General features: G+C 26.6%; 6 protein-coding genes and 1 pseudogene across 7 annotated transcripts; 3 read left to right on the forward strand and 4 right to left on the reverse strand.

Annotated features, from left to right (window-relative positions):
* Positions 1 to 3672: 3672 nt before the first annotated feature.
* Positions 3673 to 6620, reverse strand: LOC145841079 (beta-galactosidase-1-like protein 2). The gene is made up of 2 exons (XM_082948447.1): positions 4657 to 6620; positions 3673 to 4057 (listed from the first exon to the last, which is right to left on the reverse strand). Exons 1-2 carry the CDS (start codon positions 6614 to 6616, stop codon positions 4035 to 4037), a joined length of 1983 nt encoding a protein of 660 aa, XP_082804573.1. The 5' UTR covers positions 6617 to 6620; the 3' UTR covers positions 3673 to 4034.
* A 15124-nt stretch (positions 6621 to 21744) lies between these two features.
* On the forward strand, positions 21745 to 32314 carry LOC145840413 (solute carrier family 28 member 3-like). 2 transcript variants are annotated; one of them, XM_082947668.1, is made up of 15 exons: positions 21745 to 21871; positions 23129 to 23292; positions 23492 to 23583; positions 23648 to 23837; positions 24942 to 25083; positions 25164 to 25355; positions 26059 to 26200; positions 26452 to 26597; positions 26972 to 27105; positions 27787 to 27958; positions 28599 to 28667; positions 29747 to 29966; positions 30202 to 30300; positions 31108 to 31237; positions 31918 to 32314. In XM_082947668.1, the coding sequence occupies exons 1-15, from the start codon at positions 21746 to 21748 to the stop codon at positions 31994 to 31996; spliced, it is 2097 nt and encodes a 698-aa protein (XP_082803794.1). In that variant the 5' UTR covers position 21745; the 3' UTR covers positions 31997 to 32314. The 2 variants fall into 2 exon arrangements, with proteins under 2 accessions (XP_082803794.1, XP_082803795.1); XM_082947669.1 differs by lacking the exons at positions 31108 to 31237; positions 31918 to 32314 and adding an exon at positions 30494 to 30846.
* A 3402-nt stretch (positions 32315 to 35716) lies between these two features.
* LOC145841560 (solute carrier family 28 member 3-like) lies at positions 35717 to 46545 on the reverse strand. Its single transcript, XM_082948917.1, has 11 exons — positions 46483 to 46545; positions 44534 to 44626; positions 44049 to 44240; positions 43231 to 43372; positions 42862 to 43007; positions 38995 to 39128; positions 38294 to 38465; positions 37618 to 37690; positions 36654 to 36869; positions 36050 to 36148; positions 35717 to 35853 (listed from the first exon to the last, which is right to left on the reverse strand). The coding sequence occupies exons 1-11, from the start codon at positions 46543 to 46545 to the stop codon at positions 35717 to 35719; spliced, it is 1467 nt and encodes a 488-aa protein (XP_082805043.1).
* A 5462-nt stretch (positions 46546 to 52007) lies between these two features.
* On the forward strand, positions 52008 to 65823 carry LOC145841562 (sodium/nucleoside cotransporter 1-like; annotated as a pseudogene).
* A 4503-nt stretch (positions 65824 to 70326) lies between these two features.
* On the reverse strand, positions 70327 to 84492 carry LOC145840941 (WD and tetratricopeptide repeats protein 1-like). The gene is made up of 9 exons (XM_082948297.1): positions 82703 to 84492; positions 81110 to 81179; positions 80591 to 80665; positions 79732 to 79855; positions 76197 to 76362; positions 75271 to 75364; positions 74767 to 74823; positions 74194 to 74310; positions 70327 to 71612 (listed from the first exon to the last, which is right to left on the reverse strand). Exons 1-9 carry the CDS (start codon positions 84436 to 84438, stop codon positions 71487 to 71489), a joined length of 2565 nt encoding a protein of 854 aa, XP_082804423.1. The 5' UTR covers positions 84439 to 84492; the 3' UTR covers positions 70327 to 71486.
* Positions 81180 to 81699, reverse strand: LOC145840942 (reactive oxygen species modulator 1-like). The gene has a single exon (XM_082948298.1). It carries the CDS (start codon positions 81671 to 81673, stop codon positions 81419 to 81421), a length of 255 nt encoding a protein of 84 aa, XP_082804424.1. The 5' UTR covers positions 81674 to 81699; the 3' UTR covers positions 81180 to 81418.
* Positions 84493 to 111136: 26644 nt separating the features above from the next.
* LOC145840629 (signal peptide peptidase-like 2B) lies at positions 111137 to 113686 on the forward strand. The gene is made up of 2 exons (XM_082947946.1): positions 111137 to 112357; positions 112992 to 113686. Exons 1-2 carry the CDS (start codon positions 111142 to 111144, stop codon positions 113351 to 113353), a joined length of 1578 nt encoding a protein of 525 aa, XP_082804072.1. The 5' UTR covers positions 111137 to 111141; the 3' UTR covers positions 113354 to 113686.
* The last annotated feature ends 30493 nt before the right edge of the window (positions 113687 to 144179 follow it).

The following is a 144179-nucleotide window of genomic DNA, read 5'->3' on the forward strand; positions in this document are numbered from 1 at the left end:
ATAAACGATAAAACATAAACTGTTCTCCGTTGTGCAAACTAAATAGATAAAATTGGCACTACATTGACCTGCCGAATAAGTTTGCACCGCATAATTCATTTGCCGTATGGCTTCGAGTTTATCAAAAAAAATGGTTAAGCATTAAGTTGAGATTTTTTTTCCTAGTTTATTCATCAACTCAATTTTTATATGTTTAAAAAGAACTTTAGTTCAAAGGTTTTTTTTTGACTTGCAAGCAAACTACTTCAAGTTTTCTAACATTTAGTTTTTTAACTTCCTTCATGTAGATTTATATTTTATTAATGCACATTTACAGTAATTACTTTAGTTCTTAATATTTTTAAAATTTAGAAAACTAGTTAGTTTAATCAAAGCTCGTATGAAACACACAGTATAAATGACAAACAGGTTTATTCCAAGTCAGTTTAAAATTTTTTAAAATTGCCGCATATCTTTGCACCATTTTCGGTTTTCAACGCGAAGTTACGCGGAAGGTAACACCTTGCCTTGTATTTAGTCTTCAAAAAATTTAGTAAAACTGACTCATGAAAAAAGTCAACTTTTTCCGTTTAAAAACTTTAAACTGTAGAGAGGTATAAAATAAACTTATCTTTGTAGCATTTGTTAAAAATAGAAATTACTATAATTACTAAATTTACCGGTTAAAAAATAAACTGCACCGGTTGCTAAATAAGAAATTGTATGCAACCAGTTATCATAGTTTTGCTAACTAGTTGAAAAAATAAAATTGTGACAGTTTAATACCCTAAATTAGACACTGGTTGCACTATTAGCTCTTAGAACAAAAACGTATTAAAAAAATTGAAACATTTTCATTTTTATAAAGCCCGTTTTGATCGTAAATAACGTGATGATTAATAAAATATTTCAATAAAACAAAATTACTTGTTAATGTTTGCTATTTATTCCTTTATTAACAGAAATTTTTAAAGTAGTACCTTTTTTTACCTTCCTTTTTGTACCTTGCAAACTCTCTTTTCCAATCAATTATGTTGAACTAATTAAGTTAAAAAGAAGAACTTCAAACTTACAAAGAAAATTGTAGAAGTAAGGAACTATCAAAAAATGTAAAATTATATGATTAAACAAGAAGTTATAAATACTTTCGCTTTAGCTAAATTGAAAATCATATGTTCTATTTTTACACTTTAAAACAGAACTTTATCTACAATACCATGTCAAAACTTAAAAAGGTACGGATCTTTATATTAAATTTAAACCATAATACTATGATGTATTTTACTTCAATTACCCACAAAGTCTATAAATATTCACTAATCTATAAAATTTCAATAACAAAAATTCGATTAAAAATTGCTTGTTACTGAGGTATTCTTATTATTAAATTTATCGCTTTTTAGCCATAAATAATTGTAACAAAGTAATTATTTACAAATGTAACCATGTCAGTAAAACGAGACTGATGATTGTTTGTAAACTAAAAATGATATTGCGAGAAAACATTTATTTGCGTTTATTAAGAAACTCAAAGTTAAATTCATAAAACTTTTAAAACATGTTGATGGCTAAAATTAGAAAGTTTATTTTTGATTCAAACTTGAGTAAAAGTTCGTTATTTTCTACCATCTCTATCTAGTTGATTATAAGTTCTCTTTTCTAATTAGATTGTTGCAACATAATAAATTGGAAAAGAGATTGCTAGAGATAGAAACTATTACAAAAATATTTTAGAATAATTGAGAAAAATGTTTTTGTTTAAAATGAAATCACACAACAGCTATATCAAATACGCAATTGTACCAATAATCAGAGTTGCCAAATTTTTTTGGCAAATTTTCTCCAGGTTTTTAAAATTACACGTTTTAGGTTCTATATTTAGTTTAAAATTAAGTTGAAGCTAGAAACTGTGTTAAACAGTATAACGACATTGAAAAGATATCTTAAAGCTTCTTTAAATGTGTTTTTTAATAAAAAACATTTCTGATAATGACAATTTTTTTTTAATCTATACAGTAGACTTTATGTGTCAAAGCGAAATTTTACTTCTTAACATGTAAAAGTTGTTTAAAATTCCAGGTTTTTAGTGATTTTTAGCAACCCTGAAAAAAAAAAAAAGTAGAAATTAGTAAATCTTAGTATTTAAATTGAAATCACAAATTTATAATGGAGGTTGTTTCAATTAAAATACTTAATTTTAATAAGTAAAAAATACATTTGATCAACGGCACCATCAGACTAAAACAACAACTTTAAAGTATAGAAACAAAGTATACTGAATTTATATCAATTTATCTACAAAACTATGATAAAATAGTCTACTTGCAATAATGTTTTATTGTTCTCATAAACTTTAGCAAAACAAAAGTTTCATTCTAATTTGGTCGTGCATGACTTATTTCTCACTACAAAGACATTATTACAGTTGGATGAACACCAAAGCGACATTGCTAACAACAATGACCTTTTTACATGAAACAAAAATATTTTAACAGAAAATAAACTCTTAAAGAGAATTTGATGAATGACTTGTACTGTTGAACTATGTTGTCAAATGGAAGTAAAGCTTAATTTTATATTTAAATATATTGCAATTTCTATATAATTTGTATCTAAAATAAAAGGGTTGTAAAAATAAAGTTCTAAAATAACAGAAGCGATTTCCACTACAGTGTTACTTCCGTGTCATTTCCTGTAAAAACTAAACTAAAGAGTTATTTTCATTTCCTTGTTTGCTAACTTGTTCGTCTATAATGGTTTTTTATATTTTAGATTGTTTAACTATCATTCATTAGTTTTAAAGTAAGTGAACAGAAAATAACTCATGTTATTTTAATTTTATTGTAACAAAGTGAGTACCTGGAAGTTTTATAAATGTAAAAAGTGTAAATGATACACTGAATACAATTGCTCTTAATTTGTAGAATTTTTTAATAGTTTTTCGGTAAAATTGGCTTTTATACTAAGCTGATAAAAATCTGTTAGGACTATAACTTTTATCTTGATAAATAAATAATAAATATACTCAATAAAGCGATAAAAAAGTTACTTCTAGAGTGCTGAGTTTTATTCTCTACGAGCGATACAAATAATTTGTGAAGAACTGTTAAAAAAGAAAACTACAAACACTTTTATCTTTGCTAAGGAACTAAATAAGTATACATAAAAGTCTAAAAAATATTAGACCATATAATACAAAAACATTGATAAAAATAAAATAGACTACAGCATTTGTGAATGACATTTGTCTGATTTTTTTACTAAAAAATTAATGTATAACAACATAAAAATTGAATTTAAAAAAAAAACCAAGTTGACAAATCAAGCTAAATATATAAATAAGGCAGCTTATAAAATGCTATTGAATTTGACTAGTAAGTAAAATAAGCATAACTTAGCACAATAAAGAGTATCATTCAGTTTGTATACAAATTGTTTTGTTTTTTGCAATAAGATATATACATGATGCTAGAAAAATAAAATTGGTATTGTCATTGAAAATCTAAAAACAAATTTTTAGGTAAACTATAAAGGTTCAACTAAAAGTATTACATAGTATGGAATTTTACAAACTCAAGGTTTAAAACCATAAAAAAAACTGCAATTTAAATTTTTAAAGTAAACAATTATACATTTTAAACAAATAATGAAAAGCATAACTGAAAAGCATTATAGCAGTTAAATAAACTTAATGTTACAAAATAGTTTCATCAAGAGGATATGAAAGCTTTTTCATTACTAAAAACTAAGTATTTATTAAAGTAATAAAACTTCCATTAACTTTTACTTAAAAGGAATATTAATATTTTTTACATTACAGCTAAGAACTAACTCTTAAAACTTAGGAGTACTTAAAAACATTTACAGTAGACTAAGGGCATAGGGGGTCCCACCTTAATTTTACAACTTGATCTAATTCTGTTTAACTTCAGGTTAGCTATCAGAGTTTTTACTTCTATTTAAAGTAACTTTCTGTACATAAGCAAATAAAAATGGTAAGTAAATAGGTCCTTTATGGAAGGCTAGAGAAACGACTATCCAATAAAAATCTAACTTTAGCTTAAATTTTTGACCAATCCTGTTTTAATTTTTACAGTTATTCCACATCTAAATAATTTGAGTACAATAAATTTTCAGCAAGTAATTTACATTTAAAAAAATACTACCTTATTTTGTTATACCTAAAACTTGTGCTATTTAAAAAGTTCAAATTTTTTTATAGTAAATAAAGACTTTCAAGATTTTATTCAACTTTTTAAAATTATTTATACACATAAAAGTTTTACTGGAGTTAAAGAACAAATACCTAAGAATGTATACTTTGTTAATATAAACAATTCTTATATGTTTATGATAACAATATTTTACACAACGATAAATAAAGTTTTTATTTACTTATATTAGTAAAACAGGAATAAATATTTGACAAAATTGCTCAATGATTCCAAAACATATGATTAAAACAAAACTTAGTTTTTAGTGCCAAAAAAGTTGAAGAATCTGAAGGAATATATATATCTAAAAGATATAAACAATTCAATAGCTATTGGGTGCATAAAGTAAAAGTACAGAAAAAATCAAGTAAATAGGCTCATAACTGCATACAAAACTTCATAAACAGAGATAAATGCTTGCATATAATACATCATAAATAAATCTTTTCTTTACACAACTAACCTAAAATTGGTTCAGATGAAAACACTACTGCGGTGGACTGCTTAACTTCCTCAAAGATGACAATAAAGTTTATGCCAACTTTCAAAAAAGGTGCGGGAAGGTACAGGGTCTGCTGCGGACCAATCGACGAGTACCTGCCAATATTGACCCCGTTGACAAACACAACCCCCTTGCCCCACTTGCTCATGTCCAAGAAAGTGTCCTTGAGCTCTTGTTTGGACTCAATGAAAAGGGTAGACTGGAAAAAGGCTGGTTCCGGCAGCTTACTGTCCAGTCTCACATCCGACCAGGAATCCAATTGGTTGAGAAAGTCAGGTTTCATTTCAAATGAGTATATTGACCAATTGGTCACCTCTTCTCCGTTGACAACCAAGTCGCTGCTCAGACCCTTGCGCTGGTTGTCAAAGACCTCCCAGTTGGTGCGACCCGCGTTTTCCACCAGCACATCCAAGTTCACTTTTGTTGAGGCGCGAGGCAGGGTGTTCTTGAAAGTCTGCTTCTTGTTCAAGTGGGTCAGAGTGGTTTGCTTGTGCCTGTTCAGGAAATACATGCCCCTGTCATTCATGCCATCAAATCCTTTGACTGTAACACTAGTTCCCTTTTCAATGGTTATTTCAGCCCTGTAGAGAATGTAGCCATAAGACTGTTGCTGACATCCCACGTTTGTCAGCATTTCCATGGGAACAGTTTTGGTTGTGATGCAAGGTGTCAAGAACTTGATTGTGTCCCAAATGCTTATCTGTCCTTTTACATTCAGTGGGGGGTAAACAGATGTTTTTGAATTTTGGACAGCCGAGCTGTTAATGGACTTGTTTGGGAAGAACTTTGAAATGACTCTCTGGGCTGCCAAGTACTTGGGAGTGATGTCTCCATTTTCAGACAGAAGTGCGTCGTAATCATAGCTTGTAATATCAGCTTGGTGCACTCCCCCATAAAAACCCCCGTTCATGAAACCAAAATTTGTTCCACCAAAAAACATGTAGAGGTTGACTGACGCTCCGGACTTGAAAATTTTGACAAGGTTGCTCTCAAAGTCTGCCACATCTCTTTGATGGTGTTTTTCACCCCACCAGTCAAACCAGCCCACCCAAAACTCCATGACCATCTGGGGCTTGTCCGGCTGCATGGACTTAAGCTGGAAAAGGTGGTTGTCCACGCTTTTAAAGTTGGCCGTTTTGAGCACACCAGGAATTGTTTGCTTCTTCAAGCCCTCAATGCTGTCTGAAACAAACAGGAGCTCACTGATGCCGCTTTTGACGACTAAATCTTGCAGAAACGGTAAGTAATCAGAGTCTTTAAAGTAGGAGCCGTACTCATTGTCAAGCTGGAAAGCTATGATAGGCCCACCTTGCTTGTACTGCAGGTCCACTATGATTGGCAGCAGCTGGTTGAAGTAGCGCTTCACCGCTTTTATGTAACCCCCGTGCATGGTCCTCACCTTCATGCTCTCATCATTAAGCAACCAGGAGGGAAGCCCCCCAAACTCCCACTCTGAGCAAATGTACGGCCCTGGCCTGATTATCACCAGCAGACCAACTTCCTGGGCCAGCAGGATGAACTTCTTCAGGTTCAGCACCCCGTGAAAGTCAAATTTACCTGGTTTGGGTTCATGCAAGTTCCAGGGCACGTAAGTCTCAACCGCGTTCAACCCGCACTGCTTGGCTTTCACCAGCCTGTCCCTCCAGTACTCCATGGGCATTCGGAAGTAGTGGATGGCCCCGCTTATTAGGGTAATAGGCACCCCGTCCAATTTAAAATGGCTGCCAATTGCCGTCAGGCCTTGTCTTTCTGACTTTGGCTTGGCCAAGAAGTTTGTTTCTTGCTCTTTGGCCTGCTTGTGGTGGCCGGTGTGGAATTCTTCTAGTAAATTTTCATCAGGAGGATTGATTATTTTCAAGGCCAAGTACACCAGTATGAGGACCGCTGCTAGAACTATGAACCTTGTGTGAAGCCTTGCCATATTTAAAGTTCTGAAACAAAAGAGTACATATAATTTATTTCAATATAAAGTAAATTTAAGAAACTAAATATGGAAAAAAAACTCTTCATATACTTATGTTGTTTTTAGCCTAACTAAATAAAACCTTAAACAATGTTTCAAATTGAGTATATTAACTGCTTGAAACATATCTAGTTTACTGAAAAGTGAGTCTTGTTTGTTTTATAGTATAGTTTATAGTTAGAAAAGTTTCAATATTAACTGAGTCCCATAACTATTTAAACAGGAGAAAAATTATTACTAAAATTTTAAATAGTTTAGTTAAAAAATAAATTCAAAGCAATTTAAAAACACATGTTGATAATGATTAATAAATTCTTTAAACAAAGTTCATTTAAATAATTGGAAATTAGTAAAAAAAAAAAGAACTAAGGTGATAATTAAAGATAAGTAAAATGGTCAACTAAAAAAAGTCTGGGTCTGTGTAACTTTTTCATCTGCTTTTATCTAAGTCAATATAGCTAAATAAAATTTTAAAAAGCTGACATTCTATTACTTAACCTTAGTGCAAACCACAAAAATATAAATTCCTATAAGGGCATAGTGGGGTAAACACCCTTTTTTGTTTTTTGATCTTATTTTATATAGTTTTTACTAAGCTACAAAATGCTTTTTACAAATTTTAAAAATTCAAAATAATTTTTGAGATATAGCTGGTCCAAATCGGAGGCAACAATAGCTTCCTTATGGGAGGCACAAACTAAAACGGCAAAAATAGACTATTTTACTAAAAATCTATCTTCTCCTACTAAATTTTTAGTAAAATAGTCCTTGATATATTTAGAAAATTCTGTAGGAAAGAGTTTAAAAAAAAAAATTAAAATTTATATAAAAAATAAACAAAAAAAACAGTTATGCCCTTAACTTATTAGTTTGAAATAAAATTAAAAGTATGCAATAACTATAGAATTAAAAATGTGACTACTTTTAACATACTTATCCCCTAGAATATGTCCCAATGACATTAGCAATGTTCTAATTGTTAATATTTACACATATTTATACACATTTAGATCTAACTCTGGTATAATACATGAATAAATAGAAAAAACATCAGTAAATATACTAATATAATAATTTTTTTTACACTTATTTAAGCCATAAAGGAAAAGCAGACACTTTTATTTGAAATTGAAAGTGGACTCAATTTTTTTAATGATTTTATCAAAGTTACTACTTGATGCTTATGAAAATTTTATTTTAAAAAGACTTCTTGTATGTCCTTTCAGTTTAGACATCTAAAAGTCTTTTAAACTTTTTACCAGAAGACAGTTCTTGTTAACCAAAACTTTATTTTTGGCAAAGTTACTGCACTTTTAGTCATAAAAATTTGTCCATATACTATTGAAGACCATTAATTAATACTATTTATATTCCAAATGGATGAATTCAGTAACTTAAAAGAAATAAAAATGAATCAAAATTGGAAAATCCTTATTTTTTTTTTACAGAATAACTTGAAACTAAAACACTACAATATATCTCTCTTTAGTAGAAGGTACACAAAATTTCATAACTATACAAGCAGTTACTTTTATAAAAACAAGGTCTGAATCAGAAATGCACTAACTATTCTCTAGTAAGAAGTAGATATTCTCTACACAGGGTGGCACTAGCTTTTTAGAAAATTTTTCAGGTTTTCAGAATTTCACAATTAAAATTTTTATAGTCTCTATTTTTAATAACAGAAGATTAAAGTTACAAATGCATTTAAATAGAACACAGTTAATAAAAAAGAAACTTTATTGTTATATTGAATGTGATTTATAATAAAAAAAAGTAATATTTTTTTTTGTGTATAGTATATATTTCCCTTCATTCAGAAACATTTTACATATTTAACTATAACTCTAAAGTTTTCAAAACTTTTATATACAAAAAAGTCAGTGTTAGCTTTTATTTAAAAAACGTTTTACCTCCTCCCTTTGACTACAACTTTTCTTATATCTTTGAACTCATTATGCATATGTTTTGACCACTGGGTTTTGATGTTGAAACTTAAATACAGATATTTCAAAGTTGTTATGAGGACCCAACCACATAGTATTTATCATATATGGACTCAATGACATAATATTTCAATAGTAAAAAGTATCAGTCTCAAACTCTACCCCATATAATGATAATTTTTTTTTTCTTTGGTTAATTAAATGTTGAATTTTGATGGTGCAGGTAAAATAACACATGACTGTAATAACACACTTCTTTTTCCCCAGAAAATGTTTATAATAAATTATTGTTAAATTTAATTAATAAAATTTTAAAAACTAAAAATACACGTTATTTATTTTCATAATTTCTTACACTAACTTGAATATGGTGTTTATTTAAGACAAATCGCAGTATATTTATTTAAGCAGGTTACATTTGTTTACATTTAAACAACAGCAGACCTTGCAGAAGCAGTAGTAAAAGCTTTTGTGTTGAGAATTGAGATAGTAATCAATGGACGATTATCAAAATAGGTGTTTGTATTTTCCATTTAGTCTAGTTAAGCATTGGTATGGTTTTAGTTTTAGCCATTTAAACAGAGTTCTTTAGTTGTAAGTATTAGGGCTATTATTTTTAAAAGATGTCTACGCATTTTTATGTGGGCAAGTAATTTTTCTTATTGTAAAATAATGGATTTTTTTTTGATAGAACTTATTTTTTTTAGAAAATGAAGTAAATGGCAATCATATATGTAGTTTATTTAAGGACAAAAAAATCGCTCAAAATGTTTGGTCCTAGGACGAAAAAATGCTGCACGAAAAAATATTTTGGTTATCGAGTCGCACATCACAGATCTAATATCATTTTACTCCTTATTGAATTATTATCTATTTATTAGTGAATTTTAATAATATTTAGGGTTTATAATTTCCCCTAAAACTTTTTTATACAAAACTTTAGTTGTAGTGAAAATTATTTAAGGTTTTATTCTAAATGAAAAGTGTAAACAAACATAACCCATTCAACATCACATTTTATAACATTTTGTAGTTAACACTTTACATAACAGTTTTTTACCTCAACTTATATATTTCAATTTATGTATCACTGTACAAAACATCTTAGATATAAAATCCTAACCTCAACAATGAACTTATAAGGTAAACCTATACACTTTATCTTTTTACATTTTATGGTGACTGACATAAGCAGCTTTAATCAGTCGCGAATATATATGTATATCAAACAAAACGGAATTCTATGCTACCGAGGTGTTTTAATCTAATATTGCAAGTGGTTTGACCGAAAATTTATTATATAGAAACTTGGATAGATTAAATAGCATCAAGGTGAAATACATAACTTAACCTTGAGTATAACAACACATACACATATATTAATTGAATGTGCGTGTCTAAACTTTATTTTTTTTCAATACTTATTAAAGTGAAATTAGAAATCGCTAAGTTGTCAGTTATGAAAAGAATAGTTGAGTTAATAAACTAACTGCAATAGATACAAAAAAAGAGATTTAACAAGTATGTCCTAAAAATCTTATAAAATTTGTTTGAAGTAACAATTAGAATACTAATTTATAAAAAATATTTATTTAATTTCATATTACTTGAATTAAACTCATTTTTATAGAATAGGAGAATATTCATGAAACATGTCTTTGGTTTGAATTTTTGCGTAGAAGTATTTTGTTTAAACTATACGCAGGAACTTACACTTTCAGTGGAAAGTTTTAATCTTCTCACTTATATAACAAAAAGAGTTCATATGCAAATACTGACGGAAATTTTAAACAAAGGTCAAGGCAAAAAATGTAACTTATACAACCACAATGTAATAAATTGTGTGGAAACAAGTAATTAAAAATTGCAAATACAATGTGGTTCATTGACGACGTCGCCCATAAAATAATCGAAACGTATAAGAAGCCGGTATTCAGGGGTGTTGTTAATATTGTACACACCAAGACCCGCCAAATACCCAACAGTCACAGGCGTTCCATCTCTGTGGCGGTCCATAACATGTTCTTCAAAATAAACGATTTCACCATGCTCGTATTCCGTATAGGTAACTCGAATATTCACCAGATTCGCGCCGACAGTTGAAGACACGATGTGTTGCCAGAAACATCTCACCGTTGCTATTTGAGTGTTTACGTCATAATAGTGTTCCACGTCATCAAACGCAGTGTGATCGTTATTCCTAAGGTGTAGGTTTGATTCATAAAGATAATGTTCTTGGCTGATTTGTACTCTCCTGCGGACTTGGTTGTTCATTGTTTCCAAGATAAACGGTATGCTAGAAAAAAAGTTAGTTTGAACTACAGCAGAATAGCAGTTAAATGTATTTAAAAAAAGTAAACCTACTATATTTGTAAATTGTTATACTATATTTAATTGTAAGAAGTATTTCAGGTAGAAAAAGTTTAAGCAAACTCTAAAAATATAATAATATAATACGATTGTGATGTTTTATTTCTATTAAAAAAGCAACTAAAACACTCTAGCAACTTTTGAAATGTAGATTTTGAATTATGTCAATTGTTAAAAACAATTTGAAAACAATCATATTTTCTTACTTTTTTGGCTTAAACTTAATTTAAAATACTTTATATAAACAACAGTACGTAATCTTATTTCAAAAAAAAAGTTTGTAAGAATTTCTTTAGATAAATTTTGTTATTCAAAATGACAATAAAACACTTAGGTTTGTAAAAAAATCAACTCAAATTTTTTGTTCTTTCTAAGTATAAAGGGTAACTAATATTTCTATTGTTTTGTTTATAACCTTAAAATTTTTCTGATTGCTAAATGTTAAAAACATAATAAAATATTTTGATAAGTAAGTTATCTTGTTAAAACATAACACATAAAATGTCTAATTAATAGTAACATATTTGTATATTCTTATTTCAATAACTTAGTCTATTTAGTTGCATTTTTCATATAAACTAAATTTCAGTGAAAGTATTTCTTTAATATAGAATTAATTGTTTTTTGATAACTTTAGTTTAGGAAGCATTTTCAGTTAATGACACCACTCTTTTTTAATTTTAGTTTTGATATAAAGTATTAAAGTATGAAGTTATAGGTATAGGTTAGTACTTTAAATTTATAATTTTTGAAAGTAATACTTTAACTTATTTTAATCACTGTTACTTAGTTTAATTAAAAAAGTATTGATTAAGTAGAATAAATGATTGAAATAAGAATATAAAAATAAACTTATGTAAATTTCTTATTCTTTAGTTTAAAACGATTAGTTAGCTAACATATATACTGCATCATATTTTTAACAATTACCAAAAAAACAATACAAACTTCAATAACTTTCTACAATTAGAAAGAAACAGTAAAAGCTTATAAAGTTTAAACTTTTTTTAAAGCTAAAAGTTTTGAAGACCTTATTAGAAAATGTACCTAGATAAAAATATGATTAAGTAGTTCTGTTTACTTAATATGATTTTAAGACAAAAAATGAAAACGTTAGATTTGTCTAAACTTAAATGCTTTGAACAGTTAGTATAGTTTAAAATGTAAATTTAAACAAAAAAAAAAGTTGCTAGTGTGTTCTAGTTGCTTTTTGGTACAAACAAAAAATAACAACTAAATTATATTGTTTTAGTTTTAGAGTTGTCTTTATTTTTTGTCGTTTTCTTTTTAAGTTAAATTGAAAATACTTCTTTAAACATAGTATAGTATAATATTTTACCTGTTTAAAACATAGTTTACTGTTAGTAGGTTTACGTAATCTACATTAAACTAGAACTCTGCAACCAACTGACTTTAGTATAAGTTAACTATTTTTCTAGCTGTAACTCTTAAACAATGAACAACCAAGTCCGCAGGAGAATACATATCATCCAAAAACATTATCTTTATGAATCAAACCTACACCTTAGGAATAACGATCACACTGCGCTTGATGAGGTGGAACACTATTATGACGTAAACACTCAAATAGCTACGGTGAGATGTTTCTGGCAACACATCGTGTCTTCAACTGTCGGCGCGAACCTGGTGAAAATTCGAGTTATTTATATGGAAGCTCTAGACACTTGTTGTGATGAAAATGTTATGGACCGCCATAGGGACGGAACGCCTGTGACTATTAGGTATTTAGCGGGTCTTAATATGTACAATATTAACAACACCCCTATAGATGATTGTACACTCAATTTGAAATTCTATTATGTCGTGGGCAACAGTGTCGATCAACCACATTGTATTTGCATTTTGTAGTTATTTACATACGTTTTACTACTTTGTTATTTTATAAGTTTACTTTTGCTTTGACCTTATTTTACAAATTTTGTCAGAGTTTCAGTGAATATGTATGTGTATTTACTTTTGTTGTAATATAAATGTAAAAATGAAAATAAATAATAACTTTCCACAGAATTTTTAGATGCCTGTATGTAGTTAAAATATCAACTAACTCGAGAATGTATAAATACAACTTAAAGTTGAATATTAAAACTACCTAACTTTTGTAAGTTTGGAGCACTTCTCAAATACAGTCGATTTAATAAATGTAAATGTTGATTGTTATTTTAAAGTAACGGTATACTCACTTTAAGAAGTCTGTGAAATTATGAAAAGTTTAAACAAGCAAACACAATCTGAGTATTCGAATGCGTTCTTATGCTATTGATTTGGTGTAAATTGATCCCTCGTAAGGTTTGTCTAAGCTTCTAGAACATATTCGATCATACAACTTTGATCATCTGATTAAAAGGTTTTGGTAGACTGATTTTGTTTTAAGTCCTTTGCAACTTAAGATGTTTTTAGTTATCAATCTACAAATTTGTAAATAAATGGAATGCGCAGGCTTAAGTAATAGGTTAAAAAGTCATTTTTTTTCGCTAAGATGTTTATACAGCAAATTAATAAAAATTGTACTATTAAAAAACAAAAATACAGAATAGTAAAATTATTATTTTGTTTTAAGTAAGTTATTTAATATTTATTTTTTGATTTTTATCCATATTATTTTATATTTTTCATCAACAACCAAATTTTTATACGATATAGCTTTTGAGACAATTAAAATTTAAAACAAAAATTTATGGTTCAATAACATTGTTAATCAAATACTATTATTTAGAATTTAGATTATAGTAAAGAACTATAACAATATTAGACATTTTCTTTAGTTTATAAGGTCTTTTATCAAAAGTCTATACAGGAAGTTATCTCTTGTTTAATAGTAAAATGTGTGCTACCCAACTTAAAAATGTCTTCCATGCAATGTACTTTACTATTTAAGTTTAAATTAAAGTTTTATAAATTCGGTATATTTAATATATATCGTACTTATATATTTTTAAGTACTGTACTATTTGAAAAATATAAGTAACTTAAGAAGCTTTAAAAAAGAACATTAGCATTTTTGTCTTTAGTCAGAAACTTATCAGGAAAACACATATCAATAGAAAACACGAATAAAATTAAAAAAAAACTTTGAGTCTACATTCCCTTAAGTTTTTAAATAAAAAACGTATAAACTTAGTAAAAACGCTACATACATAGATTATTCTTATATGTCTATTCGTACTTATCTCTGAGTTGATTTCTTTTAATTTTTGACGTTTTTCAAGAAGTCGTACCTCAAACAAACATATGTGATAGGCTAATAAAAAAAACTAGTATCAAAACTTAATTAAATAGCTATTAATCCCTTATATTCAAAAGGTTTGTTAAAAACAAACTTTTTTTTTATATATAATGTGTTTTGAAATAATTAAGCAAAAAAAATCATTAAAACTTACTCAGTTTTTGTACCTGAACTAAACTAGGTTTCTAAAAGCTCTTTATTTAAAAACAATATCTACGTACTCAGTACTCAACAATATTTATCAGCTAGAAAATCCTTTTTTTGTTGTACTATGTTTTCAAGATACTTGACTATCTTAACACAAGAAGATGGGTAGAAGTAAAATAAACTAAATCAAATTTTTCACTTTTTAGATTAAAGTTTTGATGTGCTTTATTTAAATAACCATTAGCTGCAGTACCCGCGGTGTGAACTCAAATTTACGAGTTTTAAGTATCAGTATAAAAAATGTACAACTTTAGAAAACTTTTATTTGTGACAAAAATTGCATCGTTGTCTTAATGTAAGTAACGGTAATAATACTACAGTATTTTAAAATTAACTTTCTCAAATCCCATTGGAAATACCGATACAAACCACAGACCAAAAAAAAAACAAGGACAAAACTAAAACATAAGCGTTTGGACAACAATCTTAAACTTTTGTAGATTGACAGAAAGAGAAAAAATCGAATGTAAAGGAAATATACAGACGAAAACAAAATTATTTAATCTTATCAACCTATTATAAGATAATAGCTCATAAAGTTAGTTTTAGAAAATCAAAAAATATTCAGTATGCAACAGAGGTGGAGAAAATAGAATGCTAAAAAAAACATATTTTTTTCTTTTTTTTCTAAATTAATACACCCCAAAATAAATTAATTTTCCTTTTTTTCTAAATGACTGTTTACATAACAAACTTTTATTTATCAGTACAATTTTTGTTAATCTGCTGTATAAAACATCTTCGTTCAAAAAAATAACTAGACCGTTAAACTTTTACATGAAACTAAACATCATGTTTGTTTTAGATTTTAGATAAAAGCTTCTCAAGTCGCAAATAACTTGGATGAAATAAAAAAGAAACAAAGGCCTCAGTCTACCAAGAGCTAGTGATCTACGATCGAAGTATTATGATCACACATCTATGTTCTAGAAGCTTAGAGAAATTTTACGATGAGTTAGAGTACACTTATAGCTAAATCACTAAAATAATAACGCATCATGATATTTTAATTGAATTAGCGTGTTTTAACTTTTTTAAAATTTTACAAGCTTATTAAAGTGAAGACACCGTTACGTACCATCAACGGTAACATTTATTAAACCAACTGTATTTGAGAAGTGCTACAAAATTACAAAAAGTTAACAGTTTTAATATTCAACTTTAAGTTGTGTTTATATTTTTTAGAGTAAGTTGATATTTTAACTACATACAGGCACCTACAATTTCTGAAAAGAGTCATTTTATTTCAATTTTTACATTCATATGACAAAACAGTACATGCTCACGAAAATTCAAACAAGGACTTTAACCATGGTCAAAGCAAAACATATAACTTATAAAACAACAAAGTAGTAAAACGTGCTAAAAAAACAAAATTTAAACCAAGTTGCAAATACAATGTGGTTGATCGACAACGTTGCCCACAACATATTCAAAATTCAAATGAAGCCGATAATCAGGGGTGTTGTTAATATGGCGCAAACCAAGACCCGCCAAATACTCAATAGTCACAGGCGTTCCATCGCTGTTGTGGTCCATAACAACCTCGTAAGTATCACCCTCTTCACCATCTTCGTCTTCCGTGTAACAAACTCGAATGTTCACCAGATTCGCGCCACGAGTTGAAGACACGATGTGTTGCCAGAAACATCTCACCGTTGCTATTTGGATGTTTACGTCATAGTAGTGTTCCACGTCATCGAAAGCCAAAAACCGGCAACTTTAAAGATGTCGGTTTGAAAGATAGAGATAATGGTTTTGACTGATTCGTATTCTCCTGCTAGCTTGATTGTTCATTGTTTCCAAGTTAAACGGTAAGCTAGAAAAATGATTAATTTAGACAACAGCCAATTGGTTGCAGAATTGTATTTTAATTCTCAACTTAAAAGTTAAACCACTAACAGTAAACTAAAATCAAACACGTGTAAAATTACTCCATATGGAGCTTTAAAAAAAGATATATTTTTATGTAATAAAATTAAAAAAAAAAAAGTTTTTAAAATATAAACTTTTTCTGTAGTCAAAAAGAAATATTGAAGGTTTGTTATGTTTTATTTGTACTAAAGAAGCAACTAGACTAGAAAAAAAATAGCAGCTTTTATCTTTAGTAAATAAACTTAGTTTTATATTTTTTGTTCAAAGTTTTTCAATTTTGTAAATACTAGTAACTTTGTAAAAAATTGAATTTGACAAAGTGTTTTTTCTTTATATGTATAAAAAATCAATAGTATTTGTACTGGTTTGTCGTGTTGATGATTATTTATTGTTTTAGAATATAATGAAATATATTTGATGCGAAGTAATCTTATTAAAACTACAAAAGTACCAACTTAATTAAAATTGAATTACAAACCTTTATTTCAACCATCTATTGTATATAATTTATGATTTCCCAACTTAGGTATATAAAAGTGAATAAGACTATCTAAAGTATTTATATAAATTAACTGTACATTTAAAGTACTAACATGTATACTTTTAATTTTGAATTTGAGAAATGGTTTAAAAAACTTATTTTCAAACATTTTTAAGTGATTTAAACAATACATTGCAAATTTTTTTATATAACATCGATCAACTATTTTATGTTATGTATCACTGATTATTACAATTATTTTACAAAAAATTATAAGTGTACTTATTGATTTATTGACTACTTATAAACTTAAGTTATGTTTCTTGTTTGATCAATATTTTTCAGTACACAAAAAAAAATTATTGAATTACAAGTAGCATATATAATTTTGTTTAAATTAAACTTCTAACGACTTTGATTATTCAGAAAAAAACTATTTCAAAGACGTACAATTGAATATTTTTTTGACCTTTTCCTAAATATAAAGATAGAATCTTGGTGTTTCAGATACGAAATTTTAGAAAAATAATAGAAAATGTTTTTCTAAGTTTGTTTTAGCATTAGTTTTTAGTTCCAAAGTTATAGCTTTTGTTGTACAGTACTAAACTTTCAAACAGTAACTATATGTCGACGAAATCAAATTTAAGAAATGGATAAGACTTTATTTTAGTTGAAATGTTTTTAAAGTTCTTAAGACTAAGTTATTTTCAATAATGCCATATAAGTACTTTAACATTTTCAATTACTGTTATTTAGTTTAGTTTAGAAAAGTATGAGCTTAAAAAAATATATGTTTGAAACAAAAATTTGTAGTCAACTTTCTATTAGTTTAATATTTTGTAGTTTAATTAAGATTACCTAGCTATTAAATATATTATGTTGTATTTTTAACAATAAATAACCAGTGAAGTTATAAGGTATTAAACTAAACAACATGACTATTTTTTAATATTTAGAATACAATAAAGTTTTGTCAAATTTTATGTTTTACAATGCTAAATTTTTATTTTAATTTTGAATAACAAACTTTGTTTAAAGACTTTTTTATAAACTTAATAAATGTAAAAATTAAGATTACGTACTGCTGTTTATTCAACAAAATTTTTACATTAATTCAAGACAAAAAAGTAAAAACAAAATGTTTTTCATATCGAAGTTACAACTAAGATTTTAAAATAAATTATTAAGTACTGTTAATTCCTAAGTTAGCTTACTGTAATATTTAAACACGAACAAAACTCAAACTTTTAATTTTAAGTTCGCTATTTTTAATGTTTAGTATATTTAAATTCATAGAACATTTCACATAATTAAAAATTGAAATTTTAACAAATACAAAACGTTGCTAGTTTCTTTTTTGGTACAAAGAAAACATAACATTTTCTTACAGTTTTACAATTATATTAAACTTTTTTAAATATTTTTACTTAAAGTACATAAAATATATTTTTAAAAACTTAAAACAGTTCAACGTTTTACTTGTGTTTAAACATAGCTTACTGTTAACAGTTTATTTTTTAAAGCTACGTTAAACTTCAATTCTGCAACCAATTCTGCTGAAGTTAAAACTAACCATTTTTCTAGCATACCGTTTATCTTGAAAACAATGAACGATCAAGCTCGCAGGAGAATACGAGTCGGCCAACGCCATTACCTCTTTCGGTCAACCCGACATATTGAAAGTGTGCAGTATTTTACTTACGATGACGTGGAACACTACTATGACGTAAACACCCAAATAGCAACGGTGAGATGTTTCTGGCAACACATCGTGTCCTTGACCGTCCCCGCAAACCTAGTGAACATTCGGTTGGATTATTCGGACTACGAAGATGGAGAATATTTTGATTTTGTCGAAAATGTTACGGACCGCCACAGCGACGGAGCTCCCGTGACTATTGGGTATTTGGCGGGTCTTGGCACGCCCAATATTGATTACGACCCCGATTATCGGCTCCTTTTGTGTTTTGATTATGTTGTTGGCAATGTTGACAATGAACCACATTGCATTTGCCATTTGTAGTTATTTATTTACGTATGTTTTATTACTTTGTTGTTTTATAAGTCTTATGTTTTGCCTTGACCATAGTTTAAAACCTTTGTTTAAAAGTTCAGTAATAAATACATATGTACTTGATTTTTTATGTAAGGTTAAAAATAAAGAAAACCTTACATAAATTTTAGGTATCTTTATAGTGTAAATAGTTTAAGAAAAATACATTTACGTACTACGTACATATGTGAATGGAAGACTGAATTTCAGGAATATTTTCCAAAAATTTAGTCTTATTTTCAAAATTAAATAAATTTAGGAAAATTTCACTATCGTATAAAAGTTAAGTAAAGTCCAGTTTTATGAATAAGAATTTCAGTTTAAAAAAATCTTTTTTTTTGTATTTCAATAAGTAATTTGGTTGTGTTTATAATAATTCATTATTTAGAATATCTCTCAATCTCTATTTGTATCAGTTGTAGTTAGTTCAATTAACCATTTATTGCATATTTGATAACTCTGCAATAAATTCATTTTGATAAGCATGTAAAATTTGAAAGTTATCGAATCTACAATTGAAATTTACCAGGGGCTTGTTCTGACTGGTTTTTTGTGCGACCCCTGAAGAGAACTTGAATAATCGTAATAAAAAAATATTAAATATAACTATTATTTCAAATATCAAATATTTATATATTATATTAATATTTATATATTATCTTTTTGTTATCGAGTAAAATTAATTTTCAAATATTTGAAAAACTACGTCAAAAATGATGAAGTTTTATGAAATTTTTTAAACTATATTTAAAAAACATGTATAAATTATAAAAAAAGTTTACAATTACGAAAGTTGCACAACTTGATTAAGAAAACTGTTTTTTCAATTTTTTTTAAATTTAAGTTTATTACAAACTTAATTGAGCAATTTTACAACTACAGAGGTTTGATTTTTAACGAGGAAACTCACATACTGTTTTTATTGTTATAACATTAGAAAAGCCTTAATTTGTTATAAAAAATTATATAAACATAATTTTTTGGCATAAAAACATTAAGCTAAAAATTTTTTTAAACATCTAATGCATAAAAGAAGCTTAGATAGTTTTTTCTTTGACAAGTTAATAGATTTGTTACGTATACTTGTTAAATATTATATTGTTTTCGTAGTTGCTAACAAAATCTTGTAGAAAAAAAAAGTTTTTACACCTTGCAGAATACTTACCTTGTAAACACAATAAGACTTAACTTCTTATGAGACTTTTAAAAACATTAATGCATTTTCAACAACTTTACTAAATTTAAAAAAATTCATCAAGTTGCTATATAAAATTTGTTAAATACATATTTTTAAATTGTAAAAGCTGCATGCAAATAATAACTGAAGCTGCACGTTTGTATACCAAAGTTGTATAACTAACTAAAGCGTATCGAAATTCTATTGTTTTCCACACTTGCGCCAGACGTACAAAACAGTTTTGCTCGACCGACCTGTCGAATAACTCAGATTAAAATTAAACACTTGTGATTTTGTTTACGCGAAAATGATATAACGCCAAGTTTGATAGAAGACACCTTTTTTTATATTTATTTTTGCTAGTTTTTTCTCTAGGTTGTTGCTTGTAGGCTAAAACTTTTGTAGAGAAGATATATTGTTTTATCAAATTGTTTTGAAACATTCTAAGCCAAAAAAAGTAAATGTTTAATGATTTAACATTTTAACTATGAACAAGCTTATAAACGCTTGCTTTTTCGTAATTTTGTTTACTATTCAGTGTAAGATGTTTTTGAAAATAAGGTTTAAGGTTTTTTGTTATATTTCTATTTCGAAAGGAAGTCCTATAATTTTTCAATAAAAAATATTGCAGATATACTTTTGGTAATTTGAGTCTAACTATTTTTTGAAAGTATTTTCTTTTTTCTGGTGTATTTTCAAGTAAATTAAGTTATTGATACAAAAATATTTAAGTTTGGTTTTGAGCTGTTAAAAACGTTAAAGTAATACTAGAATTCAAGTAAAATACCAACTGTAGGATAAATGTGTTAGTTAAAAAGTTACACAATCAACTTTCTGTAGCAAATGTTTTTAATTTGTGCACACTTGAGAAAAATGCTGATTAGCGGTCGCGGCAAACGATTTCGTAGTAAAATTTTTGCGGTAGTATAGTAAGTTTCCTTATAAAAGCAAGTTAGAATTTCGAAAGCAACACAACCAGCATCACAAGTTGTTGTGATCGTAGGTGTGTTTGTATAAAAAAAGAAAATTGAACTTATTTTTGTTAACAGTCAAATTGTTTGAAAGCTTTAAAAAGTAAAAAAATCATTTTGTGGAAAAGTTAGTTTTCACATTATTTTAAAAATAATCTATTTAAATAAAAGTATAATGAAATAGTTTTTGTTTAAAAGCTGTGTATAAGAAAATTATAAACAGTAAAAAATAAGCTAGCTAGGTAAAATAGTTGTAGAGTATAAAAAAGTTTTATTGTTTAACCTTAAACTTTATGAACTTTAGTTTTTTGATTGAAAATGATAACAAATAGCACAAAAAGAGATAACATATATGAAACAAAGGAGTTTAAGTTTATGTTGATTAAAGTGAAACTAAAATAGTTTAAGTTTTATTCTAAACTATTATTGTGATTCATTTAACTATTTCAATTATTTTCTATGTTTGTAGACAGTTTTTTTGTTTGGCTAAAAACAGTTTGTAGTTAAGATAGAATGACTTGATAAAATAAGTGAATTTAACTTACACTAATAGAACTACTTGTACTTCTGATAAAATATAGAAATCTGTATCTATTAGATTTATCTTATTATTATAATATCTATTAGATTATTAAAGCTTTAAAAGAAATACCGTATAAAAGAATATATTAAGTATGTCAGATTAAGTTACTATCAAATGTTTTTATTTCGTTTTTTTTACAAAAACCTATTTGTGAAAAACTATTAATTTATTTTAAGATATATGGTAAATTTTTTCATATATTTTTTAAAAGTTCTAGCAGTTCTTAAAAACATACTAACTAAGAACATGAGTGAAAAAAGTCGTGAAGGTGAAAAACTTCTAAATGGAAAAAGCTCAAATGAAAAAGTTTGTTTGATTTATACAAAAATAATTAACCTTTGAATAGTAAAAAGTTTTGACCTATATAAGATTTACGCATGGCTAAACTGCTTCTAAAACAACAAAAAAACACGTTGTTTATAAAAAGTTTGTATCTAGGAGAACCAAGTAATAAGAAAGTTTGTGAACTAAAACAAAGTTTATCTATACAAAAAAAAAACAATATTGCTCTTCAAAATACTTTTTCAAAAGTTCCAAAACTTAAGTTTTCTTTTAGAAATTGTGTTTATGTTTGACGTATTTAGGGTATACAAGTAGTTTTTAGTAGCTCTTAGCATAGCAATTTTCGTGATTAAAATTCAAAAGTCTAATACTAATGCAGTACATTTAAAAACTTTTTATATTTTCTGTTATTTTTAACAACTTTCTGTCGTAAAATATGAAACAAAAGGGATGAACTTAACAAACATTCACAAATATTCAAACGTTAAAACGATCGTGGAAAATAAATAGAACAGCATACATTAAAATGTAAAAAGTTCATGTATAAAGTATATAAAACCATATTTAAAAGAGAAATAAACTCTTGAATTGTTTAGAAATAAACATAGGTTAAATTTGATTTACACTTAAAAAGATTAGCCTAGTATTTTGGTGTAAAAAATTATTTTTTTATATAATTGATTGTCTTAACCTCTGTGCGTAGTTTGTATATAATTATCATTTAGGTTTAGAAAAGACTGTTTACACTTTTTTTATCTTTTTATAGAACACTGAGAAACAAGCAATAATAATTTAACCTTATTTAAAGTTTTAAAAAATCTTAGAAAAAATATATTTCAAACCACAAAAAAAAGTAGTATTACCAACAATTAAAAAAAAAAGAAAAAAGAATTAGTTAATATTTTAGTTTTCCTTAAACTTAAAAAATATTAAAAAATATGAAAATAAGATAAAATGGTTATCAATTTTTTAAACTAACAAATGGAGCAGTAACTTTATCAGTTGTTTGGTTTTGTTTTTTAGTGGGAAAACCTCTAATTTAAGCTCTATTAAACATTAAAAACTTAAAAATAAAGAATATTTTTCTTCTGATATAAAAATATAAAAACTGCAATTATAATGAAATAACTTGTAAATGAAGTAAATGAAAATTTGGAATCAGACGATTTCTGAAAAGTATTCCTGAACTTTAGTAAGTAAATATTAAATCTTATTTTAATTTACTAAACCTATGTGTTTAAAATATCTAAATTTAAAAGTCCTGTACAAAATTTTTCACAGAAAAAGGAAGATGAAGTCATTGCAATTGAATTAGAAGAAATTGAAGTAAATAAAAGAGAAAACTCAAAAACAGAAAATGAGTTGAATAAAACTGAAGACAGCTCCAGTCAGTTTGATGAGTCGGAACTTGAAGATCTAGACATTGATGAATTAGATTGCATAAAGTATGCTTCTACTGTTTTAAAATCCTTCTTTAAAGTTTTTAAAAGTACGGTAATGTCTGCAAACATGAGTAAAAAATAGAAATAAAACATTTTGAGATTCACATTAACTTGAAAGCTTTGTCGTACTGCACACACAAGTGTTAATTTATTTTATTTATTATTATTTATTTATAATTTATTTTGACCGCCTTTATTTCAGATGCGTAGTAAATGTTTTAGACAAACTAAAAACCGCAATTACCAAAAACAATAAAACATTGGGACGAGTTTTGAAGTTTGCAGCTGCCATTGGTAAGTAAGACAGTTTTTTAAATACCTTTATAATGTATTTAGCATTTGGTAGTTTGTTTTTCAGGTCTGCTAGTTTATACGATACTAGCTCTGATCAGAAGCGTTTCTGAGGCACTGCCGTTGCTCGTAGTTGTGATTTTAGTTTCATTGGGCGTTGTCAGTAAGTTGGTTGGAAAAAAGTGTGGTGGTAAAATTAGTAAGGTTACCGAACCTGCTGCTGGGAAGTTTAAAAAGTTTTCTCCATACCTGAAGTGGTGAGTTTGTTACTAAGTTCACAAATTGAGTAGTATAATGAAAAAAAGTAAATATCAAAAAGTTTGAACTACTTTACACGATTTTAATAATTGAAAAATATTGTTACTTGTAATTTAAAAACTATAACATATATTAAACCTTTCAAAGTATTAATTTAAGCGTTTGCTAATAAATATCTTAGCTAAACAAGTTCGCTGGATTATATAATAACAAATTAAAACAGTATTCTTTCTTTATTACACTAAGACATTTTTCTGTATGTTAACGGGTTAAGACACTTCAATGGGGCTCTGTGAAAAAATAAATAAAGAATGGAAAAAATAGAAGCTAAAGTAGGTATATATTTGTGTTTATTAAAGATAAAAATAAATACTATAGATTATAGTAGATTAATGGTTAATAACAGATACAATACAATATTAAATCCGACTGTTATAAAACTACATAATATATGTTTTTATTAAGTCTAAATTAGGTAAAGTAAAGTAAAATACAATACAAAATAAAAAATCATAATTCAAAGCAACTCACATTAAGATCAAGAAATACTGATTCAAAATATTTAGTCGTTGCTAGAAATTCAAAAAAAATCCAATAATTACCACACAATAATATGTTCTAATACATTAACTTAAAACAAGTCATTTATTTTACACTAAAAACTAAATAATTTATTCTTTATGCTTGGAAAAAAGTACTAAGTCACTTTAATTTAAAATTACTTTTTACAATTTTCTGAAGAACAATAAATAATTTATTGTGAATGAAAAGAAGTAAAACAACAAACATTAATTACAGAATTAATAATCTAATCAATAGCTTTAAGTAATTTAATCTATTGAAACTTGGCATAATATATATTTATAGAATGTTTGTAATGGTTAAATTTGAATTATAGTATAAATAAAGTTAGATAAAACTTAAAGAAACAAATTAAAACTTTAATTTTAAATCAAACCACTAAAAACTAAAATTGTTATTAAGCATTCAGGTCATTGTGGTCAGGGCTTTGAATGCTTAATAACAACTTTAGTTTTTAGTGCTTTGTTCATTTGAATTTATTTATTTTAATTTAAAGTTTTTGACCATTATGTTCTATACAGGGCTTTCTACGCATCGATGTTGATATTATTCGTAACTTGGATCGTAGTGGATACAGCCGGTAAACCGAAAAACCTCATTTCACTACTTGGATATTTCGCCATTCTGTTCTTATTCTTTGTCACTTCAAAACACCCGACAAAGGTGTTGTAAAATATATAATTGGCAAACTTTTTTTTGTTAAATAAAGTAGTAATTTCTTGTTATTTAGTAAAAACTTGTAGGTAAACTGGAGAACAGTTGTGTTTGGCAGCTTGTTGCAAATAAGTTTCGGTTTGTTGATACTACGAACCGATTTCGGGTTTCAAGCGTTTAGCTGGCTTGGTGAATTAGTGACAAGTTTTATTAATTTTGTTGATCACGGAGCCGCTTTCTTGTTTGGAGACGGTTTCAGAGAACACTTTTTTGCTTTCAAGGTAAAATAAACTTTTGGTATATTTTATTTCTTTGTAGAAAATAAAATACGCAGTTTTGTTAGAATTTAAAGTTTGACTTAAGTGTAATATAAAAACTTTTAAGTTTTAAAGTCGCATAAGTTTTGTTTATTATAGTATAGGATCATATATAAAGTTAAGTAAAGGTTAACAAAGAAATGCTTGATATACATAATTTTAAAACTTATAGAAAATGTATAAACATAAAACATAAATAAAAAAAAATAATAGTAATAAAATTAAGAAAGTTTCAACTTTTTACTGCGTTTGAACAACTTACTACTATTACAAATTAAAAGTAATATTTAAAAGAGTTGATCAAAAAATTAATTTAGTAGATGTATGCTTGAGAAGCAATTTAAAATATGCTTAACTTTGTAGTACTTTCTAAGTATACTTTTAAAACATGTTTGCCAAAACATTTGAACTTTTTGTTATTAAGGAAAAGTAAATAACATAGTTAATCACAAACAGATTATTAATTTATCATAAAAACTATTTAGTATTACTATCTAAAAGAGTTTGTTGGCAACCCATTACCAAAATGTATATAAACATGTACAAAAGGTAACATGCTTTTGTTAGCAGTATTGAACATAATAAAAAAGTTTTCCTTTTAAAAATCTTACTATAAAAAATACATTTATAAAATGCTGAAATTACAAAAACATTTACATTTCAACAGGCCTTGCCAATAGTGATATATTTGAGCGCGGTGATTTCGGTTTTGTATCATTACGGTGCGATGCAGTGGATAATTATGCACGTGGCTAGGGTCATGCAAGTTCTTATGAAAACATCTGCCACAGAATCAATGGTGGCAGCCGGTTTGATTTGAAATATTTAATTGCGGCATTTAAAATTTGTCATAGTTTTAAAATTTATTTTCAGGCTTTTTCTTGAACAAATTATTCCTTATTTCACGTGTTTAGATTTTTGTAAAATTTTGAATCAAGTTTAAGCTTGTATTAACGTCAAACGTTACCTGTTGGTTAAAATAGAGTAGAAAATTAAAAATACAAAAATACTATAGTACTTACAGAAAGTAATATTAATAATAGTATATACCAAATATCAGGAAACATTTTTATTGGACTGACGGAGTCTCCATTGCTGGTTCTTCCTTTCATAAACGAATTGACAAGTTCGGAAATATTTTCCATGATGGTTTGCGGGTTTGGATCGATTGCAGGAACTGTCTTAGGAGCGTTACTTGGATTCGGAGTAAGTAAAAAAATTAAAACAACCTAAGTTCATATACAATCTATCAATGTGTCTAATTTTTAGCATAACCTTTAAACAAAATATTTTAAAAGTCAAAAGAAACACTTTTTCGAGCGTATAAAATAACCATTAAACCTTGTAAAAATAAAGACTTATGTTTCTTTCATCGTACTTTATTTGTTTTTATAAAAACAATATTGTTTAAATTTAACTTAAAATTATTAAATAAAATTTTTTTAAATAAATATTTAAAAATGCTTAACCACAAATTAAGTTATTTAAATGGTTTTCAGCTTATACAACCAGTTTTAAAATACTACTGCAATTTTCCCGTAATACTTTTATAACATAGTTTAAACCAATTTTTTCTTAAGATAGAAGCCCCCTATTTGATAACAGCGTGTATTATGGCGGCTCCTTGCGGCCTGTTTCTTTCAAAACTTCAGTTTCCAGAAACTAAAAAATCGAAATACGCCCACTGGAAAGACATAAAGAGCAAAAAGATAAGGTTTGATGTTTGATATTATTACAATAAAAAATTATTTATGACAAATTTCTGATGTTATCTTTACAAACCGGTGTATTGTCTTAAGACTGTTTTAAAACCCGACCGATTACATCAGTCATTTTTTTTTGATATTTTTGTTGATTATTTATTGAACTGATTTATTAGCTTATACCAATTGAAACGTTTGTTCTAATATTTTATACTGATAATATTTTAATAAAAACTAAACAAAAGTATAAAACTACTCTGCTAGTTACATAAACTGTTACATATACTGTCTAAAAGCTGTTATAGTTATTTTTGATATTAAATTCTTAAAGTTAAAAGTAATGCTTCTTTTTAGGTTTTAGCAAAAAAAAGTAAACGTAGTTTTAAGTTGAAACAGTTAAGAATTTAAAACCAGTTAATTAAACTAAGGAATTATATTCAGTAAAATAATTTGGAGCTGGTGTTTTGTAACAGTTTAGCTGTGTAAGTTTTTAAAAACTGTTAATTAAAACATTTAAATACCTTAGTTTTCACGTTTGGGAAAACAGAAGTTAACACCTGATTAGTGGAATGTATGTGAATTCCACACAATCTGGAATATAGCCAATTTTATTTAGTATTTGTTTTATACGATAGTTATTTTGATCAACCTCATTTCAATTAGTTGACAATATAATCACTTTTTGACACCAGTGGTAAGGAGTTCAATGTGATATCAGCAGCTATGAGCGGCGTACAAACTGCAATTCCTTTGGTATTGTGCATCGGAGCGTCAATCATTGCAGTCATTAGCATCGTTGCTGCAATTAACGCAATGCTCAGCTGGTTTGGAAGTCTTATGGGTTTTCCACAGCTAAGTTTTCAAGTAAATTATTATATTTTTTAACCAATCTTAAATTTCTATGATGGTAAATTATTACTATAAAAAATTAGCTTCATTAGCACTGTAAGAGTTAATAATTTATTAGAACAATAGCAACACTTGATTTTTTAACATGGAATTTTGTTAGGTATAATATAAAATTGACAAGCGTGTTTTTTATTTTACAATCAAGCACTAAAAAACAGTACAAAAGTATTAAGTTTGAAATAAAAAACAACGTTTCCACAGCACTAGTCTTAATTGATATAGCATTAACTTACAGTTTTCAGATAGTTGTATTCATTAAAAGGTTCTTAAAAGTTGTAAGTTTTTTTTTATACTAGAGCAACAATTGCTTAAACATAATAAACAAAACCAGAGTTCCACCTTCTTTTAATTATACTTGGTTGTTATTGAAACAAGTCATAGAGTAATTTTAGAGCTTTTAATTTGTTTTAAATTACAAAATTCTGTACTTATAAGTATTGTTTTAAGTAAAAGACATTTTCGTGTAAATATATGACAAATGTTTTAACTAAAAGTTAAGTATTAAACGTCAAACGAAATAAAGCTATGTATTGCTGCAATTAAGTTAAAATATAACTTTATAGTTATCTTCTTACTTTAAATTTTTGTTTTTCAGCTGATATCTTCTTATGTGTTCTACCCAGTTACATTTATTATGGGAATCGATTCTGTTGATTGTTTTAAGGTTAGTCATTTACTTGGTATTAAAAAGAACTTCACATATAATTTCATTTGAATTTAGTATTATAAGCTACAATGAAATTATAAACAGCTTTTGTTTTTTTCTTAAAAGTAATTACTTTAAAAAAATTTACTCAGCTCATACTTTATTACCTTATTAATGAGAACAAAAACTTGTTTTAAAAAGCTTGACTACCGCATGTGTTATAAAAATTTGGTTAACTTATATAAGAAATATATATACTTTATCTAAAATGAAAAATTGAACAGAACAAACAATTATTTTATGTATCTTATTGCTGCAATCATCAGCTGTTCGAATTAGAAATAAAGACTCAAATGTACTGTGCAAAAGGAGTAAACAAACTACACAAAAGAAAAATGCCATAATACATTTATATTAGTTTGTATAATTTTCACAACTATTCAAAAATATAACTTTAAGCGTTTGTTAACAACGATCCGAGCGAAACAAGTTCACTGGAATAGATAATAATAACAAATTCAAACAGTTGTCTTTTTTTATTACACTAACACATACTTCTGTGTGTTAACTGGTTAACACACTTCAACGGAGCTATGAAAATAAAAAAAGATTACTGTTTAATTTGTTATTATTATAATTTCTATAGTCATTTTTTTTGAGGTTTTATAGTTGTTAAATGTTAATTTCGAGCGAAGTTAGAATTATGCACTAATACACCGTAACCAAAGTTTAAACTAATTTTAAATATTTTTTTTTGTGTAACTTGTTCACTCCTGTAGTGTTCATTTGAGTGTTTCTTATTTTTCAAATAGCTGATGATCGTGTCAATAAGCTACATGAAACAACTAATCTATTTTTTTTATCTTCGATTTAGAACAAAGTACCCAAAAGCCTTACAAATGGGCTGAGTAAAGATTAATTCAGTTATAAAACTTTAAATATATCGAGTAAATTATTACGAAGCACTTAAAACCTATAAAAAAAAGTCTGTCATGTATATATTATAGAGTAAGATATAAATATTGAAATGTTCGTTTTTTGTTATGTATCCATTGTTAAGCTGTGTGTGCTGCAATACTTTGTATACATTATAACAGGCAGCTGAGTTGATCGGCACAAAAATATTTCTCAATGAGTTCATCGCCTACAAAGAGCTGTCTGACATGACAAAAGCTCGCGATTCAGGGACTTTCCCTAAAGTAAACAGCACGACAGGGGAACTTTTGTGGGTGGGCGAAAGAACGGAAGCAATACTGACGTACGCTTTGTGCGGTTTCGCCAACTTTGGTTCTCTCGGAAATATGGTTGCAGGATTTAGTCAGTATTGATGTTTTAAAACGCAATCTGTTTATATTTTTATATTTTTCTGATATTATTTTATTTGAATAATAGTTAAAATTAATGTTTTAAAAGCGGTTATGCTAATGAACCAGATTTATCAAAGAAAAACCGTGCTTAGTATAAACTAGTACTAAATAGATGTTTATTTAAAATGTTTGGTGATAAATAAATACTGATTTTATAAATATAAGAAATTAAGGTTACCTCACAGGTATTTTGGCTCCAAAACGTAAAGAAGTTATAGTGAGAAATGTCCTACGGGCTCTGATAGCTGGAATATTCGTAAGCATTTTGAATGCTTGTATTGCCGGTTTGATTCGTTATATATTTTTTGAATTAAGTTTTTTAATACTTAATATTTAATTTGAATATATTAAGTCGTACAATTAAAAAAAAAAAGTAGACTAAGCCTTATGAATTTATAAGGATGGTTTTTCAAACTTAGACTACTTTTATATATGAGTTTTAAATGTTTGCCACTGTGATAGTGTGTATATCAGCAGAACGTCCCAGAGATGCCATGTTAGGAGAGATCAACTTGTTGCAAAATCACTTAGAAGTTGGATGGACACGGGTTTGAAAAAACCATCTAATAGGTCATCGGCAATTGCCGAACACTTATTAAAAAATTCTGATTGCGCCAAGAATTATAATGATAGTTATTTTCCAATTATAAGTGAAGCACGTAATGATTATCATCTAAGTGTTTTAGAATCTTTATTTATAAAAACTTTTAAACCTAATTTATGCAAGCAACAGTACGTTTATAAATATAATCTTTATAAGTTATTCTGTTTGTTGTTTGTTTTATTTTTATATTTATACGTTTGCTTATCTTAGATAAATAACCAATTAATTTATTTATAATTATGTAATTATAAACTGTTAATCTATCTTTAATTAATTTGCTTAACTGTGTTAATAAGTATTAGTATAATATTTTCTGATGAAACCTGTAACTGTTTACTTACTCAAAATTTAATTTCAAAATTAGTTGCTAACTAAAGTAATTAAATAGTGTTAGCTGAAATCAATTTTATTTGTTTGCTTAATAAAAAATTTTTTAAATGAATCATGTCTCAAATTACTACTTAATAAATTATTTCTCCAAATATAGGGTTTTTGTACGTTCCAAGACCTATAAACTGCGAAAACTTACTGCAACTAGAAAACGTAACTCAATGGAAGTTTAGCGAAGATCGTTTGTATGAGTGTTGTAATCCTTATTTCAACACTACTGTTTTGAGGTACTTTAAGTATTAAAACCTTATTGTAAAATGTTTTAATTTTTGTAGTTGTAAGCTTAGTTTTTATAAAATTACATCAGTTTAGTATTTCTTTCCAATTATACATGGAAGAGTCTTAAATTTAAAGAAAGCTTATTAAGCATTGAAGTTTGTTTTAAAAATATCATGTTTAAAATAAACAGTTTATGTTTAGCAAAAAATATTGAAAATTTAGCTCTGTAAAGTGCTTACTTTAAATTATTATTATTTTTTACCATGCTCAAATAAAATAAATTTGATTTCCATAATACCTATATACTTTGAGATACTTGTTTATTACATGCGAAGTCTCTGCTTTTAAAAAAGCTTATATAGAAAGACAAAATGGTTTACTAAAACTCTATTTCTAAACGTACATAAACAATACCATCTCATTAGATAGTTTTACTAAGCAAAATTAAGCGCAGTTGTTTTATAACTTTTATCTTTTAATATTCCTTTAGCTGTGTTTAAAAATGTGTACAGAACCAAATATATCATAAACTAGTTTGTATTCAATAGAAAATAAAGGGTCAAAAATCTTTACAACTTGTATTTTAGCAATTTTCACTTGAATTATTTAAGTAATAAAATGTTTTAAGTTCAGCAAATTATATAAGAAAAAAAAAACTGAATAACAAAATACTTTTAATTTTAACCAGTAACGAGACAATATCCAACAACTGCTGTATGTACCAATGGAGTCAGAATTTCACAATCGACTACAACATTACCTGCTGAAACATTTCAATCATGAAAAACTTTAATTAGAAATTTTCAACATATCATAATGACATCACACACTTTATTTTTTTACGTGTAACTTCAGTATTGAAAAAAAACTAAAACTACATTTTTTTTTGGCTGAGCTTTTATTTTAAGTACAAAATTATGTCAAAATTCTTCTTCAATTGATGTTTCTTTGCCCAAAGTTTTGTAACTAGTAAACAAAAATTTAAAATCATAAACTCAGCTTTTTCATGTTTTTAAAACCGTGCAACGATTTTTTAATGAATTTAGAAGTGAAGTTGGTTTTAGAATACAAAAAAAAGTAACATATATGGTATTTTATAATTTTTAATCATAATTTTATATTATTTGAGAGAAGTTTTATATGAGTTATTTTCCAATTTTACTTAAAAGTTTTTTAGAAACAACTACTTGGTTTTTAAAGCAATTTTTAATTCAAACAACTACTTTAATAATATTTATTTGTTTTCATTAGGTATTTTGATCAAACTTTATTATTTAAAGTGTTTTTGATTGTATTACAAACTAAAAATGTATCATTTACAATAGTTTAGTTTTGTACCTAAGTATAATTTTGGTTTTTCTTTTTCCTTTAGTTTATTCTATAAAATTATAGACTTATAGTTATTAGAAGAAATTATAAACATAAGTTTTTTATACTTTATTCTTTATTTTCACTTATTCATAATACAGTTGAAACAAGTCATTTTTAAGATGCAAACGTAATAAGATATAATTGTGAAGTATGTTATTTAAACATTTGTACTTAAACTACTAAGTTTTTTGTAGTAAATGTCTAAATGATAAACTTGTTTCTAAGCTAAGTGTTTTGCGCTCGATTTAAAAAATAAACTTTTACGGTTTACCATAAATAAAAATTTAAAACTTTAGAAAAGATTACAAGAAACTAATTTGTTTACAACAAAAAACTCTAGTCTCATCCAAACTTACTCACAAGCATGACATTTGTTTCATTTCACAATTTTTTCTAACTTTTACTTTATTAGTTTTCGATTAGCTTTGTTGGGATTAAGTATTTAGTTTTAATGAGTACTAGAATTTTTTTTAGTTTTGAACAAAAATTTATTCTATAACCAATATGATTACTTTTATATTGATTAGTTAAATAAACTAACAAAAAAAGTAAAAAATAATGACAACTACTTAGCCACAAAACTCAGTTGCTGCTTGTTTGATTTTTATAAAATGTTTTAAGGTGTTTTAAGAATTTAAATTGTTAAGTAAAAGTAAAAAGTGTTCGCCTAAAAAGCTTAATTTTGAAAGTACACGTGTTTACAACAATAGGCCTTACACAAATAACCATGCTTACTGCACAGTCTACTGCTCAAGTTACTTAAAATCAAACAATTTTGTCAATTCGGTAAAACTTTGAAGGCTTTTTTCTATTTTAATGCAAACAAATATTGAGTTAAAAATATGTATACAGATGACAGTTTTATTGCTTGTTTAAAAAAAAATCATGAACAGAAACTTTTTTATCAGTGTCTGCGTTCTTTTTTCACTTATATATTTTTTATAATCAATCTTTTTAGTTGGTTATAAAATGTGTTTTTTTACATTTTAATCATCTAAAAAAAAGTCATTCTAAAAATACTAAGTCGTTGAGCATATGACTTCGTTTTAGAAAATGTTAGTAAAACCCATAGTTTATATTATAAGTTTGTGCAAGTTTCATGACTGTAATTTTTTACATAGTAAAACTGCTGTATATAAATTATGTAATAGTCACATAATATATTAATTCATTTATTGAAGCAACTAATTAAATATAACATTTTATTTTATTTTTTGCTTTGATATAAAAACTTTTAAGAAGTTAAACTTCACGTACTAAGAAAACCTATATATATCACACCCTGCTTATAAATAATGCAATAAGTAATATTAAATAATAATAAACAATCTTACTAAGCCACATTATTGGTTATAAAAATATATCAAGTTTTAAAAGGAAAAGTACTAAATACAAAGCTAATTGATACAAAAAAATTAGTTCTCAAAATATAAAAAGAACTAACATAAGTAAGAACTGTTTTAATGATTAATTTAAAAGTTTTGATTATAGTCATCTACTGACGCATCTTTAAAGCTATGATTATTTTACTAAGTTTATAAATAACGTTTTGTTTTATAATCACAGCAAACTATAAAATAAATTAAAAAAAATCTAAAAAGCAAAGAACAGCACAAGATGATTTAGTTGTTTCTATTCATTCTTTTAAGCCTTCTATTTACTTTAAAATACTTCGAGTTTGAAACTTTTGAAAACAGATTAGAAAGCTTGTATATCTAAAAAAGAACATCTTTATTTTCTGCATAAGTATTATTTCACTATGTTTTATAAGCGTTGGTTAGTTTTTATAGTAAACGTTAGTTGTAAAGTTTAACTTATAACTTTTATTTTTTGTTAGTACATGTATTGTATTTCTTTTCTAGTTTTTTGAAACAAATCTATAGTATAGTTATACTACTACAAGTTAATCATTAAAGAAAATAAGATAAAAATAAAAGAAAAAACGAAGATAATTTTAGTTTAATATCAAAAACGTTTTTATGTAGTCTAGGTTTAATTTTAACACTTAGAGTAAAAAGTCAGAGTCTGTATAAATGTTTTTAGACATCTTAACTACTTAAAACTATTAAATAAATAAGTACAAGCCTAAGAAATTTTGTCTAAAAGATTTTAGTATAAGTTTATCCAAACTTTTGAGTTTTTAAAAGTTGAGAAATCCATTCAAGTTATTGTTAGTATTTTAAAATACAATTATTTTTATAAACTTTATACTAAAAAACAGCATGTTTAGTAAAAAATTATAATAAAATTACACGAGTAAGCTTTGTAGATAATAAAGAATAGAAAACGGTAGATGCTTTAAAAAAAAAATTATTCAGCTAAGCACTGGTAAAAATAGATAGGTATAAACAAAAATATTTGAAGATTAAAACTTTTCATGATTGAAATCTTTCAGCAGGTGATATTGTAGTCGATTGTGAAATTCTGACTCCATTGATACATACAGCAGTTGTTAGAGATAGTTTCGTTACTGGTTAAAAATAAAAGTACTTTAAAAGTTTATACTTAAGTTTGTATTACTTTTTTTTTTACAGCCTTTGATTTAAAATAAACTTGTTATCTTTGTTAGTTAAAAAAATTAAAGTAAACTACAAAATCTTAAAAAATTCAACGGTTTTTCTCAAATAAACAAAATAATGTTTTCCACAACTGTCGCCACAATTTCTTAAACACGACTAAAAATATGTTTTATATTAACAAAATAAAACAACTGTCTACGTTTTGCTTGTTAAAACTATTCAGAAAAACTAACTCTATTTCTGTAAAGGATGCTAAATGGAGATTCAGAAAATTTTTTCATTTAAGTTTTAGAAAAGTAGATATTTGCATATACTTCAGATATGTGTTTACGTTTATTAAAAAAAAACGTTGATGGCAATTAATTTTAAAATCTCAATTTTGATAAATTACTAAGTTAAAGTTTCAGCACTTGTATGACATAAAATACTTACTACCTTTCTTATTGTGTTGTTTAAAAACTAAAATTAGTGCTAAAAGGTTTTCCTTAAACTTGCAAATTTATGTCGATTATAAATGTGATGTACTAAACTAATCTGACCTGAAGAAAAATAAACTTGTTTAAAATATAAAAACAATTAACAAATAGATTATAGCATTCAAAAATACCTCAAAACAGTATTGAAGTAAGGGCTACAACACTCATACAAACGATCTTCGCTAAACTTCCAATGAGTAACATTTTCAACTTGGAATAAGTTTTTGCAGTTTATAGGTCTTGGAACATATAGAAATCCTATAATTAGAGACATCATTTAAAGCTCAGACTTATAACTATTTTACAAAAAAAACGGCTTTTTAAAGATTTTTAACAGTAAAACACCGTAGTTATTATACAAAATTTCTTTTTTACGACGTATTACAAGTAAACTAATTATGCTTTAGTGTAATCTAATAGAAAACTAAGATAAAAAATATATAACATATCAAACCGGCAATACAAGCATTTAAAATGCTTACAAATATTCCAGCTATGAAAGCTCGAAGAACATTTTTCGTAATAACTTCTTTACGTTTTGGAGCTAGAACACCTGTAAGATTATTTTAGTTTAAGATACATGATTATAATTTGATATTATCAAACTGATATTATTAAACAAATATCTTTTAGTTTGATTAATAAACACCTTTAAATTTTGATTAATCCGGCTTCAATAGATTTGCCGATTTTAAAATACAAAACTTAACTTCTAAAATAGTAAAGTCATACAAAGTATTAGTTAGAGATTTAAAATTTTATAGTTTAGAGGATAACTTCCAAAATAAAGCCTAACAGGGTCGCGTTATTTAGAAAAACTGTACTCAATTAAAAATGATATATAAACAATAAGTAAGTACTTCAAACTCAGTATTAATGAGTATTAAGAATCAATAAAAAGCACTTTAAACACATATATTTCAGAAAGTTTTAATTCAATTTGATTTAAATTTGATACTTTCGAGCTAAAAATAACTTCGCGATTCAGTTGTCAACTTCATCCCGCAGACCGTAAGTTGCGCACCGAAAGTGATCGAAAACTAACATTGACAACTAACTTAGTCCCGCAACCATGGTTCCAAGTGAACCGATGTTGGCAAAACCGCACAGAGCGTACGTCAGTATTGCTTCCGTTCTTTCGCCCACCCACAAAAGTTCCCCTGTCGTGCTGTTTACTTTAGGGAAAGTCCCTGAGTCGCGAGCTTTTGTCATGTCAGACAGCTCTTTGTAGGCGATGAACTCGTTGAGAAATATTTTTGTGCCGATCAACTCAGCTGCCTGTTGTAACATATACAAAGCATAACAATGAAAACCTAACACAAAACGAACTTTTTAATATTTATTTGTAGAGTAAATGAAAAAAGTGTATGTAAACTCTAAAATACATACATAACAGACTTTTTTTTATCTTGTTTAAAGTGTTTTGTAATATTCAATAATTTACTTAATGGAATTAGAATTGTTTAACTGAATGAATCTTCACTTAGCCCGCTTGTAAGGGCTTTTAAATACTTTATTCAAAATCGGAAAAAAAATGTTGTTTAATGCAGCTAATTGCCACTATCAACTACTATTTTAAATAGAAATAGACACTCAAATGTACACTACATGAGCAAAGAAGTAATTTACATAAAAAAAAACAAAAAATATTTAAAGTTAGTTTAACTTTGCTTAAGGCAAATTCGTGCAAAACTCTAACTTCGCTCGAAATTAACAATTAGTACAATGTTTCGCAATAGAAACTTAAAAAAAACGCTGTTCTAGTATTAGTTTGCTTGCAAAATACAAATGTAAGATGTATGTATATTCTATAATAATTTACTACAATATCTAAAATTAAAAAATCTCTAAAAGCTTTATTGTAGTTAACTCAATAAAATGTTGTTTTTGAAGACATCTTTTATAGAAATGAAGTTTAAGATAAAGTGACAAAACTTGACTTTTTTATACCTCAAGAAACTAAGTTTAAACTCAATCTTACATTTATAATTTTCTTTTTCAGTAGATGATTTGACTAATAACAAACCTTAAAACAATCAACAGAATCGATTCCCATAAGAAATGTAATTGGATAGAGCAAATAAGAAGATATCAGCTGAAAAACAAAAAATAAAAGGTTAAAAAGAAATACAAAGTTCTGCTTTAACTAAATTAAAGCAATAAAAGTGTAAATCCTTTTTTTAAAGCCTCTAACGCTTAACTTTTACTTAAAACAGGTATCTTTAGTTGGCACAGAGTTAATATTTTTAAATGAACTATATTTTTTTGTATAAAATTTTAGCAATCTAAAACAAAAAAAAACTAGTTTATGACTTGTTTTAATAGTAACCAAATATTTTTAAAGTTTTTTATTGTACTTGAGCTACTATTGTTTGAAAATAAGACAACTAAAAATATTAATTTTTTTAAATCAAATCTAGTTGCAACAATACTATAAATCAATGCTACTAACTTAAACCAATGTTGTAAAGGCTTATTATTTTATTTCATACCACATTACTTTTGTTCTGTTTTTTAAATATTTATTTTGAATGTAAATAATAAACTTGTCAGTTTTATACTATTATTTATAATTTTTCATGTTCCAATATAATTCACAGCTATTTAATTTATAAACTATTTACTTATATAGTGTTAATGTGGCTGAAAAAAATTTAACTACCATAATTTGAAGAAAAGAATAAAAATGTTAATTTACTTGAAAACTTAGCTGTGGAAAACCCAAAAGACCCCCAAACCAGCTGAGCATTGCGTTAATTGCAGCAACGATGCTAATAACTGCAATGATTGACGCTCCGATGCACAATACCAAAGGAATTGCAGTTTGTACGCCGCTCATAGCTGCTGATATCACATTGAATTCCTTACCACTGGTGTCAAAAAGTGATTATATTGTCAGCTAATTAAAATAATTTAAGAGTGTTTAATACAATAGTAGTTTATTCTACATCTGGAATAAGTAAAACTTTCAAGGGTTTCACCAATAATCTATTAACTCTTGTTTATCAGCTATGAAAAAATATTTTTTTTCTTAGTTTTTTTATATAAGTTTATACACTTTTTACTATAAAAAACTTTAGTTCAAACTAACACAAAAATTACTTTCAGTATTTAACATAACTCAATTTTTTTATACCATTTACCGAGTTTTAAATTAAAAAAATAATCTACTAGTTATTTTAAACTACTTCTGAAGTGTCTTAACTTTAAATTTTTATTTCAAAAAGCTGATAGCCTAAGTAAACATAAATTTTAGTTTACAAAAATTTTATTTTGTAGTTGAATATTAATTACATTAAACAAATAAAAATACTTTTATGAGAAACCATTGGTTTGTAAAGATAAAATCAAAAATTTGTCATAAATAATTTTTTGTAGTTAAAATAATAAACATTAAACTTTATCTTTTTGCTCTTTATGTCTTTCCAGTGAGCGTATTTTGACTTTTTAGTTTCTGGAAACTGAAGTTTTGATAGAAACAAGCCACAGGGTGCCGCCATAATACACGCTGTTATCAAGTAGGGGGCTTCTATCTGGAAAAAAAAAGTTTTACTGAAAATATATTGATTATGGCACAAGTTACAATTTGTTTACTAAACAAAAAAATTAGCTCAAAAAAATTGGGGAAAGACCTAGTGTACGAAAAAACTTATCGGTTATCAAGTCGTACACCACGGATACAGTTTAATGCCCTGTTCAAGACGAGTAGTATTTTAAATCAGATTAAAAAAGTATAATAAAACATTTAAATATTCTATTTATGTTTAGAATTTTAAAGGGTTCCTGGAGAAAATACGTAGTATTAAAAAACTTATATATAATATTTTTAATGAATAAAATAAGTAAGTACGACATGATTATATTGTATCTGAATTTTTAAAATATTGAAAGAATATTTTATTTTCTCGAAAAAGTTTTACTTTTGTTGACTTTTACTATATTATTGTTTAAAGCAGGGGTCGGTAGGCAGTTGGTGGTCGCGGGCCAAATTTCAAGTTTCCAAAGTCTTGGGGGCCGCAGTTTTAGTTTTAGTGACATTTGAACAATCTTTTGGTTTTAGTCACACTAGAGAAAAGTTTTACTTTTATTCACCTTATTATTTTAAATAACTTTTAGCTATACGTAGAATGCCTATTTAAATTAATATTTATTAGAATAGAATTTACATTGACTAATATACTAAAGTGTTAGTAAACTATGTACTTTCAAAAGCACTTAATAAGTTAAACTTAATACTTTTGTAATCTTACTTACAACCTAACTCTTTATAAAAACCAAACTTGAAAGACAATTTATGGGTTACTTTTTTACATTTGTAATATTATCAACCCTTTTTTCATATTTCTAAGAATATTTACTTCAAAATAAATTTTTGCGTGTTAAATAGTTTACATTCATTAAAAAATTTAGTAAATAGTTTACTTAATAAAATTAATACCTGTTTGTATTCCAGAAAGCTAGAAAAAGTTTTTTAACATAATTAGTTCCCGAATACTTTAATAAAATATCATATTAGTAATTAGTCTTTTACATGGTTGCAACATAAAAAGCAAACATTTCTGAGTTGTATCAAACCAGCCTAAGTTTAAAAAAAGTTGAAAAAGCTAATAAATAGTTGTTAATCAAGCTTAAATACCTAGTTAAAATATCATCATTACCAAAAAGTACAAAAAGTGTAAGAAAACATGAAAAAATTACAATTAGTAAACTACACTACAGTCATAAAAACTATTCTGAGAATTAAAACATTTCTTTAAAGTTTTTGAAACAAAAGTTTCGCACACACCTGAGTTTTCAAGATTTTAAAATCGCCTGTTTGTGTAGCAACCCAGTTAAAATAAAGTTCACAACATAAAGCAATAACGAAGGTTATTAACAGTAAATAAATTACATGCCAAAAAAATATATAAGTTAGCTGGAATGGACAATTAAGTTTCTTAAACAAACTTAACAAAAGTATAAAACTTTATTGAGTAATTAATTATTGCAATTCTTTATCTGCAATAAGAATATTCTATTTAAAAAAAGTAATTTTAAAATATAAGACGAGCTACAAAAATAAAAAAACGTTAGTTAGGAGTTATTGCGAGAAACGATAAAAAAACAAACCACTAAAGTCAGCTCCAACAAAGCACAATATTATCTTCAGTAACTACAGAATGATCAGAAAAAAATTGTTAAGGCAAGTTATAAAGTAGAAAAATTTATTACTTAAAATGAGATACCGTTATAGTTGAAAACTTTTTCAAAGAATTTATGTTGGCGGTAATGAAAAACTTTTGCTTATTTCTTCAATGACAACAATAAGTCGTGTTTAGAAAATGCGTTAAGGTTATAAAGTCGCATAAATCAAATTAGGACTTCAATCAATCTGTTAACATGAGAGCACTGATAGAAAAACTATTGCTAATCTGAGAATTTTTATTAGAGATGTTTTTACTAACTTTGACATTTTAGTAGAATTTCTTGGTTTAGTTCCAACGCGAAGCACAACAATAGGTGTAATTTTACAAGTAAAGGTGCAATGTACCAATACAACGTTTTTGGAAGTACAATTCCTTCTTTTATTTTTAAAATAAAGTTTTAGAAAATGTCTTAAAAAATATATCAATATTAAAAAATACTGTTAAGGTACTTTAATATATTTTTTAATTTGATAAAAAAATATTTATTTGCTAAATTTTTTTGCGTCAAATCGAAATTTTATTACTTTACATGTAAAATTTGTTTGAAATTCCAGGTTTTTTCAAAAGTTTTGAAATTCAAGTTTTTTTCCAGTATTTTTAAGCATAAATTTTAAAATTCAAAGCTTTTCCGGGATTCAAGTCTTTTGGCGACATTGATTGTTCACATTTAAATGTACACAATAATATAAATAATATTTTGAATTATATCAACTGCAAGACTTAAAATTTAACATATATTATAACTCAAACTAACACTGTGGATTGAGCAAAACATACATCATAAGTTTAATTTGCCACTCTTTCAAGCAAAAAAGCCAGCCTGAGTCAACAAAAACATTTCAGATATTTTTGTAGACAAAAAGCAATTCTAGCCAAAAACTTTTAAAAATGACTTAGTTGGCCTGAGATTTGAAGTCTTCAAATAGTTATAGTCTGAGTGTGTGGCAATGTTTAGTTGTTTATTTGCTTGAATTTGAACTATTTTGATTAACAATGTACACATTTAATAAATTTACCATCCCTAAATCTAGTTTATATCAAATAGGTAGCTCTAAAAACACAAAGGTACACAAAGCAATTGTGTGTATAGATATGCAAGGCATAAAAATTAACTTAGTTTGACAAAAACAATGTTTGAAAAATGAAAATGTATACCTAACAAAAACTATATTAATTTATGTTATATATATTGTTTTAAAATATGTCTGTACAAATTTAGATATTACATGTAGAAACATCAATGTTAGAAAATTATGCATAAACTAAACTTAATGTAACTAAAGTATTAAATAAAAAGTGATTTAAAATATAAGCATCTTTTTAAATTCGGGTGCATAAAAATTAATTTTAAGTGCAAAGAAAACTTCTAAAAAATTAAAATGTGTCAAAAAAAAAAATCAAATAAACCTTATATATTATTACTATGTTATTTTAAATGTTTTTACACTAAAATATAACGTTTACAAATTAAAAATCTATAAAAGAAACTTAGGTATAAAAAATATTGGAAAAAAAAATATCTTAACTATTAAGAAATGACACTTTAGTTAATTACTGTGCATTACTTTTGTACAAAATGGAAAACATTCGCATTTAGTTTATTTAATAAATAGGTTTTATATAACTAACTTATTAAATTCAAGCACTCTTTACACTATTTTTTAAGATAGTTACTTGCTGTTGTAAAAAAGAAGTTATTATGAAACTGAGAAAAATATCCTGTTAGAATGCTAATCTGTCTTTTTCCCACTTTTAAACTAAAGCTGTAATTTCTTCTAATTATTTTAAAATGTTATACACAGACTTAAAACCAAACTAATCAAATGAAATCGAATTAACGAAAAAAAAAAATAATTTGAAATATATTTTTGCTAGGCGGGCCACATTTACATGCTCGCGGGCCACAAAATTTTCTTTCGCGGGCCGCATTCTATTCAAAAAAATATCGTACTCGCGGGCCGCAGATTTACCCTTCGTGGGCCGCAATTGGCCCGCGGGCCGCAGTTTGCCGACCCCTGGTTTAAAGGTTATAAGTTAGACACTTTGACAAAGCTGTTTTTGTAATCATATTTTTACTTACTCCGAATCCGAGTAACGCTCCTAAGACAGTTCCTGCAATCGATCCAAACCCGCAAACCATCATGGAAAATATTTCAGAACTGGTCAATTCGTTTATGAAAGGAAGAACCAGCAATGGAGTTTCAGTCAATCCAATAAAAATGTTTCCTGTTGTTTTGTACATTATTACAACATTGATTTTATATTAATCTATTGTATTTTTTAATCAATAGCTATCGTTTGACGTTAATACAAGCTTAAACTTGATTCAAAATTTTACAAAAATCTAAATACGTGAAATAAGAAATAATTTGTTCAAGAAAAAGCCTGAAAATAAATTTTAAAACTATGACAAATTTTAAATGCCGCAATTAAATATTTCAAATCAAACCGGCTGCCACCATTGATTCTGTGGCAGATGTTTTCATAAGAACTTGCATGACCCTAGCCACGTGCATAATTATCCATTGCATCGCACCGTAATGATACAAAACCGAAATTACCGCGCTTAAGTATATCACTATTGGCAAGGCCTGTTGAAATTTAAATGTGTTTGTAAATTTCAGCTTTTTATAAATGTATTTCTTATAGTAAGGTTTTTAAAAGGAAAACTTTTTTATTATGTTCAATACTGCTAACAAAAGCATGTTACCTTTTGTACATGTTTATATACATTTTGGTAATAGGTTGCCAACAAACTCTTTTAGATAGTAATACTAAATAGTTTTTACGATAAATTAATAATATGTTTGTGATTTACTATGTTATTTTGTTTATCTTAATAACAAAAAGTTCAAATGTTTTGGCAAACATGTCTTTTAGAAGTATACTTATAAAGTGCATACTACGAAGTTAAGCATATTTTAAAATGTTTTACAAGCATACATCTACTAAATTAACATTTTGGTCAACTCTTTCAAACATTACTTTTAATTTGTAATATTAGTAAGTTGTTTAAACGCAGTAAAAGTTGAAATTTTCTTAACTTTGTTGTAATTCTTTTTTTACAATATATACTTTATATTCATACTTTTTCTATAAGTTTTAAAATTATGTATATCAAGCATTTTTTTGTTAACCTTTACTTGACTTTAAAGATGGTCCTATACTATAAATAAACAAAACTTATGCGACTTTAAAACTTAAGAACTTCAATATTACACTTAAGTTACAATTTGAATTCTAATAAAACTGCGTATTTTTTTTTACCTTGAAAGCAAAAAAGTGTTCTCTGAAACCGTCTCCGAACAAGAAAGCGGCTCCGTGATCAACAAAATTAATAAAACTTGTCACTAATTCACCAAGCCAGCTAAACGCTTGAAACCCGAAATCGGTTCGTAGTATCAACAAACCGAAACTTATTTGCAACAAGCTGCCAAACACAACTGTTCTCCAGTTTACCTACAAGTTTTTTTGCAATTTTGTTTCGAACCAAAACTCGAATATGTAATATTTTATTTAGTTTTTTAATATGTATAGAAAATGTTATTAAAAATATATTTACTACAAAAAGTTGTAAAATAAAGCTGTATGTATTCTTTAGTTTGAAATTATACCAGCAATAAACATTTTAACATGAAAAAAAAGTTCTAAAACTTTGTTGCATATATGATAAAAGAGACATTATCCCTAGAAGTCATAGTTTCTTAATTCGCAAAATAAAAACGTTTTTATATTGATAACTTTTATCTTACCTTTGTAGGATTTTTCGAAGTAATGAAGAAAATAAACAGTATGAAAAAGTATCCAATAAGTGAAATGATACTTTTAGGTCTACTAGATGTATCCTTAATGATCCAACAGACAAAAGCGAATAATATGATAAAAATCAAAACCAACAATACCCTGTTGTACAGTAAAAATTAATCTAGATTTTTACAAAATTCATGTTTAGTAAAGTTTTAACTTAAAGTTATAAAAATCTAAAGGGATAACTTTCAACTATTTGAAATTATACTATATTCTTAGATTTTAAACTTAGTACCACATATTGTGAATTTAGTTCTAAACTCACCGTTTTTGGTATTTTTTATAAACTTTTTTTAGCGTTTCAGAAACAGGCTTGAGCAAGGCACCACTTTTTTCCTCATAATATTTTCCAAAAATTTTATTAACAACTTTTCCTGACACTAAAGTCAAAATTACAAGCAGCGGAATCGCTTTAGAAAAGCTTGTAAGGGAAGCTAATGACCAATAAACCCAGGAACCTATAAAAAAAAGTATTTTAGACAAAATACTACTTATTAAAAAAACTGTTTTACTTACCTATAAACAAAAAAGCCTTCATTATCTTTTCCAATAGTTTTTTGTTTTTTGTTATTGCACTTTTTAGTACGTTTAAAGGATGTACAATTCGTCTGAATGAAAATTAAGTTTGATATTTTAAAAATATGAAAAAATTGCGTATTTTCATTCAGCCTTTTAACATATGTTGCCTGACATTTTTATTTATCTTTGCATTTACAGTATTAAATAACATTTTGTCATTGAGTTAAATAAAATTAAAAAAAAGTTTTTCTAAACAATAAAACCATACTTTATGCAATCTAATTCATCAATGTCTAGGTCTTGCAGTTCCGACTCATCAAACTGACTAAACTTGTCATCTATTTTATTCAAATCTTTTTTTGCTTTATCTTTGTTTTCTTTGTTTTGAAATTTTTCTTTAGGCTCTAAAATTTTGCTTAGTTTTTCAATTTCTTCCAACTCAACCGAGAGCACTTCATCTTTCTGTTTTTTATGAAATAAACTTTTTTTTTAAGTTTGAAAAAGTTTAGTATGGCAGTTTGAGCAAACACTATATTTTATTTAATTATTGAGATCTACAGTTTAAGTTGAAAAAAAAAACAGGAAACTGCTTATGCTATTGCTTTGTTTCTAGTAACTTAAAACTTTGATTACTAATTAATATCATTTGAATCAATATATAAGTTTTAAAAGTTTATTAATTACTGTTATGATACAAATATTTTATTGAAAAGTGTTTAAGAATGTTTTTTTTTGAATGTTTTCTAAAATTTAAACAAATTGTGATCACGGCTCTATAAATTATGGATCTAAAAACTATAAAGAAGATAATAAGATATAAATTGTTTACAGAGTTATTTCAACTTAATATTTACAAATATTATAAGTATTTTTAGTTATAGAATAATGTTTTAGTTGGAATTTACATTTTAAATTAAAAAAACTTTTTTAAAACTTATTCTTTTTTTAAGTTTAAAGTTTTGCAAAGGCTTAATAAAATTTATCCCGATTGTTTTATTTTTTATGACATAACTTTAGTAAAAAATTAAAATAAATATAAATAAAAGTGTAAAACTTACGGTAGTAGTAAGATATTTCAATCTAAATTAAAAATTGTGAACATTGATCGTTAAAAAGCTGAAAGAGACTACTTGTATATTTCAACGACGTTAAATGTAATTACAACTTAAAACTAGTTTTGAATTTTATTTTTTTTCAACTTGTTAAAACATTATTTTTCTCTAATGTATATAATTTTTCAGTACTTGGTTTCCCTACCTAACCTAAACAAAGCATTTTAAAGACATTTACATACACGTTATATATGTGTAAACCTTATAAAAGTCTTATTTTTATGTTCTCATAACTAATAAATTTTTGTAAAGGTTTGACATACTTCTACATAAAAACTTTTCCCATCTTGTAGTTTTCCAACTTTTCGAAATTTTTCAGTATCCATAACGTTAGATATTCTATACTTTTTCAACTTTCAAAGCTGTTTAATTAACTAAAATCGTTAAGAAATGGAATAGTTTTAGATCCATAGATAAAACAAAAAAAGTTGAAGAGTAAATTAATCTGACATGCTTAATATGGATTTATATTGTATTTCCATGGCAGTTTTCGAACTTTTCAAAATAGCTTTCATTTTAGTAAAGTTTCTTTTATCATACTTCTAAGTAGTTTTATTGAAAATTTTTAAATAAGCTTATTTTCTAAAGTATTATTTCTACACTAACTAAAACTGTTTTTAGCAAGAAAAAAAAAACTTTTAATACTTTTAGCAAATTATTATATCTTAAAGTAAACTTTCGAGTCTTGTAGCTTAAACTTTCTAAAGATTATCTTAGATTCTTTGTTATATATATATAATTTTTTGTGTTGCTTATTATTGTAAAAAATAGTAAGTTCAAGAAGGTTTTTAGTAATATAAAAACAGACAACAGTTTTGCATTGTATTAACACAATTTTGTTAATACAAACTACAAATAAAAGCATAAGTTTAGTTTCTTAATAACCATTGTTATGAATTGTTAGAACACTGAGTAATTTCAAAAGAGTAAAACAATATAAGAATATTTTTGTAATTCTTCAAAGTACTGTTGTTTAATTAGATCTTTTTGAGCTTAGTCGTACAAAGAAAGTAACAATGAACTGCAAAAATAATAAGTCAAGTTTTAAATAGTAAGTTTATTATATCTTTAGAAAAAGTCCAATATAATATAACACATAACCAATATGCCATTAAATTTTATAACTGCTTAGAGGCGTGTATAAGCTTTTTTCCGCTGGGTTGCACAATTTTTTTGTTTAACACTAGAATATATTTCTTTACGCTTTTAATAATGTTACACTTTATAAAATAACATAAATGTCTACTATATAACTGTCTAGTCTAAACTTTCTCAAATCCTCAAAAGTTTAAAGCTTAAAATAGTTTGAAAACGCCAGTTTGACAGAATGGAAATGCTAAATAAGTAATTCAATTCTTTAATTTCTAGTAAAATTTTAAATGTAAATCTAATTTCTGTTTTTGTTGACAATGTGAAAATTTTGCCTTATATTGTGAAGCTAAAATGTATAAGGAAATATTTTATACATAAAAAAATAAAAACGGAGTACTGATCAAAATTAGTAATTAACTTGTATTAAGGATGGAAAAATATATTTAATGATATGTTAATAAACCACTTAGTAAAACAGTTCCAGTTATAATAGATTATCAAAATATAAAACTAAAAAAAAAATATTTTTTAAATAAACTAGTAGAAGACGTAAACAGTTGTTTTAAAACTTGATGAAAAACCATAAATTGTAAAGCTACGGTTTTTCTAATGAGGTAAATATAAAACCAATATTCGATTTGGTCAAAAGTTTCAAAACTATAAAATGAAATTCTTCGAGGTCTAAAATACTTCAAAAAAATTTTTTTAACACTTTTGACTAGCTAATTTTAAATGAAAAGTTTCCTTTTACAAATGTGCTCCATCGTAGTTATGATTTTATTTTATGGTATATACCTTTTTTCCAAAAAAAAAAGCACTTATAAAACTACTTAAGTTTTCTCGTAGTTCTTAGAAAAATAAAAAATGAATATAACTTGGTATCGAAAAGTTAACAAATAGATATGAATTTTTAGCAAACTATTTTAAAAGAAAACCATATCCAATTGTTTTTTCATTACGTTTATTCAATTTTTTCAGGTGTCGAAGCATGCCTCTGTTGCTTGTTTACATTACATCTAATATAAACATTTTTAGATTGTTCATCGTTTCAACTTTCCGAACACATGCGTAATGTTATATTAAGTTTAGTTCAATAACATTAACTAAACTTAAAACTATGCATGATAATTAATAGAAGTATAGTAATTATATTTTACAACCTGGATATATATTTTTTTTGTTTATTTTAAACTTTAAAAAACGACCTTGGACAAAGCAATTCTGTCAAAAACTAAATTATCGCAATTAATACGCTGTTGAGTTGGTCTACACTAGCTACATAGACTAGCTTAAGCTTAGTGAGTATAAATATGCATATTCCAAACAGTTGTATTGGTTTTATCGAGTTAAGTCTTTAGCTTTACTGATGAGTATATGAGGTTATATACCTCACATATAAAATGGTCGTATAAACCTATAGTTTTTATATAATCAGAAAAAAAAAAGTATAAATATATAATTTATTGGAAAAGTACGACTTTAAAAAAACTGTTACATATGTTTCATAAAGCTCAACGCTTTAATCATCAGCCAGTTCAATTTAAAACAAAAAACACTTTACTAATCATAGATGCAAAAGTTATACAAAAATAAAACTATGATGTAATATTGTGCATTACAAATATTCAGTACAAAACTCGATATTCCATCTAACTAATCAAACAACTGTACATCTGTACATGATCTTATGCAGATCGATTTTTGTACTGAATTTTGTAATGCACAATATTACGTCATAATGTTTTTTGTTTTTTTGTGTAACTTTTGCATCTTTTTGATGAGTGAAAAATTTTGTCTAAGGGTTTAATGACCATACCCACAATTTACAAATTTTTGTGATTTTCAAAGCTTTATTTTGTTACGTGAAAAGTTTGAATAAACCTGTAACAATATGCTGTAATAAAAACTACATGTCGAAGTAACTAATGGCCTGATCGAAAAGCTTTTTTTTGCTTTGTTATGTTTAGTGTAGTAAAACGTTGTTTTACGTAAGAAAAAAAAAAGTAAGCTTACACAATGCTTATATTATTATAAAAACGCAATATTTAAATAAACAATGTAACATTTAAAAGAAGATTTTAAACCTTCTTATGTATTATAAATTAAGTTTATAAAAATGGAACTAAATATAAGATATTAAAAACCTTTCTAAGATAGTATAATTTTGTCTTTTAGAATCAATACTTTTAATGTGTGTATTTAGTGCCTTTTGAAATCGTTTTCTTTATAAATTTGATTATGATTTCTATTGACAATGAATAGTATGAATCTCGACAAAAAGTTTTAAAATAGTTATTTAAGTAATCTTTGTTTGAAAAAAATCGTTTCATTATGTATTTTTCTAAATTAAATAGCTGATTAGTTACAATATATACCTTAGTATGTATTAAAAAAAGCTATCTTAAGAGAAAAATTTATTTTTATTGTTATTGATTGACTTTTAGTTTAAAACTAATGTACAGTTTATTGTAGAAAAGTACTATTTTTGAAAAAAATGTTTAGAGTAGCGTTAATTAGTTGTTTTATACATGTTAGGTATGAAAAGTAGTTTAAACTTTTGTTGTATGTTTGTGATCGAATAAACTTTTTAATATATTGTTATATTATATAATAAACGCTCAAAGGTATTTACTAGTTATACCATTATTAGACACTTTGTTAAGACTAAACGAAAAAAGTTTGATAACAGTCTTATTTAAGTACTAAAAATTTTTTTTTTACAAAAACATAAAAATAGTAAAAAAAATATATTCTAAATAGTTTTTATACTAACAGTTACTAAATTTAGATAAATATGTATTTATATGCCTAAAAAATTTCGTTAAAATGTTTGTTGATTTAACGTAGTAGAAATTTTTAAACACTTAAAAGTCTAAAGAAGTGTTAGGTATAAATAAAATATCACTCTCTAACTTTTGTAACACTTGAGTATATTTCCTTACTTCTCGACAGAAACATACAGTGGAAGCTAAACAAAATATAAATATTTTCACTAAGAACAACAAAACTTGAAAATAATTAAGTGATCAATAAAAGTAATAGATAACCAATGTAAAGCAATTATTAAAAAAAAAACTAAAATTCAATTAAAAGAAAAAAAAAAGTTATTTTGATTAAACAAAGACATTTACAATAAATTATTTTTGTTCACAAAATTTTGTTTTTTTGATAAAGAAATAGCTTCTAACTTAACAAAAATTTAACAAGTTAAGATAGAAGCTAATTCATATACAAATACAGCGTTATAAAGTAGATTACAATTATTAGAATGAACAGCCATTGTTAAATTGCTAATTTTACACTAATATTAAAACAATAAATATTTCTAAAAAAGTTTTTAAACAGTTTAATTAAGTAAGCTTTCTTTATGAAATGATAAAAAAAATTGGTAAAATGTTTCACTAAACACGGTCTATGATCAAATGTTTCCAGCATGTGATGCTGGAAAATAATGATACTTAAAGGAAATGATACTTAAAATAAAAGCTCAGCCAAATTCAAATGTAGTTTTAGTTTTTTTTTAATACTGAAGCTACACGTAAAAAAATAAAGTGTGTGATGTCATTATGATATGTTGAAAATTTCTAATTAAAGTTTTTCATGATTGAAATGTTTCAGCAGGTAATGTTGTAGTCGATTGTGAAATTCTGACTCCATTGGTACATACAGCAGTTGTTGGATATTGTCTCGTTGCTAACTGGAAATTCCTTTTTTTAGGTTTATACTTAGTTTTTATTTATATAGTTTTATAATACTTAATTAATTAATTTTCTAATAAAAACAAACAATACAGTTATTAAACAAAACTTAAGCCAACTGTCATCAAACAACGATGAATAAACTTTTAAGTAAAAATAAGTTACAAACACTTTCTTTAAAAACCAAAAAAGGGGGTTAACAACTAATTAAAAATCAGCTAGAAAATATATTTGAATTTATTCTAACTTTAAATACAGTTTGCATTGTATAAATTTATGTTCTACTAAGCTCGATTGAGTAACAAAAAACTTAAATGTAGACAAAAAACAGTAGTTTCAAATTCATGTACACAACTAAATTTATAAAAATAAATTTCATGCCAATATAGCATAAATTTAACAAAGATAACCTGTTTTTCATAAATTAAGTAAAACAATTTTGAAAGTTCTAAATATGAAAGCAATTTAAATATAAACTTTAATGTTCTATTTCATAAGTGCAACAGCTACCTTTTGTTTATATGTAGTATTACAGTGACTTTCCTACAACTATACAACTTGTAAAACTTTAAAAACAAAACAAACTTTGATTACGACATGTTTTATTAACTTTAAGCGCAGTGAAATTAGTCAGAAGCTGAAATAAAAAACAAAATAAAATACAAACTTATAAATACCTCACATAATTGCATCAAAGTAGGGCAATCATAAACTCTTTCCTCGCTAAACTTCCACTGAGTATAAGACTCGAGTTGCAGCAGGTTTTGACAGTTTATAGGCCTCGGAGTGTAAATGAACCCTAAAGTTGGATGAAAATTTTATAACTATTGTATAAAGTTATTGTGAGTAAAAAGTAGAAATTAGATTAAAATTTTCTGAAACAGAGGTGACAAGATATGACGTCATAAGTAGTGCGGAGCTTGAACTAAGTTGAAGTCTATTGGTTTTTTTTCTAAACATGCAGTAGGAGCCACTTAAATTTTATTTTCTGCTGCAGTATGACTTCAATTTCGTGTTTCACTCCCGCTTCGGCTGAGTGCGTAAGCAGCGCGAGAAAAATGCAGGAAGCTCGCAGCTTGAGATTTTTCATTGTCTGCGTGTTTACTTCAAAACTGAGCGAGGTTCTAACTGCTGCAAGTTGACAAAAGTCACAAGTTCAATGAGTGATGACGTAACATTTGTTTGATACAAAAAATTATTTTGTGTGAGCTCTGATTTTTTTAACGTTTTGGAAGTCACATACGGTACCGTTAGTCGTATCTTAAACACAGTTAATTCCAAACCTCTTATAAAAGACTTCCAAACCAGCTTAGCATTGCGTTAATTGCAGCAACGATGCTAATGACTGCAATGATTGACGCTCCGATGCACAATACCAAAGGAATTGCAGTTTGTACGCCGCTCATAGCTGCTGATATCACATTGAACTCCTTACCACTGGTGTCAAAAAGTGATTATATTGTCAGCTAATTTAAATAAGGTTGATCAAAATAACTGTCTAGTAAAGCTATGGCGTGAGTTGCAGCAAAATCGCGTATGATAGCAATTGATCCCCACGTACGAAATAAGTACAAGTTGATTTAACAAAAAGGCATTGCTGTTTGAATAGCGCTTGTAGCTGTTGAAATTACATTTAATTACTAAGCGCTGGTTGTAATAAAAAAATATTTAGTTGCAAAAAAAACTAATAAAACAACTAACTTGTAAAAACTTTGAAACAACGTCAGTATTATATTCTGTTTTCAAATTTATGAAACAGAACTTATATTCTTTGTACAAAGTATTACCAGGAAATAAATGAATGCTACTAAATTCAGATTTTTTTACTAAGGTTATTTGTGTAAACACAACTAGTTTAGCTAAGCTAATTTAAAACAAAAGCCTAAAAAGTATGTAAGTTTTTCTTAACCATTCAAAGTGTGAATTCAATTTCTTGTTGTACTTATTACTGTTTACTAAGAATATGTAAAAGTAGTTAAACATTGTTATCAAATAGTTTACAAAAAACAACCAACGTTTCTATTAAAACATTAACTACTACGAAATTTAGTTTAGTTTAAATGAACCATAGATATACAAAAATGTTGTAACAGAAGTATATCAGTTTTTATTTAAACTAAAACATGATAAAATTTTGTGAAAGTTGTTAAAAAAATTGTTTTGTACTAGTAAGGTTATGCAGATTTTAATACAAACAAGATTTAGATAGTAATATTTAGCGTAGGATATAAGGTTATAAAAGGACTTCATAATTTATACAATAATCTTATATTAAACTCTCATCGAGTAAAGTCTGTAAGTTATGATAACTATTTGCAATTTAGTTTTTTAAAACATAAAGCAATCTTATACATAGAACGACAAATTAAAGACAAATATTTAAAACTATGTTAAAAATTAAGCTTAAGCTAGTATGCCATCAATCAACTTTTTGCTAATTGAAAAATAACACCAATCAAAGTTTTAGCTAATCAAAGTTTTAAGATTTTTCCAAGTGTTTTAGCATATTTCACTGTAAGTTAAAATAGTAAATTTCTTAAAAGGTATTAAAAAAAAAAGCAATACATCATTTAATGTATTTGCAAAAGTATCATGTGCAAAATACGGTCAACCAAAAACCGTTATTTTTTTACAATTGGGAGTGCATCAGTTAATTAAAAAACCAATACTGTTAATCAGCCAGCTACTCAAAAGCTTTGGGTTTAATTCATGCCTGAGTTATGGTAAACCCAAGTTGAAATGCAGCCAATTTCAAATATACAGCCTTTCAAAGGATTATTTGCTGATAGCTTAATTTTAAGTTGATATGTTTCCACTAAACTTTACTTGATTTATAGAACTGCATGAGCTTCACTAAAATTTAAAAACTACATTTTTTCTAACTGTTAAAAAAAAAATTGTTACTACTTTAATTCATCAAGTAATTCAAAATGTTCTATAAACTAAAACATATACAAAAAGTAAAAAAAAATCAAAGTTAATACATTAAACACGAACTTTATGTTGAACTTTAATATGAAAAATACATAGAAATTATTTAAAAAATATATATTGACAATAAACTAAATACAAAAATGTTTGTATAATTTTACTAGTTGATGAAAACACATTATCAGTTTTTTAACTATGCATGCAAAACCATTAAAAGGTTTAACTTAAATATAAAACAGTAAATTAAAAAAAATATATACTAAAATATTTTATTTTATATCTAGGTTTTTTCAAAAAAATTATTTTAATCGATAAAAAGAAAACTAGGATTGGAGAATCCGTTAATCTAATTTTTTTTTCAAAACTGCAACTAAAATGTTTAAGATAAAATTTATGCTGTATTTAGTTTTGTTTTATAACAACAAAAAATGTCATTTGGCAAATAATTTTTTCAAAATAAGTTGTTGTCGCGCTAAATTCAAATATTTAAGCGCTCTGGTTTTATTACTTTGTTATTTACATTAAAGCATAAATGCATACAAAGTATCACAGCAACCGATTGTATTATTTTTACTTAATATTTCACTTAAAAAATTTCATTACACATAAAGCAATGTGGGTTGAGCATGCCTTCGTTCATGCGTGAAAAAATAAAAAACATTCCAGAAAAAAGTATTATGTTTTTTTAAAGAAAATGTTCAGAAAACAAAACAAAAAGTGTTAAGATATTAATGGGTATAAAATGAACACAGAACCCGAAAAGTTTTGGCTGCAGAAGACATCAGGCGAAACATTCCTTATTTTTCATATCGTTAAATAGTACAACTGTTATTTGATTAAACAACAACTTATTACTGTAATAAACTAATAGAATAAAAAACCTAAAATATTAAATATTTTTGATCACGGGCTAAAATGCCTTGCAGTAGTCCTGTTAATAAATTTTTCAAAGTGTTTTATATTATTTCACTGCATGTTGAATGAAAAAGTAGCTTTGAAATTCTGAAAAAAAACGGCAACGCATCATATAACGCATTTGTTGAATTCCTAAGAAATGTTAAAACTTTTGTGCAGTAAAAATTTTGCAATATGGAGTGCAAAATAATTTTCATTAAAAAACCAAAAATGTTAATCCCCCAGCTGATCAAAAGCTTTGGGTTTACTGCATGCCTGAGTTTTGGTAAACCCAAGTTGAAATGCTGCCAATTTGCAATTTCCAGACTTATTCTAGAAGGAAGAGACTGCTTTGGAATTAAAAAAACGTCAGTATAAAATAGGGGCATGAGATTATTACGGGCTTCTTTTTTACAGGGTCTGGAGAAAACAGACGAACGTTGTGGAGAATTTATTTAATATACATATTATGAAACAGTACAACTCGTGATTATTTATTTCTGTTTTCTAACAAAAAATTCACAAAGTTAAAAAATTTTCACGAGCCAGGATGACTTGTAACGCAAATGAAGATACTTGCGAAAATCATGTGAATAAAAATGTTACATTACCTACGCACGACACAAACTGTATTAATACTGCAACTTTGGACAGCAATATCAGGTTATCTTAACAAACGTGTTTTTACTCTAGTTAATTTGACTTTTGTTTAATTAAAATATTTTTTCGTTTTACTATGATGCTTTTAATATGATTCATGCTTGTTGTCCAGTGAAAATAAAGTTACTTATAAGTTTTTATTTTACATTTAATAATTACACTGTAAGTGGTTAAGGGTTTCTCAGCTTCTAGCTTTAGCTAAAAAAATGCTGTTCATTACCTTGCTTTTAAAATAGAAATAATTTAGAATTTTAATTCCTGAAAATTATCGGTCTTCTTTGAGCTAAATTTAAAAGATAAAACAGAATGATAAAAATAATAATCTATTATATGTTTTTTAAATAAGTTCGTTTATTTAGTATTAAACAAGTTTAAGCAGAATTATTTTTAACTTTTCTAATTTGTTTTTTGTTACAAAAACGTTTACAAAACATAAATAACTAAATAATTTTTCTGAATAAATAAGTTAAATAATGCTATTAATTTAGTTTTTTTGTGAGCACCAATAGAAATTTAATGATTATTTTTTAAAGTTTGGTGTTAATTATTTGGTCAAAAAATAACTTGTGTTATGATAATTTTACGGTATTGTCGTTTATTTTTAAGTACTTCTCGCAAATTAAACTAAAACTTAATGTACCAGGGGCGTTGCGTGGGTCGGAACATTGAAACAGGCCCTACACTTAAAATATTTATTATACTATTTAAAACTGTTAAAACTATTAGTTTTCAAATAATATTTTGTTTAAAAATAGTCTTCTTAGTTTAAGTAGTTTTATCCTTTTAAATAAATTATAAAAATATCAAAATTAAAAATTATCAAAAAAGAGGTTTTTTGAAAATTTGTGAATTCTTGCACCCTCTAAATAAGTACCACGCGTCGCAACTGCTATATACTAAAGTTTGTTTTTGTTTACAGATTCGCGAAATACAAATTAGTATTCTACTTTTTTAAGACAGCTTTGATAGATTAAAAAATATGACGGCCTGGAAAAGACCGGTTTATTAAAATCGACTCGTTACTTATAAAACGCTTACATTATGTGATAAACAATATGAAATTATACTAAAAAAAAAGTTTGTTCATTATTCTTTAAGAACTAATTTTAATTGAAAATTTAATTTAAATGTTTAAATAAAAATTCAAACTAATTTTTGCTTTTAAAAAAATCTAAAGTGTACAAATTTTTGATCTTTTAAAGTTTGTAGTATCAATTTTAAATTAGTTTAAAAATAATTTCTATTTGAGTAAGATATCTATTACAACTGAGGATATCTTAAAAATAATTGTTATTTTAAAATTTAAACTGTTTTTTTTTTTGAGTTAACTCACGAATCAAAAAAAATGTAAAATATATAATAGTATTATATGCTTTTATTTAGATTCAGTTGTAAATAACATGGATTGTTGCTACTTAGTATTGCTAATAAATTAGTATAATGTTTTTGAATTAACAAATTTAAGCGTATCAAAACTGAGTTTTTTGAATATTTGCGCCTGGAACTGAAAAAATCTTTGCTCGACCGAGCAGTCAAATAACTTAAAATTAATGTTAAACACTTTTAGGTTTTTGTGTGTTTGGAACAAAAGTGAGCGCCGAACTTATAAAAAAAGCATTAAAATTTAAGTTTGAATACTGTTTTTTTAAGGAAGTGTGTTTTTTATTATCTAAAAATATATTTTTTGTAATGCAGGTGATATAAAAATTACAAGCAAAACTAATTCATCCAAGAAAAAAAAAAACGCTTTGTAATAATACTTTGTAATATTAATCATTATTTAAAAAATTTTTCAATATTTTTATACTTATATTACTTTATGTTGAAGTAATTTTTGAGTTTTTTGAAGTATAACTTTTGAAGATTTTTGAAATGTTTAATTCAATGCATTATAAAGAAGAAAGGTAATTTAGTTAGACAATTTAGAAAAATTGCCTTAAGGTTTTACAACGTACAAATTATAATTGTAACCAGTTTATTTAAATTTGCTAAGAACTAAAACGTTAAAAAAAATATGTCGGTTTTAAAAAAAGTATTAGGCTGTTTAAATACTTAGTAATTTATTTAATATTTTGTTTATTTTTAAGCTTTACTTATATCAAAAATATCATGTAAGAACAACTAATTTTAAATAATAGAAAATAATTATAAAAGTTAGATGACAGTATCAAACTTTAACTCATCAAGTTTAAATTTATAAACACTTGCGGTGGTATTAGGTTTATAAAATTATACAAAATAAAATAATTCTTTAAAAATAACTGACTTTCATTAAAATAAGCGAAGTACGGGTACTTTTCTTAGTTATATGTTTTACTTTAATTATGTACTCCTTAAACTAAATGCCTTCAAAAAAATTAAACAAAGTTATTTTTTAAAATGAACAAATTTGTAAGTACAATGTAATAGTAAAGTTAAAATGCTTTTTTTTTGAGCAAAATTTTAAGCTAAATAAGTTTTAACAAAAAACCTAAGTTGTAAATACAAAAAAATAAATAAATCACTAATTGAAAAAAAATTTTAAGATAGAAAAAAACTTAGCAAAAAAATAAACAACTGTTAAAAATTATTTTGATTTTACCAAAAAACAAACTGCTACTGATGCGATATTATTTTTGTTTATTTTTTGCAATAAAAAAAAAATTATAGCCGTTCGATCAGTTCTACAACACTCAATAATGTTGGTTCAATAAAAAAGTGTGAAGGCCGAATACTAACAAACGAAAAAGACAGTGAGGTGATTTTATTTATTGGTTTATAGCTTGTGTAGCCTATGATCGTAGCATTACTTGCCATAACTATTAGTAGTATCTTATAGTACTGGACTTTTTATTGACATATTTTTTCATAATTTTTTTTTTACTAACATTAAATACTTGCAAGTTGATAGTATAGTTATTGTTTGTATTTTGTACGTAGTTGATGTTTAGCTTTTATATACATTTTAAAACTACATGTTTAATTAAGATGTGCAACAATTTGATTTAATTTCAACTTTAATTCAAGTTTTAGTAGTATTCTAGCGTTAGTGAACAACGTTGATAACCTATAACAAAATGTTGTTTTATAAAGTAAAAAACAGTGTTTAAGTCATTAGAATTAAACTAGTCATTTAGGTTAATATTTAAAAATAAAATGAGTTGTTTTCTTGTTGTATAGTATGTATTTATTAATTGTTTTTCAATACATATAATACTGAAACCGATCGATTGAAAAGTGTATAATAAATTTTAGGAAAAAGGAGATGAAGTCTTTGCAATAGAATTAGGAGAAGTTGACGTAAATAAAAAATAAAACTCAAAAACTGAAAATAAGTTGAATGAACCAGATGACGACTGTAGTCAGTTTGATGAGTCAGAACTGGAAGACCTTGATATTGATGAAGTAAAGTTTATTAGGTAACATTTCATTTTAATAAGATTATGTCAAATCGATTACTAAAAAACTTTGCCAACATCTAAAAAGAAAATAAAAATAATAATTAAGGTCAAAAGTTAAAACAAAATTTAAATCAGTTACAAACTAATTTAATTTTCTTTTTGTCTGAATCTATAACAATTTTACATTGAAAGTTATGTGCTTTTGATTTAAATTCTGTAGGTACATAGTGAAGCCCATAGAAGCATTGAAAAGTACAACATCCAGGAACAAGGCACTCCTTATTAAGATGGTAAAAGTTCTAATTTTAATTGGTAAATGAAACTTTTTTTTTATGTTATGACACTTGAAACAAAGCTTATTGTACTTTTTCAAAGGTGTCACAGCTTATATGGTGTTAGCTTTGCGCAAAAGCATGACGAAAGCGACGCCGCTTTTCGTGATTTGGAGCCTCGTTTTTGCCAGCGTCGTTAGAAAGTTTGTTGGAAATTATTTCGGTGTCAAAATTAGCGCTCTGCTCAAGCCTTTCGTTGGGCTGCTGAAAAAGAGTTCTAAATATCTCGAAAAGTAAGTTTAAAAAAAAGTTGAAAACTAAATTCAATAAGTCATAAACCACTGAGTCCAGTTAAATGTAAATTTTTAAAAGCTTATTTCGTACTAATATACAAGTTATGAAGTTTAAATAGAATATTATTTACAAGCAAAAATTAAAAAATTTGTTTTATTGAATTTAAAGTTTTTAGAAATTATGTTCTTTACAGGGCTTTCTATGCATCAATGTTAGTATTATTCGTAACTTGGATCGTAGTGGATACAGCCGGTAAACCGAAAAACCTCGTTTCACTACTTGGATATTTCGCCATTCTGTTCGTATTCTTTGTCACTTCAAAACACCCAACAAAGGTGTTGAAAAAAATATCATTGGCAAACTTTTTTTGTCAAATAAAGTAGTAACTTTTATTTATTTAACAAAAACTTGTAGGTAAACTGGAGAACAGTTGTGTTTGGCAGCTTGTTGCAAATAAGTTTCGGTTTGTTGATACTACGAACCGATTTCGGGTTTCAAGCGTTTAGCTGGCTTGGTGAATTAGTGACAAGTTTTATAAATTTTGTTGATCACGGAGCCGCTTTCTTGTTTGGAGACGGTTTCAGAGAACACTTTTTTGCTTTCAAGGTAAAATAAACTTAATTAAACAAAAAACGCTATAAAAAACTTACTTTACTTGCGAAAGCAACAAGCTAAACAAAATAGGTTTTGCCAATCGTGATTTACATTAGCGCGGTGATTTCCATCTTATACCACTTTGGCGCGATGCAGTGGATCTTCGTTCAAATAGCGAGGGTCATGCAAGTTGTCATGGAAACATCTGCAACTGAGTCTATAGTGGCGGCCGGTTCGTGCTTTTACCAGTTTGCACCAGGCTTTCTCAAGCTCGTTTTAATATTTGCCCCTTTTTTTAGATAAATCTACTAGACAGTTTTTAAACTATTGAGTCACAAAAGTTTTGCAACGACTGAAAATGTCAACACTTTATTTTTTTCAAAGTACTTAGTAGTTGTTGAAGCGGATATATACAACAACAGGAAACATTTTTATTGGATTGTCCGAGGCTCCATTGCTGGTTCTTCCTTTCATAAACGAATTGACTAGTTCTGAAGTATTTTCCATGATGGTTTGCGGGTTTGGATCGATTGCAGGAACTGTCTTAGGAGCGTTACTCGGATTCGGAGTAAGTAAAAATATGATTACAAAAGTCAAAATACATAAACAGCTTTGTCAACTAAATCATCCTTAAAGTATTTCGATCCTACTTTTGCTTCCAAATATGTTACTGTTTATTAAAACTTAAACTGTATTAGTTTACAGTAAGTAAGTTTATCAACCAAGATGATTTTACCGTAGCTTTTTTTGTACTTGTTATATTAAAAAACAGAAAGCAAAAGACTCTAACCTGAGACTTGTTTATAACTTAATTTTTAAAATTCCAACAAAAAAACGTGGCTATGATTTGCATTGTGAACGGTCTCAGAATAAGTTTTTCATGCATTTTATTTAGTAGGAAAGTTTAACTTAAACTAGTCAATTGATATATGGAAAACTAAACGAAAATCTTAAGTATTTTACTTACATTTCAAGTTATGATATTTATGTTTTAATTCTTTTATTAAATTTTTTAATTTGGTTCGAAAAATTTAAGCTACCCATTTTTATTTAACTCCTAACACAGAGACCTTGATAAGTTTACACGCAGTTTTAAATAAAAACATTATTTTAAAAATTGTATTGATGTCACTGTTTAACAGTCTACACATGTTTCAGATAAAAGCCCCTTATCTGGTAACCGCATGCATCATGACAGCGCCTTGCGGGCTGCTTCTATCTAAACTGCAGTTTCCAGAAACTAAAAAATCAAAGTATGCCCACTGGAAAGATATAAAGAGCAAAAAGACAAGGTTTACAAAAATGTACAATTAAAGCCGACCTGTATTTATAAAAACTTGTGTAGTAAGACATACTCATTACGTTTTTTATTAGTTTTATTTACTTTACAACTATTAGTTAAAAAAAAAGAAACTTTTTTTTTCATTATATATACAACTTACTTTCTAAAATGACCTATCAAAAAATATACTAAATTTTTTTAGTATTTAGTTCAATCACTTTTTGACACCAGTGGTAAGGAGTTCAATGTGATATCAGCAGCTATGAGCGGTGTACAAACTGCAATTCCTTTGGTATTGTGCATCGGAGCGTCAGTCATTGCAGCTATTAGCATCGTTGCTGCAATTAACGCAATGCTCAGCTGGTTTGGGAGTCTTTTGGATTTTCCTCAACTAAGCTTTGAAGTAAGTTTCAATAGTTAGTAACAAAGCTAAATAGATATATAGTACATGTTTGCATAATGTTTGAAAAAAAATTAAAAATAGTATTAAAACTATTGAGAACAAGAAGGTATCTAGACATTAGGTTATAATTTATTTAAAAACAGACTTAAAAAATGTTTGACTCATTATTTTTAAACTCATTGACAACAATATTTAGTTGATACAACAGTTTTCTGTAAAGTTAAGAAAAAAAACAGTTTTTGTAAATACTAAAGGGGTTAAACTTTCCACTTTTAAGAAAACAACCGTTTTAACTCGGAACTCTGTTATAAAGAGTGATTTTCACCTACAATAGGGCGATATCACTCCTTCGAAGGTTATTTTAAACAGAACAAGTTTTTTTTGCGGGTACTTACTACTAGGAAAGTTTATTTTGGACAATTAAAACAAATTAATTGAAAACATGGACTATTTAGAAAAGGTTCTTTTTGTTTCCACGTACTCTTTAAATCGAAACTAAATCGTGTTTTCAAAAAATAAAAAATAGAAACAAGTATTTACATATTTATAGGTTATGTTAAATCAAAACTTCCTGTTTTTAATCTTTCAACTTTTTCTTTTCAGCTGATATCTTCTTATTTGTTCTACCCCGTTACATTTCTAATGGGAATCGATTCTGCTGACTGTTTTAAGGTTTGTTGTAAACTTAACCTAAAAAATTTAGCTCATTCAGTTTGCTTTGTATACTAAACACTATTTTATTTACTTCAAAATAATAAACTTTTAAAATCTTTTACTGAGCGAGCTATGTTGATTTTTTTATAATTTCTTTATGGATAAATTTAACTAAGTTAACTACTACTAAAAATTTCCTATTGCTGAGCGTACTTTGTGTTTTGCAAGTTGTTAACAGTTAAGTCCCTTTTTCAGCGATTTTCTTTAAACTACCTTTTACTTACCTTTTTATAGCGAAGCATTAAGAGTAAATGGCTTTCGAATAAATCTTCTTTAAATGTTAAATGGTATAGAAAAACTACAAGCGAAAGATGAGTTAAAATTCAAAATAATAAAAATAAAATAAAGTTCAAGAGATTTATAAATAGTTTTTAAATTTTATCTGTACGTTAAGCCAGTTTTTTTTTTTAAATCGTGTTTTTTTACAAAGGCGGCGGAACTTATCAACGAAAATATCTCTCAACGATTTCATCGCCTACATACAACTGTCCGACATGGCGAAAGTTCGCGATTCAGGTGCTTTCCCTAAAGTGAACAGCACGACAGGGGAGCTTTTGTGGGTGGACGAAAGAACGGAAGCGATTATGACGTACGCGCTGTGCAACTTCGCCAATGTGGCCTGCATGGGGTATACGGTCACAGTGCTGAGTTTGTTTTTCTTCATGACTATTTTCAAAATTCTCAGTTTAATTTTAAATACTGTGTTTTAGAGACGATCAATCTGTTGAGGTAGTAGTTATAGAAAAGTGTTTCGGTGGAAACAGTTCGAAATTTTGCTAACAACTAATTTTTTTCAGATACCTTAGCTCCAAAACGTAAAGAAGTTATTGTAAGCTCTGATAGCTGGAATATTTGTAAGCATTTTGAATGCTTGTATTGCCGGTTTGATTCGTTATATATTTTTTATCTTAGTTTTCTATTAGATTATACTAAAGTATAATTAGTTTACTTGTAGAAAATCCGAAAAAAGTTCGGTTTTTTTATTGCTTTTAATTTAAAGTTTAATTTATTAACTTATACTTAAACGTATTTGCATTTTTTAAATGTCTCAAACTTTATTTTGGACAAGAATAAATTGTTTCACTTCAGACCAGTGGCGACGCGTGATGACGTAATACGAGCAACTCATAACTCCGGTAGGACTTTTTATGGGTACTACTTTATGGGCACTGTTTTATGGGTAGAATTGCTGCAATGAAATCTTCCCATAATTTGATGTGATGTCATTAAAGTTATGGGTAGTATTGAGATGTTGCTGGAATTAAGTTGCTGCAATTAAATGAAAAATAAAACAGTGTCTAGGCCTTATATAAATATTATGGATAGTTTTTGTAGTTAAGATTTTATAAACAAGAAAATAAAAAACAACTTAAATACAAATAAACTAATTGTTTGATTTATATATACATTTATTTAAATTATATTTTGTAAACTAACAAAAGTAGTGGCTAGACTTAATAAAAGATTATTGATAAATTTTTAACTTAAGATTTAATAAAGAAAAAAAACCAAAAAATATTCTCACTTGAACCAATTGCATGACTTAAACAAATGTACATATAAATCAAACAGTTAGTTTATTTGTATTTAAGTCGTTTTTTTTTTTGTTTATAAAATCTTAACTACAAAAACTATCCATAATATTTATATAAAGCCTAGACACTGTTTTATTTTTCGTTTAATTGCAGCAACATCTCAATACTACCCATAATTTAAATGAAATCATATCAAATTATGGGCAGAATTGATTGAAGCAATTCTACACATAAAATAGTGCCTATAAAATAGTACACATAAGGCCAAGCCACTACTTCTATAAGTTTACTAAATATAAATTTAAAAAAAAAATTATAAATCAAACAATTAGTTCAAGTGTATACAAGTTTTTTTTTTATTTTCTTTATTAAATCTTAAATTAGAAAATTATCCATAAACTTTTAATAAGTCTAGCCACTTCTTTTGTTAGCTTACAAAATATAATTTAGATAAATGAACATATAAATCAAACAATTAGCTTATTTGTATTTAAGTTGTCTTTTTTTTGTTTATAAAATCTTAAGTACAAAAACTATCTATAATATTTGTATAAGGCCTAGACACTGTTTTATTTATCGTTTGATTGCAGCAACTTAATTGCAGCAACATCTCAATACTACCCATAATTTTAATGAAATCACATCAAATTATGGGTAGAATTTCTGCAATCATAAAATAATACCCATAAAAAGACCGACCCTATAAACTCAAACATATTTCATACTTAAATGTTCTCTCTTTTTTTGCAATTTTAACATAACTGGATGTTTTAGAAAATAAAAACTATGAAACTCAAGGCACGTCTTTATGACGTCATTGCAGTTTAATTATATTTTTTACTTGCAATAGTTTTATACGAGAGTTTTAAATTTTGCATCTGACTTTAGGGTTCCTTTACACTCCGAGACCTTTAAACTGTCAAAACTTGTTACAACTCGAGTCTCATACTCAGTGGAAGTTTAGCGAGGAAAGAGTTTATGAGTGCTGCAGACCTTACTTTAGTGCGGTTCCCAAGAGGTATTTATATAGATATTTTTGTTTGTTTTTATTATGGCTTCTTACTTATACTTGAATCTTATGAAATCTAGATTTCAATGAGCTAACCAGGGGCTTTTATAAAACTTTGCTAAAAATCTATAAAATGTTTCGTAAACAAAGTTTGTTTTATTCTTAAACTATTACAATAGTAAAATGTCTTTATGATGCTAAAATTTTAAAAAGGCAGCTTTTGCATTTGTTAAATAAAACACTGAAATTTATGCCTAAACTGTTTTCGTATTTCGAATTTCAAATCCATTTTATTTAATCAATGAAAAATAGGTGATCTATTTTAATCTTAAGTTATATTTGCAGAAACTTTATTTGTAAAAAATAGTTGAGTACATAAAAATAAATTATTTTGTTTAGTCTACAATTATACTTTTTTAACTTATTCGAGGTTGTAGGAGTATAAACTTATACTATGTAAACTATATTTTACAATAGTTCAAGTAGATTTAACAACCAGTTTAAATTTAATTGTAAACCCCCTTTTTTCTGTTTTTGCAGAAAATGTTTGTATTTTGTTATTATTTAAAAGTTTATTTATCGTTATTTGTTTTAAAGTTGACGTAATTACTCTTTTTTTTGATTTACTAACTGTATTAATAACTAACATTTAAAAATCATTAATATTTTAATCAAGTTTATTGTGTTTTATCAATTTAACTCAAGTATAAATCTTAAAAACATACTAAAATTCCAAATAGCAACGAGACAATATTCGACAACTGCTGTATGTACCAATGGAGTCAGAATTTCACAATCGACTACAATATCACTTGCTGGAAAAATTTGATCATAGAACATGTTTAGTGAAACAATTTGCTTAGAAACTTCCACTGTTTATCTCAATCATTTTATGTAGAAAGCTTACTTATATAGTCAAAAGAATATTTAATTTATTTAGATATGTTTCTTTTAAACTGATATAAAATTAGCATTTTAGCAAAAGCTTTTTAATCGAACAATTCTAATCTACTTTAAAACTTAATATTTTTTTTGGTTTTTAAGTATTTGAAAAAGTTTATTTAATTAGATTAAATAAAATATAGACGAAATTTTTTAGGCGTGTCTATCAATCTTTATTATTGATAATTATCAAATATATTTTTAATAAACTTTTTATACAAGTTGTTACGATATTTTTGTAGTAGTATTAAAAAAACTGTGGACGTTTGTTAAAAATTATCTTGTTTAGTTTCAACTAATAACAGAATGTTCAATATTAGTGTTACGAGCACAATTGTGTTATAAAAAGTACTAAACTCATTGTTTGATAATAAAAAAAGTACTTTTCATACCTAAAGTTTAGAAAATAACAAACCAACGCTACTCTAAAACTGTTTTTTAAAGTAATTATTTTATATAGCTCGTCGTACATGAGGTTTAATATACTAAAAGTAAAATCAAAAAACAATAATAAAGTATTTTTTTGTTATTTTAATATATGTATAATAGTACACTTTGTAACTTAAGTGCTGTTTAGTTAAAATATAGTTTGAAACCATTTTGTCAAACTAAGAATACTTAAAACTATTTTCTAAACTTTTTTTCAAGACTCATATAGTCCCTTATCAAAAAAAGATCTTACTTGTAGTAATTCAAAATTAGTATAAAGCAAACTGTCCTCGACAAGACGTTAAAAGTTATCCGTGATGTGCGACTCGATAACCGAAAGGTTCTTCGTGCACCAGGTCATAGGACTAAATATTTTGATCTTTTTTTTGTCGTTCGATAAACTATGATACACTAAATAGACACAATAAATGAATTGATTCAAGCAAGAAAGTTTAATCTGTCTTAAAAGATTATTCTTTGAAGCATTTTATTTTTAGTGTATTTTAATGATAAACTCAATGTATTTATAATATCCGAAACGGTTTAGTAATATTTTTAAATGAACTTTTACTTGTTGTTAAACTAAAATATTTTTTAAACGATAAATGTGGTATAAGCTTTACATACTTTCCGTAGTTACATCACACCAGGGGCGTTTCTAGACTTTTTTCAAATGAGGTTCACAATTTTTTTGTTCTTAGTTTCCCGCTTAAGTACGCATTTCTTAGGTATGCACTGCCAGTTAAGTACGCAATATTTAGCCGAAAAACGCTGTGTTTAAAATACTTTTTTCTGCTTAGAAAAAAAAGATATAAGTAGTAATGGAAAAATTTTATCTTTTTTTATTTATTATACTTAATTTAGATAAATTAAAGCTAAAAGAACCAGAAAAAATAATATCTATAATAAAAACATTTTTTTCAAGTAATTGAATCTATAAAAATTGAAATTTCACTAAAAAAATGGGCCATTACCTAAGATGATCTCACCAAAATCAAGCTGAAACTATATTAACTTCAATGCTGTTTTTTACCATAATTATAAGTTTAAAAAATATATTTTATAAATACATAAATAGAACTTATTTATTATACACCAATATAACTTATTAAATACAACTTATTTAATTGCTTTTATTTTTAAAATAAAGCAAATTATACAATAACTTATATATATTACTATACTGTAAAATAAAATCAATTTATTATTTTACTTCATAACAAATGAATTTAATTCTAATTATGTATTTATATAGCTTGTTTAAAACGAAGTTTAATTTTTGATCAATCATATAAGGCTTAAAATATATTAATTATGGTACAAAAATATATTAAACACAATATAATTTCAGCTTGATATTGGTGCAACATCATCCTAGGTAATTACCAAAAAATGTTTAGACTTCTGCAACTAAATTAAAATATTTTTAAATTATAATTAAATGTTTGCCTGATGGTGAAGGAATTCTAATAATGATTTTGAAATCTCTCTGAGTTCAAAATTTAAAAAAATCAAGAACTAACTTTGTGGCCAACAGATATACAAAACTAAAACAACTTAAATAAAAAATTATTAAAATACCATTAAATGATAAAAGAATAAACTTCCAGGTGGTGTAGTGGTCTAAAGATAATTTTGAAAACTCTCTAAATTGAACTTTTTAAGGTTTAAACCCAGTTGGTTGACACACAAACAAAAAATATAAATATTAAAGTACAAAAGCTTCACACAACATTATTATATACAAGCAACTTAGTAAAATAAAAGTTTATAGATTATATTTGACATTTTTTAAGTAAAATTGTACTTACTAGTTCAAAAACAATACTGTATCAAAAGTTATTTACACTAAGTAAGAATCTGTAGTGGGAACTAAGAGCATCTTGGAAAAAAGTTTCCTAGAAAGAAAATGCTACTTTAAAACTTTTACCTATTATGACGTCACAATTAAAATTTTATTTAAAATCTATTTCAGCTGGGCAAAAATGAGCATTTTTTGTTAAGGAAACTTTTTAATCTTTCAGTGTTATAAGTCCAACATTCATTATTCAAAGTTTATCAAATAACCAAAACAAAGTCAAAAAACAACGTTTTTAGTGATATTCTAAGAATCTTTCTTTTCTTTTTTTTCAGAGGGTTCACAGGAAACCAGTCAAAACACGCCCCTGCATCACACTTATAATTTTAAAAACGCTTTGAAATTCTGAACATAAAAATCTTAAAAAAATATTAACAAAAAACTTTACGAAGTTGTTTTTTTGATAAGTAGACAATTGCAGATTTATTAAAAAAATTTACGTATAGTAGTTCACATAAAATAAAACTCTTTAAACTATTACCAAACTAACAGCGTAAAAATCTCGATAGTGTAGTTTTTTTCAGATTTTACTTTAGCCCAAGCTCTGCTCATTCTACTTTATAAAATCAAAGTAAACTTCTTATATATAATAAATAGACATTTCCATTTCGCAACAAAATTTTGCCTGCTGTAGATTTTTTAGAGGCTGCAGTCTTTAAACATTTTAGTAATAATGTTTGTTATCCTTGAATAGGGTTTCCGAAACTTTTTTCATAACGCCCCCTTTTAAGAAACTAAAAAAGCAATTGCCTTCTCCGATGATAGTATCCAACCAACTACCGTAAGACATTTTTATTTTCTTTATCATAAACTCCAGAATATCTGGTGTAAGTTTCAAATTGTGGCCCCATTACCAGTCACATCGCCTCCCCTCACATTTTTTGGGAAGCCCTGCACTAAATGATAACACTAACTAAATAAAAATACGGCTTTGGATTAAAATAAGTACACTTACTAAATTTACACCGTACATTACTACATTTTCTTATTGTATTTATGAAGAATAAAAACTAAAACTTTATTAAGTTTAAAGTATATTGTAATTTGCTTTAAATTAAACAACTGAAAGTTCTCAGCTTAGTAGTTTTAAGGAGATTAGTTATGCTTTATTTTCACAGTTTATTATAAAGAAAACAATGTTTTACTCTTATGTTAAGATATTAGAGATCATCAGTTTTTAAAACAATTCAGAAAAAAAGTTTTCAAACAAATAAATGAAGGTATATAGAAAAAATAATAATATTCAATTAAATACCTTACATTTATTTGTTCAAAAAAAATTTCAGAATTATCTTAACAACTGATGATCTCTTGTATCTTAATATAAGAGTGAAACATAGTTTTGTTTATAATTAACTGTGAATATAAAGTAAAAGTTTTAATTATGTTAACTCATGCATGGGTAGATTCGGTATCAATCGGATAAAAATCAAAGAAAAAAAAACTATTAGATGAACAACAACTCGGATACGAACACTTGGTTATGAATTAATTGGTAGAGGACGGGATTCAGTTGAAGTTCAAATGATTAGCTTAGAGTTCATCTATAGGATAAGTGTTGAACAGCTAGTTTAGACTAATAATTACATACGAACTGAAAAAGTTTGGACTTGAAAAATGTGGCTAGTTATGAGTCAGTTCATTCGATCAGTTGGAAATCAAACAGGTTGGAGTTGACTTGATGGACACGGATCAGATTGGAGCTGATTCGGATCAGGATTGACAATTTTTTCAATTTTAATTTTAACCAACCAAGTATATTTTAACTTTATTCCACAAAAAAATAATAAGTCCAAATGTAGTTTTGTAAGATTAAGGAAAGAAATGGTCTTCATTCAATAATAAGAAAATTGTAAAAACCTAGATTTATAAGATAATAATTTCAAAACAACTCAGAAAACAGTCTTTTATTTCGGAAACTTGCAACCTTAGATAATTCTAGTAAGAATTAAACTATTTCAATACGTGATACACATACTAAACAAATATTTCATTAGTCGTTAGCTTTAATACGTTTAAAACTCCAAACTGCGTTTCTCACTTCATTGACTAAAATAAATTTCTATACAGTTTAATTTATTTCAGAATAAAATTTTAGTGTAAACAAAGTTTTTTTTTCAGTTTTCTTAGAAAAACATACGTTTTTAGCTATAAAAAACACTTAAATGTAAACAATAAAAAATTGGTTAAAGAACAAAATCATTTATGCAAATTTTATTAATTGTTTTTGTTTTTAATTTTAGTATTAGTGTTGTAAATAATAACAAAAAATTAATATGTTATTAGTATTTAATAAGGTGCATTAAGAAAAAATTACAAGTTTACTCATAGGTTTAGCTTAATTATAATTAATAAAAAACGTAGGCTTGTTTTACGGCTGCTCACAATGAAAACTCAAAATTTCTTATAAATTTCTGTACAAATATGTATAAGTAATTACCAAAATTGTAGCAAAAACAAATAAAAGAAAAACCAATGGATTCAAGGTAGGTAATTAAAAATAAGGAAATTTTTCAAAATGCTTATATTGGAAGTGAAAAAGTAATCTACATTACCTTACAATAATACAAACTATAAAATTAAGTCGAATTGGTCAAACAAAAAGTACTACGTATTTTACAAAAGTCATAAACATATCGTCTAGGTTGTGATTTGGACAGACACAGAAAATTATAATTCAAAAAGCAGAGAATTTTATAAACTTATAAAAATTGATTATTTACTTATGATAATTTAATTAAAATTGATACGTATCTACAAAAACAAGACAATATACGTATTATTGAAGTCAAGAAAAATAATGATAAAATATTAAATCACTACTTATCTTCTCAGCAGTTTGAAAAAATCTATACTAAACTTCTAAAGATAAGCTTCAATAATAGTTCAATGAAGAAAAAATAAAATTTTAGACTTAAAAACAGGGTTGCCGTGGGTTTTATAAAAAATATTTCCAGGTCTTTAAAAGTGCACGTTTTTTATCCACTTTTTGTACAAAGTTAAATTTAAGGTAAAAAAACTGTCTTAGATGTAAAAAATTATTGAAAAGATGCTGTAATTCTGCTTTAAATTAGTTTTGCAACAAATAAACTTTAAGTTTTACAATACAACTCTACCGTACACGATAGAATTTTTTTTTTCGTATTTGGTCTATTTTTTATTATTTTTCATGAAAAACTTGTTTAAAACCCAGTAGTTTTTGGCCTAGATTGTCAAATCCCGGGTTTCCAGGTTGTACGGCAACCCCGCGCAAACACACAACTCATCGGTCGCACAGGCGTCAGAACTCCTCCACCCACTGGTTGTTCTCGATGTAGTCGCATATGACCTCCTTCATGGCCAGGTTGGGTATCAGCTGGTTCACCTTCAGCTCGTGCCGGGTCACCGGGTCGAAGTGGCCCACTCTCTGTGTGACGTAACAACGAATAAATAAAAATTGTACTCAGGTCTCGGACAAGAGCTTAAAACTTTTTGAAATTTGAACTGAAAAAATCTGCCATTTTTTCAAATTCTGTCAAATTTCCTGACTTATTGTCAAAAGCCCCCCATTTTTTCCTGACTTTTGTCTTTTTTTTTAGCTTTTCCGGACTTTCCTGACCTTGTGACAACCCCGGACAAGCTCTCAAAAGGTGTCCGTGGTGTGCTATTCGATAACCGAAAGGTTCTTCGCGCACCAGGTCCTGGGACCAAATATTTTGAGCACTTTTTTGTCCTTCAATTAACTATATATATTAATTAACTGTTTTGTTGGTGCAAATGCTCTCTGCAAAAACTAATTTGAACTTTAGTGATAACTATTTGGTAGATATGCTCACTCTTTGAATGGTAAAACTTAAAGTGGCCAAATCTCTGTAAGATATATAAAATTTAGTTTATGCATTAAATAGATAAATAATCGAGTTATTCTTATTTGAAAAAAGCCTTATTTGTTGCACATTGAAATTTAAAAAAAGTTTTCAAGACTTTTATTTTATTCTCAATAAACTTAATGTTACAAAAAGTTTCAACAAAACCCGGATGTACATTAAGTTAACGTCTCTCTTTAGAAAATAAACTAATAAACTTTATGCTATACATTAAGTAAAATCTGCAGTAAACAAAATTTAGAATGTTTATTAAGTTAATTTTAAAACAGTAGTTTTCAACCTCTTCAAAAGCTGTGCACAATAAATTACTGGTTAAAAAATTATGTGCACACTAGAATATATAAAATTTAAATTAATATAAAATGATAATGTTTACAATGTCTCAATAGATAAACAACGTGTTGGGAACTGTTAATTTATGTTGCAATTAGCTTTTAACAGTAGAAAAAGACAAAAAATACGTCATTTGAAAACTATTTTCTCACCATACCAAATCTTCTGTTTAATAACAATCTACATGCACACTAGTGTGCACATGTGCACACCTTAAAGACCACTAATTTATACCATTTCCAATCATGAAGAGAAATACTTACCAATAGAGATACACTTATAATATAGAATTAGTTATGATATATTAAACAAGGACTTCCATAAAACTAAAATTTAATATAAAAAAATATTCATATTCCTTATTTATTAAATATACATTAACTTGAGGTTACAGTTTTAATAAAGTCAATGTAATCTGAAAACTTTATTATACATTGCATGACTGCTTTGTGGACACACTTATAATTTAAACTCGATGAAATAAACTTAATGGTTGTAAGGTCAAAGTTGCCAACTCTCTACGATGCAACAGTAAGGCAAAACTTTAAAATAATCAATAAGTTTCTCTTTCTCTCAGTGGTTCCCAAAGTGTTAACAAAAAAAAATTAGTGAACACATTTAGGAAATGAGTCCTACACACTGCTTGATCATACTTTCAAAAGCTGTGATTTTTTTTGGTTTTTAATAAGTTTTCAATATGTTGTTTACTAAAAAACATAAATAAACCATAATAATTCTGTTTTGTAAAAAAAAATACTTGATGACTTAAGGTGCACAAATTAAAAAAGGTTGGAAACAATCTTACTATGCTTAACCATCGCGAAAAATGTAAGTTACAAACTTCATGTTACTTTAACTGTTTTGTTGATGTTTTTTTAATTCAGTAGTATCATTATTTCCCTCAAACATTTATTGAAAACAATTAACAAATAACTGAATTGTAACATCAAACTTAATTTAAGTTTAATCAAAATGTAAAATTGATGTAATGAACAACAATTTTGACCTTGTAAGAAAACTACTACGTTTTAAATTATTCATAAATGCTTCTGTTGAGAACATAAAATAATTGATTGTTATGTAAAGCTTTTATGTACGGGCTATAATTACAATCAAAGCAATTTAAAATGATTTTAATATCACATCAAGGGATTTTTTGCAGCCAATTTAAATTTTAATCAATTTGAATTCACATATTTTTCTTACGCAAGAAAAATTACTCAGATCTTTAAAAATGTACAAAAACTGTTTTACATATGTCTAAAAGTTTTTTACTTAAGGTATTTAAAAATTTTCAAGCTAGTGAACTTTAGTGTGATAAAAATATAAACTGCTTCACAACTAACTAATCATTTTATGAGTAAAATTACTGAAAGCATCCAATGACTATATTAAAAAGATAAATCGTAAATTAAATTAACCATTAGTGAAGATATTATAATCATAAACACAATTGTGCAAAATGCTTACAGTAAAAATATAAACAACACTTTACAAAACTTGTCTATTCTTCTTGTTTCAATTTTTTTAATGTTGATTACATACATTTTTTAACTTTACACTTGACACCAACAATTTTGTTTGAGATTAATAAATATTGAGTTTTAAAAAATAAACTATAGTTATAATTAATGATGTTTTTGACACTGTTTTTAAATAGCTAGGCGGTTGCTTCTAGTCAAATCAAACTTTTAAAAGACGACACTGGCAAATAAAGCAAGTTTAAACGTGAAAAATCAGACAAAACAAAATTTCTACAGAACTCAAATTGTAAACTGAAATTCTCACCTGCAAATGGTCTTCGAGATCTTTTCTGTCGTACGTGATTCCGCTGGGAGTGATCACCGGGTCTCGCATCAGAGAGAAGCTTATCTTTCCGCACAAGAAGTCGGGCACGTCTCTGGTCTTTTGAAAAGGTATTTTTTATTCTATCGATTTTAAAATTTTACCTATAACATTTTTGCTCGTTAAATGAGTTAAAAACAGTGTTAAGTTAATGTAAAATCACAAAAGCGAGAATAAAGACTTCTGCATGTATTTATAATGTTATAAAGTGTACAGTTTATGGTTTACTAAATAGCTACAAAACACTTTACTTTTTTTTTTTCAAAAATTAAATGAATACATGTTAAAATCATAACTGCGTAATTAGTACTAAAACAACTAAATGATTTAAACATGAAACTTTTATGAAAGTAGTTTGAAACTGTTAAACAAATCTAACATTTTAATAATAAAACAAAGAATCAGTTGGTTTTATCATTTTAAAACAGTAAATATAAAAACAACTTTACGGAAGTGTTTTAATAATTAGAAAATTAAAATTCGTCCTTAGTTTAGAAGCATTTGAACTTTTTATACCTTTCTACGGTCGTCAACCTGTTGGAACATCGAGTTGACTTCTTTTATTTTCGTGTCCTGCATCAAAATATTGGTAAAAATTTATTATTATTTTTTTTTAATTCAAGTTTACTTAACTCTTTTTCATAATCACCTTGTTATTTATTTTTAAAATTAATGTAAGTTTTAAAAATAAAACCTCTTTAATTAGATACCTCTCGTTTACTAACTAGTTAACCATTTATAGTTTCGTTTTCAACACCAGTAATTTCATAAAATATTTTGTCTTAAACTTTGCTAAGTTTTTCAAAAGTTTTAGCAATAGTCTTCATGAAAAACAATCACAATATAACAATTTAAGTACTAATACTTTATCAAAAACCTAAAAATCAAGTTTTAGTTGTTAAGAGTTTTTCTAAAAGCTCCAAAAAAATTCGCTTGTATTTAATCTTAGGATCAAAAATTTACTTTATTTATCAAACTAAAAATGTTTTAAACACTAAATTGTCAACCATTGTGACTCACAAAATTTAATTTTATCTCTTCAATTTCCTTGTCGCTGCCACCCTTATCCCCGCTACCACTTTTCCTTTTCTTCTTCCTCACCTTTTCTATTTCTCTACAATGTAATATTCAATTAAAATTACAAACATTTGTCTTATATATTCTATAAAACATTATTTCATACACAATTCATAAACTTTATTGTTTTAATATACATACTAACATAATTATTTCTATTTTAATTGAAATAATAATTAATTTATTTTTGGAGATTTAAAGCTTTTTTTAATTTAAAAACAAACATATTAAAACATAAAAAACACCACAAAAATATACAACAGTATTATAAAATAAAAAATAGACATATAATACAGATTATAATTATATTGAAGCATTGTTTATTGCACTACAACCTCATCTGACAAGCTGTAAGCAACAGCAAAACGGTTGTAAAACAATAAATAAACATTTGCTGACTTTTAACACTATTATAACTCATTTGTTTAAAGCACCTAAGTATCCGTCTGGTTAAAATTTTCCCCATCTTCTAACATAAGCAAGGTTTCCACTTAAATATCATACAAAAATTCTAGGCGATTCCATGGAAAAATATCAAAACTTTAAGGAAATTATCAAAAAAAAATTGTCTGACAGTTCGTTTATGAACACAACTGTATTAAGCTACTGATTCATACTTTTTATTTATTTTCATAACATATAATTATCAAACTTATCCCAATCTTCCAGTATAAGGTTGTTTACGTATACCCGAATTGAATTATCAAAATAAACATCAGACGTATAATAACTTCTCTTTATCTTCCAGTATCAGGTTGTTCAAATACCCTTGAATTAACTTATACATAAAATTATCAAACTTCTCTCTATCTTCCAGTATCAGGTTGTTCAAATACCCTTGAATTAACTTATACATAAAAATAACTAACTTCTCTTTATCTTCCAGTATCAGGCTGTTCAGGTAGGTCTGCAGTTCGATCTCCTGCTTCACCCTCTCCTTCTCCGCTTTGTCCCACCTCCTGTGCTTGGCCATCCGCAGCATGTAGGTGATGTCGTCACCGTAGTTCAGCTTCTGCTGCTTCGCCAGCTCGTGCGCTGTGCGCGAAACTTGGAGTCAATGTTGATAAGCTCACGTTGAAATACGTATTGAAGTTTACTTTGTTAATTATATTGATAACCGTTCGACAAGTTCAGCTCGTGCGCTGTGCAAAGTTATATTTTGAAGTTTTTATCTTGTTAAATATATATTTTCATTAATAAGTTTAGTTGCATTATATGGTTTTTAAAAAATTGGTCAAAACAACTTTCGGTCAAGGTAAAAACGTTAATTACAATGTGCATTAAGTTGCTGAAATGCCAAAACATATTTTTATTTGTTGAATAAGTCTTGACATGCTAACTACAGCATTTAAAACACTAACCAGGCGTTTAATTTAAAAATTTGAAGTTATTTGCTTATAAATTTTCACATAAAACTAATAACATACAAGAAAGGATGTAACTTAAAGCTCAAATTTATTTTCCATACTTTTATAACTTAAATTCTTTTAGAATACTATCATATTAAAATATAAAGCATAACTCTTTAAGTAATATAACAACAAATACTAAACTGAATTACAATCAAAACTTTAGACATGTATTAAACACAAGTCACGAAAATTGCAGTTTCAGCAAAAACTATAATGATGGTACATTTAAATACTTGTCGGTGTTATACTACCTTTACAAATTTTTGATGAAAACTACTAAACATTGTAAAATTTGAAAGCTGTACTTACGTTTTTAAAGTTTAATTTTATTAACAAAATATTCTGAAGTAAATTTATAGTAAATATATTTTTAAAAACATTACTGGTGGAGCTTTGTTGTGATTTTTTTGTTTGTTTTTAATGTTATACTAACTACTAACGAAAAAATTAATTTTGTTTAATTGTCAATTTATTTTGAAACAGTTAAGCATTTTTTAGTTTTATATTGACTCACTTAAATAATTAAGAATGTATTTATCATTAAAACATCATTTCTCCAAAAAAAAATTACAAAAACAAATTGACTAAATCTAACTTTTTTTATTGTTTTGTTAACAAATTGTATTTATACAGTAATTAAATTGAAAACTGTCATACTATATATTAAGTTATTAAAAAGGTTAGTTTATCTTAAGTTGTTAACTTTAAAGATTTCATTCTTAAAAATATATTTAAGGCTTTCAGATTATATTTGAATATATTTTGTTAAACAATTTCGAATTTTATCCCAAAAACTTTCAAACAAATTTTTTACTCCCTTTTTAATTAAAGTTAAAATTTAAATACATCACAGAACTAAATAACCAATATTTATAAGCAAACAAACATTATTGTAATTTTTTAACGCTTTTCATTTTTTATCAAATATTACATGTATTCAGTATTTAACCTTTAAAATATTGAATTTTTGTGCTGCGCATACTTTTCTATCCCTGAAAACTCATACATAATTTCTACTTTAAAACTGAAAACGAATCCGTATAAAGATTAAACCAAATACTTTGAAGTAAAGTATTGATTAAAATACCAAGTAATAATATTAGTCAAGCAAACTGTTATACCTAATAAATATCAAATAAACTTCTTGAAATAGTAATAACATAAGTATGTTTCCAGAAATGTTATTATACAATGTACGGTCTGGCTAAAAATTCGGTTGTAATAACTTTTAGATATGATATCTAAAAAAATTGTTTTGAGTATTACAAACTTCATTGTGTTTTCCCTGTAAGCTTAAATGTAACTCAAAAAAATAGGTAATTTTAGGAAATACTCTTGCCAACAAAAAATTTGAAAAATTTAAATTAAATTTATCTACAGACCTGAGCTAACAGGTATTTTCTTTGTAATAACTTATAATGATATGTTGAAAAGGCCGTATAAATATGTTTAATAAAACTACTTACTTACACGCCCTATAATACAAGTTATTTTTTAAACATTCACTAAATTCTAAATAATGACAGCTGTAAATAACAAAGCTAAATTTGATTAGAACCTTATTTTACTTAATCAAAATTTTAAGATACATATTTTTTTTATTTAGGAAGAAATTAGCTTTTCAGATAGGCTGAAGTAATTTAACTTTAAAACAATTATTAACTTAAATTAATTCTACTAAAGTACAATGAAGTTTTTAGAAAAAGTACTAACAAAAGCTTTATCAAGATCTATTAGCAAGGTATATGAAAATATAGACTTAGGTAAATTATATTTAACAGGGTTGCAAAAGGTTTTTTGTAAGTTTCTTCAAGGTTCTCTGAATTTCCACCAAGTTTTTAATAGAGATTTTTTTGGTCGACTTTTAGTATAAAACTAAACTTAAGGTTAAAAAATGTTTTAAGTGATGTATATAATATACTGATCTATATAATATAATTTTTCGTATCTAATCTTTTTTTACTTTACATGTAAAAATTGTTTTAAATTCAAGATTTTTACTGATTTTTATTCGAAATTCTGGGTTTTTCCAAGATTTCAAGTCTTTTGGCTACCCTTATTTAAGTTCATAAAATATATCCTAAAAAATATAGGTATATTAAACGACATATTCCTTAAGTGTAGTCCCATTCAATGAATTTGTGGCTACCCTGATAACAGTTTTAATAACAAACATAAAATCTACTATAAAACTCGCACTATAATTTTGATAAAATTTTAAACATTAGATACACAAAAAAGGTTCAAGCTATTAAAATACCCTAACTTTAAAAATTACAGTTACTTCTATGAACTCGTTGTTATTTCATTAACTATAAAACTAAAATTTTTTGATCGACCAAAAACTATAAAGTTGCAGCACATATTTGATAAGAATTTTTTTTTGATGACATTTACAAAAAAGACAATCTTTAATTGTTTCAGTCAGTTTTATACTGCGTTAATAAAATACACGTGCATAATCTTTTTAATGTGTAAAACATGAAATTTATTAATCTTTTTAATGTTTTATGTTGTTTTAAGTATAAAACTTTTTCATTTAGTTAAACTAAGTTTAAAATCTTAATTATTTCTTTAGTATCAAATGTAAAATTGCAAGTTTCTTAATTTACAGTAACATATCAAACTAAAAAGTTACTTTCTTTTAGCCCATACCTTAAATATTATAGGACAACTGAATTAAAATACCTTCAAATTATGTCATTTACCCGCTTATTTAGGTGTTTAAGTTTTCTCAATACAACATACTTTTAAGTTCTAAGAATTTAACAACAAAATACTAAAACTATAACTTAAAATGCTTAATCGATTTCAATTTCAAACTGCACACAACATCTAAACCTAATTTTTCTTGTTTAACTTCAAGTAATTTTAAAGAAAAAAATAATTAACTTTCACTAGTTGAATATTAAATTTGCTAATATTCATTACACAACAAAATTGCAAACATAATTTAAATATTCAATAACCGAAAACCTTACAAACTACTTACCTCTTGTGAGGTGACTGATCGCGTCCTCGTATTTTTCCAACTCCAACTCCGCCTCGCCCATAAAAAAGTTTCCCTTCACAGACTGATTGTCGTTTTCTAACGCCAGCTTGCAGTCTGATATCACCTGAAAGTTTTACAACTTTTCTATCGAACTTACAAGTTGAGATATGTATGAAGTTACATACGCACAGTACACATATATATTTCTTTATGCAACCATCAAAGCTTTAAATGTAAATGAACTTTTATTGATTCAGATTTTTGTTAAATATCTTTATACGGATTTGTTAGTGTATTGAAACTTAACATTTATTAACTACGACATGGTTGCCACTGATCAAGCTGAGAAAAATTTCCTGACTTTTTACCAAAATTTTTCTAAATCAAACTCTTAAATTAAACTTATTCTAAAATACATAATCTAACACTTGAAACTATATAAAGCTGTTCAATATGTTAATGGAAAATTTTTGCAGTTTTACAAATGATATTTTACTAATTTATACCAGATGAAGGCATTGGAAATAAAATTTAAAAAATTTGTAAATTTCTAGGAAAATTTTGGAATTTTTTCCGAATTAAAAGGACTTTTAATTAATTTTTACCATTTGAAGGCTTTGGAAAACAAGGAATTTTGTAAATTTAAACTGACAAAAACTGAATTTTTTTTATAATTTTATCAAATTTCCTGACTTTTCCTGATTTGTTTTCAAAACCCCCCATTTTTTCCTGACTTTTCTTGACTTTTGTCATTTTTTTTTAATTTTCCTGACCGAGTGGCAACCCTGCTACGAGTTCGAATGTTGAAATATTTTTTGCTGTTTTTATTCGAGTTTTACGAAAACAATAAAACAATCACCTGTTCCCAGCTTTTCAGCTTCAAATGGCACAAAGCTCTGTTTGAATAGAACACCGCCGTCGACGGTCCTTTGTTCTGAAATTTGTGTTGACAAGTTTGACAGAAAGAACAATTATTAAGATATAATAATAAATATAAATGCATTTCAAGAACTAAGTATAAGTAGGCTCAGTAAAAACATTAAACGATGTTTACAAACTAAATATGTAATCATTAAAAAAGTAAAATTGTTTCATTTTAAAGTTATAGAAAAGTTTACAAGCAAATAGATAAGATGGAATAAACTTAGACCTAGTATTATCACTTTTCTACAAAACTTACTTATTAATAGATTCTCATTAAAACAATATACATCTAAAGTTTTATTTAAATATTATTGTTTCTGCCAATAGTTTTTAAATATTCAAGAACTTAATAAATTTATGTTTCTTTTAACAAACACATTAAAAAATAAAAGATTATCATAGTATACAATACGAAACTGAATTTAAACAAAAGGCTGATAAAATAATTACTAACAATAGCTTTGGTGTACTGTTTAATTGCCTCTTCATATTTTTTAAGTTGAAATAGTCTATTTCCTTCTAACCTATATTGTTGCAAATTTGCAGTCATAGTAATTAAAAAATTAGCCTTTAAATAGCACACGTATATTTAATCAAAATACATCATAATTTAGTTAATATTTTAGCCTATTTATTAAATTATTAAAATTTACTAGCGATGTCGATTAAATCATGTATGTACAATAAAACACAACAAATGTCCATTACACAAATGCTTTTATTTTCAGCGAAAAAGCACTAAAAAGTTCATTTCAAAAATTGTCTATCCAAGGCAGGTCCTCAACCCCATGCCCACTCCCATGAAAGTCCCGAAAGTTCCCGCCGACTGCACGGCGGTCTTGCCTGAGTGGGACAGCAGCTCCGCGCCCCTCAAACCGACCCTCAGTCCCGAGAAGCCGCCGATCAAGGAGCCGGCACCGATTCCCACGCAGCATCCCATGACGAAGCCCATTTTGAGGGCGGACCAGCAAGGGCTGCCCTGGTCCTGCGGCATTCCGTTTCCCATTGGCACTGGCATTTTGTTTTTGTAAATACGTTAGTTAAGATTCTGGAAAAAAAAAAGTTATTGCTTTTCTAGCTACGCGGAGATAAAAGATATGCTTTAAAGAAAAACTTTAAGGAAAAAATCACAGAGCTTTTACACTTGCGTTCTGCGATGGTGGCAATGACTGTTTTTAATGCATAAGAAACTAAATCGCAAACAGTGGGAGTAAAAACTTAATCACACCTTTATAAAATAGTTCGGTGTAAATTTAGCCTGATACTTTAAGCTATTTTTATTCGTTTAATATTTATGAAAACTACATAATATATATGGTACATGGAACAAAAATATAAGTTTAAAACTGTCAGAAATTAATTACAAATTTTAAAGAACATGTTATAATTTACAAAAAAATATTTAAGACAGTCTATGTAGTTTTAAATTTGACACTATTAACTTTGACAGGTTAGCTGATTTAAAAATAAACGCCTATATAAAATTACTATACTTTTATCATTTTAGTAAAAAAAGCTACATAATCTTTAGTCTACAGAACCAAAAATTAATTAATTATAAAAATTGTATGGAGCTAAATTTAGTGTGAATTATAATTTTTATTGTAAAAATTGTTTTACAGTTTAAAATTAACTTAAGTCTGGAATGAGTTTTTCATTAATTAACTGATCATTTTTTTTTTTAATTTTGCACAATTTCGTTTTCATTAAGTTCACTAAGTAGATAGCTAGTTCAGATCGAAACAAAATTTAAAAGATATTTAAACTAAAAGTTCTAGCCGAAATTTAAAGATTTACTTTTATTTATAAAAAAATTTAACATAAAAAATACAAAAAATAAGTATAGTCAATATATAAAAGGCATTTGAAATTGGAAAACAGCTAGCTCGGGTTGCAATTAGGATTGTTAATAATCCCCGAACCGTCCTGCATTATCCTAATGCCCAGATGGTCAAACGGAGAAGTCCTTTCATAGTTGGCCGTCGCGCAATCATCAATGTCCTGCTCAACTTGATCAACGTCATCGCAAGAATCCTGCTGACTCAACGGGCTCCATATTTTAACAGTGGAGTCGATGCCACTGGTGGCCAGCATGCACGTTTTTGGGTGGGGCTGGACAATGTTGACAATCTGGCTGTCTCCCTTGACAACGCGCACCAAGCAAGTGCTCTCTGTGTCCCAGAAGTAAATGTTTCCGTCGTCTGACCCAGCAGCAACGTACTGGCACTCAGGACCAAAAAACGTTGCCTCCTTGATGTCTGTCAGGTTGTTTTTGTGGCCGCAGTACCTTTTTGAGTAGTCAAAGGAGTCAGATAGAGCGGCAGATTCTTCATTTGTAACTTGATCATACTGCTTTTGACTCAGGCCTTTCTTTATTTCGTTGGCAAGCAACTGGCAAGCTGGTTTCGATGCGTTGTCAGGGTAGAGGGCGCAAAACTCTTTCAGGCATTGATCTGCAGCCTTGTTACTTTCCAGCTCATTGAGGCACTTGGCCATTCGAAAATGGACTTTCATGTAGTTGGGTTTGAGAAGCAGTGCTGAGTAGCAGTCCGTCAAAGATTCGTAAGTGTCTCCTGGCCACGACCTTTTCAACAAGGCAGCTGCTCTGTTTCCGTACATAGTGGAAGATTTCGGATCAATCACCAGACCTTCACTGTAAGTTTGAACGGATTGAAAGTACTTTTGCTCTCTGAAATACTTGTTTGCTTTATCTTTGAACGAGTCACTTTTTGACCTCTGGTTGTTTTCATTTTGTGCGTTGTCTTGAAAATCAGTGTTTACACCTATTATTTTCAAGAAGCTAGCAGATTTCGGACTTAGCATAGGACGCTTAATAGAATCTGACACATTGTTTGAACTTGCTTCATACAAACTCTTTTTATCCTCATATACTTTAAAGAAACTCTGATTTTTTGAGTTAAGATCAAACAAATATATTTGCTCAGATCCTATGTTGGCTAAAAGTTTAGAACCAGTAGCATTAAAAGAAACACTTGTGGAACTGTAGGGGTATAACCTTCTAGTATCTTTAAGAGTCATTTCGACTAAATGACCAGGAGAAAAACAGCTAACAAAAGAACTTGAACTTTTAACTTTTTCATTTTCTTTTGCAGGTGAAAGGTTTTTCCTGACCATGCGACGGTCATAGAGCCTGACAAAAGGATCACTCGCCCCAACTGCAATAATATTTGAGTTTGCTGGGCTGACAGCCAAAGTCTTGCAAGACAGGTGGAAGCAGCTCAAATCTATCAGTTCTGTTGCAGCTATGCTATTGTGGTTGCGCAGGTCAAACTCCCTCACTTTTCCATCTTCAGAGGCGCTCCAAACCAAGTTTGGCTCTTCCACTGCCTTGCACAATCTTTTCACGCGGTTTCCACAATCGTACTCAAACAGCTTGATGTCGGTTGCCACATCAAAAAACATCACTTTGTGATCACCTGCTGCCGTGGCAACCGTTTTATCCATTGTTCCGTGCAGGAACATAGTGCTGAAAATGTTATCCTGGTGACCAGTGTTGATTATGCTGACAGGCTCATACTTTTCTCTGCTCCAGATTATCGCGTTCTGGTCATCAGATCCGCTGATCAGCAGAGAACCGTCAGAGTTCCAGTCCAGGCAGTTCACACAACCCGTGTGCCTCTCAAGTTCTGCTTCAACCTTCAAGTTCTTCAACAAGCTGTCACTCACATAGTTGCTGTCTACAAACTTTTGACAATTTGTCAACTGGTTGAGTCCTCTGTCTTTCAAGCTTGATATCAAGGACCTTTTGTTTTTGTCTATCATTTTCTAGAACTTGCTTTCACCAATATATGAAGGTATCAGTTTCATTAACATTTAAATAAGCTGTAAAAATGTTTATTTAAACAGAATTTTTACCATTGGTTTTCTTTTTATATATATAATAATCAAACATGTTGCATTCTCTCAATATAAAAAATACTTACTTATTCAACTGTTTTACAGCATCTTTAAGGTTTTATAAAAAAAAAGTGTAAAAACACTTATTTCAAATTAAAACTATGTTTTAAATCAAAAACAAAAGCAATTTTTGTATTGATGATGAATAGAAATTTCACATCTATTTTCTAAGGATTTTTGGTATGTTTTCACTAAGTTGTTTTCTTAACAACATGAAAAATCTAAGTTTTATTCTAATTAATTTTGCTTTTTTAATAAAATAAAACTAAATTACAATGATGTCAACTATTTAAAAAGTATAGCATTAATTTTAGCATGAATAATTTGGTTAGCTATAATGCTTACTTTTAGTGTAAACAAATTGCATTATGAGAAAAAAAGTATTGAAAAAACAAAATTACACTTAATCAACATTAGGTTTACTACTCTTTGAGGCAAAAAATCCAGCCTGAGTTATAAAAATCTAGCCTGAGTTTATTATAAAATTTAAAATAATAAGAGTACAAAGCTATAAAAAACATATTAATTAAGCAGAAATACTTAAAACAACTCTAGGACTCAATAAAACAAAATTTTGAAGATAAATAATATAAGTTATAAAAACTAGTCTGTGATTTAAGAGAAATATTTATACTAAATTGTTATTTTGCAAAAAAAATACTCAATTAAATTTGTTTAAGAATTTTAAAAATTAGCCTAAGTGTGTAGCAATCCTGCAACATGTACACAATTTAAAATATGATTCATAACTTTTAACTATAAATATTTTAAGTAAATTTATAATTAAAAAAGAAAACTTTTAAACTTTGTTAAAAATCATTTTTCAAGTTGTAGTTCTAATATATAGTTTAGTTACTATAAAAATATTTTAAAACAAAACTTTTAAGAAACTGCATCAAACATAATACTAAAATCACAATAAGCATTTTAAAAAAAATCTAGCAAATAATTATAAAATTTTGTGGAATTAAGTTACTTTAACTTAAATAAAAAACAGGAGCAAATGAGTATCAGAAATTTCTATATGAAAGAAAATTTTTCAATATATTTTTAAAATACCTAGCTTTTGAAAATAAAGAAATAATTTTGGGAGGTCCAACATTTTTTATAAAAAAACTAAGATTAGCTTTTATATAAAAGCTTTCAGTATAAACTACAAGTCATTTTTTATAGGTTATACAAATTTTAATTAGTTTTTGAGATAAAAACTTTTTTCTTAAAAAGTTTTTTATACAAATGTATGGACCACAAACTTTTCAAGGTCAATTTTTTTTTGGAAGATTCTAACAAGTTGCTCTTGATTACTGTTTAGATTTGGTTGGAATTTTTTAGCTAAAAGTTCATTCAAGCGTTAAGAGAAAGCTTGCAAGGTCAAGTTTTATACTGATGCAAGTTTAATACAGTTGACAAAAGGAGAAAATAAAGTGCATACCAGAAACCCTGATGCAACATTGAGTTATGGAATGTTTTATATAAGCTGATACAACAGACAGACGGAGAGATTCTAGCCACAGCCTGCTTCAGTAAACGTGATAATGAAGAATATATATTTATATTGTTTTCTTATGTTTTATAAAGTGTTTTTTTATTAGTGTTATTTTTATAAGTATTTCTTATTTACATTCTAAGTAATTAAATCTTATTTTGTTTTATACATTTTTAAAGTATATTCTGCTAGATTAAATCATGTGTAAAGGTTTTGTCCACATTAAAGTGTTTTCTAAATTTGATTTTCTTTATATATTTGTTAGTGCTTGCAATTGTTCTTTAATACGACATGTTCATTCATTGTCATGCCTAGTTATGTATAGAGTAGCCCTAAGTATTGTTGTTATAAGCATTTAATATAAGTTAAGTTTATGATCTAAAGCAGTGGTTCCCAACCTTTCTGATGCCCCACACCCCTAAAGTCTCTTTATTTGATCTCGCACCCCTAGAACTATATTCTATAATTATTTATTAATAATTTGATTATGAAGTCATTGATTTCATTAATTTTTTTTTCTTTTTTATGATAGTGTACTATATCAATAAAAATAAAATACTTAGAAATTTAAAAACATTTTAGTGTTCAACTGTTTCAGTGCAAGTAAAACCAAACTGAACATAACTATCATTCCACTTCCTTATTTTTGACATGATTGAGTACTAATTAAATAAACTGTATTCTAAGAAAAATAAAAAAGTCAATTACTAAGATTTTTTTTTTCATAAATTTCATACAAAAACATTGCTTCAGCCTATAACTTCGTCATTTAGTTTTTTAAGATTTGAAAAAATATTAGAAGTGAGGAAAAAGCACTAGAAAGGTAATAAATATTAGGCTTAAACTTAAAACTAAACTTTTTATACATTTTTTTATGAATATATGTACTTAAAAAAAAATCAGCTGTTTTAAGTTAAGCTTATGTTATGTTTTGTTTTCAAAACTATTAGCAGCTGGGAGGTTTCAAAATAATAAAGATTTCGAAAAGTTAAAAGATATTTAGTCTTAAATTGTCGAAAGATATGTATAAAAGCAAATACAAAAAGTTTGTATGCTTACAACAGGGTTCGTGCGCGAATTTTTTTTCATTTAGCCTGACTGAGACCAATTTAGCCTGACATTTTTTCAAAGTAAGAAAAATCCCCTTTAGATGTCATTTCAGGTATTGGGGGGTCTTGATTAGTACTATTGTAGTCTCCGACTTCAACCAGCTTTATCTCAAAAATATTTTGAGCTTAAAAATCTGCAAAAAGCAACTCATAGCCTAGTTACAACTCAATAAATTAAGACTAAGTTGTGAAAAAGGTGATTGACCCCCCAATAACAAATTCAGTGATAAACTTAAAATAAGTGTTATATCTAATCTATGACTAGTGTAAAAATTCAATATATATTACTAAACACAATTTTTCAATTTAATAAAGCACTAAGTAAAAGCATTATAACCAGAAGATTTATAATAAAACGACCTGCATTGTCGTGTTTTAAAAAAATTTAAAATGAAACGCTTACACGAGTATTAAAGTAAGTAAAAATGTTTATTATAGTATTTTGAGTAATACTTAAAATTGATACATAATTAGCAATATTATAATTAATAAACTCTAAATTAATACAGTGATTGTTGATGTCGTATCAGATTTAAAAAGTTTACACTTAAATCAAAAAAAAACCTTTAATATTTGTTCTTGTAAAGAAAAATAAATTATACCTAAAATTTGTACTCCCACAAAACTAAGTACTTATGTTTTTAAGCTTTTAGTGTTGTGAATATCTCTAATAACTTTAAATAAACAGTAAAATATATGAATAAACTGCTAAGAGTTTTAATCTAAAAAGTATTTGGTATAAACCCTTTAAATCAGAAATTAAAACAATTCAAACAACTAAGCTCTGAAAAACATAGCTGATGTAAACAAATTCAAACAAACAGTTAAGTTGTTGAACTAAACTGTAATGTTTAAACTGTATAATTTTAGGAATTTTGATAATTATGACGTAAATAATCTACTAAAAACAAAATAATGAAGATTCTTAGTAATTTTTAGAGATTCTACAAAAGGTTTTAAGCATTTATTTTTACAAATACTGAATGATTTTGTCTTTGATAACTAAATCTTTATTTAGAAATAAATTCACATCTCAATTTGATCTTAAAAAGAATTGTCAATTTTTTTTATCAAAACTTTTAAGCATTTGAACTGAGAAAAACTGATATTGTGGAATTTTTAAATAAAAAAACTGATTTAGCCTGACGTTTTTCAACTTTTTTCAAAAAAACTGATTTAGCCTGACTTAGCCTGACGCGCACGAACCCTGTTACAACTAGTGTTGTACCGGACTCACTATCCGGGTCCGGATCCAGCCGGATATTGCCATTTTTGTCTGAAAAAATCATTAATTTCCCTAGATTTCTATAGATTTTACTTTTTTTTTTTGAGCTGGACCAATTTTTATGATATGTATATAATATAACATGATTTTTAATATTTTTTATAATAAAACTAACTATCCGGGTCCAGATCCGGCCGGATATTGCCACTTTTGTCTGATATCCGGATCCGGCCGGATCTTGATATGAAAAAAATATCCAGGTCTGGTTCCGGCCGGATTCTAATTAAAAAAACTATCCGGGTCCGGCCGGACACGTAATTGTGGGTCCGGTACATCACTACTTACAACATAAATAGAAAAAAGTAGATTGAAAAGGTAAACTGTTAAAGTTCAAAAAAGAAATGAATAGAAATAAAGTTGATGCATTGAATACTTTTGCTGATCTATAAAAATTGGTTTCACTAAAGCTAAAAACAAGTTTTCTTAAATGGTATAACATACAGTAATTGCTGTGAACTTTACAATTTACTGATTTTAAACCTTTAAGCACCACTTTCTGCACAACTAAGCTTAACAAAAGATTACATTATAAATGTAATAGACTTAACAGAACCTGTTCTTAACAGCTAATAAAAAACCTGCTGAAGATATTAATTTTTAATCTAAGTATTTTAATTAAAATAGATGCTAGATCATAAACTGTTTTAAACAATTAATGGCCAGTTAAGAAAATAAAATATTTAAAGAATAGATGATAAAAAATTCACAGGTGTAAAACTCTAAGAAAGCTTTACTGAAAGTAAATTCTAAACTAACAGCTATTAAATGAAATTAGTAAATGAAATTACTTCTAGAAAAGCGCTCTTGCTCTATGACGTTTTAAAATAATTAATTTATTCAGAAAATTAGCACTAACTTCTTTTTATAACAAAATGTACTTTTTTACTTTATAAACTTTATCAGAGAGTAAAAATCTCCTTATTTATTATACAAAAATGAAAAGTCATCTCGCACCCCCTGGAATGCTGCCTCGCACCCCCAAAGGGTGCGAGCACCCCTGGTTGGGAACCCCTGATCTAAAGGTACCTACATTCATAGGTTACAAGATTTCAAATTCACTAAAAATCTATATCCTCCTTCATTTTTTTAGCTAGAGACCTCCAATTTTTAGGAAACATTCCTTTTATAATTTAAAAGACTTTTAATGTTGGGTTTAAAAAGTATTAAAAAATAAAAATTTTAGAAAAAAAATCAAAAAATTGGTTGCTTTTTTTATAAGTTTTTTTTTAATTTTTGCATTAAATCGATCTTAACATTAGTAATGGACTTACTGTGAAAAATTGAAGATTGCTTAAAGAATTAAAAATATATACTTTTAGTGAAATAGTCTTTTTTTTGCAATTTTAATTTTCGCCTTCCATTAGGAATTTATTTAGGTCATCGCTTTTTGACATATTATATCTTGAAAGTTACTTTGAATTCTGTTAAGCGTTTAAAAACATCTTATAGGTTAGATTAAACTCTACGAAATAAGATCAACTTGTAAAAATCAAGGTATTTACTCTACTAATTGCTTTTAAAATATGTTATTTACATTTAAAAATGTTTTGCAAACAAATAAAAGCTTTGGTAGTTGATTTTATTTAATGTATAATATTTTAAAGCAAGTTATGTTAGGGTTGCCACTCTTTTAAGCAAACAAAAATACTAACCTGCAAAACTACTAGCCTAAGTCAGTCTTGTTTATAAAAATATCTAAAAAGAAACATCTTTAAGAAGAATCATCTTTATGCCAGTGTGTAATTAATATATTTTAGTGAGCACAACATAAATTGACCTAAAAGCTATGTATAATTGTAATCATACCAGTTTATCTCTTCTTTTGTTATATTCTTCATAGCTGTCAGCAAGTTTTGATATGTCATTGAACTTCAAAGAAAACTACACCTTAAATAATTATTTTTTATAAATAAAGAAGGTTAAATAAAATTATCTACTGAGAATTTACTTTATACTGTGCACTGGTTTTTAAGTCGTTGAGAACCACTAGTTTTTGCCTATAAATAATTATATTTAATTCAGGGTTGCCTGTCTTATAAACAAAAAATCTTTCCTGAGAGCTGATAAAAAATATTCAGGGTTCGTGCGCGAATTTTTTTTCATTTAGCCTGACTGAGACTAATTTAGCCTGACATTTTTTCATGGTAAGGAAAATCCTCTTCTGAAGTCATTTTAGGTATTGGGGTCTTGATTAGTACTATTGTAATCTCCGAATTCAACCAGATTTATTTCAGAAATGCTTTGAACTATAAAAATCTGCAAAAAGCAACTCATAGCTTAGTTACAACTTAATAAAATAAGACTAAATTGTGAAAAAGATGATTTACCTTATACCCTTAACTTAACAAATTCAGTGATAAGTTTTAAAATAATTGTTATATCTAATCTATTACTAGTATAAAAATTTAATACATATTACTAAGCAAAATTGTTCAAATTAATTTAGCCGTGAGTAAAAACATTATAACCAGAAGATTTATAATAAAACGACCTGCATTGTCGTGTTTTATTAAAATTTAAAATGAAACGCTTGCACGAGTATTAAAATAAGTAAAAAATGTTTATTATAGTATTTTGACTAGTACTTAAATATGATACATAATTATAAATCTTAAACTATAAATAAATACAGTGATTGTTGATATTGTACCAGATTTAAAAAGCTTAAACTTAAATTTAAAAAAAAACCTTTAATATATTGTTCTTGTAAAGAAAAAAGGAATTGTACGTAAAATTTGTACTCCCACAAAACTTAGTACTTATATCTTAAAGCTAAGTTTTAGTGTTGTGAATACCTCTAATAACTTTAAACAAACAGTAAAATATATGAATAAACTGCTAAGAGTTTAAATCTAAAAAGTATTTAGTATAGCGCCTTTAAATTAGAAATTAAAACAGTTCAATCAACTAAGCTCTGAAAAACATAGCTGATGTAAACGAATTCAAACAAACAGCTAAGTTGTTGAACTAAACTGTAATGTTTAAACTGTATTTTTTTTATGAATTTTCATAATTATGACGTATATAATCACTCAATACAAAAAATGAAGAGTCTTAAAAAAATTTTAGAGATTCAACATAAGGTTTTAAGGATTTATTTTATAGATACTGACTGATTTAGTCTTTAATAACTAAACAGGGTTTGTGCGCAAAACTTTTTTCATTTAGCCTGACTGAGACAAATTTAGTATGACATTTTTTCAAAGTAAGGAAAATCCTCTCTAGAAGTTATTTTAGGTATTGGGAAGTCTTGATTTGTACTATTGTAGTCTCCAAATTCAACCAGCTTTATCTCAATTATATTTTGAGCTTTAAAAATCTGCAAAATGCAACTCATAGCTTAGTTACAACTCAATTGAATAAGACAAAATTTAAAAAAGGTGATTGACCCCCCCCCCTTATGCCCTTATAAGATAACAAATTCATTGAAAAGTTTTATGGTAAGTGCTATATCTAATCAATTACTAGTGTAAAAATTCAATATATATTACTAAACACAATTGTTCAATTCAATTAAGCACTAATTACAAACATTATAACCAGAAGATTTATAATAAAACGACGTGTATTGTGTGTTTTACTAAAATTTAAAATGAAACGCGCTTACACCAGTATTAAAATTCAAACAAACAAGTTGTTGAACTCAAGTGTAATTTTTAACTTTAAACTCTTTTTTTTATGAATTTTCATAATTATGATGTATATAATCTACTCAAAACAAAAAAATGAAGATTCTTAAAAATTTCTTAGAGATTCAACAAAAGGTTTTAAGCATTTATTTCTACAAATACTGACTGTTTTTTAAGTGACATTTTGTTTTTTTCTTTATTTACTAAATCTTTATTTTGAAATAAATTCACATCTCATTTTGATCTTAAAAAGATTTATCAATTTTTTTTTATCAAAAATTTTCAAGCATTTGAACTGAGAAAAACTGAGATTCTCAAATTTTTAAACAAAAAAACTGATTTAGCCTGACGTTTTTCAACTTTTTTCAAAAAAAACTGATTTAGCCTGACGCGCACGAATCCTGAATATTGAAGAACTAGCTGCAAGACTAAAAAATTTTTAAATAAGCATTTAAAAATAAATAAATTTAATTTTTTGAAAAAAAAAAATGAAACTAGATTAAAACTAAAACTCATTCTAAATCTAGAAAAAATTTCGCTGAAATTTTTAGAAAAAATCAAAACTGCCCTGAGTTCCCTAAGTGTGTGGCAACTGTTTTAATTTTTAATTTAGAGAGCAAGACTGTAAATATACCTTTCACACTTTATGTTTACATAAAGCTACAGAAATTCCTTTTTATTTTTATTTTTATTATTTTATGTGAATCAACACTGTGAGTTAAAAAAATGAAATAGTATAACATAAGATAACTACAAAATTAAAAAACGTTTAAAACAGAACTAATTTAAACTCCTTTAAATTCTTAAACTAACCTGAGTTTCTCAAAAAAAACTAGCTTAGATTTTTAAAAATTTCAAACTAGTACGAGTTTGTGCAAATCCTGTAACTGCAGTTAACTGTATATAAATTATGGTGGTCACTGGTTTTTCTAGAAACTTCTTTTAGACTTTCTTCCATATTTTTTAATGTTTTTTTTTTTCCTTGTTAGTACAAAATTAAGTTTTAGGTAAAAAATGTTAAAAAGATTACGTAATGACACTTTAAATGTGTTTAAATACAGGGTTGCCACTTGTTTTTTCAAAAATTTTTCCAGGTTTTTAAAAGTACACATTTTTGGGTCTATTTTTAGTTTAAATACTAGTTTAAGGTAAGAAACTGTGTTAAATAGTAAAAAAACATTGAAAAGATATTGTAAAGCTACTTTAAATATGTTTTTTATTAAAATAAATTTTTAATGATGACTAAATTTTTTTAATTATATGATAGATTTTTTGAATCAAATCAAAATTTTACAACTTAACTCAATTGAAAATTGTTAAAATTCCAGGTTTTTTTTTGCCTAAATTGTCAAATTCCAGGTTTTTCCAGGTAAGTGGCAAGCCTGTAAATATAAATAAACCTATGAATAAAGGCATAGCCAGTAAAGCACTTTTATTACATGTTGTACAGTGGACTGGCAAGTGGCCATTGACCATTTAAGCTTAAATGTGGAAAGTTTTTGCTGTTTTGAAACATAAAAATAAGTTGAAAAAACCTCAAACTTATATCAAAATTAAGGCCCGCAGCAACTGCTTAAAAATACCTTAAAAGCTTTTACATAAGTATTTTTTAAAGGTTTTTTTCTTTGCTTTGATTTAATGTTAAAAAAGTTATTCTTTGAAAATTTAGAATATAATCATTTAAAAAACTGCTATTCTTTTGAAAATTTTATTGGTGTATTAGGCCTTTGGGGTATTTTTAAGAGAGAATATTTCAACTGCCTAAAGCTGAACCCTCTTTGTTTATGTTTTAGTAAATATGACAAGGATTCAATATACAAGTTTAGAAAAAAATCTATCATTAGGAATATAAATTTTTTAGGTTTATACATGCAACATTTTGATGCCTATTTTCTTCTTTTTTTTTTTAATATCAATTTTTAAAATAAAATAATAAGTTATTTTTTTCTTAGTTTTAAAAAAAACCTTATTATATTTTTCTATACAAATTAAACTAAATTTAATAAAAATTATACAAAAGTTTTTTTTAATTAGTCTTACAGGTATTTTTCTGTAACTTTCTGTAAGAAATTATTGACAAAAACTATGAAGAATTTAAAGTAGTCTTTACACTGTTAAGGCAAAAACTAGTTGGATTTCAACTTACATAACTTATTAAATACTTGAAGCAGAAAAATAACAAAACCAATTTAGAAACAAAGAAACCAAGTTCTGTCTAACTATTTTCAACATTTAGTATGATTTTCTTTTCAGCAAAATTATTTTACTATAACTTATGGCTGCTTGAACCCCGTTTTCAGCCCACTGTATGTTGATCTTACCCTAAAGATCTTTAAACTTATATAGTTGCTTCTTACATCTCAAAAATAAAATTGAGACAAGAGAGGACAAAGTTGGATAGTTTAATAGGATCCTAATAGATGGGCATAGATAGTAAGGTGAAAACTATTTCATTTAGAATGTATCTGCTAAGTTTTTAAGCAATCTTTCTACAACTCTAAGATTTAAATCTTAATCAAATACAAAAAATTTTATTGTAGGAAATATTGTTTCCTTTTCTTTTCCAAAATTGTTAAAAAAGTTTTATTTTATAATGCAAGAAACATTTGAGATTTAGCTTTAAAAACTAAAGAGAAAAAAATACTTAATAAATTTTTAAATTTCAGAGATGTAAGTTATGAAAAAACTGCAGTCCATATATTTGTACTAGAAACTTTTTACAAAAATATCTGCATTTTGTAAATTAAATAAAAAAAAGATTTTCTTTAAAAACTTACTTTTTGTTTAAACTAAGCATTTATATAAGAGCCAATAATATTTTTCATAAATAATACAACGTCTTATACATAAACTATATATTGTATATAACAATTATTTCTTATTTAATCTAATTGTATTTTTGTTACAGAAAATGTTCAAAACCCCAAATTTTTCACAACCTTTGTTTAAAATTCCAAGTTTTTCAAGTTTTATTTTTGCTTAAGTTTTTAACATTAGGTTTCTAAATAAAATGAGCACCTTGTTAATAGTAGTTTATTTTTAATTTTTTCAAATTGAAGTGATCTAATTCTTTCAAAAAACATTTAATAAAAATTGCAGTTAATTCTGGCTGTACATGCTATCTGAGTGTCCTAATAAAACTTTGAAAATCTCATAACTACGTTTGAGATATTATGGATTGAAGTCAGTATAGCTCTTTCAAGCAACAAATGCTAGTCTGAGTGACCAATAACTAGTCTGAGATACATTAAACTGTTTGAGATGCATGGTTATTACAGTTTAGATAAGGAGAAAATAAAGTGCAGACAAAAAATCACTGATGTAATGTTGCATAAAGTTAAGAAGGTTGATATATAAACAAGCCAAGGTCGAAGATTCTAGTCACAGCCTGCGGCAGTAAACATGTCATGTATATTATATTTATACTGATTGTTTTGTGTAAAGTTTGTATTTAACAATGTTTTCTTCTCATAAATACTTTTATAATCTTACTTTCAAGCAGTTGACTATTATTTTAATTTAAACATTCTTAAAGTTTACTTCTTATAGATTTGATTTATGTGTAAAAGTATTTTCTAAATTTGATGTTCTTATAGATGTATATGTTTGTGTTTGCAATTGTTCTTTAATACAACATAACCATTCATTGTCATGCCTAGTTTTATATACAGTAGCCCTTAGTATTATTGAGTATCATCGTTGAGTATAATTTATGATTTAAGTTACCTACATCTGTAGGTTACAAAGCTTAAGTTTAAGAGAAAATTAAAAAAGTTAGTCAATATTAGCCAGAAACTTAAAAAGAAATATATGTATCTTGGCCAGTCGTATTCAACCTTTTAAAATTTTGTGTACACCAATCTACTAAGATAAAAATTATGTGCACACTATACGACAAAAAGTATTTTAAAAAAATTTCAAAATTCTAGTATTACATGCTTTGATTATCTGAATATACAAAAAATGAGTTCAGAAGTGCTAGCTTAAATTATAATTTGCCTAATATTACAGAAAAAACAAAATAAATGAAATTTAAAAAATACTTTTCATTTTACAAAATTATCTGTGCACAGTAGCATAATTTTCATGCACAGCTGCACACTGTGAAGACTACTGATCTAGGCCTTAAGTATGTCTGATATTTTTTACAAAATTTAACAATAGCTCTAATATGAAAACTTAAGGTATAAACTACAAAACTTTTTGACAAACTTGAAATTTTTTTTAATTTTTTAAATATTGAATCTTTTTTTTAAGTTTCTTATGCAAACTGCAAACATTGACTGCAAATTTTTCATTATCATTTTTGTAAGAAAAAGTCTACTAAAAATACATTTTTCTCCTCTATTTTTTGAGCTGTAGACCTCAAAAATAGGAAACATTACTTAGACATTTCATATATAGACTTTGAATGTTGGAATTGGAGAATAAATATATATATATATGTTTTTTTTTTTTAAACTTTCATTTTTTAAAATTAAATAAAAGTGCACTGAAAAGATTTAATAAGAGACTTACTGCAACAATTTCAAGAAGATTGGTTATAAATTGAAGGAGAAGATAGAGATTCCAGGTTGAAAACAGGGTTGCCACTTGTTTTTCCAAAAAATTTTCAAGGTTTTCCAAATTTCTTCCAGGATTTTAAAAGTACACATTTTTGGGTCTATTTTTAGTTTTAAGTAAATTTCTATGTAAGAAACTGAGTTAAATATTATAAAAACATTGAAAAGATACTGTAAAGTTACTTTAAATAAGTTTTTTAATAAAAAAATTTAAATAATGAAAAAAAAATCTTACTTATATGATAGATTTTTTGTGTCAAATCAAAATTTTACTACTGCAAATGTTAAAATTATTAAAAAATTCCAGGTTTTTCCAGGTAAAGTAGCAACCCTATGAAACAGATTTTCTTTTTGTTTGCACCTTCTATAAGAAACCTATTGAGATCACTGACTTTAATAACTTATATTTCAGTTGTAATTTTGAATTTTCTTAAGTAGTTAAAAATGTCTGATAGATATGATAAAACTCTACAATTCAGTTTGTAAATATCAAGGTAAACCCCATATGGCCTTAACTGACCTTAACTAATTAAAAGGTAAATTCTTTCTTGATAAGTTTAAAGATAGGGTAGGTGGAATAACACATGATGAGCTCAAACTCACTTGCTTGACCTTCAGAAAACGTTTATCATTGCAGAGGGGAGAGTGATTTCTGATATTTTTTACCTTAAAATAAACTTTTAAAAAAATGTTAACCATGTCAACAATATATTTTTGAATTGAATATTATTTAGCACATTACTGTGTAAGCTAATACAAAATGTTTTCTGCACTATCAAGAATTCAATGTCATATTTTGCTTTTACAACATATGCTAGTTTGAAAAAAAAACCTGGTAATTTGCTGCAGAATCATTGTAAATTTTACAAACATTTTTCAATTGTAAATACAATGTGAAGTTAAATAAAATATTTTTCAAGTTTCAAGATTAAACAAATGATCTCAGGTGCTTTGTTTTACCAAAAAGGTATTTGTATAGCTTGAAAGTTAAGACAAGGAGTCCTTGTCAAGGACACATTTTAAATATTTGTGTAATTATATAAAATTAACAAAGGTATACCGTATCAAGAAAAGTATAGAAAATCAATTTAATAATATTTAACAAATTTCTAATGTTTAATAGCTTTTTTAAAACACTATGAATACTTATTTAGCGATTAAGTAAAAAGGAGTCTTTTTTTATCATTTATCCGTTTTATTATAAAAATTAAACTTTACATTTTATTAAATAACTTTATTTACTGGAAAATATGTATTTACTTATAGTATTTCCTTACGAATTAATTACATAAATTACAAAACCATGTTTTACTTCTACCAGTTGCATAAAACTACTACAATATAAAAAAATAAAATATAAAACTTTGGTTTAGAAACCAAATAATATTGAAATAAAACGTTTTATGAATAAAATTTTGACTTGCGTTTTTTATTAACTCGTATGGAAGACTATATAAAACTATTTTATTCGTATTATGCAACTGGTAGAAGTAAAACGTCGCTTTATATTTTACGTAATTAAATCGTAAAAAAATACAATATGTAAATACATATTTTTCAATAAGTAAAATACAATAAGTAAATATATATTTTTCAGTAAATAAAATTATTTAAAAAAATTCAAAGTTTAATTTTTATAAAAAAACGAATAAATGATTAAAAAAAAACTCCTTTATAATTGATCGCTAAATAAGTATTCATAGTGTTTTAAAAAGTTAAACTTATTCTTGCTTATATTACACAAGACGTTACAAGGTATCCGTGCTCTGTGGTGTACGACTCGATAACCGTAAGGTTCTTCGTTCACCCAGGTCCTTAGACTAAATATTTTAAGCGTTTTTTTATCGTTCAATAAACTATAAACTACGTATGTTATATTTTCTATTTGCTTATTTTTTAAATATGATTTACAGAGTAGCTGACTGACATTATCATCCTAACTTGCACAAAATTCCATAAATAAAATTAAAGAGTTCTGAATATTGAATGAACGTTTGTTTCTTAAAAACTTAAACTTGATGCTCGAGTAATTGTGTGGCAGTTTGTTTAAATAAATTTGGTTACCATACCTAATATCAGACATTCTGTTTATTAACCTACATTCTTTAATTGTTTACAAAAGTAACTCGAGAACAAAATTTAAGGTTTAAACAAACAAATGCATATTAAGTATTCAACACTTTGTTGGCATAGCAATGTTAACATTTAGGCAACCCTGCTAGGTATATATGCTTTTTTATTTAAAGTTAGTTTTTTAAAAAGTATCATGCAAAATCTTAACTTACTTTACTGGACAAAAACAGTTTTAAAAGTAAATAAATTGTAAAATAGTTTAAAAATGTGTTTTATCATACATACACACTTTAGCTAAAAACTGTTTACTAATAATAATCGCCGCATGGATTACAACTACAAGCTTAAGGTGATAATGACCAATTGTTACAATAATAAACTTATTAAATGCAAGAAATATAATTATTTTATGATCAAAAACTCTTTGTACAAAGCTCGTTTACATTTGTTTAAAGCAGTTGTTCTTTATTTTTTATTGTGTTAATAGTGATCTTTTGAACAATAAATTTGTGTCGAATTGCTCTTTAATACAAAGGATTTTTATTACTAAAATTCGTTTCACTATTTTCGCTTTAATAATAAAACACAAAACCAGGGTGCAAAATGTCCATGGGCTGTTTTTGATGATGGTGTGATACAGTCTCGTGCTTATCAAAATCTAAGCTTTGATGAAGATGGCCGATAACCTACTACCTGTTTTTACTAAGTATATTTTTTATATACAAAGTTTTTAGACATAGTTAAATATATATTGTAATAACTACAGACTTAAAAGTCTTTAAAATGTAAACAATAAAACAGCGAAAAACTTTTTATGAGTATACTGAGTATGTATTAATTAGTAATTATTATTTTTTAATTGCACAATTTCAAAAATTAGATATTTTGGTCCAATTAAAAAAAAAACAATTTAAAATGTGTTTATAAATAACTTAAAAAAATAATTGTTATAAATATAATTTTAATTAAGCCTACCTAAGTAAAGTTTAAACTTTTTTGCAATGAACAAAACGTTATGTCACTTAAACAACATAAGCATTATATTGTATAAAGACCTAAGAATTTTTATTATATAAGTCATGATTTTTGTAGTTTTATTGACTGAGATCGTTTTTTGAAGCGTTGATAATCAACCAATTAGATGAAAGCGTTTTTAGTTTTTGATTATAAAATAAAAAGATTAGAAACCTTTTTAAAACATTTAGTTACAACCACCTTTAAAAAAAATATGTTATGTTGGACAAAATTAAAGATGGAAGAGTTATCAAACTGTTTTGATAATTTTAGTTTATCTTAACAACTACATTTTTTTAACAGGATTCAACTTTTATATTGGTTGAGTACCAAGTTAATAATAAACAAACAAATTCAATATTTAATGTACTTTTTTTTCATTTTAAGCACTTTTGTTTGTATTATACCTACCTTCCAAAATTTAGAACTTTAACTAAAATCATAGGGTTGGGAGTATTTAAACATTTTATCGATGTGATAAAAATTATTTTATGATTTTCTATAGGCTGTATTTTTCTGCTTTACCTAAAACTTTTAATCTGTTTGTTTAAAAATCAAATTAAAGCGTTAACTTCTTTACTTATTACTAGTTACAAAACTTTTTTAAGAAAATAGTAAATAAATGAGTAATAAATAAAAACTGCTTCATTTCAGGCTTAAAAACACCATCTTGTATTATCTTCACTGTTCTATTTACTTTTACTCAAAAGTAATTAAAGAGTTAAAAATAAAGTTTTGTAGAAAATTAAAGGTAGCAGGTGCAAAACGATTAAGAAGCTCTCGGAACGTCAGAGTAGCAAAAGCAATACTGAAACTTAGTTACACAAACATTGAAAAATAGCTTAAACCTATTTGCAAATAAGTTAAAGTTATAAGCAAAAACATATACTATTATCTTCGCATTCTCTAGTTTAGATATTATTTTAATAAAACATTATTTAACTCGCTGCTCGTTAAAGAATTAATTACTACTGGTTTTTGTATTTATCATAAACCATTTATTGGTATGATAGAAATAGTTAAAACTTTAATAGACCCCTTTTTAAATTCATTTTTGTAGACCAATTGTATGTTGTAAGTTACAACTTGTAACTTAAATTTTATAACATTACAAACTTTTTGTGAGTCAAATAAAAACGTATTTATAGTTTGAAATATAAACTTTGCTTTATAAGAACATAGTAAATATGATAATGGTTAAAATGCTTGCACAAATAACCTTTTTTTATCAAAAGTGTATATGTCATGAGAAATAAAAACAGGATTGAAGTTAAAAGCATTGTTTTAGGTTAGGGGTGGGCAACGTACGGCCCGCAAAGTAGAAATGACCGGCTCGCCAATGTTACAAAAAAAAAGTGTAATCCGGTCCGCCAAAGGTAAAACTGCGGCCCGCAATATCGTAAATTTGGGCCGCTAAAACAAATTAAAAAACTTAAACTAGATCAGAGATTGGAAAACTGCAGCCCGCGAGCCACATAAAAGTGCAGCTGCAGCTCATGAAAGTTATAATCTGCGGCCCATTAAACTGTTGTATGAAACTTATACTAGGTAGCAGTGGCGTCGTGTGGTACTTTTCTTCGTTGGTGCAGAAATTTTAAAATAAAAACTTCCGAGTTGCCGGTGCTTGAGTTGCCTCTGCTCGAATTGCCGGTGATCGATTTGCCCCTACTTGAATTGTCCTTACTCGAATTCTCCCTGCTCGAGTTGCCTCTGATCGAGTTGCTTCTGCTCAATTTGCCCGTGCTCGAGCCCCCCCTGCTATGCTTAGCTTTTTTTTTTATTTACAATAGCTTGTGGAATGATACTTAAACCTTTACTGTTTTAGGAAACTTTCAGCTAAGCTTACTTACCGCAACATATTGATTTTGCAGTAATTCTTGAAGAAAATTTGCTTTTTTGAATTCATTTGTGGCAGTCAGCTAAGAGTTTGCGGCAGTGTAGTGAGCAAAATGGTCGTTTTTTAAATTGGAGTTTTATAAGAGATTTACTTCTAAAAAATAACTAAAACGTTATAGATACAGTGCTTATTCACTTATCCGGACACATTGGGCAAGATTTTTCTGTAAACATGTCCGGATAACCAAAAATCCAGATAACTACAACAAAATAACTTTTCATAAAATATTACAACTGCTGTTATTATACAATGCATAATAATTAATTAAAGTGTCATAATAGATACAAATACATAGTAATTGTGAAATAGATATTAAAATGATAAATAATAAAAACTAAATTTTTGGTTTATTTTTTTTTCTAAGGTAGAAAAACATCAGACTTACTAACCTTCTGCAACGATATACGGTTTTGTTATGTTGTTTGAGTTAAAAATCAAACAGAACTTCTACAATATAAATACAAAAATCAACTTAGAACTTAATTCACAATCGAAAAGCTCTGAAAATTTAAATAAATAACTAAAAGTGATGTTTTAATAGCATAATTTTTAAGCTTTCTAAACTGACTGACTGACTTACATGCAAAAGTTTTTGATAACTAAACTAGTTTAGAACAAATTTAGAATGTAATCATTAGTAGTATTGTTACATCATAATAACAAACAAGATTGCAGAAATTATAAAATCACTAATTTTCTTACATCATTAAGATTAAGTATTTGTATATCATACAATAATATTATTGAATAGTATTGAAACTTTTTGGAATTTTTCTCTGACTGAAAGTGTCCGGATAAGTGAGCGTCCGGATAAGTGAAGTCCAGATAAGTGAATAAGTACTGTACTTAACTTTTTCTTATAAAACTTTAAGGTGGTGCAATCGCGGCAGTGCAACACCCCACGCGACGCCCCTGCTAGGTAGGTATTTTGAAATTTGAAGTGAAGAGAAAAAAGGTCATAGGTGTAGTTTACGAGAGGCTTAAAACTTATCCTAGATATAATGTAAAGCGGTCGTGTAGAATCAGTATTTTGTTAAAATGAGTTGGACAGTTGAGTGATTTTCGTAAACTAATAAAATTAAAATACTCCAGCCTGCTAAAGAACAAACTTTTCCACACCTAGCCCACCGAATAAAAACGTTGCCCGCCTTCAATCTAGGTAGCACTAAACATGTAGAAATATGTATATAAATTTACAAGCTTATTGTCCTGGACAAGACGTTAAAACGTATCCAAGCGGAGTGTGACTCGATAACTGAAAGGTTCTTCGTGCACCTATATTTCAAAAAGCAAAAGTAAAAAAAAGAACAAGTGCTTTGTGTTACTTAGTTTAGTCTGATGAAGACTTAAAGCATAACACAATTTTTTTAGTAATATTATATTTTAATATAAGAAGAACAAACACACATTTTTTATGGTTGAAAGTTTAGCTTAAAAACTGAATTTTTTGTACATATATGTGGACATATGAATAAGATTATATTAAGAGTACCTGATAAATAGTATTTATTTAAATTAATTTTAAAGCATGCCTTTTAAGATAAAGTGTTTAAATAGTTACTTTTCAAAACCGTACCATTTTGGTTGTGTTGTTTGTTTTGTATCACAAAACTAGTTTTATAGTGCACATAGAATTGCTAATGAAAACTTTTATCAACAAGATTTAAAAGCTTTAAAAAAGTTTACAGTACAAGTACTTTTCTCTAACGTTTTTGTTTCCAAACCTCGAATAAAAAGGTCTCGTGCAAAACTTTCTTAGAATTTTATGATAAAAAACAAACCTTAATTAACAAAAAAATTAAATTAAAAATCTCTTATGGATTGCAAGAATATCAAAGTAAAAATAACTTGTAGCTTAAACAAGATACTAAAGTTGTGCAGTTTATCTTAAGCTTTATTTTATATACATAGCTTTAGTTTAGTAGTTGGTTTAAAAGCTTTATACATGTTTGTTATTTACTAGCTAAGAAATTAGAGGCAAACTGTCAGTAAAACAAAATGTTTTTAATATTTTTATTCTAATATAAAAAATATAATTTTCTAAAGTAGTAAAAAAATACTTTTTTAAGTGGTAGAAAATTTTTAGTGAACAATTTTGTTTGTTAAGAACGTATTAAATCTGTAGAATGTATTAAATTGTTATTTGGGTAAAGTATAAATCATTTAAAGGATAAAAGACTGTAACTGTACTTGCTATAATGATAGTTTTCAATTAAACTATTTTTTTGTTTTTGCACTTTAAAAGTCTAAAGTTTAAACTCTAAACACAGTAATATTTTAATTGTTGGAACTCTGTAGTCTGTATGGCATACAAAACTTTTATACTTTACAAAAGTTAATTTCAATAAACTTTTGTAAAACATTTACAGCTTCAGCCTTACAGACATAAGCAGAATAAAGCATGTTGTTTTTACTTAAACAATAAGAAAGAAATATTCAATTGAGGTTGGCAGTACAAATATGTAAATTTTTTCATACGCAATAATCGTATATTTCCGTAATTAAATCAAGAACAAAAGTGAGAGAGGCCAAAACGAGATAACTTAGTAAAAAAGAAAATCCGTAGAAACAAGGCAAGCTTGTGTGATTATCACAAACTTGTTAATAACTTTATAATAATCAAAAACTCTTGATAAGTTATATGTAATATTACAAAATTAAAAAACAATATAACAAACTGTTATGTACTTCTTGTAAAAATGTATAAACAAATTATTTTTATAGAATATTTTATAAAAAAGTTGATGAATCATATGAATACATTAACTTGTATTTTATAATTTTTGTTGTTTTTGAGAGTTTTTTATGTTTATAATGTTCTAGTTATTTTATAACTTAGGTATGCATTTTTGGAAATATACTGTTATACTTTTATACTATATATTACTAGAATTATACTATGATTTTGTAAATTGTTTATAAAATTCATTTTAAGTTGTTTAGTTATATCATTTAAATTAAGTTGCTTATATAAAAATATTTTGTTGGCATTCCAAGGAAACGATTTGAAATGTTTTATACTTTGTTGATACAAATATTTTTATGGAAAATATAATTTAAAAGTTGTTGTCTGAGTTTTTTTATTGACATGTAAGAGTCATGGCAAGCAATAAAACAATGTTTTTACAAACTTAGGGTGTTGTAAGATAGCTATGAATTTTGTTTTACTGCTATAAAAAATAATATATTTTTTTCTGGTTTGAAATATTCTTACAAAATAATACCAGTTAGGTTTTATAAATGGTGAAATGTGAAATTTTTAGTTAAGTTAATTTTACTTATTTTTTTGTTTATTAGTATTCAAATGAAATGAAATGAAATATTAATTGTTAAAAAGTTCATACTTTTTAGTTGGATAGATATATAATATTATTCATTACAGGATTCCTATTACAACAGAAAGCTTTAAAAGGAGTTTTTTATTCAAAAACAGAGTACAAATTTAAGTGTTTGTTAAAAGTATATAAACTTTTTATATGCAATAAAATGAACAAAAATTTTAATAATGAATCTTTAATTTTGCTTGGGAAAATTAAATAAAAGCTATTGAAAGATGTGTGAAAAGTATTTTTTGTGAAGTTTGTTTACATGCTACTTTTAAACAAAATAGGGTTGCCTTTTCAGCTGAAAACATGGAACTTAAAAAGTTAGGCAAAAAAAAAATTTGATGTGTTTTGAAGAAAAAAGCTGTAAATTTAGACAAAAATAATTATAACATGGTTGTCAAAAAGCCTAGAATTTTGAAAATTTCTGGAATTGAGAACAAAAAAAACTAAAAAACTTGGAATCTTAAACAATTTTTACTTGTAAAACAATTAAATATGTATCATTTAAAAAATTAAAATTAACTGTTATATAAAACAAAATATTTTTTTAATATTAAGAATTTCTAATTATACTTAGTCCATTTTTTCAATGTTTATATATTATTTAAGACAGTTTTTTACCTTAAGTTTTATTTAGTAATAAAAATTGATAAAAAATCTTGTACTTTTGAAAACCTGGAAGAAATTTCTCAATAATCTTTTGCAACTCTGTTAAAAATCTGGAATTTTGAACAATTTTTGATATTAAAATAATGAAATTTAGATTAGATAACAAATAAAGATTAAATACAATAACTTTTATTGTATAATATACAATTTAATATTTTATAAAACACTTTTAAAGTAGCAACACAGTATTGTTTCAGTACTTTTATACTTTTTTAAAAATTTGAGTATAATTTTCTACTAAAAAGAGACAAAACAACAAAACGTTAATTTTTAATACTAGAAAAAACTTCTCAAATACTAGTGGTCACACTGACAAGCACTTTTACTTATTTGATGATTTATTATTTTTATAACCTATAGGTGAGTATACTCAAACTCAAGATTCTTAAAAACTTAACAAAAAAGATACTAAATTTGTTTATATAAAGTTGAAAAATCACTCAGAACTTCCCTGGATTTAACTTTTTTCTACCAAATACTGGATAAATTTTAAATTTTATATACATTTGCTTATGGTTAAACTTGTTTATTGTGTAGTGAGGTATACAAATTTTATGCTATGTCTTTAAAAGCAAAACAATTGGAGTTTTAAACTTGAACAAATTTAAGAGATGTTATTTTTATAAAATATTATACCATTTAACAAAATTTCAAGTTTCTTTAAAGGGGCTCATAAGTTATAAAAATTGTTATTAAGGTAAAAATAAAACAATGAGAATAAATTTTCTAAAGCATTCAGAAGGCCTAGATGTTTCAAACTTTTGTATTAATGTGCTAGAATATTGCTCCTGCACTTGAAATAACACTGACCATGGCAAATAACTTTTATTATGTTATTACAGATCTGTAAACGAAACAAAATATGAGCACAGTAGATAGTTTAGGGAAAAGTACTGTTCTCAAGATTTTAGTAAATAAATTTCTTATATAAATGTTATGTGTATTGGTTAGTAAAGGGTTGCTACACACTCTGTATACCCAGAATAATATTTTGAGTTTTTAGAAAAACTTAGGCTAGTCTGGAGTTTTTCTATTAAATTTTGCTGTTTATTACTTAAAACTTTTTTTTAGAAAATATAACAAAACACATTTCATTTTTTCCTTAAATTTATTTGAGATCTTTTGTAGTAAGTCTTATCAAAAGTTGAATCTTACTAAACTAAACTGAATTGAAATTGAAATAAGATTATACTTTAGTTAAAGTTTTAAAATGTAAAATGACATAATAATCGAATGTAAAAACTAACTAAGTGCTTATACTGTAGAACTTTGCTGTACCAATAAAACTCGTTAGATTTAAATCAAACTAATGTAAACCAGCAATAAAAAAAAAAAAAAAATAAGGAAAAATAAAATGTGGTGTGTTATATTTTCTAAATAAGTTATGCACCCAAAAAAAAAGCTCAGACCTTTTCTTTTAATTTTTTTTATTAGTTGTTTCTGTTATCATTTTGTATTTAATTTGTTTTCAATTTGTTTTTTAGTATTTAAGCTTGTTTAGCAATTTTTTTTTCATTTTTTTTGTTGTACTAGTTTTGGTCTTTTCAGTTTGTTTATATACACAAGCTAGATGTAACTAATTTTTTAGTCACTCATTCTGGCTTCTTTGACTCAAAAAGCAGCAATTCTTTTACTAAACGTTTATCTAAGTTGTTGTTAGTTATAAAAAACACATATATAAAATTTGTATTACAAAAAAGCTTTTCTAGCTGATGAAATCTCATTTTTAAAGTTAGACTAACTATTTTTATTAAATTAGATTGAAATCCTGATTAATGAGTATTGGTCTATACATTAGATGTTAAATAATGTATAACTTATTAGTTTGTTTGTTGTTGTACACTATAAGTTGGTTGTAAATACTCTGTTTTTAATTTTTTGTTTAGACCAGTATTTATTTTGGCCATGTTCACGCCATCAATAATAAATGTTGAACTCAACAGCACACAACACAACCTATGACCGGCTTTGTCCTTTTAAGGACTCATCAGGCAGGTATAGTTGCAAGAAATTTTAAAGTAGATTAGGAAAATGTTCTACAAACAAAGATACTTAAAAAAACTACTTTGTAAGACTAAGAAGCTCTAATTATGAATGTTATAAAATTTAACAAAGTTTGTGGATTTTTGTTATTAACATATAAGTTTCTACTTAAACATAATAGATAAAAACAACCATTGTAAAAACTTTTAAATATAGATTTATTCTATAGTCCAGGGTTTCCCAAAGTGGGCGATATCGCCCACTTGGGGGCGATTTTAGTAAGTCGGGGGGCGATAATTAGTAAGGGGGCGAAAGGGTGGGCGATGACTAGTAAGGGGGCGAAAAGGGGGCGATTTAAAAATTTTTGGCTGTCAGAAAATTTTTACTTTTTGTCTTGCTATGTTACTAATTTTAGCTTGCTATAAATATTTGACCCTGAGATAAAACTTAAATGAAAAATTTTTTTTATGTAAAATATAGAGAAAAAATCAAGTACTTATGACTCCTACTTTCAAGTAAATTACATATTTTCATTTATATGTTTTTTTATTTGACAATTACATAGATCATAGACGATCAGAATCCCTCTCACCACTTTATAACCTGACATATATGTTATTTTGGATCATAAATGGTTTGTAAAAATCTATGTTATCTATTATCAACTATCACCTCATGACATTTTCAATTGTTTTTTGAAAAGTCACTAAGTTAGACTAAGAAATAAAACCATACAGGGTTACCAATTTACCGAGAAACCTGGAAAACCTGGAATTTGACAATTTAGGCAAAAAAAAAACCTAAAAAATCTGGAATTTTTAACAATTTCAACATATTATATAGTAAAATTTTGATTTGACACAAAAAAGCTATCAACAAAAAACATCGGCGAAAGTCTGCAGAACAGAAGTCCGGACTTTTGTTTGCCGTGAGACAAACTCAAATTTAACAAAAGGGCTGATCATGCCAATTCGATCATCAGAACACAAGTTTCGGTAGACTGAGACCGGTTTCGTCCTTATTAAGACTCATCAGTCAGTCACAACCGAAAAACTTGTACAATGGTCTCAGTCTACCAAAACTTGTGGTCTGATGATCGAATTGGCATGATCAGCCCTTTTGTTAAATTTGAGTTTGTCTCACGGCAAACAAAAGTCCGGACTTCTGTTCTGCAGACTTTCGCCGATGTTTTTTGTTGATAGCTTTTTTGTGTCAAATCAAAATTGTGATCGATCCCTTCGAGGCAGATCTTTTTGAAGTAAACAACTTACAGGAAACCTTCTCTGACTTACAAACTAACCTTGAACTTAAAGTAAATTTTTCCAAAGAACGATATGAAAGCTTTTTGACTCAACAAAAAAAAAAGGCAAAAGTATCCAATCATTTGAGAGGAATTTAGATTGTTGTTTATAGTTTTTCCTTCTAGCTATGTTGTTGAAAAAACTTTCAGTTCATTATCAACATCTTGAGCAAAAGATCTAATCTAGATATTTGTAAAGGAGGCTTTATTTTACTGATTAAGAATCAGATTGAAAAAAAAAATTGCAAGCAGTCATGAACCTCATCCTTAACATTATATTAGACTTCAGTAGCAGACATTATTTTATTGAAGTTTTTTTTTTTAATTTGATCTTTTAAAATATTTCTTATTTAACCTGGTTTGTAATGTATTTTAAAAGTATTTTTTTAAATAAAAAATTTATTAAGTTATTTATTCTACAAAACAGGTTTGAATAATGCCTAATTAATATTAATTTTGGTAGACTTCCTCTTGATTTCGCACTTTTTACCCAAAAAAACTGCAAATTTATATTTTCTAAAATTTAACTTAAATAAAGTCTATTACTAACTAAGTATTAATAAAACAAAAAATACATAATATTTAATATCTTATATAGATTTTTTTTTAATGAATGTTCGTTTTATGTTTTAGTTGATTTTATGTTTATTCATAACGTTATTGCATATAACATATTTAAATTTATCATTTTGTAAAAAAAAAGGTAATAATTTTTGAGTTTGCACTTTTTTATTTTGTTCAAAGTGCGATTTCAAGCGGAAGTCTACTGTATTTATTAAATGGTTTATGTTTTAAATCTGTCAATATTTTTATTTTGACCTGGTTAATTTTGTAGTTTATATTTGTCGTTTTATATTACACTAAAAGTTTTTATAGCGTAGTAATAAAAGTATTTGTTTAAAATAAATTTATTTGACATACTTTTGTTATTACTTGTTTAAAAGTAAAAATAAAAAAATCTTGATAACCATTAAAGTTTTTTTTTAACTTTTTTTTGGTTTTAAAAGAGTATAGAATTGAAGTCTCTACTTAAATGACTTCAAACTTTTCATTTGAAAGATTCTTAAACTCAATATTATTTTCTAACTTGATTTATTATTGTTATAAAATCTGTATACTAAGGAATTTTAAACTATTAATACAACTGTTTTTTGTTTTATCTTAATTTTTAATATATTAACAATTAGAATGTGTTGTTTATTTTATTAGTTCAACACTAGCTTTTATTTTTTCACTACTTCTAGTAATTTATTATAGGCTAATAACTAACAGCTTAATTAAGTTATTTAGTATTAACTTCTAAATGTCCGAAATTCGTTATATGAGACATTATTAAAATGTCAGGTTTCAGTTAAGATTTCAGATCGGTAACATACGGTTAAGATACAGTCAAATTTCGACCCGCTAAATAACTTGAAAACTACTTGTGCAAAATAAAAAAAAAAAGTTTTTTGATACTTAATATTTTAAAATACACTTTCAATTTGGTTTTCAGTTCACAATAATATTTCCTAGATCACAATAATACTAAATTATTTTATTACAATTTTGATCGAGTTGTTTGATTTTATTAAATGTTATTTTATTAAATTATGAAGCCCGCAACTACAGTTTTTTAACGAGTTGAAACTAGAAAAGATTTTTTTAGTAAATATTAATTGCTGGTTACAAAAGTTGTCCACCACTACCCTAAAAGTTTCATTAGTTTCAAAACAATTCATATTTAAACAGGATTGATTACAGATTACACAAGGCTTTTTAATAATCAAGTATTTTAATACACTTTACTGGGCGTATAAGAAAACAACTGTAACTTATTTTCTCAAGCCCTGTAAACTACTTTGAAAACAGCCATAAAAACTCTTGCATTAGAAATACCAGACTAAATTACATTTCAAACACAACTTTTTTGGCTCAAAAGTTTGTACTCAAGAGAAAAACTACTTTGTAAAATCGTGGGGGGCGATTATTTTTCAAATTTCTGAAAAGGGGGCGATTTAGTAAATGAATTTGGGAAACCCTGCTATAGTCACTAGTATTAGTTTCAAAACTGTTTTTGTTCAATCAACTTGGGTTATAATTGAAAAAAATATTGTTTATTTGTAAAATTATACTCAACACAACTTTTTAAATTAAAAATTTTAAACAATGTATATTTCATGAAAGGGTTTAAATAACAAATATATAATATTATAAATACTCTGATTAAGTTATGTTATATTTTAGATATAAGTAATGCTCACTGCAAGTGTATTTACAATTTTATGTCTACAATTTTGTCAAGCCCAGTATGGATTCTTAACTTTGAGTGACACAAAAAACACAACGTCTTTGAAAGTGTGTGCTACTTACAACAGCAACTTCAAGACAGTTAACCAAAATGTCTCGTACAACTATCAGGACCTTTACCCTGATTACGGCTGCGCCAACTTGTCACATTCTCAGAACTTCCACAACCAGTTTGTGGTCATACAGAGGGGAGCTTGCACTTTTGCTGAGAAGGCGTTGAACTTTCAGAGGAGAAACGCGTCTGGAGTTATCATTGTCTCCAACACAAGCTTAGTGATACCTTCAGCAACTAGCCAGGAATACAACAACACCAATGTTTATGTCACCCTAATATCAGGTGAGTCTTACAAAAAGATCACAAACTTTTCTGAGAACCTCACCTCACCTGTTGTCAGGTTGCATGGCCAGAAAAAGCTTCCTTATGACTGGAGCAACGCTATTTTACTGATGATTGCAGTGGTTGTGCTTGCAATAGGCTCATGGTGGCACAAAAAATCTTTTGAGTCCAGAATGGCTAGAAGAAAGAAGCACAAGTCTAAAAAGTCCAATGACCAGGACCTTGACATCAAGGTGAAGCACACTGTTTTCTATGTGGTCATCAGTTCCGTTTTGATGCTTCTCCTCTACAACTTCTACTACTACCTTGTCTACGTCACCCAAGTATTCTTTGTCATTGGCTCTGGCGCTTCTCTTTTCAGCGTTTTAAAGGCGGTGGCAAGGAAACTTTTAAAGATGGCAGGCCACCAACCCAAGCTGTCAATATCAAAGGACCATGTCTCAATACTTTCAGTCTTCCTTTTAGTGATTTCCTTCAGCGTGTCAATCACGTGGATGGTGTTCAGGCACTCCTGGTTCAGCTGGATCCTCATGGATATCTTGGGAGCCGCCTTCTGCATGTTTGGTATCAGATCCATTGCACTCCCAAACCTGACCATATCATCCTCTTTATTGTCCCTCTTCTTCTTCTACGACATCTTCTATGTCTTCATCACTCCCTACATAACGCCCAGCGGTCAGTCAATCATGGTGAGCGTGGCCACAGGAGGCGGTAGCGGGTCAACAGAGAGGCTACCAGGGCTGTTTGAGCTGCCAAAGTTCAATGTGCCGGAATGCTATGAGCTGAGCAACAGCTTGCTGGGATTTGGTGATGTTCTGTTACCAGGTTTGTTTTAGTTTTTCTTGCAGGAGCATTATTTAGAAAAACAAAGTTGCCAAAAATCTTGAAAACCTGGAAAAACCTGGAATTTGACAATTTAGGCTAAAAAACCTTTAATTTTAAACTATTTATATATGTTAAGCAGAAAAACTTTTATTTGACATAAAAAATTCTACCAATAGATAAATTTTTTTGTGATTACCAAGCATTTTTTTATTAAAAAAACAAACTTGAAGTAGCTTTACAGCATCTTTTCAATGTTTTTATACTATTTAACACAGTTTTTTACCTTAAACTTAACTTTAAACTAAAAATAGACCTAAAAATGTGTACTTTTATAAACCTGGAGAAAATTTGCCAAAAACATTTGGCTACCCTGAAAATATTGATATAAAAGAAATTGAACTACTAAAATTTAGTTTCATTTTATAAAAAAAAAAATTTGTTTGTAATAGTTTTAAATAATTTGTTTTGATACCAGGTCTGGTTCTGTTATATAACAAATTCAATAAGTGTTTTTTTAAACAGTCAATAAGAAAGTAACCAAACTATAATTGTTTATATTTTGTTTTAAAAAGAGTTAAATTTTAGTTTGTGTGAACTTATGTACCATTTGCAAAAGTCAAACATTCCATCACAGGTTTACATGTGGCGTTGTGCGCGGCGTGGGACAGCAAAGTGAGCAGGCAGCAAGAGAAACCGACCAACATCTATTACATCACAGCCGTCATCGCCTACATATCCGGCCTCTTCTTCACTGCCATCGCCCTCACGCTGATGGAGATGGGGCAACCCGCCTTGCTGTACATTGTCCCCTTGTTGCTACTGACGACCGGGGTGGCGGCGTACTTGAGGGGTGAGCTGAAGCCCATGCTGAGGGGGAAGTTCAGTCACGGGGTGGAGAGTGAGAACGTGGGTGATGACGTCATAGATGACGTCACTGACGAGGCGGTGAATGATAACCAGCTGGACAGAGCAGGATCCGCTGAGCCTCTGACGTAAATCAAATCGCTACTTTGCTGAACCTCTCACATTAGTTTCTGCTGTTAAAAGTACTCGGTTGAAAGTTAGTTTTTGTTGTTTATGTAAATTTTAAGAGCCAAGTTATAAATATCTTATTAAAAGTTGTTATAATGTTTAAGAGTTTTTCCAAATTAATTGAATATTTTTATACCAAAAAGGTTTTTTTTTGAGGTAATATAAATTGCTACACCTGTTTATTTATTTATTTTTCGGCTTAAGCAATTTTTTTTGTTAGTTGTGGTATTTAGGAAGCATACATTGAAATTTAAGGAATGCATATTAAACTTTTTCAATATTATTTATGTACTAAACAACTGCCATATATTCAGCTTTTTTGATTTGTTACACCTATGGTTTTGACATTAAAATTTTTTAGTTATACTTTCAAAATCTTATATAAAAAACAAAAGTTTCTGTTTGTGCAAATGTTTTGTTTATTTTTAAAATGCTCACTTTTTTAGTATATGACTCACTTTTTTGAATATAGCAAATATAATAGATATTAATGTGTATAGTTCGTATATAACGAATTGAATTTAAGTTTACATTTTGTATGTTTAAAACGTAAAAGTTAATGTTCCTACTAGATTTACTTTGAAAGTTTGTTGTTAAATTAAAAACTATATTTTGTTCAAATTTATAAAAAAGGAAAGTATTAAGTTAACAAATTTTTATCATTGAGGTAAATTATTTTTAGTTTTTATCAAAACTGCATTATATTTTAGACTTTAAAAGTTTTGCTTACTTGTTCAATAAAATATTTATACACACTTTTTACAATAAAGTTTTTTGTATATATTATTTTATTTAACCAAATAGGGTTTCTTATATAACTTTAGTAATCTTTTTTGTACAAGTAGTTCATACTTAACTTTTAGAAAAAGGTATAAAAAGCTTTAAAATAATTATCGTTTTAACAATACTTTAAGTTTTACTTGTAGAAAAATATGGACATAAAAACTTATATACAGGGTTGCCACTTTACCTGGAAAAACCTGGAATTTGACAATTTAGGCAAAAGTAACCTAGAAAACCCTGGAATTTTGATAAAAAAACCTGGAACTTTAAATATTTTTAACAGTTTCAGTAGTAAAATTTCGATTTGACACAAAAAATCTGTCATATAAATAAAATTTTTTTGTCATCATCAAAATTTTTTTTATTAAGAAACACATTTAAAGTAACTTTACTGTATCTTTTCAATGTTTTTATACTATTAAACACTGTTTCTTATATAGAAATTAGCTTAAAACTACAAATAGACCCAAAAATGTGTACTTTTAAAAACCTGGAAGAAATTTGGAAAACCTGGAAAAAATTTTGATATAACGAGTGGCAACCCTGTATATAGTGTATGTTTGTGAAAGTTTTTATGTTTTGTACTTGACAAAAACATAAAAAACTTGTTGATTTCTTATTTCGAAAACTTATTTCAGTTTATTTCAAACTATTTTTGAGTATTAAAAGAGAAACTTAAAACTTTTTAATAAATAAATGTAAGAAATGTAAACTTGTGAACTTATGACTTAATTTATTACAAAATGCAACTAAACTAGTATAAATGCCTCAGTGTGCACAACTAATTGTAAAAAAATAATTTAAGTTTCGAAACTTTGGTATTGAAGTTAAGTAACAAACATTCACACCTGTTGTCAAAACTTCATGAGCTAGTCTTTCACATGCTTATACAATCAGTGGTTTAATTAAGTATTATGAAACAATTACCTTTAATTTAAACTTAATTGGTAACCTTTCAGTAAATGTTAATTTTATTCATTGTTATATAATTTTGTTTGATAATATAACCGGCACAGTTGATATAACAAAACTTGGTTAGATATTTACGTTTTGAGAATTTAAGTACTTGAATAATGGTAAAAGTTGTAAACTAAGTTTGCTTAATGGTTAAGGTATGACTTGAAAAGTTCAACGATAAAGTGTGGTTTTATAACTTTGTTAGACAGTATTGTGTACCTGACAACTTGAATTTTTTACAGGTGATTAGTGAATAATACGTTGTTTTTTAGTTATTTGATGTTAAAATACATTTAATATAAATAAATTAATTTTACATGTATGTTATTTTACCTCATAGTTATAACTTATAGTTCTGTTATCACTTTTTTACATTTTTGGTATAACTATTATAAAATTACCTATTACGATTTATTTGTATTAAATAGTTTACATTAATGTATGTAAACTATTGAAGTAAAGGTGTTAATTCACAAAATTTGTGATTAAAACTAAAACGTAAACATTAATCACGTTTTACTGGTATGCGGCTTGGAAGAAACTCTCGTAAGTTAAACCATTTCTGTGGCTAATATTTTATTAGTGTATATAACTTTTATGTGACATTAAAGAACGTTATAAATTATGCATAATAAGTGTTACAATAAAGGCTTCCATCATATGATTTGAATAAAAAAATGTTTAACTATGTAGTATTAAAAGTTAAGTTATATCTACTATGAGATTTATTCGACTTAGACACTATTTAGTGGTTTTTTATTGCCATCATATGATAAAAATTTTTATATGGTAGTTATGTTAAACTGTGAAGCTTTAATACTTATTTATTTTTTTTTAATGTAAAAAATTACATTAATCATTTTTAATAAAGCAGCTTGAAAGTAGTCTATAATTTTTTAATCCAATGACATAAAAAAAACACTACCAACCTGCTTGAAAAATTATGCCATCAAAAAGTAAAACTTCTTTAAACGTTTTTAGCTGGTCTGCTTAATTAAGCTTTAATAACAATTATAAAAGCTTAAGAAAACAAAGTCTGTCAGCTTTTGAAGATATATATAAGCTTTATAGGCGTGTCTTTCAAAAATTTTGTATAAGATATTTATAATTTAAATTGGCGTTGTTTTTCGTTATTTCTGAAAAATACTTTGTTTAACTGAAGTAATTTTTAACTGTTTTGTTAAGAAAAAGTGCTCTTGTCAGCAATGCAAGTTCGTATCATTATTTTTTTCCATTAAGTCATAACTAAATTAAAAAAGTATGCGCATTCTTAGCTGTTTAAACATTAGAAAAAAAACACTTTCACATTTATTTATAACATTTTTATATTTTTAAAATGTTCGTGTTGACTATACAAAACTGCTCAATTAAGAAATTAAAGAGCTAATTGTTGTTGTTGTAAATATTTTGTATGTAAAAATGAGTAAATAGGGATAAAAATAAGATGTATGGTATACTTAATTAAAAAAAGGTCGGCCAAAAGATATTTTACGAATATTAAAAAAACTACTTTGTTAAAAAAGATTAAACAAATGGTAGGAAATTTTTTTGAAGTTTTTTTTTCTAGCTATGCAAGTTAAATCTACCACATCGAATAATCAAAAGTTTGGTACATTTAAAAAAACATTACAGCTTCAGTAAGGCTCAGCTTGTGTTTTGTAGTTAGATCTACGTATTTTATAATAAAAGAAACACAAAAAATAAACATTGAGAAAATATTAAAACTCAACTTTTATTTAATGAAAAATTACTTTTTTTGAAGTTCGTAAAAATTTTAATTAATACATTTAAACTAGAAATATGAGTATTTTTTATGGATAATTTTGTTAGTCCATTATTTGTCAATCGAAATAGTTTATGCTATAACTAAATTTACTATCAAAACTTAGTTTTAAATTTTAAGCATTGTCACTTAAATTCCTTGCAAATTTTCAAATTGGTTTTAAAAGATAAAAAAAATTTAGCTTCTATTTTCAAGTCAATATGATGAGCTACTTACAACAAATTAAAGCTAAGTAAGTACTTGATGAATTATGTTTATTTACTAAGCACTGTTAATTACGAAATTGGTTGTGAAGTAAACAGTTGAACAATAAACTCATAATCAGTCTAGTATGATTAAAACAAAAATGAAATTTGCTTTTAGATTAGGTGTTGTATATAACAAATATGTTTTGGGTTTATTTCTATAAAGTAAAGACAAAAACTAAACTTATTTGTCTTTTCACGAGAGTAAGTCTAGTTTAAAAAAAAAATTTGACTACACGTGTTATATATGTTATTTGTTTTAAAATTCACTGAGTCTGGTTTTTTGATAATTGAACAGATACTTAGTTCAACTAAACAATTCTGATATTTGTTTTTTTTAATTGAAAATCTTTTATTAGTCAAAAAAAGCATATTTTGAAATTCATAAATTACTTTATTGAAATTATGAAAACTTGTAAAGTTAAAAACCAGATTAAAAATAAAGAAACTTTTAGAACAGAAACTGTTTATTAAGCATAGGAGAAATTTAAACTTAAGTTTTTTATCAAACTGGTGTTATTTGTTTTAATTACAATGGCATTTATTTCTCAACAAAAGTTTCACCTGTAAGAAATATCAGTGCATCATTATAAACTACTACATTAGACATTGGAACAAGTCGATATGTTGTTTTGTTCTATCAAACTTTCAAACAAGTTTTAGTCACTTTAGTTTGTTCGTTAGCTTAATTTACTACCTGGGTCTATATACAGTTTGTAAGAAAGCACAAGTTCAGCAGCACGTTTATTTTTTGTTGACTAAACGTTCTTTAAGTACAGATTTATCTTTCAGTTGTACAGTTTTTTAAAAGGTACTTAATATACTTAAATGTGCACATAAACTCATAAGATTATTTAAAGTGTAAATGTTATATTTTTTTGTTGAAATTTTTATAATTTTTTTTAACTATTTTAATTTACTGTTTGAAAATTAGTCTTAAACTTTATGCTGTTTCAACAACAAAAAAGTACATACTTTCCTTATTGTCTATACTCCTTAGAACTGTTTCTTCAGTAGCTTACTGCGTACAGATTTTTAAAATTTTGGCAACCACTACTTTTGTATATATAGTAGAGAATATATAGTAGTTTGATATATATAGTAGAGAATCATTTTAGGTGTATTTAATTGTTTAGAGTTTGTTTGAGATATATAAAAGTCTACACTTTGGTATTATTAATAGTCAAATTAAATAAAATTTCAAAATAGCTGAGTATGTATTGTTCGTTGAACAACAAAATAAAACGCTCAAAATAATCGGTCTTCGGATCTGGTGTACGAAAAAAGCTTTTAGTTATCGGTTCGTACACCATCTGAATACAGTTTAACGTCTTCTCCAATATTTGTTTAAGAGATAAGGATAAAGTTACCATAAAAATTGATAATTTAACTAGTTGTTTTATTTCTTTACATTACTATATTATTATATCAGTTAAAGATAAAATCCTTATCTGAAACTTAAAATTTTAGTAAAAAATAACAAAACTTAAAAAACTTTAAGTCAGGTTTTTATAAAAATTAGCAAACAGTAACTCATCAGAAAAAAATTAAAACATAATACAATCAGTTTTAAATTAACTATTTTTTAGAAGTTTTCTAAAATTTTATATTGAACAAAAATTTCCAAAAGTTTTGTTTATAAAATGCTTAGAAAACTTAAGTTATTCAAGTAAAAACTACATCTTGAATCAACTAATGTTGCTTTAAAGAAAAATGTATATAAAAACATTATTAAAAAACTGTATAGGTATCAAATTAGCGGTACTTCAAAATAAAAGACGGTTTAACTTAATAAACTTTTAAATGTTAGTAATTGTTTGATCTATTTGTTAAATCTTATTTCGTTGTTTATATGAGTAAACATTTAATTGAACTAAATACTATTTTTTTTTTTAAAGTTTGTCGTTTAATTTGGCTGAAACAAACGTTTTTATTAACTACATATAAAAAGATTGTGTATTACTTGTAAAGTTCGTTTTACGGCTTTTAAGTTTATTATTAACGTTTTTTTAAGTGTTGCAATCAAGTATCACTCTCTTGAACAAAAAAACCACAAGTTGTTTTTTTTAAATACTGCCTTAAAGTTAAACTAACTAAAATAATACACTTTTTTACAGCTAAGACATACAACACATTTAATTGTCTTTAAAAAAGTAACTACAAAGATTTAAAAAGGATAAATTGTAAAAAACGAACTATGAAAATATACTAGTGTATGAGCATGAAAATTAAACTTATGTTTATAAAAAATAAACTCATAATTTTAAATGTGTTTTCATTCGCAATTTACTTTTTACCACGTTTTAATTTTAAAATCCATTATTTTAAGTAAAAAAAAATCAATTTTATGTGATCACAAATATAGCAAAATAACATATTGACACTTCGATTACAGCACTTAGTTGTGAAAAACTTGTGTTTAATTTAAAAAAACTAGTCAAAATTTTTGCGAAATAAGCGTATATATTAACTATAAATATTATATATTTTGCATGTGCACAATAATGACAGATAATTTTATTTAAAAATTATTTACTGTTAGTTTTTAGAAGTTTTAGCGTAAGAATAATTAATAGAGGCATCTTAAGCATAATAAATAAATAAAAAAATAAAATAGTCAAAAAGTACGAGGTAAATTTTCTAGTGAACAGGTTTTTAAATTTTAGAACCACTGATCTGTTGGCTAAAAATACTCAAGTAGTTGCAGAAAAAATTGTTATCAGATTAGTTTTAACGTGTAAAGTTTAATTTACTTTATTTTACCACAGACTTAGTAAACTGTTTTTCCCAAATAAACTACCAAATTAAAAGTAGAAGTAACTTAGTATTATGTTTGAATTTATGGCACCCAATAACATAACTATTGTTGAAATTCTGCTAAAACAATATTGATACTATTTAAAAAAAAATAAGAAACAATAAAATTATTATCTATAAAGTCAATAGAATTATTATTTTTACTTTATTTAATAAAATAATGAAAAAGCTTATATGTTTTATAGCTTTAATAAACTAAACATAAACGTTTAAACTCGTATTTTGTTAAGATAATGAGTATTAATTACTCTTAAAATGTATAAAAACTAGTTTTATATACCAAAAAAACATCGTTTAAACTTTTATCAGATAAGTATTTTCTAATAGTTGTTAAAAATTGCTAGTTATGCAAATAATTTTTCTTTGTAACTTTTTAATTCTTTTAAAAAAGTGACTTAAAATTCTCAATTTTTTTAAAAGTATTTAGTAAAGCTGTACATTTAAGCAAAATAGAAAAAAATGAACATAAGCTTTTAATAGCTTTACTATATAGTCATAGCTTATTACTTCATATTATGTAGCAAGTTTATTTTAAGCGGCTAGATTTAGTTTGTTTTGCTAAATAAGGCATTTAAAGTAGTAAATAACAAAATGTTCGCTTGTTATTTTATTAATTAAGACAGCTATTTTTTAATTCATCATTAATCTACTTAAGTTTATTTAAAGCGACTACTTATGTAATTTAGATTAATTTTAGTTGTACTTATAATAAAGCTACTAAGTGAGTTTGAAACTTTTAAAAATTAGTAAGTAATAAAACGTAGTAAAAAGGTAGTTTTATTAGCGTTTTTATTACCTATTTACTTTTGTAAAGCATTATTAAAAATTTCATTAACAAATTTAGCATAAACATTTTACTTAAAATATTTTAACAATAACTTTTTTTATTGCTTTGTTTTTACAAGAATTTGAACTTTGACCTTATAAGTAAAAACTAGTTAGTTTGCTCTTGTGATCTTAAACATAGTAAAATTAGTTTATATTGCAAAACAAAAGTATAATTGTTACATTAAGATGGTTTAGAACAGTCTTTGTTTGATTATGATTTTATTTATTTTAAGTAATCAAATATAGATTTCTTTCTGAATTTCTAAGTACTAAAACTAGTAACCTTTTTAATTTTTTTTTTCTGTTTTATTTTTTGGTGTAAATTTTTTTTTTCACAAATATTAGGTAAATAACTAATAAAATACGTCAGAAATACAAATTAGAGCAAGTACATTAAGGATTATGAACAACTTTGATTTATTCTATTAAAATGAAATCCTAAAACTCTATTTGAAATATGTTTGAAAAAAAAAACTGTTTAGTGAAAAAAAAACTGTGAAAGTCAACAACAAATCAATTATGTGTGTATATTTATAGCTGTTTGTGGCTAGACGTAGCTTAAAACACTTTTGTTTAAGCAGTTGAAAGAAACTAGTTTATTTGTATTATAGGTAAAGATTAGCTTTTTCTAGTATACATACCACTTTCTTATGCAGTTAATAATTTGTTTTTAGCTTAAATCTAAATGTAAAAGAATTGCAATGCTTTTTTTGATAACACTCAACAAAAGTTGTAAATATTTTCTTAAAAACTAATTTTAAATCATTTACATTTAACTTATAAAACTGTGATCTAATAAAACTAATAGAAATGTTGTAGTTTTAAGCATAGAAACTAAATATCATAACGCTTGATGACAATTAAAAACAATTAATTGAACAAAGATCACAAAAATATAATACGGCTCGTTTTATTAATATTAGTTTTCATAGTCTCTTAATTGTTTATTTTTTGCTAAATTTTGCTTACTTTACTTAAATTTCTAAAATAACCCTGATCCTTTAAAAAAAATTATTAAAAAACTTAACATTTTAACAATGACAATACAAATGTTAAGCCTTACTTTAAAGTATCAAAAAATTAAAGTACAGTTTAATTTTAAAACACTTTTTATTAGACATTATTTGTAGAACGCCAATTGAAACAATAAAATATAGTTTAAAGTTACAAACAAAACTAATATAAAAAAAACAGTACAGGCAACTTTAATAACTTGTTAAAATTTAAAGTTTTGTTTTTTCAAAAACTAGCACGATACAATGGCTTTTTCTTGCAAACATAGAGGGACAACTTACTACTACAGTCAGAACCAGAATCCGAATCAGCAGCAGTTTCAGCAAAATGGCTACAATGCACAAGCATACTACCAACAACAAGCTCAACAAGCATACAACCAACAACAGCAAAGTCCACAAACGTACAATCAGCCACAACAGATTCAACAGACACCTCATCAACAGCAACAAACTCAACAACAACAAATTCGACAAACTTACAACCAACAGCAACAAATTCAACAAACACACAATCAGCAACACCAAACTCAACAACAACAACAAATTCAACAAACACACAATCAACAACTTCAAACTCAACAACAACAAATTCAACAAACACACGATCAACATCTTCAAACTCAACAACAACAAATTCAACAAACACACGATCAACAACAACAAACTCAACAACAACATATTCAACAAACATACAATCAACAACAGCAAATTCCACAAATAGCTTATCAACAACAAGCCTGGGCTCCTATAAGTCATCACCAACTTACAAAAACTCCCCAAAACAAAAGTTATTTGAACAATTATGCTGGGAAAGGAAACAAAGCAACGAAAAATCAGCTTCCTTCGAACGCCTCATATCTGATACAGCCTAGTCAAAATTGTTGTGTTTTAATCAGAAGTTCTTCGGCTAAAATGTTTAAAAAGGACTTGGATTACGTCTTTAGACACTACAGACCTAATTACTTAGGAAGCAGGGTGGTTAGAACAACTGAAAATCAAAAGACTATGTTTCAAGGGATCGCATATTTTGACAGCATGTTTACTGGTTAGTTTTTAAAAAACAGTTTTTCTTATTTCATTAATTTTCTACACTAATTTTTTTACACTTGTAAAATAGTTTAGTTAAAAAAAAGCGTATAAGCTTTTAAGCATTTTTAGTAAATAAAATCTCAAATTTAAATTCATAAAATACTCAGCAAAAAGAGCAAGGAACGAAAGAGAAGGTGATTACCTTCGCAGCGTAGGAATAATCAGGCTGAAACTTTTATCTGCACAGGAGGGCGGTATAGAGAAGAAACTTTTCATCAAGGGAATTGACAGGAGTTTCTCGCACAAGAACATCTACCTCCATTTGATTAACCACTTTGGTCCTATTATTTGTTTGAAGGTAAGCTTAAAATTATAAGTGTTTCTTTTTTATAATTAGTTAATTAGTTTTGTGTATATATCTTTAAAAACGTACTAATTTTTACAAGCAAAAAATAATTAACTTGTTCGAAAAAATGTAGTAAGATATAAAGAACTAACTTTTATGAGTTTTTTGTGCTATCTACACAAAAAATAAAAGCACAAACATAGCATTTATTATTTGCTGTTTGAAATGAAAAGGATTAAACTTTATATTTTTAGTTTAGTTAAATATATATGTTTAAAAGTATATATTCAAAACAGGTCCATACAAACCGAAGACTCCAACTTAAGACGGCTTGCGTAGAATTCGAAAACTTAAAAGACAGAGAAAACTTCCAAAAAAATGTTAGTTTTTATTAACATATAATTGCAGATCTGATATTCGAGTAATTGTTTAAAATGGTTGATAACACAAAGAAAATACTAACAGGTAAAGAACACTTATTTTTTCGGTCAGTATGCGTATGTGAAAATTGATGAAAAAGACAGAAAAACATTGAATGAATCAGTAACAAGCTTGTTGGTGCAAAATATTCCAAGTTGGCTGGATAAAGATACGTTTTATCAGTTAATGAAGGTTTAAAGAAATTTTGTTTGCTGTAAAAACTATCATGTTAATTTTGTTATAATAACTTATTAAAAATTTTCTTAAGTTAGTCTCAACAGTATTTGGACGACAATATTAAACTAGTAACAAAATTTTAGCAATACGGAAACGTTGAGCAAATAGTACATTCTTGCGATGAAAGTAGTAATAGAAGTCAAACAGCCACTGTTACAATGAGTAACTGCCAAGATGCGTTGAACATTATTCAATGCTTAAATATGCAGAGAAATTTTCGAGGTACGTTTATAACATTGAAAATTTACAATTTTTTTTTAACTATGAATATTAATTGACTTGTCTTCCTACAAATAAAAAACAGAACATTTTTTTGAAATCCTGTATAAAAGGTATTGTTATTTTATAATAACATTTATACTAGTATGATAAAACTAATTTTTCTATAATTTTTACCAGTACAAATATTAGCTTATTCTTTAACCAAAATAGTTAATCTTAAACATCTACAAAAGTTTATAAAAATTAAGTTAACTATAATAATTTTTCAATGTTTTAGTATCATTTAAACCGATGCCACAGATAAATATTTATTTAATTTTACTAGAATCCGTAGTGTGTAAACTTTAAAACCGTTTAGTATATCAGTTTTTGATTAAATTGAGTGTGATCAAATTTTTTTTGTTATTTATTTATTTTTTCGTAAGTAATTGATTGGTAATTAAAAACTTTATCAAAAAAAAGTTTAATTAGTATAAATAAGACTTCAAAAAGTTTTATTTATTTGAAAATTTAACATAGCTAAATTCGGCTGTAAAATCCAAAGTAGAGAATTTTGAGTTTAAAAAAGTTCAATTCAACTTGTTTTACATTGCTTTCTTGTACGAGCTTTGAAATTGATTTGTACTTGTATATAGTTTAGTAGTTTTAAGTTAAATAAAATAGTGTAACATTAATATCAGGTCGACTTCTCAATTTCAAAATCACAACCTGCGGCGACAGAAAAAAACTCAGTGCTAACGGCCAGCAGAAGAGAAACGAGTTTCATGAAACATGTACAAGAAAATGTTTTAACGGATATGATTCAAAATACTCAGACGGTAGTAAAACAACTGAAACCGATTTTGACTTGAAACCTAGCAGAAAAGTTTCGTTCAAAAATGAAAACACTAAAAAAGTAAAGTTCGATGACAATTTGAAGGTATATGAGCTTCCAAACACTAACAAACATAATCTTGACGAAAACAAGCAAACTAAAAAAAAAGATCAGTCGGTTCCACAAGACTCTGGCTCGGAAAAGAGTTCTGCGTTTTCAAAAAAGCAAGTTCAAAAGGGAAAATGTTCCGCAGAACGTGACGTAAAGGTGAATGTTGAGGAAAAACCGGAATGTGATCGAAGCAGCGGTGTACTGAACTCGTTTGCTAAAGAAGTTCCCACTGAACAAAACAAAGTCCGAAATGATGAAGAAGTAAAAAAGGCAGTGGACAAACGTTGTCAAACTTGTATTAGTTATTTTGTGAAAGGATGTAATTTTTGCTAATAAATTGTGTGTTATTTTTGTTAGGATTTTTTTGTTTTTAAAGTAGTTGGTCATAATTAAAAGTAGTTTTTAATACCAAGTAAGCTTAAAGCAACGTAAATTTTTACGATTTTTATCTAAAACCATGCTTTAAACACTTTTGTTCGATGTAAAAATTTAATTATTGTTCAAAACGATCAGTTATAGAATAACCAACAAACAATTTCAGAATTTTGTACCAAGAAAATTGTAATTGAGAGCTAAAAGTTCCTTAAGAGTTACATCTAAAAAGTTTTATGAATTTAAATTAATAGGAAACAACTTAATTACAGAAAACATTACAAAATACATTGTTAAGTTAAAAAAATTTAATATTATAGTTTTGATTTATATTCCGATTAGTTTAAAGTTTTTGACGGTATTTGAACTTGAAAAATAATTTTTTAATTACATTTTATTTTACAAAAATACTTGTGTTAACTTGAATATAATAGTTTTCAGCTACCTTTAATTATTGAACCTTCTTTCAGAGTTAAAAAAAATTTTTTTTTAATGTTATTAGTTTACAGAAATAACTAAATTAATAGTTAGTTTTACGTTTTGAACAAACTAAAAATAGTACTAATATTTATTTTATTACAATTCACAATAACTAGCTGTTTTGGTTTTTATTACTTTCTACTTAAACAATAAATTAAATTATTAAACTTTACGTACTGCATCTAAATAAAGGTAATATTATATTAAATTTTTAAATAAAGATGTAATACTTTAGCAAATCAAGTCTGTGCATTCTTGTTTTTTATGTTTAGTTTTTTAAGTTAGATGTTTACTAAATTTACAGTATCGTTTAAAGACATATATCAAATTAGTACGACTAAACTATGATTTTATAGTTGCATAATTACTAAGATAATAATTAAAAACAGCGTAAATTAGTCTAGACAGTTAGAAACAAACTAGAAACATTTTTAGACGTTTTGTTTTAGTCCTGTTATTTTTTAGTTATTCAACTAACTCATCAATATATGAATTTGATACTGTTTTATTTAAAACTAAAAAACCGCTTTAACTAAACCAATAAAGCCAGAAATTAATACTATGCTTTGTATTTATAGCATATTTTAGTTTACGAAAAAATAATAATTAAAAGGCCTAGTAAAAACTTTAAACAAGTAACTATTTCAACTCTACTAATACTGCGTATAAGTGTACACGTGTTTACAATATTTAGGTTGATTGTTAAAAGTAATAAAAAATTACAAACTAGTTATCACAAGTACGTAAACAAAATAAGTTATAGAATACTTAATACTGAGTTCAGTTACCTTTTAAAAACAAGTTAGTAATGTTTTTGTATTATAATACACATCAGAAAACATTTTACATTTAGTTTTGAACTTGTTATGATAGTTGCAGTATTTTTCAATAACTAAACTTTTTAAAATGCTTATTTGTTTTTAATATCATTATAATCTTAACAAAGTAATTATTTTATCAGCTAAAGTTCAACTATTAGTTAAAAGTACTGTAGATATGTTTTATTAAGAGTTTCAACAGCAACTGGCCTATCACAACTTTATGAATGCACTACAATTATAAGATTATAAAAAAAGTTATTAACTAGTTCTAAAGCTAGAGAGCATTAACCAAATGTGATTTTACCCATCATTCGATAGTTTTAAACCTTTTTTTTTGAATTTCTAAATTGTTTAAGTACAAACTGTTCATTGAAAAAAAATCTGTAAACTAAGCTCTGGATTTCGATAAAAGCTTCAAAACGTATTTTGTAAGCTACACAAAAGAGCTTTAAACACAATATTTTAGAAGTAATGAAACAGCAAAAATTTTGGTATTAGACAACATTAAACAACTGGAAGTATGTATCAAATCATACGAATATGACGAATATGAACATCACCTTGAAAATTATACAAATAATTTATAAAGTACAGTGCTTCTTCACTAATCCAACTATGTTGGGCAATATTTTTTTATAATTATGGCTAGTAAGCCTTTAGCCGGATTAGAACAAAACTTTGTTTTTTTAATAATAATCTACCTCTTTTATGTTATTTGATGTATACAATAAAATACACAGTAAATTTCTTGCTTCTTTTATTTTGAGTCTTAAACGAAACAAACAACTAAAACAGACCAAAAAAGAACGAAAATAAACTTTGATAAAGTTTAAAACTAATGTAACAAAAACAAATTACACCGTAAACAGTTTAACTGTTGTCGGAACTCTTCTGAAAAAGGTAAGAATAGAGGTTATTAAAGACGTTATAAAAAATTAGGCACGTTTTTCTTTTCCGCTTCGCACAGTTTTTGCTTGTTTTCAATTAATTATAATTTGAACTCATTTCATTTCATTGCTGTCTTATATTTTTTAAAAAATAGGTACGTAACTTACTTAGCAATGTCAGGAAAGCTTGCAATTGATAATAAAAAACGTTTTTAATTACTGAGCGCAATAATTATAAATTATCATTAAGTCTAAAAAAGTATCAGAACCACAACGTAAATACAAACTCCTTACTTACACACAGGAACTAATTTAGACATGTATCAATAGTAAAACATAGGTTTTAGCTGAGTTAGATAAGTCTACTTCTTGACTGAAACTGACCGGTTTAGCGAGGAACAGGATAAGCGAGGAAGCATAGTGCCATATAAAATCAAGTTCAAAAAAGTGAACATAAAAATTAAAGCTGTGATTATTAAACGTAGACTTTTAAAAATATTGTTGCAATTAAAGTATGACAGTGATATTTGAGGAAGTTTTCTAATGTATTTTTAAAGCTTTATTTATTATAGTTATGTTTTTTCTTGTCATTTTACCTGTTTAGAACTTATAACAGACTATAGCTAAAAGTATCACGACGATAAAGTTAATAGATAGTTTTTTGATTATATAGATCAGCGGTAGGCAAACTGCGGCTCGGGGCCAAATGTAACCCTCAAAGTCCAAATTTGCGGCCCGAGAGGAACTTTTTAGCAAAAGTCTAACATTTTTAACACCTTAAAAATTATACGTTTTGTAATATAAATTAAGAATTAGGCCCTAAATTTAATAAATACTTTTTAATAGTGCTCAATTATTGCTTAGTTTATTATATTTTTGTTTTAAAACGGTATTTTTCTTTATATAATTTCAATTATTTTAAAATATCTGCCGACCCCAAAAACTTTTTTTTTAGTGCGGCCCGCAAAGAACTTTTTGAAAGAAGAAAAGTCAGCCCGCAAGTTACAAAAGGATGCTATTCTAAATCGTTCAAACTCTTTAGTCTAAATCTGTATAAATTTAATCATTTTGTTACTTGTTTAAAAAGTGCTGCCTTGCTAGTATTTTTAAACAAGAGATTTTTTAGATACCTTTTAATTGATACAAAACAAACTTAAAAAAACTGATTGCTACTTGGCTATAAGTTTTATAAATTATTTGGTTTTTCGTAATAGTGGATAGAAAAACAGGTATTTATTAAATATTATTCATGAAATAAGTTGGAAATACTTAATTAAATATTTTTATTATGTTTTGAAAACAAAATTCAAGTAAAATAAATATCTAAAATTTAGATAAACAGCAATTTAAAGTTAAAATTTTAGAAAAATTTTAGCAGTTGATCAAAACTTTTATAAATTACTACACTTCATTAAAACTAATTTATACTTTAACTTAGTTTAGGCAGTGTTTAAAAAATAAAAATCTTAATAACATTATTAAAAGTAGTTACTTAATTTCGTTAAAAACTTATGAAAAGTATATCTATTGTTTAAGTGCTCGTTAAACTAATTTTTAAAAGTATGCTCGTGAATCATTTAACTTAGTTTTATTCTATGTTATCTTTTTTGAATAAGATTACTTTATTTTGAGAAACAATTATTTTAAAACAGATGCAGATCTTAATTGTGCTGTATACATTTATTTATAGTTAGTCAAATTAAACATGTATTATTTATTTTAAGTAAATGTTTAAAAAATTATGCAAAAATATATTTTTTCGTTTGTTTTGCACGTGTCTGCAAAAAATCTGTTATCAAAAATTAATACGTAAAAACTAATTAGTATTTTTAAGGATACCTAAAAAAAGTATATATAGTAAAGCAGATGTCAGCATCATTTTTAAGTTTAGGGTCAATTTTGCTATTAAAACTTACCCGCGGGCCGCTCTGTATATAAAATGTTTTTTGTGGACCGCGTTTGTTTAAAATAAAATTAACGTTACTTATATAAACACTAATTTAAACCAAAAATGTTATAATCAAGCAAAAATAAATAAAATAAATTTTAACTAGATGCCCAATTGTAAGCTTTTACCACAAAACTTTTTTATATTGGTTTTAAAAAAAGCTTTTGTTTAAAAAGTACATCGCGAACTTTTTTTTGCGGTTGCAGTTAGCCGACTCTGATCTTAAGCTGTATAATCTAAGTCTTAGATTCTTAGAACCTTTTATTATAACCTCACTAAAAACAGTTGTTCAGAGGTGATTTGAAGAAGTAAAAATTTAAATAACAAACTTAGAAACACTACAGATTCAAAATTTTGAATTTGAAAGTATGTTACCATACCAACTTATCTTCATTTCAACTTCTTGTCAGACTGTGGGCTAAATAGTGTGGTGCTGACTTTCTGAAGTTAAACCATAAAAATATCACAAAGAGGTTAAGGTCTGTTCATTAAAATGAATAGAAGACCTTTTTTAATTTTACTTCTTTTGGGTAAGTATTACATCATGTTAAACTATTACCTTAATAAAGTTAAATTTAATAAGTGTACTATGTATTAATATAATTCCTCATTATTTAAGTTTAAACAGTTTTAAATTAAAATGTTTTTAAAATAATATTTTATGAACTATTCTTTTTGAATTTATTTTTTTAAAGAAATAATTTAAGCCAAACTATTAAAGGATAAGAGCTGGCACAATCACTTTTTTATAGAAGCTTACACCTTGAAATTAGTTTATGTGTAAAAACTTAAAGTTTAAAGTGTTATATGCTTTAAAATAATACAAAAAAAAAACAACTAGAATTTAAGATACAGTCAAGTAATTCTAAAAAATATAAAATAAACTGTAGAAGTCAAGTTTTTTTTTCTACTTTACTCTAACTAAATGAATGAAATATGTGTAAGTCTTTCAAAACCTAGGATTTTTCAGCTGAGGTTTTTAAACTTTGTAGAAATATTCCAGTCTTATTTTGAAAATTTTTCCTGCATAAAATTAAAAAAGTATTTATAAATAAATTAATTTAAACAAATAAATTTCAAAAAAAACCTTTCACTTCGAAATTTATGAAGTATATTTAGTATTATAAAAGATTTTTTTTGTAAATACATAGAATAATACAACACATTTGCTTTATAACTAACTATACAAGGTAATTTAAATTTATAATGAAAAAGTCTTTAAAAATCTTTTAGCTTGCTTTTTTCATAAGTTAAGGATTCTATTAGACTTTGATCTAGTAAACCTCTTAAAGTTAATTTAAAATTAGAAGACATTAAAGTATATTAATAAAATAAAGTAAAAAAAAAACTCTATCACTCCCCTAAAGCCTTGAACTTTTAGTTGTTGAAAATAGAAATAAAAAAATGCTATAATAAATTTTTTCAACATTATTTAGTATCTCTAAACTACTTAAACTTACATTATGTTTAAATTAAATTGACAAATTTTAAATTTTTTTGCAGGAGTTCTAGTGAATTTTTGTTCATCTCAAAAAGGTATGTAAAATAGTTTAAATTTAATTTAAATGTTTATTTAATATATTTAGTTTCTAAAAGTACTGAATCTGGAATTCAATATATTAGAAAAGTCTTAAGATTGTTGACTTTTTATTGCAACTAAGTATTTTTTAAACTATTTATATTTAACTATTTTTTCGTTCTCTTAGATGCTTCTTTACAAAAAGAAAAACCAGATTCTGTTAGTGCTCAAAATGACCAAAAATACATGAAAGACCATGACTTGAAAAAGAGCGGTGGTGAAAAAGATAATCACTTTAGTGAAAAAAGAAATGCTGCTCAAGCTGAAGGCCTAGCAACTGCTTTAATTTCACCACTTGTTTGTAGACTACCTAATGCTAATTTAAAAAGTTTAGGTAAGTTCTTGCATGGTAGTATAAATACAAATACTACTCATTTATAACAACCTGTCTGCTTACTGTTTGTATATTTATTTACAGAAATGGTTGCAGACTTGTTAAATGGTATATCAAAGGGAGTTATTGGAAGGTATATTTCTTACCAGGTTTCAAATCAAATCCGTAAGTCCTAAGTAAAGAGATATTGAAATAAAATAAAAAGTTTTTTTTTTATTATAATCACAAAATTAAAACACATAAATTGTATAATTATAAATGGCGTTAATATTTAACCATTTTAAAGTTAATTATGATAAAAGCTGTGATTTAAAAATAGTTAAACAAAAGTTTGAAATTGTAGTAAGTAAAACTAAAAGATGATCAAACCTTCATAGTATTTTTAAATAGCATGTGAATAAAGTATCATATGTATTTGACATTTAGTTGTACAAACGGCATGATATTTAAATCTGAAAATAAAATCATCTTAATATGTTAAAATGTTAAATATCTGAATATTTCTAATCCTGTAAATATTTCTTTATATTATTTTTCTTAATTTCGTTGTATTGCTTATAGAGGGCGGTCCGATGCAGAATTTCTTAGAATACTTGTCATACTCACTTGGTACTGAAGGTTAAAAAGTTTAATATTAGTAAAATTAGTATAATGGTACTTTTTTTTAAAGTACAAATATCTTAAGTTTTATTTTGTGTAGTAAAATTAAACTTTCATAAAAGGTATGAAGTATATTTAAATACTTTTGAATAAGTGCAGTTAAAATAAGTAATTATTACAGTTTTAAGTATTATAATTTGAGTTCCATAGCACTCATTTAATCGAACTTTATTAATGTTTTATACAATACAATTACTTTTTATACTACTTATTTAGTAATCTACTTAAAACCAAGATTAAAATTTTATGTATCAAGAGTTTTGTAAACAGATGGAGATTGGCAAGATCCTGAACAACTTGAAGCAATTCTTATTAAAACTTATAAGGAATTAAAGGAGTCCTATTTTTCAAACCCTGACAAAGTGCCTAGTGACTTAGAAGGTTTGTTTACTATATATTTAAGACTTTTCTTGTATTTAATAGATAACAAACTGTTTTTACTACTTATAAAATGAGTTGCAAAATTGGTTGAAAATATTAGATTTACTAAGTTTAAATTTACCTGTGCTATTCAGGTATTAAATATAATACATTTGATTATAGCCTTGGTCGTAATATCTATTTTGTTTTACTGTTTGATTAGTATAAATATATTTGTATACTTATTAAAACATAATCTGACTAATGTACACCTTAATAATCAGTTATAAAAAAAAATTAAATTAAGTTCTTGAGTTGAAACACTATAGTATTATTTTTTATCATTTCAGGTCATCTGCAAGACTTGCTACCTCATGGATTTGAAGGTAAATTTAGTAAGAGAAAGCTTTGAAGTTTTTTGAAAAATATATTAGAATTTAAATTAATTAAAAAATAATTACACTAACAATTGGTTTGTAGAGCTTAAAGTTGTACAAAAATGTATGCTAGTTAGTTGTGTGCTTTTTGATAATATACTAGTTTCAAGTATACTTATCTTTAGCAATGTTACACAGCTAAGTCTGATACATTTAGTTCTATCTTTTTATTAATTATTGTTAATAGCAGATTACCATGATGGGGATGATAAGGATTACCATGATGGAAATGATAGAGAATCAGACTCATTTGAAAGAGAAAAACGCCAGGCTCAAAGTCAGTAGTTTTTTAAACTGTTAAAAACATTTAAATCTAGTTTATTACGTTTTAAAACATAATAGAACCTAGTGGCAAACCATCTGCTCCTAATGGCAAGCCATCTTCACCAATTGACAAGTCATCTTCACCAATTGACAAGCCATCTTCAACAATTGACAAGCCGTCTTCACCAATTGACAAGCCATCTTCACCAATTAACAAGCCATCTTCACCAATTAACAAGCCATCTTCACCAATTGACAAGCCGTCTTCACCAAATGGCAAACCATCCACACCAAATGGCAAACCATCTTCACCAAATGGCAAGCCATATTTAACAAATGACAAGCCATCTTCACCAAATGGAAAACCATCTGCACCAAATGGCAAACCATCTTCACCATATGGTACCTTTTTTATTGATTACACTCAGTTTATCAAATTATTTTGCTTATATTATACTTTTCTAAGTTTATACTAAGTCATTTGCTAAAATACAAGTAAGAAAATTAAAATCTACAACTTAGTTACTTTTTTGAAAGACCCAGTCCAAATGGCTGTATTTCTCAGAGTTTAACTAATTAGTAGTGATTTTATAGTTTTTTCCACTTTAACTTAACTTTCACTTTATGCTTCCAATTTATTTTACTGTTGCTAAATGCGGAGATTTTATTTAATTAAGTTGATGAACTTTTACTTTAGTAATATTATAAAGTATGACACTGATAAATTTTTATTGAGCAGGTCCAGGATTTTTTGATCCTATTTTTCCAACACTACCTACTCAAATACGTAAGTATAACAGTTAAATTTTGGTATTTTGCTAGTTAATTTATAGATGTTTTTGAGTATATTTAAGCTAAAACCACAAAAACAAACAGTTATAAATAAATAATGTTTAAATTAAAAGTATATTAATTTGCTGTTATCATATTTTATTATAAAACGAGATAAAAAATTTAAAATATGACTGATAGTAAATAGCTATACTTTTAATAGCTATTTTTCTAGGGGTAATTGCATTAAGATTTGTTTATGAAAATTGTAGAACTATTATTATTTATGCATATTGATAATTATCTTATAAGTAGTAGTTGGACTAAAAAGTGTAATATATTTTTGTTTCAATTCTGAATGGACTCAAAATAACATTTCATAGTAGAAATAGTTTTTTATTTTGAAGATTATACCATACTTATTTATAACTCTACAAGTATTTTTTTAAATGATGTAATTACTTGAGGCCAATATTTAAGTATTTAAGAATATCAAAATATACTGTTTAAGTTTTAATGAAGTATAAAACACTGTACTTTAAATAATTATAATTTTCAGTTGAAGAACCACTTCTTACAAAAATAGATTTAGAAGAAGAGTTTGCAACTTTTTTTACAAAAGTTGAACGTTAGTTTTCAAACTTTAAATACTGCATCCTGATAAAGTTGTAATTAACTGCGTAAGTTTAGAAAATCAGAGTATTAGAAAACCAAAACTAAAATTTTAGGCATTCTACCCGCTAAGAAAGATCTACATAACTACATGCTGTGTATGAATGCAGTTAGATATGGTTAGTCTTTTATAGCTTTTCAGGTATTTAAAAACTAAAAAAAAAAAAAAAAACATTGTATAGTTTTTAAAGTAAAGTGTAAGTATTAGTTAACATTACTACTTTAAGCTGAGTAAATGTCTTTGTAAAGTTTTAAAGTTTTTATTCTGCAAGTTTTTCAAATAGTTTTATACCAGAATTAAACACCCTTGCTAAAAAATAAAAATGAATCAATAAAATTATGTTTTAAACAAGATCAACGAGCTTTTGATATGACTTTTTGTACCAGATTAAACTTGAATAACTTGTACATATAATGAGTTGCAATTTTTTTTTATTGATTTAAATAACGGTTTATCAAAAAATTTCCAGCTATTAAAGAGACTATTGACCAAGGAGAATTTGGAGAGCAACTAAGCAGTGACTTGAAGTACACCAAGCTGTATAGTCAACCCCAAGGTATCTTTTTGATTTTGTTAGAACTAATTAAGAGTTGGAACAGTAGTTTTTAAATTTAAATAATTCAAAATTTAAAATGTATCTGTTTACTTTAATTGTTGTTTAACCTATTTAGTTTAAAAAAAAAAATTCTAATAATCTAAGTAAAAAGTGTGTATTAAAAAAACATATGTTTAAATTTTAGTAATGTGTTAATAATTACTTTATGGTTGTGAAAAAGTATTTTGTCTATTTAATTGTTTAGTAAAAAACTTTGTGTAAAAGTTTTTAGTTTTTTTGGTTAAATATATAAAATTATAATTAATTTATACACTATTCATGTTGCACGTTATGAGTTTACGAAGTAGCGATATAAATTAATTAACAAAGTTGTATAATGTACTATTTTAAGCTGTTCAATCTGTCAAAAAATACTTTAAACACTTAATAGAAGTTATAAAAAAGCTTAACTTTTTTTTAAATATAAAATGTTTTCAATTTAAGTTTAAATTTTTATGGGAATTAAAATAATATCTTATAACCAATGAACTTTAATTAAAAATATCACAATTTTATAATCACATCATGAACATACAGATGGTAAAATGCCAAGCTCTTTGCTTGAATACTTGCTAGGAAGGAAATGGTTTGAATATAACGATATGCTAACAATACAAGCGAAGAGTGCAAAAGATTCGGAAAAACCAGAATCTTTCCAACGAGTTGGTATGTAATGCTTGCTTGTATATAATAAGAGTATATTGTATCTTATGAATAATTTTACGACTTTATGCAGATATACAGCTTCTCAGCGATGATTCAAGGACTCGGTAAGTTTTTTTCATTAAAATTAATTAATTAGTAGTTCAGTGGTTTTGTTATAAAGTAACTGTTTGACAAAAATGTTTGTTTTGTAGCCTTACCGAAGTAGCAGCTGAAAACGACCATGAATCAGACGTTGTGAAATTTTTGAACAACGAATTGTCTTTTGATGAGCTTGAACACAAAGATAAAATTCCCTTTACCGTTTACTTAGCATTAGATGTAAGTTAAAATAAAGCCAAAACAGTTATATACAAACCTTTTAAAAAGATAAATTTTTTATTGCAATTTAGTTTATCAAAGTTAATTTATTAGGTGAATTTTTTATACTAACTAGCTTGAAACAAGTTTATAATGAATAAGCAAAGTCTTATTTAATGCAAACTCATCTACTAAAACTGAATGCTTTACATTTTCAATATTCACTGATAATTCATTCTGTCACAGAGAAACTATCTAGCCAAACTAACCGACGAGCAAATCTTCACTATTTTGACTCTTCCTGACAGCGGTGATGTAGATGAAACTGAACACTTTAAGTTTTTTAACAGCTTGAGCCCTGCGCGCTTACAAGCTTTCAGAATGATAAAAAAAGTTAGTTTAGTATGTTTAATTTAATTATACTAGTAATTAATACACAATCAATGCTTTCAGTCGAACAAAAAAGTTGCCAAAGGATTGGAATCTTCGGTATTGAAACTTCTTCTAACTAGTTACCAAAGAGATCAGATTTCCGATATCGTGTGTTACTTCGCTTCTGGTCTGAATAAGGACATCTTGCACAACTTTACAGATGATCAAATACACACCTTGTAAGTTGAACTGTATTTATTTTTTTTATGTAAAACGATGGATTTATGTAGGTAAGATGTTTATTACTTTAACACACATATATATTATAAAATTTATTTTTGCAGCTTAGAATGTTTCACTTCAAGCTCATCTGCTCTTAATTACGACCAAGCCACCCATTTGGTTAATAAAGTCATGTACTCTACGGAGGGAAATTACACTGAAAAGTTTACTTCTCTTGGATCTCTCGCTCTTACAATTACACCTAGTGTCATTGCAACTTTGATGATTGATGTGAGATTTTATAAATAACTGTTTTTAAGTGTGTCTTTAGAAGAAATATAATATGCATTATTTAACTTGATTTTTAACTTATTTATGTATATATATATTTTTTCAGGTCAGGCAACTAGTAGATGAGGGATTTTTCGAAAGTTTTGAAAACTTTGGTCCGTATCAACGAGAAACTGCCCACGCAATATTCAACTTGTTGAACTGGCAACTAGACAGCACCGAATCCACACCTTGGCCTAAGTTAGTTCTTGTTAATACTTTTTTTAATTTTATTTTTTTTACAATAATCATTTAAAACAACTGTATAATGTAAACAATAATAAGAAAAATATTGTTGTACTTATATTTAGTTTTTGAGTGTTTAAGTAAACTGATTTAAAAAGTAGCGTTTTTTAGGTTAGGACCAATGATCTGTTACTACAAGATGCCAGAGCACCTTGAGTATTTCACATGGGACGCTACTTACAACAGTGACTTCACTCAAACTTGGATTAACTATTGTATTGGTCAGATGGCAGGAAAACAGTTCGGAAAGAAACACGCAAAGGAACTTCCTAAGCACGAATTAGAACAAGAGGTACGTTTGAAGTGTCAAAACTAAAATTTAAGTATTTATTTTGTTTCATAGGATTAAAAGCAAACATTTATTTAAAAACTAAAAACTGTATTACATTGCTCAATAACTAAAGAAACACTAGGTTAATAATCTATGTTTAGTATAAAACTTATAAGTTTTTGTATAGATTTTGTTGATGTCCTTTTTTATAGTAAGGTAGTTATACAATAACTTATTTCAAGGTTTACAGATAAAAAGATAATGGTTTGTCTCAATTTTCAAGTTTTACTAAAAAATAATTAAATTTCCAATATAATATTTTATAAGCCTATATATAAAACTAACAAACTATTTTAACAAAAGTTAGACTAAGTTTGCATTTCAGCGTCACAAGTTCACAATACGGGATATGATTTTATCGAAAAACGCATCCGATTGGATCAAATCTTCAGACTTGACTGTTGGCTTCATTTGGGCATTAAGTTCATTTCCCTCAGATATGATTGAAATGATACCAGCAGAATCTCTTATGAATTGGCTTGATGTTATCAAACATGACAATTCTCTTTCCTACTCACAAGTTTGTTAACAGAAAATAATGTGTAACAAAAATGTTTGATTTGATCATTTAATTCCAAGTTACTTCAATCTTAAATTGAAATTACTAATTTATATAATAAGTTAATGGGCTTGAATGCTAAAGTTCATTTTGTGTCAGCTAACTATTTTAAGATTTATTGATAAAATTTAAGTAGTATATTTAAGTTTATTACTCACTGTAATTTTTGTAGAAATCTGCGGTTCTAAAAGTTCTTGGTGAAGATAGATTTACCTCTGTTAGTTTTAAAGTCACTGTATTTATAACATTAGTAATTTGATTGAATCGTTTAAAAGTATAGTAGACTATATAAAAACTATAACAAAAAGTACAAATTTTAAGTGTAAATAATCAATTTATTTTAGTTTGACTTGAAGCAATTAGGAGTTCTAGTTTCAGTTGTAAATGTTGATTGGCTGGCAGATGAGCAAGTTAAACAACTTTTTCACAATGCTCATCTCTATAAACACCTTACATTTGCCCAAAAGCTCACCCTTAAGAAAACTGTAAGAATATTTTTTTATTAAAAGACTTACTTTCGATTACAGATTAAATAAAAATATTTTTAGCTCGAATTAGAAAATAATGACGATGATTTGGTTAGAGGATATTTTCACAAAAACAAAAAATCACCTGGTAATACTGACGCTATGGTGAGAAAATTATTAATAAAGAAAAATATAACATATTTTTAAATATGTTTGTTTTAGGCTAAGGAACACACAGAAGAATATGAAAAGATGTCTTCAAAGTGAGATCGAGTTATTGTATTGGTGTTGCTGTTTAATTCTATTTATTTAATATTTTACAAGACAAAATAATTTTGTAATAAAACTAGTATCTGTGAAAATAATCATTTACATAGAGAAGAGTAATTTGTAAGACTGTAAGTTTATTTGAAAATTTTAATTTTTATGCGTTCTATATTTTTTAAACTTCAGCATATAACTTCTAAAACTATTTTGTGAATTATAAAAAATTAAAAGGTATGACCAGCTAATTAAAAGTGGCATGACTTGTGAACATGTGAAAAACATGCAATCTGCTGGGTTAATCAGACAAGCTACTAGGATTCTCAAAGTTCACGGTGATCAAGTATCGTCCGAAGTAGTAAGTTGGCATGTTTTTTTATTTTTTTATTAAAACTTTAAACAAATATATTTTTGTTAGATAAACTGCTTAGCAACTAGAATTTATGCCTACTTAAAAACATTCGACGACAAGGCTAGGGTAGAAGCAATGCTTAGCAGAATTCCTGGAACTTTTCTTGTTTTGTTTCCGTAAGTTTTCGATAGGTTGAATAATTCTATTTTTAGAGTATTTCAAGTTTTTAACATAACATCTATGTGTTAGTTTTAAAGTTACATAATATAAACCTTTAACAAAAATCTTAATTTTTTCTCACATTCTGTTTCAAACACTTGTAAAAATTAATAACTGATAAATTTTGCATTATAGTCTTTAGTTCAATATGCAAAAGTTATTCTTAAAGGTTTTGTTTTGCCTGGTGTTTTACTATATAGTAAATTAGGTTGTTTAAATTAAAGTTTTGATTTATTGATGAGTTTATAAAAAGTATAGTACTTTATTTCTGATATTAAACTACTGAAACTTTCAGTAAGGAAGTTATTTCAAACTTCGGATATTCGCGGAATTGCTTTGGCATTTTGAAGAATTTGCAGCATGCAGATTTGAAGCACATACCGATTCATATATTCGAATACATTTCGCAAGCTGTAAGAACTGCTGCAGTTGCTTGCTTAGTTAGTCAAATTTTTTGTTTAGTAGATTTTCAATAGCACATTAAGTATTATAGTACTTTTTAGAAAACTGGTTTTAAAATGAAATTAAATTATTTTAATTAATAAAATATAATCTTCTTATGTAAAGGTGATTTTTATTATATGAATAGGTATGATTTAAAGTAAGAGGTCAAAACTTTGCAATTAAACAATATTTGTTTTTTGTAGACTGATTACGAAAACTGGCCAGAAAATCATAAAAGCAAGTACGAGTCTGAACTCATGGAATCTGCTCGAACACAAGCTAAGGACAGTTCCACAGAATTCCCCGACAACTTCGTTAACATGTATCATGATGACCTTCCAGATGTGTCACCAGAAGACCTTCCAGATTTGTCACCAGAAAACCTTCCAGATGTTTCACCAGAAGACCTTCCAGATTTGTCACCAGAAGACCTTCCAGATTTGTCACCAGAAAACCTTCCAGATTTGTCACCAGAAAACCTTCCAGATTTGTCACCAGAAAACCTTCCAGATTTGTCACCAGAAAACCTTCCAGGCATATCATCACCTGGTGACATTATTGACCAAATACCTGAAGGCTTCGACGACACATCACTTAATGATCTGGCTGGTAATTTTCCTGATGGAATCCCTGAAAACATCTCTGTCGTTTCAGTCGAAGATATCGCTGGTAACCTGCCAGAAGGTTTTAGTATCTCTTCAATCGAAGATATCGCTCAGAACATACCTGATATTGGTAGCATTTTTAGCAGACTAGAGGGCCCAAAAGAAGATTATCATGAAGAATCAGCCCATGATTTAGGTTATAATTGTGTTAAGTAAACTAAAAAAAAATTAACTGTAAACATTTATACAACAGTCGATTTTAATTTTTCATAGGATTTTGAAACAAAGTTTTCTTTTTTATTAAGTAGATAGACCTCAGGAGCATTACGTGAACATGCTTGGCAATTTCGCATGCTTGATGTACGAGGAGTTCGGTCAACTCACACCTAAAGGCTTCCTCGCTTTTTTCAAGATTGCTCCTAAATGCATGCACTTGTAAGTTTCTATTTAAATATTTCAACTAACCAGTAGTCTAATATGAGTATTTTTTTTAGAATGAGAAAGTGGCACGTCGAAGCTTTCAGACACGGGTTCTTTTCTTTTTCTTTCCAGCATCAACTGAGAGGTGACGATTTCAAGCTGGTCGCAAATATCATGCCGCTGCTCACTGAGTTCGAAATTACCTCCCTATTCAGTCGGGTAAGTTATAATATTAGTTTTCTTAAAAGGCTATTGATATATTTATAAAGTCATTTATTTGTGAATGGTTTTAAAAGAGATTTTTTTTGTAGCAGTGCTTTTAAGTTGCAAAAAAAGAAAAACAACGAAAGTGCTCAGTTTGAGTGTATCTAAGAAAAAGCGTTAACAGTGAAGATTATATAGTTCTGCATTAAGCTAAAGACTATTATGATCATATAATTTTATTTAAAATGTAAATTATACTACATAAGTAAATTAACAATTAAAAAAATTAAATTAACAGGAAATGCTGTTGAATGTTATTCCACACATGAAAAATGCAAATTACAAGATTTTGCACAACAATGAAATGTGGCAGTGGCTGGAAGGCGATTTGTCTCAAAACGAATTCACTGTCAACGAAAACCTCGGACTGAAAATTCCTGAAGAATACGACCCGCCTCTACACTTGTACTATGAACAGTCTGATATGAACGCTGTTGCCGAAGCAATCATCAAGCAGCTTAAGCGTGACTCACCAAGTAATTATTATTTTTTAAACTGCATGCTTTTTGCTGTTATTTTGACAGTTTAAACTTTTAATACAACAACTTTTTTAGTTAAAATTAAAATGTTTTATCACCAACTTTTCAACTTGAATTAAAACAGGAATAAACCAAATGGGCAATGAAGGATCTGATGAATGGGAACATGATGGTGAAAGTGAGAATGGGGATCATAAAGATTCTGATTTAGATATAGAACAAGAAGATTCTGACGATGTGCAAGAGCCTGGAGATTCAAATGGTGATGAAAATGATAAGAATGTTGAAGTGCTAGATGATTTGTTGGATGGTTCTGGCGATGATCAAGAGCCTGCAAAATCAAATGATGATGAAAATGATAAGAATGTTGAAGTGCTAGATGATTTGTTGGATGGTTCTGGCGATGATCAAGAGCCTGCAAAATCAAATGATGATGAAAATGATAAGAATGTTGAAGTGCTAGATGATTTGTTGGATGGTTCTGGCGATGATCAAGAGCCTGCAAAATCAAATGATGATGAAAATGATAAGAATGTTGAAGTGCTAGATGATTTGACGGATGGTTCTAGTAAAGAAGTAGTGAAGAGAGACGTTCCTGATCAAGATGTATTTGACGAGATGTCTTCGTTAGACAAATTCAACATTTTTGATGGTAAATTTTGTTAAAAGCATCTTTTGTGCATTTTAAAAGTTAAAAATCAATACATTTTTAAAGCCGAGACCAGCACATTGTAAAGTTTACTTTATTTTAATGTAGTCACAATTTATTGATTAAACTAAAATAACTGAAATTATGTTGAAATAAAAACAGAAACATACCCCTTACTTTCTGTTGAAAAGTATGGTCCAGTAATTGTTGGAGTTGATGTTGAAGAATATCCTAAATTTCATTCAGAAGAAATGTTTCTTATGTTCTTAAACAGACTAGGAAAGTATCCAGGGTGGACTACAGATAAACTTGAAATGCTGAGAAATATGGTTATTGTTAATTAGTTATTATTCACATAAAAAAAAATAGTAATCTTTTTTGTATTAAAAATAATTTTTAGAATAAGGATTCATTACAATATATGAATTCAAAAAACTAAGATTGATAAATAAGTTTTAATTCATACTTTATTAGATAACCTTTGTGAATATATAAATAGTTCTACTTAATTTTCTTTTGTTCTTAAAGTAAAGGTAAATAAGCAATAACTTATATCAAAATACTGTAAATTAATTTCAAAAACTTTTGCAGAATTCTCTTAACTTCGAATCATTGCCGAAAGAATATTTGATGGATCTTGGTTACGTGTCGCCCATGCTAACAGTACAAGACCTGAGAACTCTTACAAATTTGGACTTTGACGTTTTGGAACGATTTTCTCGTTTCACTTGGTCTGATGAACAGGTGATTGCGACCTATTATTGTTAAGTTTACTTGTAAATAAAAGGAGATTAGGTTTAATAGAAGTACTCAAAGTACAACAAAACATTTTTTAATGTTTATCAATGTTAAATAAAACAAAAGCTCATGTATTTAAAGACCAGTTTGCTTTTAAAAAATAGCTAAAGCTTGAACTTAATAAATAGAAACGAGCAATTTTGCACAACTACAATGATCTGTGGTCAGCAGAAGTTGAAAATTTCGAAACATCTGAAGTGTTAGCAGCCGGCCACATTTTGTGTGCTGCCAGCCCAATTTCTCTGGGAAATATTTCTGAAACCGCTTTTAGGTAATTCATTTCGCTTTAAATTAATAGTTTTTTTTTAGTTTTAAAGTTATACTATGAGTTAGGCAAACATCTATATAGATTGTAAATAAGCCCTAAAATTTTTAAAGTAGAACTTTTGAAGTTACAAAAGAGTTCTTTGGCATAAAAAGCTATTTATGTCGACTTACTTTTATTAAAATTTGACTTAATTTTTTTACACTTTTAATTGTTTATACACATCCCACTGTTTAAGTAATTCGTTTTTTTTGATAACGTTGATACCTGCAAGGTAATAGTTTTGTGATTAAAAAACTAAGGGCAGTAATTGTTTTTATTAACTAGTTTAAAATTACATAAAAAAACCTTTGCAGACAATCTCTACGCATGATAGGAAAGTTGAGATGTTTCAATAGGAACCAACTTAATGCATTGAAATTGCGCGCCTATCAAGTTTTCAGTGAAAATATGTTTAAAGGAAAAGTTTTGAAACAACTTGGTGTAATTGTTGGTCAGTATAAAATAAGTATAAATTATTTGCAATCTCTTTTTTCTAAGAAAGTTATTAACTTGTTTTGCACATTTAAGCAACACTTAACACCATGCCTCTTTTAAAGAAAAGTATGCACTTAGTAAGTCTAAATTTATGAGAAAATTTTATTAAACTTAAAGAAAAAAACTGTTTGATTAAATATGATAAAACATGTAAAAGCTAATGTGTTATATTCCAGGTGCTTTTGATAGCAAGGAGTTGAAACACGTAAACCATA

Source organism: Thalia democratica, chromosome 7 (genome assembly GCF_965202585.1).
Source record: "Thalia democratica chromosome 7, ktThaDemo2.hap1.1, whole genome shotgun sequence".
Lineage (NCBI taxonomy): Eukaryota > Metazoa > Chordata > Thaliacea > Salpida > Salpidae > Thalia > Thalia democratica.

Coding starts and splice junctions, on each gene's coding strand:
- LOC145841079 (XM_082948447.1), bottom strand. CDS start 6,616: ATGGCAAGGCTTCACACAAGGTTCATAGTTCTAGCAGCGGTCCTCATA. Junction 4,058..4,656: donor TTCATCTGAACCAATTTTAG/GTTAGTTGTGTA, acceptor AAATTAAAACAG/GATTGGTCAAAAATTTAAGC.
- LOC145840629 (XM_082947946.1), top strand. CDS start 111,142: ATGCTCACTGCAAGTGTATTTACAATTTTATGTCTACAATTTTGTCAA. Junction 112,358..112,991: donor TGGTGATGTTCTGTTACCAG/GTTTGTTTTAGT, acceptor ATTCCATCACAG/GTTTACATGTGGCGTTGTGC.
- LOC145840413 (XM_082947668.1), top strand. CDS start 21,746: ATGGTAAATTTTTTCATATATTTTTTAAAAGTTCTAGCAGTTCTTAAA. Junction 23,838..24,941: donor TTTTCTCCATACCTGAAGTG/GTGAGTTTGTTA, acceptor TGTTCTATACAG/GGCTTTCTACGCATCGATGT. Junction 28,668..29,746: donor ATTCTGTTGATTGTTTTAAG/GTTAGTCATTTA, acceptor ACATTATAACAG/GCAGCTGAGTTGATCGGCAC.
- LOC145841560 (XM_082948917.1), bottom strand. CDS start 46,545: ATGGATACTGAAAAATTTCGAAAAGTTGGAAAACTACAAGATGGGAAA. Junction 39,129..42,861: donor GAGCGTTACTCGGATTCGGA/GTAAGTAAAAAT, acceptor TTTTTTTTCCAG/ATAGAAGCCCCCTACTTGAT. Junction 38,466..38,994: donor ATAAAGAGCAAAAAGATAAA/GTTTAATGTTTA, acceptor TTTTGACACCAG/TGGTAAGGAATTCAATGTGA.
- LOC145840942 (XM_082948298.1), bottom strand. CDS start 81,673: ATGCCAGTGCCAATGGGAAACGGAATGCCGCAGGACCAGGGCAGCCCT.
- LOC145840941 (XM_082948297.1), bottom strand. CDS start 84,438: ATGATAGACAAAAACAAAAGGTCCTTGATATCAAGCTTGAAAGACAGA. Junction 79,856..80,590: donor AGCTGAAAAGCTGGGAACAG/GTGATTGTTTTA, acceptor TAAAACTTTCAG/GTGATATCAGACTGCAAGCT. Junction 71,613..74,193: donor ATCTCGAAGACCATTTGCAG/GTGAGAATTTCA, acceptor TACGTCACACAG/AGAGTGGGCCACTTCGACCC.